General features: G+C 45.8%; 2 protein-coding genes across 4 annotated transcripts; both read left to right on the forward strand.

Annotated features, from left to right (window-relative positions):
- The first annotated feature begins 28,428 nt into the window (after nucleotides 1-28,428).
- On the forward strand, nucleotides 28,429-75,008 carry B4GALT1 (beta-1,4-galactosyltransferase 1). 2 transcript variants are annotated; one of them, XM_081237446.1, is made up of 6 exons: nucleotides 28,440-29,031; nucleotides 53,274-53,509; nucleotides 67,162-67,349; nucleotides 69,775-69,897; nucleotides 71,795-71,899; nucleotides 72,139-75,008. In XM_081237446.1, exons 1-6 carry the CDS (start codon nucleotides 28,608-28,610, stop codon nucleotides 72,269-72,271), a joined length of 1,209 nt encoding a protein of 402 aa, XP_081093572.1. In that variant the 5' UTR covers nucleotides 28,440-28,607; the 3' UTR covers nucleotides 72,272-75,008. The 2 variants fall into 2 exon arrangements, with proteins under 2 accessions (XP_081093573.1, XP_081093572.1); XM_081237447.1 differs by lacking the exons at nucleotides 67,162-67,349; nucleotides 69,775-69,897; nucleotides 71,795-71,899; nucleotides 72,139-75,008 and adding an exon at nucleotides 55,181-55,489 and having other exon boundaries at nucleotides 28,429-29,031.
- A 21,068-nt stretch (nucleotides 75,009-96,076) lies between these two features.
- Nucleotides 96,077-117,073, forward strand: SMU1 (SMU1 DNA replication regulator and spliceosomal factor). Of its 2 annotated transcripts, none has more exons than XM_081237689.1 (12): nucleotides 96,077-96,197; nucleotides 99,268-99,478; nucleotides 100,833-100,985; nucleotides 102,020-102,130; nucleotides 105,206-105,334; nucleotides 106,964-107,083; nucleotides 108,439-108,555; nucleotides 109,184-109,311; nucleotides 110,119-110,245; nucleotides 112,536-112,703; nucleotides 114,385-114,537; nucleotides 116,050-117,073. In XM_081237689.1, the coding sequence occupies exons 1-12, from the start codon at nucleotides 96,172-96,174 to the stop codon at nucleotides 116,146-116,148; spliced, it is 1,542 nt and encodes a 513-aa protein (XP_081093815.1). In that variant the 5' UTR covers nucleotides 96,077-96,171; the 3' UTR covers nucleotides 116,149-117,073. The 2 variants fall into 2 exon arrangements, with proteins under 2 accessions (XP_081093815.1, XP_081093816.1); XM_081237690.1 differs by having other exon boundaries at nucleotides 96,155-96,251.
- The last annotated feature ends 3,016 nt before the right edge of the window (nucleotides 117,074-120,089 follow it).

A 120,089-nucleotide genomic window follows, 5' to 3' on the forward strand; every position in this document is an offset into this window, starting at 1 on the left:
ATAGAATTCACCTGTGAAGCCATCTGGTCCTGGACTTTTGTTTGTTGGAAGATTTTTAATCACAGGTTCAATTTCATTACTTGTGATTGATCGGTTCATATTTTCTATTTCTTCCTGGTTCAGTCTTGGAAGGTTATACTTTTCTAAGAATTCGTCCATTTTTTCCCGGTTGTCCATTTTATTGGCATAGAGTTGCTTGTAGTAGTCTCTTAGGATGCTTTGTATTTCTGCGGTGTCCATTGTAACTTCTCCTTTTTCATTCCTAATTTTATTGATTTGATTCCTCTCTCTCTTTTTCTTGATGAGTCTGGCTAAAGGTTTATCAATTTTGTTTATCTTCTCACAGAACCAGCTTTTAGTTTTATTGATTTTTGCTATTGTTTTCTTTGTTTCTATTTCATTTATTTCTGCTCTGATCTTTATGATTCCTTTTCTTCTACTAACTTGGATTTTCATTGTTCTTCTTTCTATAGTTCCTTTAGGTATAGGGTTAGATTGTTTATTTGAGATTTTTCTTGTTTCTTGAGGTAGGATTGTATTGCTATAAACTTCCCTCTTAGAACTGCTTTTGCTGCATCCCATAGGTTTTGGATCATTGTGTTTTCATTGTCATTTGTCTCTAGGTATTTTTTGATTTCCTCTTTGATTTCTTCAGTGATCTCTTGGTTTCTTAGTAATATATTGTTTAGCCTCCATGTATTTGTGTTTTTTATGTTTTTTTCCCTGTAATTTATATCTAATCTCATAACGTTATGGTGGGAAAAGATGCTTGATATGATTTCAATTTTCTTAATTTTACTGAGTCTTGATCTGTGACCCAGGATGTGATCTATCCTGGAGAATGTTCCGTGAGCACTTAGAAGGAAGCGTAATCTGCTGTTTTCAGATGGAATGTCCTATAAATATCAATTAAATCTATCTGGTCTATTGTGTCATTTAAAGCTTGCGTTTCCTTATTAATTTTCTATCTGGATGATCTGTCCATTGGTGTAAGTGAGGTGTTAAAGTCCCCCACTATTACTGTGTTACTGCCGATTTCCTCTTTTTTTTTTTTTTTTTTTTTGTGGTACGCGGGCCTCTCACTGTTGTGGCCTCTCCCGTTGCGGAGCACAGGCTCCAGGCGCAAAGGCTCAGCGGCCATGGCTCACGGGCCCAGCCACTCTGCGGCATGTGGGATATTCCCAGACTGGGGCACGAACCCATGTCCCCTGCATCGACAGGCGGACTCTCAACCACTGCACCACCAGGGAAGCCCCGATTTCCTCTTTTATAGCTGTTAGCACTTGCCTTATGTATTGAGGTGCTCCTATGTTGGGTGCATATATATTTACAGTTGTTATAGCTTCTTCTTGGATTGATCCCTTGATCATTATGTAGTGTCCTTCCTTGTCTCTTGTAACATTATTTTAAATTCTATTTTATTTGATATGAGTATTGCTACTCCAGCTCTCTTTTTTTAAATTTATTTATTTATTTATTTGGCAGAGTTAGGTCTTTGTTGCGGGGCATGGGCTTTCTCTAGTTGCAGTGAGTGGGGGCTACTCTTTGTTACGGTGCGCAGGCTTCTTGTTGTGGAGCACGGGCTCTAGGTGTGCAGGCTTCAGTAGTTGTGGCTCACAGGCTCTAGAGCGCAGGCTCAGTAGTTGTGGCTCACAGGCTTAGCTGCTCCACAGCATGTGGGATCTTCCCAGACCAGGGCTTGAACCTGTGTCCCCTGCATTGGCAGGGAGATTTTTAACCACTGTGCCACTAGGGAAGCCCTCCAGCTTTCTTTTGATTTCCATTTGCATGGAATATATTTTTCCATTACCTCACTTTCAGTCGGTGTGTGTCCCTAGGTTTGAAGTGGGTCTCTTGTAGACAACATATGTATAGGTCTTGTTTTTGTATCCATTCAGCGAGCCTCTTTTTGTTGGAGCATTTAATCCATTCACATTTAAGGTAATTATCCATATGTATGTTCCTATTACCATTTTCTTAACTGTTTTGGGTTTGTTTTTGTAGGTCCTTTTCTCCTCTTGTGTTTCCCACTTAGAGAAGTTCCTTTAGCATTTGCTGTAGAGCTGGTTTGGTGGTGCTGAATTCTGTTAGCTTTTGCTTGTCTGTAAAGCTTTTGATTTCTGCATTGAATCTGAATGAGATCCTTGCCAGGTAGAGTAATGTTGGTTGTAGGTTCTTCCCTTTCATCACTTTAAATATATCGTGCCACTCCCTTCTGGCTTGTAGAGTTTCTGCTGAGAAATCAGCTGTTAACCTTATGGGAGTTCCCTTGTATGTTGTCATTTTTCCCTTGTTGCTTTTAATAATTTTTCTTTGTCTTTAATTTTCGTCTGTTTGATTACTGTGTGTCTCAGTGTGTTTCTCCTTGGGTTTATCCTGCCTGGGACTGTCTGTGCTTCCTGGACTTGGGTGGCTCTTTCCTTTCCCATGTTAGGGAGTTTTCGACTATAATCTCTTCAAATATTTTCTTGGGTCCTTTCTCTCTCTCTTCTCCTTCTGGGACCCCTATAATGTTGGTGCGTTTAATGTTGTCCCAGAGGTCTCTTAAGCTGTCTTCATTTCTTTTCATTCTTTTCTCTTTATTCTGTTCTGTGGCAGTGAATTCCACCATTCTGTCTTCCAGGTCACTTATGCGTTCTTCTGCTTCAGTTATTCTGCTATTGATTCCTTCTAGTGTATTTTTCATTTCAGTCATTGTATTGTTCATCTCCGTTTGTTTGTTCTTTAATTCTTCTAGGTGTTTGCTCTTTAATTCTTCTAGGTCTTTGTTAAACATTTCTTGCATCTTCTAGATATTTGCCTCCATTCTTTGTCCAAGGTCCTGGATCATCTTCATTATTTGGAATTCTATCATTATTTGGAATTCTTTCTCTGGAAGGTTGCCTGTCTCCACTTCATTTAATTTTTTTTCTGGGGTTTATCTCATCCTTCATCTGGTAGATAGTCCCCTGCCTTTTCATTTTGTCTATCTTTCTGTGAATGTGATTTTTACTCCACAGGCTGCAGGACTGTAGTTCTCCTTTCTTCTGCTCTCTGCCCTCTTGTGGATGAGGCTATCTAAGAGGCTTGTGCAAGTTTCCTGATGGAAGGGACTGGTGGTGGGTAGAGGTGGGTGTTGCTCTGTTTGGCAGCGATCAGTAAAATTTTAATCCGCTTGTCTGCTGATGGGTGGGGCTGAGTTTCTTCCCTGTTGGTTGCTTAGCCTGAGGTGACCCAGCACCTGAGCCCATAGGCTCTTTGGTGGGGCTAATGGCAGACTCTGGGAGGGCTCACGCCAAGGAGTACTTCCCAGAACTTCTGCTGCCAGTGTCCTCGTCCCGTGAGCCACAGCCGCCCCCTGCCTCTGCAGGAGACCCTCCAACACTAGCAGTTAGGTCTGGCTCAGTCTCCTATGGGGTCACTGATCCTTCCCCCGATGCACACACTACTTTGTGTGTGCCCTCCAAGAGTGGAGTCTCTGTTTCCCCCAGTCCTGTCGAAGTCCTGCAATCAAATCCCACTAGCCTTCAAAGTCTGATTCTCTGGGAATTCCTCCTCCTGTTACCAGACCCCCAGGTTGGGAAGCCTGATGTGGGGCTCAGAACCTTTACTGCAGTGGGTGGACTTCTGTGGTATAATTGTTCTCCAGTTTGTGAGTCACCCACCCAGTGGTTATGGGATTTGATTTTATTGTGATTGTGCCCTTCCTACAGTCTCATTGTGCCTTCTCCTTTGTCTTTGGATGTGGGGTATCTTTTTTGGTGAGTTCCAGTGTCTTCCTCTCGATGATTGCTCAGCAGTTAGTTGTGATTCCGGTGCTCTTGCAAGAGGGAGTGAGGGCATGTCCTTCTACTCCACCACCTTGAACCAATCTGTTCTTCCTGTGTTTGTCCCTTAATACTGGTGTATCCCAAGACTCAGGATTAGGATCAAACTACAAACTCTTCCTGCATGATCCCCTTCATTCTCCAGGCTTCAATCACTATCTGTATGTTTCTCAAATCTTTATTTACAATTTGTACTGTCTCTTGAGCCCCAGATTCTAGTATCCACAGCTGACAAGAACTGAGTTCTACAGACAAGTAGGACATGAAAGAAAGCTTCCATGGTCAAATAAGTTTGGAAAATGCTGGGTTAAATAGGATGAAATTGACTTTTTTGCTGAGGTGCTCCTAGAACTGTTAATGTGCTATTATGCATTGCAAGTGTTTAAGAGGGAGTGTGGGAATTCCCTGGTGGCGCAGTGGTTAAGAGTCTGCCTGTCAATGCAGGGGACACGGGTTCAAGCCCTGGTCCGGGAAGATCCCACATGCCGCAAAGCAACTAAGCCCATGTGCCACAACTACTGAGCCTGCGCTCTAGAGCCCGCGAGCCACAACTACTGAAGCCTGCGTGCCACAACTACTGAAGCCCGTGTGCCTAGAGCCCGTGCTCTGCAACAAGAGAAGCCACCGCGATGTGAAGCCCACACACTGCAACAAAGAGTATTCCCCGCTCACTGCAACTAGAGAAAGCCCATGTGCAGCAACAAAGACTCAACGCAGCAATAATAAAATATAAAATGAATAAATAAATCTTAAAAAAAGAGGGAGTGTGTAATACCTCATATTTCTTAAACTTATTTGGCATCTGTATTGAACATAATCAATACATTTCCTCAGATTCTCTCAGCTCTGCCTGAGACCTGGACTCCTGACTTTTTGCTTTTCCTTAACTGTTTAACTGTAGCCAGTGGTGTAGTTCTGTGGCCAACCAGCTGCTGCTGCCTGCATCTCGCATTGATTTCCATCCCTCCATGCCTCTCTTCCCTTTTATATCATTCTTGAGGCTTTGGTTTTGTGCCTCCATAAAAAGCCTGAGCATATAATCTTTGCCTCAGGCTCTGTTTTCTAGGGAACCTGGGCTAGTACAACCTGCAACAGACCCCCCACACACACCATTTTCCTGGAATATTAACATCTCCTGGAACTTGGGGTTCCTAGAACACACTTTGGAAATGCTGCATTGGTTATTTTATTTTTCCCTGGATATCTGCAGGCACCTGAGACTCAGCGTGTCCAAGTCCGAATCAACCTGTTTTCCTTTATATCTGTTCCTTGTTTGGCCTTTCCTGTCTTAGTGACTGCATCACATTTGCTCATCACCCAAGTGACCTGGGTGTTGTTCTTCACTCCTTCTTTTCCTCTTCCATCCAATCTGTCACCCCCTCTTGCTTCCTCCTTTCTTCTTCTCATCTAATTAACAATTATTCATTCTTAAAGAGACAGTGTAGATATCATCTTTTTACCCTGTCTCCTCAGTCTGTTGGGGTCTGGGTGATGTACCACTCTGAGTTCTCATAGGCCCTTAAATTGTCTCTCTTACAGCACTTATAACACTGTATGGTAATTGATCTTTTAAAAATGAATCTGTTTCCCCCACCACCTTTGGTGTCTTATTCAATTCTTAATCCCCAGCACCTAGGATAGAGAATTTACTGATTTATTGATTGATGGGAGTGGATGAGGCAGGTGGGAGAGAGAGAACTCCAATTTGTAAGTCCTCAGAGGGAGGAAAAATAATTTCCTCTCTAACTTTCTGAGTTCTTTGCTGAGACCTCTGTAATAAAAACACAGATTAACAAGAGAAAAGCAAAGAGAAGTCTATAAACATGTATACCTTATGCATATATGGGAGATCCCCAAGGGAAAATAAGTGACTCCCTGAGGTGGCTTAGAATTCAGGATTATATACCAGCTTAGTAGAGAAAAAAGAGGGGAAATGTAGGACTCTCAGCGGAGAGGAAATGATTTTTAGGAAAGATGAATGGGCCCTTAGAAGAATAGATGGGAGGTATGATAATTTGTGACAAAGTGTGTCTGGATGATTTATGGCCTCCTCTCCTCTGATAAAGAGTCAGTCTTCACTAGCTGATGCTACCCCTGGGGAATAGATTTATGACAACGGAGTTCATTTCGGAGGTTCTGTCTTCAGACAGATAAGGGGAGTTCAGAGAAAGCCCCTCCTTGCATTTGTTGTTTTTCAAGTGCTTACAGCCCAAAATAATCAATATATCAAAGCAGCATATTTTGGAGTCGCATGTCCTGAACTCCTACAGTCACATTTTGGGGTGGCATATTCTGCTACCCTTCAACCTCCATCTTAAGCAAAACGGAAGTATTCTGAGATGGTGAGAAGTATGCTCTACCCTGGGTTAAAGTAGCTGGAAACTACACTTTATAATTAGCTCCAAAGCACCATTCAAAGATTTTAGATAAAGCGTTCAAGCAGGACTACTGCTACACACTCCGACATAGCCAGACGTGGCCAGCTCTCAAGGAGGCACCCACCGCAAGGATCGGCCCTTGCAGGAACTTGAGAGTGATTGCATCCACAAATGGTGGGCCCTGGCACCTTATGTGCCTCACCCTAGTCCTTGGGCCTGCTAGCAGTTAAGCTGGGAGATTCACTGACTCATGATGAAGATCAGAAATTCATGCCTGTTGTAAAATAAAGTTCCATTTAGGGGAGTGTATTAATTTCCTCGGGTTGCCATAACAACGTTTCACAAACCAGCTGGCTTAAAACCGAAGAAATTTATTTTCTCAGGGCTCTGGAGGCTAGAAGTCTGAAATCAAGGTGAGGGTAGGATTAGTTCCATTTGAGGTTCTGAGGAGGAATCTGTTCCATGCCTCTCTCCTAGCTTCCTATGATAGCCAGCAATCCTGGCGTTCCTTGGCTTGTAGATGCATCACTACAATCTCTGCCTGCGTATTCATGTGGCCTTGGCCCTGTGTCTTTCTGTCTTCACATGACTGTCTTCTTCTAAGGGCACCAGTCATATTAGATTAGGGGCCAGTCCTACTCCAATGTGACCTCATCTTAACTAATTACATCTGCAATGACCCTATTTCCAAATAAGCTCATATTGTTGGGATTAAGACTTCTACTTTTTTTTTTTTTTTTTGAGATGACACAATTGAACCCATAACGGGGAAATAAAAGGAATTTTATTTTACATAAATTTTGAGAGCTGCTTTGTTCTAATTACCCTTATTTTTGTTTAGAGCAGCGGTCACAGGCTGGTGACCCAGGGCTAAATTTGGCTTCCAAGAGTGTTCATTAGGTCAGGGTCTCCACCATTCTCTAGTGTCTTAAGCTGGCCACTTCACAAATTTGCATTACCTGAGGGGCCCTTGAAGGCATCTGCACAAGTGACCCTTAGTTTAGATTTTGCTATCTCAGAACATCTTCGTTGTTTTATCATCTTAGCCTGAGATCTACCCTGAGAGGCAGAACAAATGTGTTCCCATTTCACTGACCAGGAAACAAATGTGTTCCCATTTCACTGACCAGGAAACAGTCTCAGAAAGTAAGGTGATCTGCCTGGATCACACTGATCACACAGTTGGAAGTAGTGGAGCTGAGTCTCCAACCCAAGTCTCCAGGCTCCCAACGCAGCTTGAACACTGATCAGGCCCACATCTCCACATCTCCAACCCTGCAAGGCAGCAGTGGACTCTCAGGACCCGCCTTCCACCCCATTTCCCCAGCTAGATTTTCAGAGTAGCAAATGCCACTAGCATTCTTGAGTCTTAGAGACTTTTTAAAAAGCAGGCATATTCCTGGAGGAAAACCTTTGTAGATATTCCTCTCAGAGAGAAGAAAATATAATAATGTGCTGTCTGAGTTAAGGGCAGTCTGGTTTTGAGCTTGGTCAAATTTTCCTTCTGCAGGTATGCAAGAAAAAGGAGTGAAAGGGACCACACCCTCTCTTCTCTTATTCCGGAATTCCTATTAAACAGGATGGCAGACATTCTGGATCTATCCTCCATGCTTCCTGACCTTTTTTTTTCTTTTTCTCCCCTATGGCAGCATGAGGTTTTTTTTTTTTTTTTTTTTTTTTATTAAAGATCCAGATGTGGAACAACCTTTGGGGGAGGGTGTCACTTAGGGGTCAAGCCCCGTTTCACCAGCCCCCCTGTTTGGAGAAGTTGCCTTCACAGAGGCCATTGGTTTTTCAATTTCCTTTTTGGTTGTTCTTTTGAGAACTTGATACTTGTTCTGGGCCCCCTACCTAGAAATATACACTTACAAATGTAAGGAGATGGAACAGAACTTCTTGGAATTTCCCTTATGCTCGGTATTTTGAAATTTCATCATAATTAATCCAGGTGTAGGTCTTTTTAAAAAAAGTTATTCTTGGTGCTCAGTGTGCCATTTTACTGTGAAAACTTACTCCTTTCTTCACCTCTAGGAAGTAGGACATAATTTACTTCTTTTTTTCCCCTCCTCCATTCCCTCTGTTCTCTCATTGTGGAATTCCTATAAAATAGGATGGTAGGACTTCTGGATCCATCCTCCATGCCTCCTTCTCCCCCCTCCCCCAACTTTTTTTCTATGCCAACATGAGGTATTTTTATTAAGAAATAAAAATAACTAAATGAAATCCCTTAAGTCCCTTTAAGACTTGGCCCTGCTGTGTGCACAGTAGTGCTGAATTAAACATGACCTCTGGGCTTCCCTGGTGGCGCAGTGGTTGAGAGTCCGCCTGCTGATGCAGGGGACATGGGTTCGTGCCCCGGTCCGGGAAGATCCCACATGCCGCGGAGCGGCTGGGCCCATGAGCCATGGCTGCTGAGGCTGCGCGTCCAGAGCCCGTGCTCCGCAATGGGAGAGGCCACAGCAGTGAGAGGCCCGTGTACCGCAAAAAAACAAAAAAAAAACATGACCTCCTTCTTCATTCTCAGCACCTACATCAACAAGCACATCAGCAACAACAATAGCTAACATTTATTGGCACCTTAGTGTGTGTAAGGCAACGAGCAAAGTACTTGACAGAGTACCGTATTTAATTCCCAGAACAACCCTATGAAGTAGGTATAATTATTGTCCCTATCTTACAAATGAGGGCACTGAAAGCCATAAAGCAGAAGTTGGCAAACTACAGCCAGCGGGCCAAACTGGCTGCTGCCTCTTTTCTTTTTAGTGTTATTATTATTTTTATTATTTTTTAAATTTAATTTAATTTTTTGGCCATGCCATGTGGCTTGCGGGATCTTAGTTTCCAGACCAGGCATCAAACCCAGGCCCCAGCAGTGAAAGCACCAAGTCCTAACCACTGGACGAGCAAGGAATTCCTATCTAAATTTTCTTTTATACTTCCCACCTCTGGTCTTTTGAACTGCATTTTGGGAGAATTTCTCCACTTGATCTTTCAACTTTGTTTTTCACTCTTCAGCCATATCTATTTTGTGATCAGTCCATTGAATTTTTATTTGGAAAACTGAGTTCTTAAATTTCCAAAATCTCCACTTGATTCTTTTTAATATGTGAAATATCCTTTCACATTTCTTGTGAACCTATTAATTACACTTAATCTGAAGGCTTGTTCTTTAGTAGTTATTAATTGTTATTAATGTTAGTTATTAATGTTAGTTATTAATGTTAGTTTTTCTGATGGTGGATTTTGATGGCCCTCTTTCATAGTCTTGACTTTACTCAAATGTGTAGTTTTCTAGACATTTGTCCATGTTTTAACTGTGCATTCTTGTTCTGTTTGTTTACTGAGTTTGTTTACTGTTTACTTGTCTGTTCTGTTTACTGAGTCTGCATGTAGCAACTTGGTGGGAGGAGTGGAACGTGCTGGTTGGGTATCGATGGGGTATGTAAGGAAGAAGAGGACCTGCCTTGTCTTTTGGGTACGACAATCCTCTTCCCTTCCTGGGCGTTAGTTTTTTGGGACAAGACCTTGCCTCTGGTCCAAGAGCCTATGCTCGGTGGTTTGGTCTGGGGTGAATCCCCCCTGCAGCTGGCTGATTAGTACAAATGTGAAGAGAAGGGGATAATTTCATTAGATACTCCAAATTCAGTTTCCAAATTAACCATCCCAAGGAATGGCCCAGGGCCCATTAAATCTGAAAGTCTGAAATTGAAGTTCTTTCTTAATATTTCTACTTTTGTGCCAGGCTTCTTGTGCATGCCTTTTTAAAAAAATTTATTTTTTGGCTGCATTGGGTTTTCATTGCTATGTACGGGCTTTCTCCAGTTGTGGAGAGCAGGGGCTACTCTTTGTTGCAGTGTGCTGGCTTCTCACTACGGTGGCTTCTCTTGTGGAGGAAAACGGGCCCTAGAGTGCGTGGGCTTCAGTAGTTGTGGCACGTGGGCTCCATAGTTGTGGCTTGTGGGCTCTAGACCGCAGGCTCAGTAGTTGTGGTGCACGGGCTTAGTTGCTCCGTGGCATGTGAGATCTTCCCAGACCAGGGCTCGAATCCTTGTCCCCTGCATTGGCAGGTGGATTCTCAACCACTGCGCCATGAGGGAAGTCCTGATTTTTTTTTTAACTGATGTCAATCTTCTCTTTATTATCTGCCTTTGGTGTTAAACTTCTGTACTCCCCTTCCCCTGCAAAATGATAAATATTCATCTATCTTCTTCTTTTACTATTTTTATGATTTTATGTTTTACATTCAAAGCTTTCAGCCATCTGGAATTTATTCTAACATCAGCCATGACTTAGAGCTCTAACTTAATTTTTTTCCTAATGGTGAGCAAGTTGTACCCACCATGCTTTCCATGTGTGGGCTTTTCAAAGGCAGCTCAACCCCCAGAGCTCCATAAAAGCCTAAGAGCTAAGAATAGAAAAGCTAGGACTATAACTCAGTCAGATCCTAATCTCTGGTCCATTACTGCTCACTCTGGGACTCTGGCAGAGCTCCATTCTCCTTAGGGAAAGAGCTCTGGCCAATGATGTAAGGCCGAGAGGGCTGTGGCAGTGAGAGAAGGATTTGCAAAGTACCCTCTAGAGGAGGTTAATAGTTGCTGCGTCCCTGCCACTGGGCATGGCCTCATGGGAAACAGTCGCTCAGCCTTGCCAACTATTGCAAGGGACCCCAAGCTCTACTCCTTAACTGTATTTTCTTTCTTTAACCCCCATGTCCTTTCCTGACTCAAAGCCCATCTCATGCTGCTCCTCTGTGAAGCATAGGTGCTCCTTCTCCCGGTCCCCACTGCATTTTCCACAGATCTCTAGTGCAACTTTTGCAATTGTTTGTTGATATGTCAATTAGTTAACAAATAAACTAACTTACCAGGTATGAAGGATGCTACCTGCCACGTACAGGAGACAAAACCCCAAACACCAGAAGATAGAAGATGCTGCTGCCCCTGTAGTATTTGCTGGGGCCCCAGGTGTTTGTGGTACCGTGGTTGGCACCATGGGGTGGCTGTGACTTTGATTAGGCTGCCTGAAGCTAAGGAGTCCATTCTTTTTGACAAGCGTCAGGTCCTGGAGAGAGCAAGAGGAATCAACTTTTTCTCTTTCCTCAGGGAACTGATAACCTGGTGTATAAAGTGTGTAGAGAGAATCCTGGAAGAAACTTCAGGAAAGGAAGAAACAAGGCCATCAAAACCTTCAAAGCGAATAAGGAATAAAGTTGAGTTGGAGAATGCTCCCTCATCTATAAAATATGTGCACCAGCAGTTCTTGTGTGCTGAGTGTGTGTGAGGCTCCAGACTCTTAACACACCTTATCTCATTTGATCTTCATGAAACCGGGTGGCATTATCCAGTTGCATTTTGTCGATGAGGAAGCTGACTCTCAGAGAGGTGAGATGATTTACCTGTGGTCACCGCGAGGAGGCCACAATCAGAAGCCCAGGTAAGGAGGGGGTTAACTTCAGAGAGGAGAAGGACCCACCCTTGGCTGTTTGTACTCCCTCTTCCTCTCCTTCTCCTTCTGCTTGGGAGTATCTGGTGGGGCTGAACAGAATTTTCAGTTTTGTTCTCTGGGCCTTTGCTCAGTGGTTTCCTCTGCCTGCACTGCCCTTCACAGCACTTCTCCTCTGGTGAAATCTTAGCTTTCTCTTAGAGGCCACCTCCAATGTCCTGGTCCTGGTAGGGCCTCTTCCCCCTCCTCCTCCCCTTCCTGTAGCCCTTCAGGCAGGGTCCAGCCGGGCTCTGGTTCATGAGGTACATATCTCCCCAAAGCCTGCCTTTCCCCAGGCTGTCTTCACTGAGGAGAGACAGACTCAATACTTTTTGGTCTCTCCAGGGCCTAATACAGGGCCTGGCACACATGCTTGTTGACTAAGGGCAGGAAGAAAACCAACATTTTTTTGAGAAGTGTCAATGTGTCATTCTCTGAGCTTGAGCTGTTCAGAATTTACCCCTCTAAATCCTCCCCTGGAGATTATGTGAAACTTAGACAATAACCACAGAAATGCTCATTCCTTTGACTTGTCTTTTGCACTGTTTCCTTGGGAATTATCCTTTTTTTTTTCTCCAAAAGATATTTTACACTTTGAGAATTAGCTAAGAGAAAGTTTCTTAAAATACGTATAATATAAAATTTACCATCTCAACCCTTTTCAAATGTACAGTTCAGTAGTGTTTAGTATATTCACATTACTGTGCAAAATATAAGATGAATTTTTCATTTTGCAAAACTGAAAGTCTATACCTATTAAACAACTCCCCATTCCCCACTCGTCCAAGCCCCTGGAAACGACCATTACATGTTGTTTCCAACGTGGTGTGTTAATTTGACCGCTCCAGATACCTCAAGTAAGTGGAATCATACAGTATTTGTCTTTTTGTGGCTGGCTTATTTCACTTAGCATAATGTCTTCAAGGTCCATTCATGTCTTAGCATAGGTCAGAATTGCCTTCATTTTCAAGACTGAATAATATTCCATTCAGGTGTAGTTTTTTGTTTGTTTCTTTTTGTTTAATTTTCAACTTTTCTATTGCTCTTCAGTTTCTGTTTTTGCTATTACTTTCTAGTTTTACTGCATTGTGATTAGAGAATGTTATCTGTATTCATCCTACTTTTTGAAATGTACTGAGATTTTGTTTGTTTTTTGTGGCCTTTCATGTGGTCATTTGTTAATGATCTCATAAAGAGTATATTCTAGGTTTTCAAGGTACAGAGCTTGATTATCTTTTAATTTGATCTACCTTACTAAGTTAACAAATCAAGTCCTCTGTATCCTTACTTATTGTATGATTTATTGATCAGTCATGGGCTAAAAGAGGTAAGTTAGAATTTTCTATTACTGTATTTCTGTCCATTTCTCCATGTACTTCCTAATTGTTTTAACATTATAAGTTCTGATACTATATTTTTGGTGCATAAATATTGATGACAGATCTTCATCGTGGCTCTCAGCCTTTATCATTACAACATTTTCTCCTGTATCTTGTTTTCTGATTTTCTGTGAATTCAACCATGTCTGATGTTAATACTATAACCCTTGGGGTTTTTTTGTTGTTGTTGTCATTGCTTGTATTTGCATATGTGGTATTTGTTTTGTTTTCTATTTTTTCCTTCTCTTTTACTTTCAGTCTTTCTGAGGAGCACTATTTTAGATGTGTCTCTCACACATGGCACTAGTTAGGTTTTATTTTATGAGTCCATGAGCTATTTCTAAAGAGTGAGGTGATCAGGTCAAAGAAAGCTTTTAAAGCTCTTGACCCTCATGGCCAAATAATTTTTTCACTGGTTGGACCGCTTTGTCCTGTTGCCAGCATTTAGAAGCAAACCATCTCCCCACTGCTGCCAGCATGACTATTACATGGCTGCTTAGATATTTAATAGGTGAAAATGGGACCTCATTGTTCTTTCATGCTTTTCTTGGCTTCATCTAACTCTACTTTAAGTAAATAAAGATGGAAGAAAAAAGAAGTTAAAATGAAACATTCCTTTTCAGATATCTCCAGTGAGATTAAGATGGGTGGTGGTGTGTCTTATTCCAGATTTCCATGACATTGGACCAATCACTTTCCACAAGCTCCTCAGCTCAGGCCTTGGATCTTCCCAGGAGAAATTGTGTAGGTTTCTTCCTCATAGCCCTACACCTTGCTTTCTCGCCTTCTGTAGTGAATAGGCAATATAAAAGAACAGGAAGATATAGGGTCTGGAGCTAGATTGAGTAGATTTAAATCTCAGCTCCATCTCTGCTATTTACTAGCTGTGTGTTCTATGGCAGTTACTCAACCTCTCTGTGCTTTGGTTTCCCGAGGTAATAATTCTCAAGGGTAACAATGATTACAATAGTAACATAGTAACACCTGTTGGGGTTGTTGTGAGGAACAGTTAATTTATGCAAAGCACTCAGACAGGATTATTACTGTTGGCTCTTCCTCTGGGAAATACCCATTTACCACTTCAGCTAGGGTGGTCTTGGTGGAAGCATTTCCTTCTTCCATGGCCCTGCTTCCGGATTAGCCAGTGCATTTAGTCTTAGGCCAGGGGCAGGCTCCTGACACAAGCAGAGCCGATCAGAGTCCTTTCCTGGGAACTCTGAAGTTGGGACATGAGAAAAGAAGCCTTTGGTGCCTTTCTGGTGGGGAAGCTCCCCTAGGTGAGACCCAGGCTCCTGGTAGCCATGTTTCCAGCCTGTGAAAGGAGCCCAGCTTCGAGAGTGAGGCTGACTGACCAGTGGAGAAAAGCTGACATTAGAAATGGCAAGAGTTTGGACATTACCGGAACCCTTAGTTTTGGCTGTCTCCAAAGGCACCGTATGAGCCAATGAATGTCCCATTTTCTCTAAGATTGCTTGCATTGAGTTTCTGTCACTGTAGTCAAAAGAGTTTTAATACATTTCCTAAGGCACCTTAGGACAGTACAGATCATGGGGCTCCTGTCCACCTCTCTCTGAAAAGCCCTCCCTGAGACATATACGCACACACACACACACTCACACAGAGTCATGGCAATTGCCAGCTCCTAGGAGTGAGCTGTAGTTCCTTCCCCGCCTGCACTGCCCGCGCAGGCCTCTACTTCTCCACACACACCAAAAGACAGCTGCGCCAGTGCCCAGGCCCGAGGAACTGCACTTGCTAAACAGGGTGTTATCCTGGAAATCTGTGCCCTTCTCTGTACGCTCCTTGTCCTTTTCTTCACTGCCCTATTCAGTAACTTTGCAAATACATAAGGAGCACCTGCCAAGAACCAAGTCAGGCCTGGGGCCCCAGAGAGGCAGTTCCTGCTGTCAAGGAACCCACAGGCTGTGGGGGCCATCAGGCCATCAAAAGACTGCTCTGAGAGAGACAGTGGGGTGAGTGTTGAACAGATGTGCTCGCCAAGTGCTGCAGGAGCTTAGAGGAGGCTCTGTCGCTGGTTGCCTGGGATGGTCGTCTGGCTGATCTACCCGCCTCGAGGTTCTTCCCACCCTGGCCCACCCTGCCCACTGCCGCCAGAATGTCTCCCCGAACAGAGGTGCGACCGCCTCTGCCCCCCGCAGGCCTGAGCCCACTTGCCTTAGCCTGGCAAAACCCTAATCCAGATATTGCCTCAACTTACTTTCTCAGCCATGTTGTCCACTGTTCCCCGTTCACAAACCTTACCCACGAGTCTAACCGCGCCACTCACCTTCATCAGATGCATTCAGTGTTTTCCCACCGTGGTGCCTGTCCTCACTCTGTTCCCTCTGTCTCCCATTCCTGTATGTCCCAGCTGTACACACCTTCCGAGGTGTGGGATGGCAAACGCGTTTCGTGTGCCTGCTCTGATTGTCTGGCTGTGTTGCTGTGTTCAGAAGGATTCTGTAGACATACTTGGGCTCAGTGAAAGAGTAAAGGATCCGTCAGCAAAATCTACCATGGCCACCAAATTGGGTGTGTGCTGGGGATGGGCGTGGGAGGCAGTGGGTGGTGATGAACAGCACACTTGCGGTGCATGTGCACTTTATTTATTTATTTTTTTTTTGCAGTACGCGGGCCTCTCACTGTTGTGGCCTCTCCCGTTGCGGAGCACAGGCTCCGGACGCGCAGGCTTAGCAGCCATGGCTCATGGGCCCAGCCGCTCCGTGGCATGTGGGATCTTCCCGGACCAGGGCACGAACCCGTGTCCCCTGCATCGGCAGGCGGACTCTCAACCACTGCGCCACCAGGGAAGCCCGCATGTGCACTTTGTTCCAGGTCCAGGTCTTATGCATCTCCCCATCCCCATAAAGACTTCCTTGCTCCTACAAGTGAAATTAACTTCTTTCTCTTCTGAACTTTTATAGCCTTCTCTCTGTGCCACTGTAAGAGCACTGGTTTCTCCTACCTTTTTATGGGTACATCTGCCTTTTTTCTATTTGAGGGGACAGATGGTACCCTATGGAGTATGGTACAAGGGAGAGATTCAAAGCACATTAACTGAATGGATGGAACCACGTGGAGCACAAAGATGGACGTACAAAGGGCTGCAAGGGGCCCATCCTGAGGAGCTGGCCTTCCCCATGGCCCTCGGCTGACTCTGGAGATGGTGTTGTTACAGATAAGTTCTCACTCCTGAACCAACTTCCTGCACTGCTGCTTCTGTCTGACCTGCCGTCTGCTGTCGTCTTGTGTGTCTGTGACCATGAGGTCTGAGTTCCCAGCTTCTCTAATTCATTCCTTTACTCACTAAACCACGGTGATGCTTCCTTGGTGGCCAGTTCTGTGCTCGCTGTTAGGGGCCCAGGGACGAGGTCCTGCCTTTAATCCTATCACTGACTTGGGGAGAGTGGGGCAGAGGTGGTGGAAAGACGGAGACCTGAGTCGTGGGATTCAAGGAGAAGAAATGTGTGTCCTAAGACAGGAGTAGGGAGGGTGCTGCGGGAGAAAAACAGAGGCTTCTGGGGCGGGGTGGGGGTGGAGGTTGTTGATACATCCACAGCCACCAAATTGCCTCTTTATGCTCCTCAGCACCTCATGACTGGGTTGCCTGATTGTCACTGCAAGCTCTGTGCTCCCAAGTTTCAGGGCCCGTATAGATGGAGTCAGGGAAAAAAATGTTTTTTTTTAACATTTACTTATTTATTTATTTATCTGGTTGCGCTGGGTGTTAGTTGCGGCAGGTGGGCTCCTTAGTTGTGGCTCGCAGTTTCCTTAGTTGTGGTTCACCGGCTTCTTAGTTGCAACACGTAGGCTCCTTAGTTGTGGCATGTGAACTCTCAGTTATGACATGCATGTGGGATCTAGTTCCCTGCCCAGGGATCGAACCCGGGCCCTCTGCATTGGGAGCGTGGAGTCTTATCCACTGTACCACCAGGGAAGTCCCAGCGTCAGGAGAAATTTAAACAGCCTCAGTGCATCCTACCACTCCCCATCCCCCACAAACACTCAGACCTCAAGAGCCCCGCGCTGATTACGATTCCAGGCCTGAGATCCTCATGCCACCCCCTGGACTCCCTTGAATCTCCTTTGCTGCTGTTCACACCTGGGACTCTGGGCCCAGGTAACCACCCGGGCTCCTGAGCTGCGTGGGGGCCGTGGTGCGCCTGTGCCCTGGTGACCACCATGGGCATCTGTGATGTCCCCAGATTATTATAGGGGCTCCAGAATGACTGGCAGATTCACTCAGGCTGCTCTGTCACTCTGGGTTTCTGGTGCCCACCTCCCTCACCCTCCTACCCACTTCCCCTGCTCCTCACCCCACAAATGTGTTTAGGGTGCAGAGCCAGCTGCAGAGCTGTATAGCACTGTTGGCAGGAGATGGGCTGGCTCGAGAGCTGCCTGGAGAGGAACGTGGCAGATCACATTTCTTCAGCTCGTGCCAAATATTATTCGGATGCAGCTTTTCAGACAGACACAAATTGCTCATCCAATAAACACAGAAGGGCTATTCCCAAGACATTTATCAGAGTGGGGAAAGATGAGAGGAAAGACAGACACAAGAGGCCTTTGAGAGCTGGCCTGGTGTGGCTGGCCTGAGGGGAGGTGGGGAGACCTCCAGGCACTCCTGGGGTTTTCTTCTTAAGGGCCTGAAACCCAGCACCAGGGCTTTGGGATTTGCTTTCATCGTGACATACAAAGCCGGCGTTGGTGCATACACTTCCCCATGGTGAACAGAGTGGAAGAAATGAACACAGGCCAGGGTGCCTCTGTGGGTAGTCAGCTCCCACCTCCAGTTGTCAGTGGTCGTGGGGATTAGCTGTCTGCAGAGGCTCCATACGCTACCCCACCACGCACACAGAGAAAGTCCTCAAGGCGTGCTGTGATTGTTCGCAGAGTTCTCAGGGGACAGTGCTCCTGGCCTGGAATCTCTTACTTCTGGCTGACAGGTGTGAGGGCACAGCTGCTGAGAAACAGGTTGAGGGACGCAGCTGACCATGATGGCAGGGGACCAGAGACATGGGGGCCCCCCATCCATACCAGAGCGCTGGCCAAGCCATTGAGGTCCTTTGTGCATCCCTTTCTGCTAGGACCTTCTAACGGGCCCCATGAGCGTTCCTCTTTAAGGATTCTGCCCAGAAATGAAAGAAATCAGGCCCTCCTCTGAGGCCCCATCTCAGAGCCCAGGGAGAGGAGGACCAGGTGAAGCCTATAGAGTCAGGCTGGTCCTCCCACTGTCTGTGCCAGGGTCCGTGCCAAATGTGCCCAGCAGAGAGGTGGGAGTGCCCATTGGAGGGAAGAGGCACTGACTAGATCAGGGTGAGGGCATGGGAATAGTTGCCAACATTTACACAGTCAGGGACTATTCTCACTTTTCTCACAGCAACACGATGAGCTAGCTGTACTATTATTGGTACTACTTTCCAGTGGGGCACTGAGAGGTTAGATAGCTGCCTAAGCTCACCCAGTTAGTGGATGGAAGGCCTCAGAATCTGTGCACTTAACTTGCCATACTACCTGCAGGCCTATGGAGAGATGCGGTGGTTTCAGAAACGCCAGTTGTATGGGAATCCTTAGGAGAGTAGGATTTGGAGGCTGGAGTCCCCAGACCTGGGGTGGTGCCTTTGAGGCACAATGCTAAGGCAGGCTTCCACTGAGGACCTGGGGGCTCTATAATTAGGCTGATTAACTTTCCTGGTTTTCCCACAACTGAGAGGGGTCCTGGGATGTGGATTTTCAGTTTTAAAACTGGGGCCACTGTGGGCTAATGGGTAAGTTGGTCATCCTACCTGTAACGAAAGGGCTGGGCTTGGATCATTGCCTTCGGGACCAACCTGCAGGCCAACTTCCTCCTCACACTCCCAGGCTAGAGACTGACAGAGTGACATGCTGATTGGGAAGGTGAGCAGAAGCAGCTCTTTCCAGACACTTAGGAGGGGAGGACTATAATATCAGGTGGCAACAAAGCAGGGACACTGTAGCCCTCAGAACCTAGTGGGAACAGGTGCCTCTGGTGTGGTCAGTCTTACACAACTAGGGAGACTGGGAAATTCCCAGGTGAGGACTGGCAGGCAGGCCAGGTGGCTTCCAAGGAAGTCTGGGCAGGGCCCAGCTCACTCTGCCTGCCGGGAGCAAGTTTCTATTCTGGTTCCTGAAACTCCATTCCTGCCAGGATGGCCTCTCCTCTACTCACCTGCTCGGTGACCCACGTTGACCTGCATTCCTAGGCTCAGCAGCCCTTACCTTTCACCCTCTCTGATTTGTCCCCACTTGTTATATGACCATGGCTTTTTGTCAGTCTCTTTGATTGTAAAGATCTGAAATTCACTCGTGCGATACCTGGAAGATTCCAATAGAAGGAGAATGGATCCTGAGGCACAGAATCCATGGGCAGAAATGCTATTAGGTCTCAGGAGGGACAAATGGGGCAAGAAGCCTCGGGAACTTGGGCAGTAATCACTCTTCACTTCTGGGCCCACTTCTCTTTGTGGTCTGTATAAAGCTGGAAGACATTGCAAGAGATTGTCCAGCTGCTCAAAATAAATTTGTTTCCTGGCCAAATGAAGTCAATCCAAGGCACTAAGAGAACTTCCAAATGAGATTGCTCAATCCCTGTCAGAGATTTTGGAGGATGAGTGCAGTAGAAGAAGTCTGGAACATTGGTCATGTGCAAATGATCTTCCAGTTTTGAAAAAGGAGGGGTGATAGTTTCTTTCTGTTACTTCAAACAGATTTAAGGGGAAAAAGGGAAAGGGGATTTGCCAGTTTACTTAACCGATCAGTCCAGGGAGAGTCTGATATGGCCATAGCAGGGCACACCCCCCTGCCTCCTTTTTGGCTTCTTAGGCAGGCTCTTTCTGCATGGTAGCTGTAGGGGGCTGAAAGTGAATCCCCCAAATTCATGTCTACCCAAATCCTCAGATTTTATTTGGAAAGAGGGTCTTTGCAGATGTAATTACTTAAGGCAAGATGAGGTCATACTGGATTAAGGTGGGCCCTATTTACAGTGATTGTGCCCTAATAAGAAGAGGACGCATCAACAGAAGAAAAAGATACACACAGAGAAGGCCATATGAAGACAGAGGCAGATTGGAGTGACGCAGCTAGAAGCCAAGGAATGCCAAGGCTGCTGGGAGCCACTGAAGATAAAAGAGGCATGGAAGGATTTTTTCCTTAGAGCTTTCAGAAGGAGTATGGCCCTGCTGACATCTTGTGTTTGGACTTCTAGCTTTCAGAACTGTGAGAGAGTAAATTTCTGTTGTTTTAAGCCAACAAGCATGTGGCAGTTTGTTACAGGAGTCCTAGAAAACTAATACAATACCCTCAGCAACTCCAGGCTGGCCACCCTAGAGGAAAGGAAGAGCCTTTTTTCTCAACACATACAGAAATTTTGGGATGGAGGGGATCTTTGCTTCCTGAACGTATCACTGTGGCCGAAGGGAAACTGCTCTCATTGGCCAGATATGAGTCCCACATCCATTAAGGGGACCGTGGTGAGGTTAGACTATCCCAACCACATGGGGAAGAGTGGACATCTTTTACCAGAATGAGGAGTGAATACAGGGAAGACAAAATTAACACCTGTCCATTACAGGGCGAAAAAGTTGATTCTGCAGACTATGCTCTCATCCAATAATAGATTTTTTTTAAATATAAAGGAAGTAGAGGGACTTCTCTGGTGGTGCAGTGGGTAAGAATCTGCCTGCCAGTGCAGGGGACACAGGTTCGATCCCTGGTCCAGGAAGATCCCACATGCCGGGGAGCAGCTAAGCCTGTGTGCCACAACTACTGAGCATGCGCTCTAGAGCCCCTGAGCCACAACTACTGAGCCCGTGTGCCACAACTACTGAAGCCTGTGCACCTGGAGCAACAAGAGCAACAAGCTCCTCAACAAGAGAAGCCACCACAATGAGAAGCCCGTGCACCGCAATGAAGAGTAGCCCCTTCTCGCTGCAACTAGAGAAAACCCGCGTGCAGCAAAGAAGACACAATGCAGAAATAAATAAATAAATAAATAAATAATTTTTTTAAAAAGTAAAGGAAGGAGAGATTTCTCAGAACAATTCAGGGCAAGGACAATCAAATTTCTTTTTTGACAGGTCCCTGAACTGACAGATCACAGAGCTGCATTTGATAGCCTGTCTGTTAGTAAACTGGGTCTTCAGTAAGGCTTTTAACAATCTCTGCCATGATATCCTTGTGTGGATAAAATGGGAAATATGGGTTAGATGACTAAGATGGGTTAGATGATTAAGAGGAAAAGTAACCTGCTAAATGACTGGAGTGAACCTATGTGAACCTATGTGATTACATTTGTCCACTCAGCATGCAAACCCCTATCTTATTTTGCAAGAATTTTCTAATAACAACAATTTAGTACTGGAGGCCTGTAGTGCCCTGGCTCCCACCATAGAAGCAGAAAGGGGAAGATTTTCCTTTTCACTTCCTTGCAGCCAGGGCTCAATCATGTGAATTGGGCTCAGCCACTCCCACCAAGGACTTTTAATTTTTAGGAGGTGAATTTAAGGGGCAGATGTAGTGTAGGAAGTGTTCATGGCAACAGCAGCAGCAGCTTGACCAGTCCTGAAGTGGTGATGTTGAGTGTTCCCTGGCAGTGGTGGCCATGGCAGAGCAGTGGTGTAATTAACTGTTTATGCAGTCAAAAACCTTGATTGGTACGAGGACTGTTTTTAAAAGGATTCAAGTTTCCACTGTTCCAGGATTTGTCTTCAGCTCTGTCTTTAACATGAACATCAAAAAGTGAAAGTTGTGTTAGAAGGCATTGGTGAAAGTACAGTATTTGGGACTATGGAGGTTAGTGATGGTCCTGTTCTCTTCTGTTGCTGAGACCCCAGCTGGAATGTTGAATTCAGTCCTGGGCACTGCTCTTTTATGGAGGAAAGTGACAGGCTAGATCCTGGTCAAAGAAGAATGATCAAGACAGGGAAGGAACTCAACCATGAAGCATGAAGAACAGTAGAAATGATAGGTATTAGTCAGCCTAGAGAAGAATTGTCTTTAGGTTGGGAGAAGGCATATGTCTGATCTTTTTAAATACATTAAAGACCATCAAGGGACTTCTCTGGTGGCATAGTGGTTAGGAATCTGCCTGCCAGTGCAGGGGACACAGGTTCGATCCCTGGTCCGGGAAGATCCCACATGCTGCGGAGCAACTAAGCCCGTGTGCCACAACTACTGAGCCCACATGCCACAACTACTGAAGCCCACGCGCCTAGAGCCCGCACACCACAATGAAGACTAGCCCCTGCTCCCCGCAACAAGAGAAAGCCCGCATGCAGCAACGAAGACCCAACGCAGAAAAAAATAAAAATAAAGACCATCAAGTGAAAGAGGATTCAGTTTATTCTCTGTGGCTCCATGGAACATAGCTTGCATCACTGCTACTAGCGAGTTTCAGCTTAATATGAGAAGGGTTTAATTGTTGGGTCCGTGATATCCACAACAGAGCAGGCTGCCTCATAATATAGTGAGTTCACTGTCGCTGGAGGTGTGCACACAAAACTGGATGAACTCTCAGAGAGTATATTGTGTTGGGGGATCCTACTGTGTGTGGGTAAAGGAAGAGTTGGTGTCCTTCCAACTTCTCTCCAATGCTTAAATCTGATCTAGTCCATAGGACAGGTTGGGAAGGGCAGGAAACTGGAGGTGGGGCGACCAGAGGAATTGCAGATTGTGAGTTATTAAAAAAAAAAAAAGGAATGGAAGATTGCATTATTCTGAATTCTTCACTACTCCCTGTACCCAATCCCTTTGCCATGTGACTTTGAAGTCCCTCCCACTAGAGACAGAATACACTTTCTTGTCCTGCTAATGTTGGGTTGGCCAAGTGATTTGCTTTGGCTCACGAGCGTGAGTAGAAGTGACCACTCCAAGTATAATCTCTAAGAGGCACTGGATTTTTTTGCTTACCCATCTTGTGCTTTTGCCATTACCATGTGAAAAACATGCCCTTGGTAGGTATCACAGAATAGAGACACATGGAGTAGACTCATCTAGCCAACTTACAGACCTACAGCCTTAAGCAGAGCTGCCCCAGCTAACACATGGACACATGAGAGAGAAATAAATGCTTTATTGTTGTATAGCACTTAGATTTGGTGGTTATTTGCTATGTAGCATCATTATGGCAATAAGACAGATCGGATATTCCAACAGACTTTCAGATACAGTATTGAAGGCAGTTCTCAGGCTTCTGCTGGCCTTTCTAGGATCTGAGGAAGTAGCACTTGAGGGAAGGAACTCATCCCAACAGATTGTGGGTATATCCTGACCTGGGTGTAGATGTTGCTGGGAATGGATGGCCAAGGTCACTTTGTGGGGCACAGACCCAGTGCTGGAGGCACTTTGCGGGTTTGGGGTAAAGAGTGAGAGGAGGAAGCCAACCTCACTTCAGGTCATGGGAAGAAGTCCAGCTGGACACTCAAAAGAAAGTGTGGATGGGAGTACCATCCTGAGAAACAGTTTGTGTTGTGATGGATTAAAGATGACCACAAATTCTTTACCACATCTCTCATCAAGAGGTGAAGTCTGGGCCTCCCTGGTGGCACAGTGGTTGAGAGTCCGCCTGCCGATGCAGGGAACACAGGTTTGTGCCCCGGTCCGGGAGGATCCCACGTGCCACGGAGCGGCTGGGCCTGTAAGCCATGGCCGCTGAGCCTGCGCGTCTGGAGCCTGTGCTCCGCAATGGGAGAGGCCACAGCGGTGAGAGGCCCGTGTACCGCAAAAAAAAAAAAAAAAAAAAAAGAGGTGAAGTCTATTTCCCCTCCTCTTGAACCTGGGCTGGCTCTATGACTTGTTCTGACCGATAGAATGTGGCATATGTGTCACTGAATAACTTCCAAGACTTGACCTTAACAGATCTTCCACTCCCTCCTATGCATTTGGAATACGCCTTCTTAGAGTCTAGCTGCCATGCTGTTAGGAAGCCCAAGCAGTCATGTGGAGAGGCCCACATGGAGGAAAACTGAGATCTTTGGCTAAGGGTTCCAGCTAAACACCCAGACAGCAACCAGCACTAACTTTTAGCCATGTGAATGAGGCCATTTATACCTTCCAGACATTCTATTACCCCAGCCAACACTATATGAAGCAGAAAACCACCTAGTTTTTCTAAGAAACCCCAATCAGGGTTTTTGACTGCAAAAACAGCTTACTCAAAGTAAACTAAAACCTAGAGAAAAGATTAATTATAGGACACTCCCAGTAAAGTTTGGATAAAGTCAAGAATGTGACTGTGACTCTTTACGATCTCATAGATTTCAAGCAGTGCCTTATAGACCTCTCAGCTAGACAAAAGTGCTTCTAAGAATCTTAAGGATTTGTCCCATAGTACCCCGACTCACAGCCTAAAGAAGGGAGGAACTTATCTTAAGATTTGGGGATATAGTTTTTGTCTAATGGAGTGAAACTCAATAAGGTTCATGGGAAATGCACAATATTTTTGTTTGTTTATTTTCTTCCCCTCCAAGAGAATTGTACCAGCATAAGTACCACTAGCTTGGGCTAAAATAGGCAAAGACAGTTCAAAATGAAATGAGGACACTGGGCACTTAGCAAAGCAGCCTGAACAAATTACTCTACTGCAAACAAGGGAAAGGAGGAATGACCCAGAGGATGGAGCCAAGAGCCCAGAGGGTGAAGAGCCTGGGCTCTTCACGTTCCCTGCTCCTGGAGCAGGGGGAATTGGTGACATTTGCGCTATTGGATCTCAGATTTCCTAAAGACCTAAGGACCGCTATATGCCTTTTATTACCCCTTTTTAAGTGGGAGTTTCTATTATGATTTTCTTGTCTCTGTCTTCCCATTGTATGTTGGATCTGTATGGGAAAAGATAACTTACAGGAAAGTTGCAAGTTTAGTACAAATACTTTTTTGGACTCTTTGAGAGTAAATTTCTGACATGATGCCACATTACCCAAAACCTTACGTGCATATTTCCAACATAACCACAATCATCAAAATAAAGAAATTAACATTATATGTTACTATCATCTTTTTTGTGTGTGTGATGGCCCAACAGGGCAAATACTTTTTTTTTTTTTTTTTTTTTTTTTGTGGTACGCAGGCCTCTCACTGTTGAGGCCTCTCCCATTGTGGAGCACAGGCTCCAGATGTGCAGGCTCAGCGGCCATGGCTCACGGGCCTAGCCGCTCTGCGGCACGTGGGATCTTCCCGGACTGGGGCACGAACCCATGTCCCCTGCATCAGCAGGCAGACTCTCAACCACTGCACCACCAGGGAAGCCCTCTCTTTCTTTTTTTAATATGTAACTCTTTTTTTATTCTTTCATTTTTAAATGGCAGTGAATTGCTTTTTTTTCTGTTCCTTTTATAATTTTTTTAATTGGGATATAGTTGTCTTACAATGTTGTGTTAGTTTCTACTGTACAGCGAAGTGGAGTTCCCTGTGCTATACAGCAGGTTCTTATTAGTTATCTGTTTTATACATATTAGTGTATCTATGTCCATCCCAATCTCCCAATTCATCCCACCCTCCCCTTCCCCCCATTGGTGTCCATACATTTGTTCTCTACATCTGTGTCTCTATTTCTGCCTTGCAAACCGGCTCATCTGTACCATTTTTCTAGATTCCACATTGTTTTTCTCTTTCTGACTTACTTCATTCTGTATGACAGTCTAGGCATAGACTGTTGGGGCCAGCTTCACTCTCACCAGTTCCCTGGTGAACGACTCTTGAATTTGTGTTCTAACTACAATAATTCTTCCCCTCTCCCCTTCCCACATTATCAAGATGATCATAAGCATTCACTAACAGGTATTTTAACAAATATCTATTCAGTGCCAACTATGTGTCCAGTTCATTTCTAGGAGCTGAGGATATAGTAGTGAACAAGAGAGACAGTTCTTGCACTCATGCAGCTGATCTTCTAATGAGACAGACAGACAACAAACAATAAATTAAATGTATAATTCTGGGTAGTGATACCTACTCTGAAAAAAATCAAGCAGGTTAAGCAGCTTTCGTTGGGGGACTATTCTACATAGTGTAGTCTGAGAAGACCTCTCTCATAAGGTGAAATTGGAGAGATCTGAATGAAGTATGGGGTTAAGTATTTCATTAGTGTTTCAGGCTAAGTGAACAGCAAGTACAAAGGTCCTGAGGTAGGAAGTAACAGGGCAAGTTCAAGGAATAGCAGCAGTTAGGTCAGTGTGGCTGAAGTACGTAGAGCATGGTAGAGGGTGATAGGAGAAGAGGGTGGGGAATGGAGATAGAAACCAGATTAGACAGGGCTTCTACAAATTTGGAGTTTGTTCTCAATAAAATGGCATGAATTGATTTATGCTTACAAAGATCTCCCTAGCTGCTGTTTGGAGAATAGACTGGGGAGGGGGCATGGTAGAGGTAGAAGCAGGGTGACCAAGTAGGAGGCTACCTTATAACCCAGGTCAACATGATGGTGGCTTGGTCCAGGACAGTTACAGCAGAGTTAGCAAGTGGTTAATTCTGATAATTTGAAGGTAGCACTGACAAGACTTGCTGAGGGATTGGAAATGGCATTTAAGAATAAGAAAAGCACATTGAGGACACCTTTTAGGTTCGGGGCTTGGGGGAAATGGATGAACAACAGTGCCATTCTCTGAGGTAAGTAAGAATGGGAGTGGAGTGTAGGGAGTAGGTGCTGAGTTTGAGATGCCAGTAAGAGAGGCAGTGGAATATGAGTTGGTTGGTCAGGACTGGAGATGGAAAATTTTGCAGTCATCAGCATACAGGTATTACTGAATATAAATCACACTCTTTTCTGTGTAGACAGAAAAGAGCATCATGGACTATGGCCTGGGGCCTTCAACAACCAGGGAAGAGAGAAGCCCAGAAAAGAGACAGAGGAGTGGCCAGTGAAATGAGGAAGATCAGAAAAGCCTGATGTCCAGGAAGCCAAGTGAAGAAAGTAGATTCTGTGTGATCACAACCACATGTCAACTCCTGAACCTCAGTTTTCTCATCCGTGAAATGGTGAGAGTAACAACTGCCCACTTCGTGGTGTTGTTAGGATTGAGGCAATGTATGTAAAGCAGTTACACTTGTAGAGTCTGACTGGTATATAGGAAACTCTCAGTCTATGGTAGCATTGTTATTTCCTCCACTTCAGAGTAGGCTGCCACAGCCCTCAGCTTCCCCGTCCACATAAGTGACAGCACCTCCATGAGTCCTTCTCAGAAATGAGGTGTCCCTGCTCACTCAGGCAACCAGGTGGGCCTGACGAGTGGCCTCTGGGTCAAATTTGAACCAAGCGACTTCAGTGCCTAAACCTCTCACCCACACAACTTCCAGCCCTTAGTTGCAAATCAACAAGTGGTAAATAAAGGTTTTAGAGCCAGAATTCTGCCTCTGCCTCTCACCACCTGTGGGATCCTAAGCAAGCTTCTTAACCTTCCTGAGCCTTGAATTCTATCTGTAAAATGGGAACAATTCCTACTTCATGACATTGTGTCCAGGCCCGCGCAGACTGTAAATAAAGCTGGCTGATCTCCTGCATGGCGGCGTGGGAGTCACTGGGGCTCTTTGACACCCTCCCACGCAGTGCATGTTGTGGGATGCGCTAGAAGAAGCACCCACGCATCCCCAAAACCTAGCTGGGCGGGTCTCTGGGATTCCCTAACCTGGGCTGTAGGACAGTGAGCTCAGAGAGGTGGAGACTCGTCCACTTTTCCGCAGGGCGCCCGATGAGCCGCGCCTAGTTGCTGGGCCCCCACCTCGGTAGAGGGGCCTAGCTCGGCCAAGGGAGGGGGTTCCGAACATCCCAGGGACTCCCTCTTCCGCTGTCCTACGTCCTAATGGGCGTCGAAGCCGTTTCCTGGGCAACCCTTCTCCGCCCCTCTTCCTGACCCTCCTCCCAGGTCTACCGAGGTCCACCGTCAGGAAAGCCGCCGCGGCCCCCGACCCCTCAAGACCACGACCAGTCTGCTCTGTTCTCCACCCTCCTCTCTGACGCCGCGTTGCAGGCCCAGGCGCATAACCCAGCCCTTCAGCACCGAGGGAAGTGGCGGCTCCTCTCGGGGGCAGCTCGGAGGAAGAGGAGGAGGAGGAGGAGGAAGCGAGGCTTAGTAGGGACCGAAGCCCCACGGGGTAGGCTGCGGAGGAAGGCGGCGTGAGGGCCCGACAGCTCAGCTCCAAAGCTGCGGGCTGCCAACTGCCGCCCCGAACGGCTCCGCCCCTGCGGCCCACCCTCCACAGGTCCCGCCCCGCAGCTCGGCCCCGCCCCAGACGGCCCCGCTCCCAGCTCCTGTCCCCAAAACGCGGCTCCTACCGGCTGCCCTGCTCCCGCCCCGCTGGCGGCCTCGGCCTCGGCCCCGGCCCCGCCCCCGGCCCCGCCCGCGCCTGCCCGTCGTCCGCACTTTGCTTGCTGGGCTGCTGAGTCGGCCAGAGTCTGAGTTCCGCCGCCCGCCCGCCCGCCGGCGCCGCTCCCTCGCCTCCTCCCCCGATCCCTCCCCCAGTCGCAGCAGTCTGGCAGTGTCTGGCAGGCGGCCCGCGGGCGGGCCGCCCTCCCCGCGGTAGCCCACCCCCCCTCTTAAAGCGGCGGCGGGAAGATGAGGTTTCGGGAGCCGCTCCTGGGCGGCAGCGCCGCGATGCCGGGCGCGTCCCTGCAACGGGCCTGCCGCCTGCTTGTGGCTGTCTGCGCGCTGCATCTTGGCGTCACCCTCGTCTACTACCTGGTCGGCCGCGACCTGAGCCGCCTGCCTCAGCTGGTCGGAGTCCCCACGCCACTGCAGGGCAGCTCTAACGGCGCTGCCGCCATCGGGCAGCCCTCTGGGGAGCTCCGGCCCCGAGGGGCCGCACCGCCGCCGCCTTTGCGCACCTCTTCCAAGCCGCGCTTGGGTGGCGCCTCCAACCCCGACGCGGACTCTCGCCCCGGCCCCGGCCCCGGCCCCGGGAGCAACTTGACTTCGGCCCCAGTGCCCCCCGCCACAGCACTGTCGCTGCCCGCATGCCCTGAGGAGTCCCCGCTGCTCGGTAAGGTACCACGCACGTTCGCCCATGCCCTCTTCCTCGACAGCCAGTCAGTCTCCCTATTCCGGATCAGAGCCCCTAATCCCAAACAGGTTCCGGGCTGGATGGGGTGAGAGGTTGGGAGGTGAGTCCCTTCGGATTCATGCTGGAGGCTGGGTCGGGGACAGTTTAAGTAAGCCGTAGCCACCGCCACCCACCCACCCCCGATCCCAGAACCGGAGAAGGCCTTGGAGACTTCCCTGCTCTGGCCCAAGCCTCAAGAAGTTTTGGGAGTTTGAGTCTGCTTAGAACTCGGAGCAGCCTTCACTCTGCTAACTCTGGTAGGGACTACGAGGCAGCTCAGAGTAACGCGCTCTCTCTAGTTTGGAACGCTGATGATGAGGCCTCCAGGAGGGAAGGGAGCAGACCTCCCAGGTCACATCTCCTGTCTTCACATAGAACCACTGTCTCCTGAGTGTGGGTTAACCCTTTTCCTAAGCTTTTGGGCAAGTGACTTGTCCCTAAATCTCTGGTTTTTCATCTATTAAATGGGAATAATAAGTGGTACCTGTTTGAGGGGGGTGTTTTGGAAGATTAGACCAAACAGTGTAAACAAGCATTTACAAGAATGAGGGTAAGCCCTCAGTAAATTGTCACTATTGTGTTCAGTTCCTCCTCTGCCTAGATCCCTGCCCTGGGGCCCTCCTACCCTGCTTCCTGCCCTTGTAGCTTCCCAAGAGCAGGGCCCTCCCAGGGGCCGAGGGTATTTGTACCAGTATAATGTGTGTACCTTGGGGGCTGGAGGGCTAAAATATAATCAGTTATCACCAAGTTGTCCCTTCCTGGTAGCAGCAACCTGGAGTCTCAGGTATCTTGCCCAGATGATCTGAACCAGGGCTCCAGCCTCTGTTTCAGCACAAGCAGAGAGCTTGGGTCGGTGGGTTTGCATTCCTTATGTCACGAGGAGGCTGAGCCCATGCCCACCGGGACCTCCCCTTGACCTGTAATCCACAGGCAGTCAGGCCCAAGGCAGCCACAGGTTGTTCCCAAGATTACCAGACAGGTGGCTGCTTAGTTTCAATGCCAGGGTGTAGAGAATGTCGTTCTGAGTGAGGGGCCCTGGCAGGAGGGCAGGCATCCTGCCAGTAGGAACTCTGTCACTTTTTCACAGAGCCCAGACAGAGCAGGCCTCCCACACACTCTTGCTCAATTTCTCCAATAATTACTTCAATATTTTCATATCAAGTTTGGGAGGATGCTCCTGGAATTGGTCAGACATGAATTGTGGTAATAAAGGGGACTTTTTTTGTTTTTTTTTTAAGCAGAAACTTGAATTCTTTTGGACTTGATGGTTAGTCTGGGAAGCAGACTGGTCCTATAAAATGAAATGGAATCTTTGCCATGCTGCTAAGTGTCTGACCTCAGGCATGTTACAGAGTTCCTCAGAGTCTCTTTCTCTTGTGTAAAATGGGGTTGTCCATGCTTAACTCACAGCGTTATTTTCAGGACTAAATGAGATTGTGTATGTTAAGTACATGGCAAATAGGACCTGGGACTTGAAGTTTCATTTTCTCAGACCCTGGAGATGGCTGTGAACAGCAGAGAAGGAGGAAGAGGGTTGGTGACTTCTCAGACCCCAGAGAGGCCAGATTTTGATCTTTTGTTTTTAATTGTTGCCTGGATATTATGTAGAAGGAAAGAGAAATTAATTAGCAAATTAAAGGAAAGTACCCCAAAGTTCATTAGATTGGTGTTTGAGGTGTAGGATCTTCTCAATGAATCATGAGAGGCAGTGGTGACCCACCTTGGTGTTGCCCAGTGACTGGGTGACGAGTTATTGCTGTTTCTGCGTTGACTCTGAACTGGCGGCGTCAACAGACTTCCTGAGAGATACAGTTTTGGAGGGCGAGGGGAGAGGCCCTGGGCTTTCTGTAGCTTGTCCGCCTTTGTGTGACATGCATGGGACCGTGACGTTTCGGCTGCTGCGGAGGTAGCCCCGGAAGGTGAGGGTGGAGTGTTTTTCTTCACTTTTATTGAGCCCTTGGGTTTGAGGGTTGGGTGCTCTCTAAGTGGAGGCTCCTGGTTAGAAGAGAGCCTTGAGAAAGCTGAAAGTCTCCCGGGGAGTGTGTGGGCTGGGGGAGTCAAGCCCATCTGTTCAGCTGGGCAGGTGTCAGCCAAAGCCATTGCATGGTGGTTTTGAGGTTGGTGGGAGAAAGCATCGTGGGGTTTAAAGCTGTGGCCTTTTCACTACTTGCAGTTCCTTTCCACAACTGGGCTCTACTTTCTGATGTCCAAGGGTCTATGCCAGATGCTGTGATCCCTCCGGGCTGGTAGGTGATGGGTAACGGGCATGCCCTTCCCTGCAGGAGCCAGGCACCAGACTGGGCTGCTGACGGGTCACTGTTGGATCTGTCCTGGGTTGTTAGAGCCTCAGGATAGACTTCAGATAGACTTGGGTTTGAATCCTGCCTGTGTCTACACTGTGCATTAGGGCAGGTTGCAGTGTTTGGAGCCGTAGTAGGCTCTGCCCCGGGACACCTGCTGGGTTGATGTGAGACTTTCAGGAGTGAGGGCTGCAGGGGAAAGGTGGGTCTTTCCTGAGGATTCCTGCAAGTTCCCCAGGGAGTTTTCCTGGGGAGTCCAGGTCTGTAGGCGCTGTCATCTTGGCCCTTGGGCTGTGCAGCATTTCACTGACCATGGCAGTGAGGCTCCCTTTTCTGGCAGCCTGGGTGTTTGCCTGAGATGTAGTCACCCTGGGAGGAGCAGCGGCCTTGCGTTGAGTTACTTTTCCCGGAATGAATGTTTATCTGTGCTTAGATTTGGCGGCAGCTCCACGTGACTTGACTAGCACTGGTGCTGCCCGCCCAGAGAGGGGCTGGCTGGGGGCGGGGCGGGGGCAGTACCTCAGGTAGGACTGGTTAGGGGAGGCTGGGCTGACCTGGACAGTTGGTACAGTCTATGCGTGGGAGGCGGGCGGTGATGAGTATAAGACTGCCTAAACCCGAGGCCCCTCTCACCCAGCTATGCTTTGAAGAGAGCCTCTTCCTTTGTTCAGAAAAGGACTCTGATCTAGAGGTGGGCACCAGAGAGTCATGGGCACCAGGGCCAGCAAACAGCCACAGGTAGCCAGGGCCCTGGGAGAGCACTTATCCGTGAGCCGTTTTCCCCAGGTTTCATGGGGGGTGTCAGCCGAGCCTCTGCCGTGGTTTGTACCCTTGGCAAGACAGAGCACTTGCTGGGTGTCTGCCGGGCTCTCGGCTGTCAGGTGTTTCTCCACCAGCACACTGTTCCCGCTTCTCCCCCTTCCCCCATATGCACACATGTGGACACAAGCACGCTGCCTGGGACATAGTGTACTTTGAGGACATCTGTCTTGGCCTCAGCTCCGGAAAGGGCTCTCTCTCTCTTCTTTGGGCTGAGTCCTAGAGCCTCATCACCTTCTGGCTTGTGGTGGAGCCTCATCCTGGGAGTTGGGGAGGCACCAGGAGCCTCCCCTGTGTCCAGATCTTTAAACTTTGGAAGGTTAGGTAACTAGTGTTTTAAACCAGTTTTGTCCTGTTGCTTTTCCTGGGGAAAATAATTTCTTGACCTACACACAGACATGCCTTCTTGTCTAACAGTCTGAGGTAGAGAAATACCCTCCATGACTATTCGGCTCACTTTTTTCCACTCAGCCTGATGGTCGCAGAAGTGTCTCCTGCCTGTTGTAATTCGTCCCAGACTCTGAGCAAGCACGGGGGCCTCCACCTGATGAACCAGGTGCAAGTTCCTTGGGTTACGGGTTGCAAGAGCCACGTGTGAGATTGGACTCAAACTGCAGCATCTTGGAACCACAGCATCCCAAGATGGGTCTCTGCAGTTCCCTGGCCCCCATCCCACATTGTGTTAGAGGGGAAGGGTCTTGCCTCAGGCCATACAGCCAGGCAGTAGCCAGCTGGGGCTGGAAAAACCAGGTCTTCTGCTTCCCAGTCTAATGCTTTTCCTTAAAGTTATTGCCCAGTAGACACTTAGTGCAGAGGCTCAGGGCGGCCTAATGTGGCACTGAGTTTGGGAAGATCCCTGCTAGGCGTGTCTGGGGGTCCATCTGAGAGGTCTGATCAGGTGACAGCTCTCCTGGATTCAACAATATGCCTGTCCTAGGCTGGGCGCTAGAGCTACAGGGAGGGAGATGACAAAATGCCTTCTCTTTTGGAACTCACAGTTTAGGCAGAGGAGGCATAATTAAACCATGCCGATGTCATTTAGGGAAGCCAGAGTGTGTGCGTGTATGTTTAGTCTCTGCCTCCCTAGCCATCCCCTTTCCTTCCTTTCTTCCTTCTTTCTTTCCCTTATTCAGAAACCCAGAGTTGGTATTAAAGTTCTCCAGTCCCGGTTTTATCTGATTGTGTGAACATGTTCCTCTAACTTCTGCAGCCGTGCATTAGCTCTGTGGGTAATCTTTAACTTGCTGCTGTATAATGACTATAATGATACATCAGCAGCCATATGGTTGGGTATTACGGTCTTTGGATAGCAGCAGAGTAGGGGTTTCCAGGCTGGGGCTAGACTAATTTATGGTTTGGGAAAGACGGGACAGTTAATGGCCAGGTAGTCCCAGCCCTTCCGTGGATTCCACCCTGGGGACCTTCCAGACTTTGGGGGCAGGGCCAGGAGGCTCATACCCTTCGGGCTCAGCTGGGCTCTGGATGCGTGTGAAAGGGGCCCAGTCATCCTGTGGCCGAGCCAAACCTGGTGATTTCTTCACTAACTGTTTACCCAGTGCCTCCTATGCCTTATTCCCTTCTCAGCGTTCCTTGCCTGTACTTGATAAGAAGCAGAGACTGAAATTCTGCTTGAATCCATGTCTACCTGGAAATTCCAGTTATTCTTATCTGGTTAAGCAGCAGTCCAGTTGTTTTAGGACAGATAGTCCTCCCTCGCAGCTAACTCCCTTGAGGGCCTCCGCTGTGGCCCTTTTACCTTTGCCTCTGGTACTACCCATGTGGCCCAGGTGATGAGGTCCCTGTAAGCCAGACCCTGACTCCTGGGGAGTTCACAAAGCATGAGATTGGATTCGGTGATCTCCACAGGGTCCCTCCTGTCCCTTAACTTGGCGAGGGATCCTGAGAGCCAGACTGTGGCTGTGATTGCAAAAGCCTCAGTTGTGAGGCCCTCTGTGTTTACCTGGGCCTACGCAGGTCGCCGGCTTGGGGGAGAGATCTTGGATCCTTTTCTAAAGGTCAGAGACCTCCAGGTTGGAAGGTTGTGGTGGCTTGGGGGGTAGGGGACAGGGTCTGGTGGGGAGCTGGTTCTGGGAGAACGTGGCCTAAGGGGATTCGTCCTTAGGAGGCAGAAGGGCTGAGTCACACTCTCAGTGTTTCAGGTTCTACTTTCCAGCCTGGCTCAGCCCGTCCCTTCCTTGCACAAATGAAGGCCAGGGGCTGTATTATTGGCTGTTGCTGAATTCTTTGGCAGTGATTTTAGTGTCTGGTCTGGGTGTGTAATGTAGCTGCTTCTCTTTCCCCCTGCCGCCTCTCCAAGCCCCTCACAAAGCCCTGAGAGAGAGGAGGAGGATTTGTCTCCCTGGGATGCCGGAGGCCAGGGTTGTGGGTCTTTGCTTTTGCCTGTTTTTTTGAGGAGCGGGTAATCTCTTCCTCCTTTTTGTAAAAAGTGATGCAGGCTCATTGAAAACCATTTGAGAAGTTAAAAGAGGTTGAAAAGCACATCTATATTCCTATCACCTAGAGGACGCATGTTGGCAAATTTCCTGCTAGTCTTTTTTCTTGAACATGTTTCAGAATTTAGTTGATATCTTTATAGATGGATAGATAGATTGGTATAGATAGATATAGATATAGATAGCCTGGTGTCCAGGATTTTTCCCTTAAGATTCTGTCACAGGCTTGGTCCTACACCTTTAAAAACAACAAAGGGTATAACTTTTATTATTCAACTGTTGCCAAACACATACAGTTTTTGTTTTTTTCTTAGTGGTCCAGTGAGGCTCATGCCTAAAGCTTTAGGTACTTTTTGGATTGTTTCCATAGTAGAGTTTTTTAAAAAGGAAGAAAAGGGCTGAATGCTTTTTGAGAAGGGCTTGGTTTTTAAACCAGTCTTACTAAAGGATAGACTCATTGAAAATTTCAGGTTTGCTTAGTGGTGGCAGATGCACATTATTGCTGAATAAAAGATGTGTCTAGAATTCTGATTAAAAACTAGGTACAGGAAGCGCTTGGGGCAGGGGCAGAGGGCCAGGCTGCAGGACGGACCGTGCAGCGGGGGTGATGCCCCAGGAGTCAGCTTCCTCAGGAATTGCTCCGTTTGTCTCCTTAGCAGCCAAGTCCCTGGGCTGGGCTTACGTGCACCGTGGCCCTGGGGCCATGGTGCTGGGTGAGCACCAGTGCTCACCCAGTGCTGGTGACGTGACTGAGATGTGACCGTGTCCACAGGAGGTGTGGGAACAAGCTAGCAAACCAGGTTCTGAAACATACAGCACAGTTCTCCTACCTCCAGAGGGTCTGGAGATCTGGAGAAGGGCCAGGAGGTGAGAACCTGTAGGTTTCTGGGAATTCCTTTCAGGAGAAGCCTCAGAGACCAGCAGAGCTGGCACTCAGGCTCTTCACAAGGCGCCTATTTTGAAGTTATGCCACTTTGAATGTCCTCACTGGAGCTAAATTCTCCTCTTCTGAGGGGCACTTTGGATCTGGGACTCTGCCGAGGTTCACTGGCCCAGAGCCCGTGGGTCAAGGGGGAGGCTGCACTGCGGGAAGGGGCAGGGTATGTCAGACCAGCATGACCAGTAGGGTGTGAGGTCAGGCTCCTTCCTGCCTCACCACGTGGGTCTCCAGGTCCTGGGGAGGGGCCCTGGCAGGGGTTTCAGTAACTACCTGGCCTCATGACAGGTTGCATTCTGAAAATGCCTTTAAACATTTCTTTAAAAGTTTCTTCCTGTTTTGCATAATGTCCTTTTGCCTTTGACGTTCCTGAAACTGAACTGCAGGGCTGTCGTTGTGTTTCAGGACACCACCAGCTTGAAAAAACAGGAAAGGACTCCCAGTTAGGGTGGACCTAGGGAAACTGGTATTTGCAATATAGGAGCTCAGACACTCGGTGTGGAGGTGTTAGGTAGCTCCTGTCATTCAGATGATCGCTTCAGGCAGCCTGGGCAGGGTGCCCCCCTGGCTGAGAACGGGTAGACTTGAATCTTCCCTCCAAAGTCAGAAGGGCACCCGCCCCCAAGGAAGAGGATGAATGGGGACTCATTTGCTCATTCAACAAACTTTTCTTGGTAACTACACTCTATGAAGCATAGGAGACAGACATGAGCAAGGGCTGGCCCCCACTCTCGGGGAGGCCCTCAGCGGTGGACAGATCCTGGCAAAGAGAGGACGAAGCATGGGTGTTCCCAGGGCACTAAGGAGGTACAGGGAGCTGGATGGGTGGTCTGGGCCAGGGCCAGAGGCAAAATGAAGGGCCTTTCTTCCAAGCACTGATTTTTAGCATCCCTGTCTCTCAGCATGTTTGAACAGTCTCCCTGGTTGGGAGGGGCAGGGGTCTACTGCCTGTCATTTCCTCTAGTTGCTGTTACATGGGGAGACTGCCATAACCGAAGTCCCAGCTGTTGCATGCAGTTGCCGGCAGGGCAGGAGAGGACAGGAAGTAGAGGCGGTGTGAAGGAAAGATGATAAAAGAGAGAGAAGATGGTGTAGCTGGGACCGTGCTGGACGAGGGAAGGCCGAGGATAGCTAGACTGAGGGACCAAAGGGAGGAAGGAGAAGGGAAGAGATCAGAGGAGGTGCTTGTGGTCTGCGGAGCATGGGGGCGAGCCTCGAGGGCCTCTGGAGCGAGGATTCTGAATTCTGGTTCTAGCTCATTATATCATTTCGGGCAAACCCCGACTGCCTTGGTCCCTTCTCCCCTCTCTGAAGTTTGAGTCATGCTCAACCTGTTGGTCTTTAGTGCCCTTCCTCTTGTTCCTCCTGGAGTCTAGGCTGGGGTGGAGGCAAATCCTAGTCATATCTGCAATGTGAAAGCCCTCTGAGAGTTCCTGTGAGGCTCATTACCCACTACCCATTTCAGGGGTCTTGTGGTGAGGCTTCTGCTGAAGATTTTGTCATCTCTGTTTAAGTAGGCATAAAGATTTTTAGGTGGGTGACCTTTGAAATGGCGTGGGTAGTGTTCCTTTCTGTCATGCTGACTAGCTGTGTGATTTGGGAAAGTTGTTATCCTCCCCGTGCCTCACTGCTCTCACCTGTAAAATGAGGATAATAAAAGTACCTCATAGATGTTGTGGAGTTAATAGGGACAAGAGGGCCTGAAACAGTGCCTAACACAGAATAAGCTCCAAATATATGTTGTCTTTTATTGGTAGTACTAATAGTTCTTATTTGTGAAGATTTTGGCATTTGCTTTGTAGGATTTCTTCTTCTTCTTCCGTTTTCGATTGAAAATGCAATGTCACCACATTAAATGTTTAAAAATGTATCATTTTACTCCCTACCATTGTACAAAACATGCATCTATCACGGTAACAAAGCTTGCCATTACTTTCCAAATGCATACATGTTTTACACTGTTGCAACCATAGTGTGAACTATTTTGCCTTCTGCTATATTTGTTCAACATTATCTTATAAACTGTTGTGTTGCTTATAATTATCAGAATTATCTTTAGTAGCTGCTGTCTAAAATCCTTATGGCTATTCCCTTAGCGTTCAACATCACGTTTCACCGTCACAGATCATCTTGAACATCTTTGCTGCATGTAGCTCCTTGCTTCAGTTGAATTATTTCCTGGGGATAAATTCCTAGAGGGGAATTTCCAGGCCAGAGGATATGGTCATCTTTAGGACACTGGTTCACACTGCCACTTTGCTTTCCTGGAGGGCTGGAATAATCCACAGGCCCTAAATTGTAAATTCCAGGGCCAGGGATATAGGCTTTTAAAGAGTGTGGTTTCCAAGAGAGAGTCAGATTTATCTGGAGTCTCACCCTTATACTCTCAGCTCTCTGTGTGTGAGTGTGTGTGAAGTCCCCTGTGTGGGACACTGCACCTGCTCTGGACATGAGGCTTTTCCTACAAGCCATTGCTTCTGGGCAGTTCCTGCTGAGGTTACTGGGTATCCACAAAGGAGCCTTAGTGGTGGCTCTTTCTACACTTCACACACCTTTGCCCCAAATGTTGATTTACACAGCATAAGGACCTTTCCTTCTTCCTTTATTTGTGGAGTCAAACCTGTAGATTGTGGACAGATCCTAGCTTTAAAAGCCTGGCTTTAAAATGTTGTTGATCTAAAACTTTGCAGGTTGGTTGCTGGAAACACTGCATGCAGAACCCATGTTTGACTCTAATGGGTTAGCCTGGGCACCTGACCATTTACCCCATGTGGACGAACTCTGATCTGACAGCCCTGGTTTATGGGATCCAGACATGGGGCCCAAATGAAGAAAGGCCTTTAAATTATATTGGGTATAAGTAAGTTGATCAGTAGCCCAGGGTCTGCAAACAGGAATTGCCGTTTCTGTCCCTGTAGCCACCTCCCATGCACATGCCTCTTTTGTAGACAAACAGGAGCCTGCTACTTGCATAAATGTAGGAATGGCTTTAGAGCTAGTGATTTCAGTGAGCAAAGGTTTACAGACTCAGTAGATGGAGTGCATTCAACCTGTGACAGCTGCTCCATTCATCTTGTAGCCCCTCCATGTGTCCTGTCTTCTGCTGCATTCCTCAGCAATCAGCTGTGACTTAACAGGGTACTCTCAGGGGTCCATTTGGAACTGGGCCAGAGCTGCTGTCAAGCATCTTGTTCCTGGGGGACCCAGGGCAAGAATTCCTTCCCGTGTAAAGTGGAGAGAGAATTCCTACCTCAGAGGTTTGATAAGAGGATTGGATGAGATGAGGTACTTGGTAATGGCAGTACTTTGTCTTTTGATCAATGCATCCCCTTGGGCAGCAAAGGCATACATTCAACACTGCAGTAGACTGCAGGGTAGAAGTTTTTTCAAATGGAGTTTTTTCCCGCTGCCCTGGGGCAGTGAAGAGGAGGAGGAAGAGGTCTGAGACTGTAACCACAGTTTAGGGACAGGGTTTAGCCTGGAGCCATAGTTTGGTAGAGATATTGGCCTGGCTGATCTGAACAGACCCCAGGCCACAAGGAGAAGCCTCCATCTTGTTGAATCCACAACACTGGGAACTTGGAGTGCAGGTTGCCGTGTCTTAGGCATGCCAGGATTCTGTGGTCGTCCAGAGCCTTCCCTTCTCCAGATGGCCATTGTTCGTCAGTGTCCTGGGGAGAGGCCATCATAGATTATATGTAGCTGAGTGGTCGGAGAGAGGAGCTGGAGGGAGCATTGGATATTTGGTGGAGTCTCAGGGGGTAAGAAAAGGGCTGTGTTAAAAAAAAAAAATGAGGGCTGGACATAGGTGGGCTTAGGCTGGTCTGCCCAGTGGCCTATACCACTGTGTTGTTAGAAAACCGAAGACACAGGCCTGTAGATCACCTGTCTTTACTCTACCCAGGGGCTGGTGATGGAAGCCAGGATGCCAAGCCCTGAAGTTCAGTTCTGACACCAACCTACTGAGTGATCTGAAAGAGGTCATGTCCTCTCACTGGGCCTCACTTTGTGCATCTATAAAACGAGATGAGGGGGTTGGCCTGGATATTCTCCAGAGTCTCTTCCTGCCTGGGAATTCTGATGTAGCCTTGTACTCCTGCCTAATACAGCTTAATGTCTTGGCCGCAGGTGGGCCAGCCGTGTAGAGCTGGGTGACTGTCAGTGGACCCTGAGCCAGGATTGAGTCAGTTACTGGACAAATCCACACCCAGCTGACCCTTCCAGCAATTCCAGTTTTTAGGCCCCAAGTCACAAGTAAATTGGTCAGCTTGAAAACCCAATCAGTGGGAGCTGCTGTGAATCTTGGGTTCTAGGCTCCAGCAATAATCACATCAACCACTCCCACAACAGGTAATGCTTACTCAGCACTTACTGACATGCCAAGTGTGGGAATAGTACTACATGTGCATTATTTTCAGTAACTCTCACAGCAGCTCTTTTTCTTGCCTAACTGACCTGGTTAGACCTTCCAGCACATTGTTGAATAGATGCAGTAAGAGAGGACATCCTTGTCTTGTTTCTGATCTTAGGGGGAAAACATTCAGTCTTTCACATTCAGTCTTTAAGTGTGATGTTAGCAGTGGGATTTTTGCAGATGCTCTTTATCAGGTGAGGAAGTTCCCTTCTGTTCCTAGTTTGTTGAGTGTTTTTTATCATGAATAGGCGTTGATGTGTTTTGTCAAATGCTTTTCTGTGTCTGTTGAGATGATCATGTGGTTTTTGTCATTTGTCTTTCTATTGATATGGTGTTTTTCAGGTATAAATCAAACTTGAATCCCTGGGATAAATCCCACTTGGTTGTGGTGTGTCATCCTTTTTATATGCTGCTTGCTTCAGTTTACTAATATTTTTGTTGAGAATTCTTATTCATAAGAGACATTGATCTATAGGGATTTTTTCCAGCTTTATTGAGGCATAATTGGCAAATAAATATGTAGTTTTCCTTCTCATCCTTCTCATGATGTCTTTGTCTGAATTTGGTATCAAGGTAACACAGCCTCACAGAATAAGTAGGGATGTGTTCCCTCCTCTTCAGTTTTTGGGAGAGTTTGTGAGGGTTGTATTAATTCTTCTTTAAATTTCTGGTAGAATTCACTTGTGAGACCATCTGGGCCTGGGCTTTTATTTGTGGGAAGCTTTTTGATTACTGATTCAATTTCTTTATTTGTTATAGGTCTATTCAGATTTTCTTTTTATTCTTAAGCCAGTTTTGGTAGTTTGTGTCTTCCTAGGAATTTGTCTACTTCATCTAAGTCATCTAATTTGTTGGCATACAGTTATTCATAGTATTCCCTATAATCCTTTTTATTACTCTAAGGTTGTTAGGAATATTTCTGCTTTCATTCCCAACTTTGATAATTTGGTCTTCTCTCTTTTTTTTTTTTTCTTGGTCAGTCTAGCCGAAAGTATGGCATTTTTGTTGATCTTTTCAAAGAACCAACTTTGGGTTCATGGATTTTCTCTATTATTTTTCTGTTCTCTATTTCATTAATTTCTGCTCTAATCTTTATTATCTTCTTCCTTCTGTTTTGCTTTAGCTTTGGGTGTAGTTTGCTTTTCTTTTTCTTAAAACCCTTTTTAAGGTGGAAGGTTAGGTTATTGATTTGGGATCTAAAGATCACGTACTTTTAACATTTTAATACATACTGTCAAATTGCCCTCCAATTTAGCCTCATCAGCAGTGTATGAGAGGTGCCTGTTTCCCACACAGGATGTTATCAGTCTTTTTACATTTGTCAATATGATGGTCAAATGTGGTATCTTGTTTTAGTTTGTTTCTCTGATTACTGATGGTGTTGAGCAAATTTCACGTGTTAGTTGGCCATTCGTATTTCTTCTGTAAATTACTTGTTAATAGTTTTACCCATTTTTCTATTAGTTTTTGAAATAAGTTTTTAGGAGTTTTTAATATTATGGATATTACTCCTTTATTATATATCATTTGCAAATATGATCTTCATGTGTCATGTGGCTTTTAATTTTACCTCTGGTTTCTTTGATGATACAGAAGTTTTATGTATTTAAGTCTGTCTTTTCCTTTATGACTTCAGGTTGTTTTGCACTTAGGAAGGTCTTCATCATCTCAAGATTGTAAAAATTTTCTTTTGTATTCTTTTCTTTTTTAAAAAAAAATTATTTATTTTTGGCTGCGTTGGGTCTTCGTTTCTGCGCACGGGCTTTCTCTAGTTGCGGTGAGCAGGGGCTACTCTTCGTTGTGGTGTGCAGGCTTCTCATCGCGGTAGCTTCTCTTGTTGTGGGGCACGGGCTCTAAGCGTGCGGGCTTCAGTAGTCGTGGCCCACGGGTTCTAGAGCGCAGGCTCAGTAGTTATGGCGCACAGGCTTAGTTGCTTCGCGGCATGTGGGATCTTCCCGGACCAGGGCTAGAACCCGTGTGCCCTGTGTTGGCAAGCAGATTCCTAACCACTGCGCCACCAGGAAAGCCCTGTATTCTTTTCTAAGCTGGTTCTTTAACATTTTAGTACTTGTCCCTGACAGTAAAAGATGAACAGAATCACTGTTCAACCCTCATATGTTGTAAGAAGCCTTGTATCATACCCACAGGACCCTTTGAGGTCCCGGACTCTTTTTTCAAATATATCACTTATGCTGGTGGCTTAGAATAGAAATGTGAAATTTTAGCTGCTTGTGATTATAGAGTTGTAATAATCTGTAGGCTTTGAAGTTCTAGGGAGTCAGGGGAGAAGGCGGAGTAATATTTATTGAACATCTCGTAGTACGACATAATGCTTATTGAACATCTGTTAGTGCTAAGCTGTGATAGGAATGTATATGTGTTATCTCATTTACCATGTAAAGAGAACACATTATTATCTCCACTTCTTAGAGGAAGAAATTGGAACTGGCTGCACTTAAAGAGGTCTTGATGCCAGAGAGGTATTGCTAGGAGTGCATGGCTGGCTGACTGCCCAGGTGGCCTATAGGGCAGCAGGCTTTCCACAGTCCAAGGTCTGGTTCTAGTGGGAGAGAGAAGGATGTACTTGGAACCAGCATTGCAGATCCAGAAATGCAGTCAGGGCTCCAAAACTGATCAGAGGGTCAGCTGACTCAGTAATAAAACTTATATACATGCTGGAATGCTAAATCTCTGCACTACTGCAAGATTGTAACTGTCAGGTGGCTTAGAATTCTCTGGCTGCTGGCAGCACTGTAAGGGAAGCCATAGTATAATCAGGCAGCTGCTAAGTCAGAAGTCACAGCAGGGAGGTGAGTTGTACTCTAACGTTGGATGGTGCCAGGCTGTCAGGCTGACGAACGCATCCCCACAGTGTTGCAGAACTCCTTCAGGGACCTTGGTCTGGTCCAGCGGTCAGGGTTCCTTTCTCCCTTGTACAGCCCTGGAAGGACACATCCAGCTCCAGCCTCCATCACTCCCCTATTTATTTCCTTGTGTCCTTTCTTCCTTCTTTTCTTCCTTTCCATCCAGACATCCAACTTTTTATTTCATGCCTATTATCATCAAGGACTCTCTTGCCTTATTTGCTTGTTTTATTTTATCCTCATTCCCACTTCCATTTCCCAACCCCACCATGGGCAGCGATTCTAAAGTGTTTAATGTGTATCTGTTTTTGCTCTTGCTAAATGGGAGCCACTGCTTCATATATATGCAATTTTTAATTTAAATTCAATTTTTTAGATTAACATACAGTAAAATTGGCCCTTTTTTGGTTTATAGTTCTATGAATTTATATACATGTGTGTATATATACATATATATAAAACTACCGCCATGATCCAGATGCAGAATAGTTCTGTCACCCCCCAAAATCCCCCTGTAGTCACATTTTCCTCTCACCCTTCACCCCTGTTAACCACTGATCATTACTGTTGTTTTGTCTTTTTGAGAAGGCCATATAAATGGATCATACAGTATATGTATATATGTATTTTTAACTTATGTAAATGGTATTTTTTATAGCTCATTTTGATTCTATTTTTTTTAACCCAGATCTGCTTTTTCTTTTTTTTTCAATTTTTAAAAATTTGACATAACTGCAAACTTACAGAAAAGTTGCTAGAATTATACAAAGAGTTTCTGGATATCCTCTGGATCCCCCTAAATTCCCCAAATGTTAACATTTTACTATATTTGCTTTTCCTTCTCTCTCTCCATGGTTGTGCCTGTGTGATATTCCAAATCATGCCCCTTTACCCCTAAAAACAAGGATTTTTTATATAACCATAGTATAATGATCAAATCAGGAAATCAACATTGAAAATTTTCTATTATCTCATCTACAGACCTTATGAAGATTTTGTCAGTTGTCCCAAGAATGTCCTTGTAGTAAAAGAAAATTGAAGAGCACGTATAATTTAACTGTATCATTAAACTGTATAACTTAACTCTGCTGATTCTCCTCAGCAGTCTGTCTTATGACCTTTAGCCTCTATTAAATTCTATTAAGAATGACTTTGCCTCTTAGAGTGTAAGGCCCGCACGCAAGTATTTATTCATATATTTACTTAGCAAATACATGTTGTAGACCTACTGTGTGTTAGGCACTGTGCTATATTGCAGACAAGGTTTAGAGGTTATGAAACGTGCCTGTGGCTTTTCAGAGGTGGAGCCGGGATTTGAATCCTGGTCTGTGACCTTTCCTACCATGCTGCTTCCCTTGAAAATTGCATTTGGTTCCTATAGAACTGTGTGTCCAATTTCTACATCTTTTCTAACAAATGGCCTAAGAAGGTACAGAGCAAAGTGTTCTCCCGCAGCATCCTGAGGAGGGGAAAGTAATCAGGAAAGGAATGGAGGTAAGTGTGGCTCTGGCCATCCTGGGCCTGGCAGGCCCAGGGCCTACCTGCTGCTGACTGACCCCAGGCAGAGAGTGCAGGACTCAGAGGGGACTGGGAGGCTGCCTCAGCCTGCAGAGGAAGGTCTTAAAATAACGCCCAGGCCTGTATCATCTAATCCTTCCTGAGAAGCTCAAATCATCCTTTCCAGAAGTGCTCTAGTTCTAAGGGGCGAGATATACAGCGCTATCATCCTGGGGCTAATTTCCAGGCAAGTTGGCCTCCCGAGCCTTTCCTGGTAGTGATAACTGTGGGTAGGCGCAGTTTTCACAAATTCCAGTGGAGGGAGGGCAGCCAGTCAGGAGAAGTGCTGGGTGAGGAGGAAATCTGCGTTTGGGCCGGAACCAAACAAAGCAGAAATCCCTCCTGGGACAGTTTTTCCCCAGAGGACAAACAGTTTTTCCCCTGTTTACTGGGCTTTAAAAGCCTTGATCCCTGGGCACTGCTTCTTGACCTCAGGCCTTGCATCTCTGTGGTTCCACTGCTGGTGGAAACCTTGGATCACCCCAGGACAGACATGTACTGTTATGCCCCGAGTTCTGGGGTCTCCCTGGGTTTCCCAGCGCTCTATCCTTGTTTCTACTGCCCCCTTGAATTCTGAGCCATGACCATGTATGTATAGAAATGCACTTGAGAAGGGTTTAGATCAGTGATGTCATATCAGGTTCACTTTTAGGCTCCTTGGATCAGTTGGTGGCTTACTGGAATCCCCACGGATTCTGAACCCTAGGATTCTGAGACAGAATCCCCATGGGCGCAGTGGAGGGAGAGTAGGGGGGCACGTGAGCTGTCATCTGTTGTCTGCTGTGTAGATGCATCCGTGAACATCAGAACCCTAAAGGATTAATAAGGAAAAGATAAGGACGGCTTTTTTGCAAATCCAGGAGCGTCCTTGAGGAAGCCTGTTAGTCTCTCTGGCCTTCAGTTTCCCTTATGTGTAACGCTGGGGCTGAAATATAATTCTCGAGGTCCCTCCAGCCCTGGTCTGCCAGGATTATCCACGGGTCTGTTTCAGGGTGGATCCTGACCCTTCGAGGTGATGGAATCTGACCTTGACTTTGCTCCCTTAGGTTTAGGCCTTGGTACCCTTGCTAACAGGATCCTGGACTGAGTGACCACCCAAGGCTTTTCTGGTGATCTTAATGACCCATTTTAGACTTTGAGATTTGGGGTTATTCTCTCAAGGAACAAGTGACATTTGGTGAAATGCCTGTTTGCTGTGGCAGTGTGAGGTTTAGGTGAGGAAATAGCAACATTTTCATTAGGAGGTTAGGCTGTCCACTGCCACACAGTCTCAAATTATAGGTCTAGAATCTGGAGGAAACGTATTTAAAATTGAGGGCAGGGGATGTGCCTGTAGATCATGAATCAGGTGCTATACCTGGAAACCAAAGGCATCTTTGGAGCCCGGAAAGGACAGTGTTCTTGCCCTTGGTCGCCTTGGGTGTAGTAGTGTACTTAGGACAGCAATCTAGGTTCTCAAGCATCACGTAGGCAAGATGGTTCCCTATTCTGCTAGTTCACGTTCTTACCTCGTAGTTGAATAAGTGCTGTGGGGTCACCACACATTTGTGCAGCCTGTTCTGCCAGAAACTGTCCGAAGTACAAAAAGGAATGGTGTACAACTCCTGCCCTCAAGGAGACGAGGGTCTGCTAGAAGAAGCAGGGAGGTAGACTGGCAGGGGGGGCTTGGATGCGTGCTTGTGAAGGTTGTGATGTTGATACGTAAAGGGTGTTTGTAGGCATCTGGAGAAGGGACCAGTTGGCTTGAGGGAGTTGGGGAAAGCTTTGAAGTTCAAAGTTTGAACTTTGAAGGACTGTTACCTTACCTACTTCACAAAGGTTTTTGAGGTAACTTATAAGAATACACACCATAAAAAGGGTCAACATAAATTAGAACAAGAGAAAGAGAACACGTGGCTTAAAAAGTTAAGATTCGGGAAGAGTTAAAATGTAGATTATTCAAGCGCTGCAGCCCAGAATAGCTATGACATCTGTCCCTTTGCAAAAGCCAAAAGTGAAACATCGTCAGAGAGCAGCCATACACAGTAAGTTGTTTTTCTTGGTGCCTCACTCTTAAAGAGCTTCATGGGGGTGGGAGGGAGGTGGTGGTGAACAGGTGAGCCTGTAAACCAGCGTTTCTCAAAATATACTCTAGGGACCTGCATTAAAGCTACATAGAGTACTTGTAAAAAGGCAGAGTCCGGGACCCCAGCCCCAGACTTAGCACATCAAAAGCTCTGGGGAGGAGGATCCAAGAACCTGCAGTTTTACACGCTTCCCCAGATAATTCTTTGTGTACTCCACAATTTGAGAACCCCTGCAATAGATGGAAACCTCAACAGTATCTTGAAAGCAAATTCAATAAAGCGAGTGAGGGTGCTTGGCCCTTGTTTGAAGGCTGGGTGAGAATTTAATGGGAGCGAGAGCAGTGCACGAGAAAAGGCAGTTCCCCTGAGGTTCATTCCTCGCCGGGTCACTTGCAGGTCATATTTTGGAAGACCTACACAGTGGGGCAGTCCAGGCACACAGTCCAGGCAGGGCCGCGCCTCAGCACAGAGATGGACAGAGGAACAGCTGGCCCCACTATGCCTGATTGGTCCAGCTTCCCCTTGGCCACCTGGGCTCTGCTCTGCAGCCTTCCTCTGGCAGGCTCTTTTATTTTTTGAGCAAATACTTTGTTTTTCTCTGTGCCCCCAAATGCAGGGTTCTGAGACCACAAATGTGCTCTGCTTCCTGTTGAAAAAGTTTTTCCCCCCAGGGTCTAACAGTGGCTTGGATGGTGAGTTGGCAGAAAGAACAGTGGGTGTTGAAATTGTACTCTGCACGCACTGTACCCAAGGCATATCAAGTCAGCCTTTGGAATAGATTATTCCTGTTTTCTGGTCACGGAGTTGTATGTTTTGAAGTCTTTATTTTGGAAGGCACTTCTTTATTGAGAAAGGGATGAAGGAGGGGTCACAATTGTTGTCCTTGGGTTATATTTTTAAATATTTATTGTTCAGTTTTAAAGATATACCGAAAGGTATAAAGAAAAATACCCTGAACATCTGGTTTAAGAAATAAATCATTTCCAGTACTTTTGAAGCCTTTGTGATTTAGATTTTAAAACCCAATAAGACATGGTTAACGTGAGCCTTGAGCAGTCCCATCTGGTGGCTCTCTGTCCTGTGCTCCTCCATCAGGTTTTCTCGAGGTTTATTGAAATCCTCTTGGTTGCTTGTGTTGGTGGCAGGGAGAATAGCTGTGCACCATTCACTCAGCTCAGATTTGTTGGCGTACTCCGTGTCCATGGCAGCCAAGTGGACACTCACATCTCTTCTCCCAGAGAGGAGCTGAGGGGCCCAGTGGAGTCAGCTGCTTCTCTGCAAAGCTTTTCTTGACTCTGTTCCCTGGCCCCGGAGTTGACTCCCCTTCCTTTGTGCCATTTCAGCTGTTCTCACCACTGTCACCCTCACCATCATTGTTTGTTTTGCTGGTCTCCCCACTGCCAAGAGCAAACACCTCTTCTTAACCCAACCCCACTGCTGCATGCCTGGCACCAACTGGCATGTGGTGTGTGCTAACCAGGTGCATGGTTGAATGGATGTGGTGCTATGAGTGTTTAAAGAAGGCGGAGGAAAAGTAAGAACCAACCTTGAGTGGTCTGAGAAGGCTTCCTAGGGGAGGTGATGTTTGAGCTGAGGCCAGGCAGCTGTTGGATTGGTGATAAGGAAGTCCTTGGAGAATTCTGGAGAGCTTCTCTTCCCTGAAGGACTGGGGAGAAGATTTGGGATGAGCCCCGTGCAGTAGATGGTGCTTCTCATTTTTAGTGTAAGGGGTTACAAGGGGCATCATGAGTTGGTGGGACCACTGCAGACAACTGTCATTCCCAAGCCTGGGGATTTAGTAGTGCCTGGCTTGGCTTCCAGCATACATCTGGCCGTTGGAAGACTGGTACAGAGAAAAACGGCTCACCCACAAGAGCCTGAGGAACAACACTGTAGTGGGGCTGAGGGGTGGGCAGTGGGAGGGATGGCTTGAAGGGGGGCTATGCCATACTGTTAGGTCTGAGGCTTGACCAAGGAAGAGATTTCAACACCTCAGCTTGTTGAACCACAAAGCTCTGGGCATTGTCTAGTTCCCAGATCAGTGAAATTCATTGCTCAAGAAAAAAAGTTTTTGAAAACTTGGAGACCTGACCCATGGCTGCAAGTAAGGGTTTTTTTAAAAAATTAAATTCAAAAAGATAAATCCAGCATCAAAATCCACTGTGATCATTTCATAAAAGAAAGGGGATTTTAACATTTAAAGAGTAAGAAGCACTTCATCTTGGAAGAATGGGCATTCTGATATATTGATTACATTGAGCTTAATGAAGGACCACTTACATTATCTTTGACCATCTTGTCTCAGGCTCATGAAACATTGTCACCACTCCACAATAGGCCAGGGACTGTCTTGACCCATTGGCTGGTCAGTTGGGAAGCAGTGGCTAGATGTTCCAGCCTCTGGCTGAGACTAGAGGAATGAACGAGTGGTTCAGCCAGCATGGAAGTGAGGCAGGGAGTCTGTGCTGGGCTGGCTCTGGATTCACAGGACTTTTGATGGAGGGGCATATGTGTGTTGGGTTTGCCATGCTGGGCGAGGGAGCAGTGGAATCTGTCTGAGTTGAGTTCACACATTGAAGTTATTGAGCGACTTACATGCAAGACTGTGACCTAGACTCCCAGCTGAGAGGCCCACGTGGCAGGGCTTTAGTGGGGGGAGCCGAGGACAGGCTCACATCTGCTCATCTGCTTACGTAACCCTGCTTCCCAGCTCTTAGAGCCAAGAAAACACACAAGCTGGCCCAGCAGGGCCGAGGGCTTGTGGTAGCACGCGCCACGCGCTGCACAGCAAGGGGGCCTTGGCTCGGCCCGAGGACCATCAGGAAGCCTCAGCCCTCTGCTTCCTCCCCCACGCCTCTCCCGAGGCCCCCGCGGTGGCTCTGAGACCTGCTGGCAGGTCTGTGTAGTTCTAGGCAGAGCTGGTCACTGCCCTCTTGGAGTCTGAGCTCTTTGGACTTTCTAATTAGGGCAAAGCCAGGTGTGCCACGAAGGATGTCCCCTGCCTCGTGGCAGGAGGTGTGCCAGGCATGCAGGGAGGCCTCCCGGCTAGCGCCGGCCCCAGGAAAGCATTCAGCCCCGGGTCTGGGGCCACCACAGCTGCCAAGCACTGACCCATCTCAGGGGTGTGAACTGGGGGGGTTCTCAGAGCGGTGGCAGCTTCAAGGAGAGAAGGCAGTTTTTGAAAAGAATTGCCAGATTGGGCAAGAAGGACAAGATGGGGGTCAGGGTGCCCTAGATGTGTGGGAGACAGGGCAGGGTTGTGAGAGGGCACAGGGAGGAGTAGGGGAGTGAGAAAGAGGCTGTTCAGTGATCAAGGTCTGCGCGGAGCCACTGGGGCAGCAAGTCCCTCGGACAGCCTTGAACCAGGGTAGTTTTCACGTGGGTCCTGCCACGCTCAGCAGGGGGCTCCTTGAAGTCAGGAACTGTCCTGTCCATCCCATCACCTCCCACCTCCCTGACCTGGCACACCACCTGGCACACAGTAGGTGTCCAGAAAGTATTGATTGAAATGAATTGAAAGTGGCCTTGACACACCACAGAAAACGTTTACGTTAAACAAACTCTTCAGAAAAGACTCTGGCTTGATGGTTGAGTAGGCTCCCGTGGATGGACGGTCACATGCTGTTAACCCCTATGCGGGGGCTGAAGGAAGAGGAGGGGGATGGAAGATGGACCACCCAGGTTATCAGCTCCCATAATTCGGTAGACAGTGTTATCAGTTGCTGAAGGAACTCTGGAGCAGAAGAGGATTGGCCATAGGTGGTGGCGGTGGTGGTGAGGTTAAATAAGTGTTCATGTGAGTTCCAATCCCTGCAGTTTGCAAATGGAATCCAGTATCCTGAGAGTGGCTGGTAGTCGCCCAAAGATCATCCAACAAGTCACTTTATAGAGCTGAACTAGGACCCAGGCAGCCTTTCTCCTGACCAGGAAACTCTACTTCAGGACCATCTTTCCGGAACTGCTGAAGGGGCGAAATTAAGACGCTTCTAGCCTGCAGGTGTCTGCTCCAGGGAGGGTGGGCAGACCAAGTGTGAATTCCTGTTCTCTGGGCTGGTTTCAGAAGTTGTGAGAAGTTTGGTAGAGTGACAGTCCAGATGCCTCTTGGGTTCCCCAAAATGGAGTTATGTTTAGCAGCATCTTCAGAACCAAAGGTGGGGCAGGCTGGGGATGGGGTGCAGATGTCGTGGGGCTTTCTGAAGTGAGAAGAGCCCAATGACAGATCTTCTTTTCATGTTTTTCACAAGTGCCCTGTGCAGCAGGGTCTCCCAGAAGGCTTTGCCCAGGCTTGGGGACTAGAGCAACCCAGGCCTGCTGGACCCTGTGGGAAAGGGCTCCCTCCATGAAAGACCCAAGGCTTGTGAAGATGGGCGGTCCGGCTCCCCTCTGCCCATCTTGCCCAATAAGAATCCCTTGGGCTCCTTGTTATTTACGTGGGTCCTTCCCAAGATCTACCGAGTCAGGTTCTCTAGGGGAGAGGCCTGAGATTCCATATTTTTACTGATTACTTCACATGATTCTGATGATAGAATGTGTTCACACTCCTCACATTTTTCTGTAGAGACAATGGCCAGGCAGACCCCTTACTTGGTTCTGGGACATAGTACCTACTCACCTGAGGGCACCCTGGGAGGTTGGAGCTGGGTCAGCAGGCAGTCATGTCAGGGACTGATCTGTGAGGCCTCTGTTCCTCCAGAGACCGAGGTGCACGGCCAGGCAGAGACTAGGGCTTTTGATCCCTGAAGACCCCCTTCCTGCCGCACGGGGTCTGCCGTCTGAGCTCTGTGGGAACGAGGAGAGCAAAAGGACAAGGCCAGACTGGGCCTTCGATTTTAAGATCCTAGTCTCTCAATGACGTTAGAGGAAAGAGGGAAGAGCGTCTCTGGCAAAGGGAAAAGTGTGGGCATAGGCACAGTTTATAGGAACGAGAAGGAGAGTAGAGCTGAGACTGAAGGGCCTTGTTGCCAAGCTAAGAGGCTTAGCCCTACCTTGTCCAAGGCTATAGCCTTAGAGCCATCAGAGGGTTTTAGCAGGAAAGTGATAGGATCAGAGCTGTGTCTCAGAAGAAAATGAACTTATGTGAGTGGGTGCTGTGATGATAGAACTGGGTCAGCATCAGAGGGAGGGAAGGTGTGAGGAGTCCTGGGGATCCAGGAGAGGGGAGAGGAGGAGGAGATGCAGGTCCATACCTGCTGACAGGCAAGGGGAGCGAGAGTCACAGCTTCCTTTTCTTGGGCTGCCTCATTTCAGGAGGGTGAGTGATCCCTGAAGACAAGAGGGGCTTGGAGAGCTACATACTATTGACAAACAAACAGGGCGACAGAGGGCTGCACACTGGACCCTGGGTGGTTCTCACCAGCATGTTTCAGGTGAACTTGCTCTGAGTTTGTGGTCTGGGTCTGGCTTCTGTTCCGTAGTGTTTAGTTTCCTTCCTTTGTTCCTGTGGATAGTTTACTCCATAGGTAAAGCTGGTTATGCTAGAGTAACGGTTCCTAAAGTATGTTCCCTGATAGAATGATTCTATGGCCAAATAAGTTTAGGAAGTGGTGGGATAGATAAAGTGAACTTCTTGACTGCACAGCTTCTCAGAGCTTTTGGTATGCATTATGACTTTCCAGAAGCAAGAGTTAGTATGCAGCGTTCCCAAACTTATTTGACCAGGGGACGTGTTCTTCCATTGAGCATCTCACTGGGACTAGTGTCTCCTGGAACCCACTTTGAGAAAGTCTGGCCTACAGGGAATACTGGGGACCTGGGTTCAAGTGTTGACTCTGTTCCCAATTCCCTGTGTGTCCCTGGGCTAGTCATCTTTCTCCTGCCCTCCCCATGTGTGCTGTGGCAGGGGTGGTCGTCAGACTTGGAGGAGTGAGGTCCTCTCTCAGCTCCACCTGTTTCTACTTAGGAGACGGGGACTTTCATGCCTGTATCTGGATCTTCACCCTTGCCTTTTCCTCTACTCCTAACCTGCCACTACCTCACAAGCCGCCATCCACGTCTCATCAATTTGTCTTCTGAGCCCAGAGCTCTCTTACTAACTTAGTTCTCTCATTTCGAGCCATGTTCTTCTAGGCCAGAAACTTTGGAGTTGCCCCTGACTTTTCCTCCCTTCTTCATCCCCTGCTTATTCTAAGCACTCTTCTTTGATGTTTGTTCTGGCTGTTTCTTCTCTCTGCTTCCCCTTAGTTCCTCCAGTCCCTCCCCGTCAAGTTTGTTTCATCTGTGCATCACTTCCATTCCTGAGATATGGGTCACTCATGCCACTCTCTGCTGCCTTGTAATTTCAGGCTCATTTCCTCCACAGGGGCCCCCCCAACACACATGCGCACTTTCCCCCGACTAGGTTAGGTTCAGAGAGATGATGTAAGTCATTTGTCCAAGGCCACACAGCTGGGAAGTGGCAGAGTTTCAACCTCAGGATTTCTGACAAAGTGCTTCCTCAGCCGTGCTCTCTGATCCTTACTACAGCTTGTCAGGAAGTCTGAGCAGGAATTACTCCATTTCCATTTTTCAGTTGAGCAACATAGAGTCTGAGAGGAGTGGGTCCTAGGAAGGTGAAGTGCTTCAGAGGGTGACCAGCTGTCTGAGTTTGCCTGATACTGAAGGGTTTCCTGGGATGGTCAGTCACGCTAGTTCCGGACACGGTACCCAGTGCTGGGCCTGAGTGCCTTTTCCACAGCCACACTGCCTCCCAGGAGGAGATGCTTCCAGCGGTAGCAGCCTGGCCACCTGCAGAGTCCTGTGGCCTGATATCTTCTCCTTCCCTCCACCTCTCTAGTCGGCCCCATGCTGATTGAGTTTAACATACCTGTGGACCTGAAGCTTGTGGAGGAACAGAACCCGAAGGTGAAGGTGGGTGGCCGCTATACCCCCAAGGACTGCATCTCTCCTCACAAGGTGGCCATCATCATTCCGTTCCGCAACCGGCAGGAACACCTCAAGTACTGGCTGTATTATTTGCACCCAATCCTACAGCGTCAGCAGTTGGACTATGGCATCTATGTTATCAACCAGGTGAGGTCTGGGAAGATGGAGGGAGGGAGGGAAGGAGCGTACACGTGTGTGCATGTGCGTGTGTGTGTGTGTGTGTGCGCGCATGCACGTGCTTGTGTACTCAAATATGTGAGTAATGAGGGGTGAAGGAATGGAAGTGATTTTTTAGACATCTGGCATTTTGCAACTCCACTACCACCACCACCACCCTCCTTATCTTGGTGCAAATGAGCTAAATGCCATACAGTGTTGTTTTGGTTTTTTTTTTTTTCCCAAGAGTATAACTTTGGTATTTCAAGTTTATCCTGAATACCTAAATTCCTATCTTTAGACTATAATCTCCCAGCTGGAATAACACATCTAACTTATCTATATACCAAATTCCCTTGAAATTCATCTGAAGAGACAGGATGCATTTCCATTTCTAAAAGGTCCAGTGTCCATTTCATTTCAAGATAAACTCTGGGTCTGCTTGTAGTAAGTTAGCTTGAGTAGTAAGATTACTAGCAGTTGACAGCTTCTATCAAAGTTGAGGGACTTGGTGGGCCTTCCTTGGACCAGAAGACTTGCTTAAGAAAAACCCTGCCATCAAGGAACACTTGTCTGATGCCAGTGAGCACGTGTTGACCATGGCAAGATTCAGGAGCCCGTTATTAAAGCAATGGCAGTGAGCGCCTGGAAGAGGAAGCCACCAGCACCAGGGGCCAGCAGAGATTACGAGGAACAGGCCACGCCAGCTGCATCTCCTTTCCCTCTTTGACAGTTGTTTTACCAGTAGATGAATGATACACTGTAGACACCGTGTCAGATCTTATTCATCAAGGCATCTGGTGGCCTCCCACAAATCTGCCTGAGCAGAGGAGAGACAGCTGTGGTCTGGATGGCATATAAACTAGATTAAAATATATACTTGGGTAAAGAGTGTAAAAGATAGTTAGTGATGATGCCAAGTTTTTGAATTTAGGTGACTGTGGTCAAGGAAGACTTGGTGTGGGCGCCCGGGGGGAGAAGGCGAATGTATAGAAAGCTGGTATTTTAGGTGAATGTGAGATTTCCCTTCAATTATAAAGTCAAAACAAATATTGGACCAGTGAAATTTAGCCACTATCTTAAATTCCTACGACGTGTTTATATAGATATTCCCCACGTTTCCAATAACAGATTTCCAAACGTCCTATACCAGCTCTCTCCTCCTGCCCCCCCCAGTCCAAGCTGGCAGAACAACTAAGCAAGCCAGCTTGGACCAGTGGCCCTGCTGTGCCGGCTAACACTGGACACTGCCTAAGATGGGGCTTCTCCCAAAGTGTGCTTTCCGAAATGGAGATCTGAGGCCAAATGCATCTGAGGAATGCTGGACTGAACAACATGAAGCAGGTTTCATTCCTGCAGAGCCTTCAGTGTACTGGTGTACATTACAGCCTCCAGAAGGACTCCGCACATAGTGTTTCCTGAGCTCATCTGACTGGAGAGCCGTTTTCCAAGAACCATCTCAAATGAAGAGTGTTCCGTGAATTGAACGTTGGGGAAAGCAGGCCTACATTAACACCTCCTCCCCTCCCACCTCCTTACTTTCCCTAGGATACTGAGAAACACCCCCAATTCCTATCTTTTCCCACATGTATCTCAGCATCGGAAGTATTTTATTTTTCATTTTTCAAACATTTACGTCTTTTTTTTTTCTTCTTTATGCAGGTTTTTAATTGTAAAATACGATATGCCTACTGAGAAGTGCACAGAACAATACTGTCAATGTGACAAATAAAAAGAGAATACTTACATAACCACTACTCAAATCTGAAAGTATTGATACTTGTCAGCATCTCAGAAACCTCCCATCTCCTTTTCTCATCACAAGCTCCTTCCCTCTTCCCGGTTAAACACCATCCTCATTTCTTGACAATCATTTCCTTTAACCTGCATGCATCCCTAACAAAACAGTTTAGTTCTGTCAACATCTAACTTTATTATTATTATTTTTTTCACACACACACTATTTTATTTTTACAAGAGAAATAAACTGACACCAAGCGTTGTAACATTTACGTCTTTTTTTCCTCTAGTCTTGTCAGTATCATCGTCTCTCCCCCACCCCATCCCCCCTACCCCTGCCCCAGTTCGTGTCTTTTTGCTTCTTCATCTTTTCCTTCTCTTCCAAGGGTTAACTTTTCACCTTTGGTGAATAATTTCCTCTTTATCTCCCTCTCCGCCAGTTAATCTAATTTCTTCTGCTCCAGCTCTGCCCTGATTATTTCTTTGGGAAAATATGATCTGACTTTCAGGTAACCAAGTCATAAAGAAACTTGAAGTCTGCTCTACCTTTCCAGTGAAGAATATCTTGTGTGGTATCTATAAAGAACCCATAATAAAGTGATGATAGGAAACCTAAACCTTGAAAAGAAAGAGGTGGGAGGGGAAACGTTTGGAGCGGGCCCCGTCTACAAATTAGGACCTTCCTGTGTTCTCTGTTTTACTGTTATAGTAAGAGAAAGGGAGTTCATAGCATCTGGCTTGGGCTTTTTGTACCATTTGTTGAGCAAATAGGCTTCTCAGTGTCTTCCTGTCTCAGACACCCTGCTGTCATTTTGATGCTTCATTTACCACCACCCCCAACACATACCCCATTTAAGATGAGAAAGTGCTTAAAATAGGACGGGCCCCTGAGACATCTAGTCCAGGGCTTCTCAGACAGGTTTTTAAGAACAGAACCTCTTCCTGCCACTTGAAAATCCTCCACAGCCCCCATCCACAGTGGGTCACAATGGTGCTATTCTACTTGAAGTGGGGGCCATGTCCCCATCTATGTCCCCTGACTTCCCCTTCAGTCTTTGCTGGGATTCATGTGTACCCCTAAGGCCAGATAGTGTGAAAACTGTTCTATTTTGCAGGTGAGGAAACTGAGGCTCAGAGAGGGGAAGTGACGGGTAGGAAGCCACATAAGCCACAGTAGGGCTGCAGATCAGAGCCCACTCCGCGTCTCCTAGTGCCCTCTCAGTGCATCAGCACTAACTCCCTCCTCAAGGCCATTTAGTCCCTCCTTCTCAAAGCTGGGTGTCCAGGGCTGGGAGTGAGCACCAGGCTCAGGCTGCCTGGGTTCCGGCTCTGCTACTTGCCAGCTCAGTGACCTTGAGCTTGAGTCCTTCACACCTCGGTTTCCTCAGTAGTGGGAGGGCAAGGTTTTAGTCCTTAGCATGCAGGGCTGTGACGCACCTGGCACACAGTGAACCCTTGGTAAACATTAGCTGATTTGAGTTCCTTCTCCTCCCCGCCCCATCCCATCCCCTTCTTCCTGCCTATTTTCTCTGCCCAGGACTGTGGTGATAAACTCTTTACTGCTCTCTCCCCGCCTCCTGCTTCACCCCCACTCAATACCAGCGTTGAGACCCTCCCTCCCACTTGTGTGGCCTCCGTGGGGTCAGATAGTGGACTTAGGGACCACAGCAAGCCCACCAGCTTCTTCAGAGAAGGGTTGTGTCTCAAGCTCCACACACAGGGGTGAGCTTTCCTGGGCTTTTGTGGCTCCTACCCTGTCCATACTAAGCTATTAACCACTTTCGTTTGGTTTAGTTCCCTCCAATCACCGTAATAACTTCCATCTCACAATAAGCGTGGTAGAGGTGGGTGGTATGCTTTACCGGTTGAGTAAACCTGGAGAAGCAGCAGCATTGCTGTTGGTTCTCAGTGTCCAGCTCTCTTCCTGCCCTAGCCAGCTGGCATCTGAACATCCCTTTAGGGTTCTGACAGGTCCAGCCTCTCGGAGCCAAGGGTGCTTCTCTGAGGCACAGGTGTCCTGCCCAAGGTCCAGCACTGGGACCTTGGTGCGGAGGAGGACATCAAGAGGTCGTAGCAGATGGGAGGTGGGGTGCACACTACACTTCTTCATACTTTAATTGGGAAAGGAAACCATAAAACCACCAAAGGTAAGGGGAAGGCAGGTTGTCACCCTGGCAGCACTAGCCCTAAATAAGAAATACAGGATGTTTGTGGGATTAGCCGCCATGGGAATTAACAAACAGGTGAGGAATGCAGGCCCAGCTGGCCAGGTGGGCTCGTAATAACCGTGGCAGCCCTTTGCCCCAGAAGCAGTGCCCAGGATCTGTCTCTCTGGTTCTGTTTGTATATCCCCTGGTGCCTCTGATCTCACTCAGCTGCCTACAATTTTTCTAGTTCTGGCTGTGTCATGCCCTCTCTAAACTCTTCAGTATGTCCCTGCCGTCCACAGGCGAGGGTCTAAAGGGCCTGAAGGCCTGAGCTTGGCATCTGAGGGAGGCCCTCTGCAGCCCACCCCTGACCGACCTCCGGCCACCTCCTCTCAGGCCTCCTTCACACCTTTAGGCCACAGCCACGCTGGACTCGCCACCATCCCCGAGACACGCCCAGCTGCCCTCCTGCACCTTTGCTTATGCTGCACCGTCCACCTTCCCCCTGCATGCCTCCCCTTCCCTCCCCTGGTTGCTCTCTTTCTGGCCACTATGAGAGGCCCTCCCCAGCCTTATTAGCTCTGTGAAAGCCTGGAGTGGAGCCGACTTCTCCATCCGAGCTGTCCCAGGCCACATTGTGCTTTCTAGTGAGGCGGGGAGAGTGGAGGGATGATTCCCTGTGTGCGTGCTCTCCCCGCCCAGCGGCCCCTAGACCCTCAGGTCTGACTTGCTCGTCTCCCTGACCACGCAGCTCCGTGCACGGTCCACCGCAGGGTCAGTGTTTGGAGCACGGAGTTGCTTCCTATGGCTCCTGCCCTTTCACCTACACCTGCTCTCAGGACCCTTTGCTCTGGGTTCTCTGGAGAGGTCTGTGTCTCTTAGAAGTCAAGCCTCCTTTCCCCTCCAGGCCAGGTCATGACCCTTGGGAACTTGCACAGCCTTCTCCCTCCACTCCCTCCCCCAAGCCTCTCCCCAAAGCTTCCTGTCCCTGGTGGACCAGGGGTGACCTCCCTTTTCAGGAAAAATGCAGAGAACCTACTCTAGGCCCTGTGGTGTTTGATGGTCATAAAAGTTTATGGTCTCTGGGACTGAACCTCTTTCACGGTCTCACTTTGAATTTTGACCCTAACAGCCCCTCAGTGAGGCAATGGCTACCCCCACCATCCCTGCTGAGGGAAGGCTTCCGGAGGTGAGCAGCTTGCTGGGGGTCCCATGACGGCTGGGTGGCAGAGCTAAGATTTGGACAGAAATCACCTGAGGCCTAAGTAATGCCTCACCTTGCCACGTGTATTCCCCTTACTGGGGAACAGCTCCACATCCACTTGGCAACGCCCCCATGAGTGCCACTGGGTCACGAGAGGGGGGCAGCAGCTTTGGAGTAGCAGCCTCAGAACCTTCTGGAAGGCTTGCGCAATTGTCATGCTTACAGGTAAAACCTGACCTGAAAGGGGGCCCCAGCTCGCACCTGAGGAGTCTCCGTCTACCTTTGGAATTTTTTCCCTCTTCCTTTTCATCTGTGCACAGTCGTGAGGTGATTCTAGGCTGCTTGTCTGGGACCAAGTGTGGGCAGGTTTGGAGACCACCCTTTGCACGCTCAGTGAGTGAGAGCATCTGTCACCACCCCTCAGCAGCTTACCCTCTGTCACTGGGCCAGGCAGCTGGTTCCTAAATGAGGCCAAGACAAATAAGAGTGAAGCAGGCCCGTGAGGACAGCTGCCTGGTCCTGAGGCCCCCCTGGTTTGGTTTCATCTTGATTGTGTCTATTTACCATCACCCCGCCCTGCCTTCCATTTCCTGCCCGAGCTGGCAGCACCCAGATTGATGTGTGCAGGAGTGGGGCTCGGAAGGGGTGAGGCCAGTCCTGTTCTGTAGCACCCCCTGCTGCGGATATCTGTACCCTACCACTGCTTGCGAGCTGCCCCAGTGATTGGTCATTTCCTTTACTGTGTGTTTTCCCCTCTCTCTGTCGTGTGGCTCGCTCCAGTCTCCTGGGGAATGTGTAGAAGCACTTACAGGTACTCGCAGAGCTGGGGAATTGCCTCCCTGGGCATTGTTCTGGGAAATGTCATTTTCTCTGTTCACCGTTGACTTTGTGACAGGGTATGACAGCTTCTTAGGAATTTGCCTTTGCCCTGGAACAAGGGTGGTCACAGCCTGGACATTTGCCTCTCCGCCTTACATCTCTCCCTTGCAGCCATCTTTGTCTCTTTGTTCTTTTTCTTTTTTTTTCCTTCTAGTGGGGGCCTTTTGCTTTTATTTGTTAATCCTGTTTGTAGCAAAGCAAGCTGAAGGAGGACCTCCTCTCTGTGATCTGCTTCTTGCTCTCCACCTACTTCCTCTTCTGTGCCCTTCACCTCCTAGAGAGAGAAAGAAAGAGAGGAATGCCGACCTAACCACTGCTGTGACCGCTGCTGCTGCTGCCACCACCGCTGCCACCCTGGTAATGTCCACGTGCCCCCCAATCCAACCCAGAGCCCAGGCCCTGCTGGTCAGGGGGAAGCTGTGTAAATAATCCCGAGAGCGTGCCGTCTCGAGCCCTGGGGTCTCCCGGGCAAGGCCACGGCCTCTGTGGGCTCACTCAGAAATGCTGAGGCTGGTGGGAGCCAGCCTGTTGTGCAGAGGTCGAAGAGACTTTGCCTTAAAATCAAGCCACAGTTGTGCTCATACTGTATGTGTATATACTTTTGTATCTTGCTTTTTTTCTTAAATTCTGTATCATCAGCATCTTCCCATGTTATTTCATAGTCTTCATAATCATCACTTTCCATGCCTTCATAGTAGTTGAACATGTAGTGCTACCGTAATTAACACAGACGTTCCTATATTAGAAGACATTTAGATAATTTCCACTTTCTCACTAGTGTGAATAATACTGTAATGAACATCTTTCAGTCTGCAGCTTATTCTGTGTTTGCTTCTTCCACATTTAGATTCATTTCCCCAGGCTAGATTTCAGATACGAACGAGACTATGGGTTCAGAAATGGTTTAAACATTTTTCTGTAACATTGTAACATAAGTGGCCAAATTGCTTTCTGAAAAAGAAGCCTTTATTTTCTAAGTGTTTTTCTGCAGAAAATATCGTCTCAGTGCCTTGGGGCCTGGGAGAGAGGCAGGCATCCTGCTGTGGCTGCTGTTGAGCTGGGGTTTTAAAACTGTTCTCTGTGTTTACCTTGCCCAGAATCCCTGCTAAGCTGTTCTATTAGCTCAGTCCTCTCTGAAGGAACCTTATGGCTCTGACCTGTGTTCTAGTCCAGGAGTGGCCAAGGATGTGCTCACTCTTGTGACTAATTACTTTGGCAAATAGAGAACCACCCCCTCAGCACCCTGAACCTGAAAGGGCCCGTTTCCTTCGCTTGCTGGGAGAAGAGATTAAGTCTCAGATCAGGTTTTACTGAGGGCCCTGTCCAAGCTCAGGGCTACCATATTATTATGGTTCAAAGCCAGAGACCCAACTGTTGTGAAATCATGGGTGAGTGGATATTTGCCCTCCACAAACTCAGCAATTGTATAATCCCAGTAATTCTCTGGAGATCACCTCTCAGCCAGCCTGTCTACCATCCCAAGGCCTGCAGGTCAGTCCTGCCGCAGGGCTGCCCAGCCAGAGCTTCGTCTGCTTTCCTACCACCCATTCGGCCTAGGTCTTTCCTTTTGGCGTCTGAGTGGGCACAGAAAAGTAGGAAAGAGGGTATTTCTGCAAACATTTGCACTGCCTGCAGACCTGCCTCTGGATCTGTGGGCTTGAGAGCCTGTGGGTTACTGTCGGTATTGCGGGGGTGGCTTTGTGATGGGCAGGGCATGTGTACAGAAGCAAAATTGTCTCTCCCATCACATAGAAATTCTGATTCTTTGAGACTCTGGGCTTCCGGTTGATGTTTCCAACCTCACTGCTGCTGTGTCTCTTGGTGGAGGAGGGGCCAGGTATAGTCAGCCCCCAAGCCATCATGGTCGGGGGATATGTGTGCTGGTGTACACACTGGGGCCTGACATCCAGGGAAGCCAGGGTGGTTTGGTGGATCTTCTAGAGACTGTTAGATCTTGGACAGTTGGGGCTGTGGTTTTCTGTAGTTGGTCATGTGTCCCCTGTTGCAATCAGGGAAAGGCTGCTCTTGCCTTAACCACAGGATTTGCCTGGGGATTAGACCAGATTCTGGTACCTTTCCTGAAAGCCCCACAAAGGCTGCTTGCAGGTGCAGTTCACAGGCCGAGGGAGCAGGTGAGGCATGAAATGGGGAAGTGGAATCCTTGCCTTAGCCCTTCCGGGGAGGCATTCTCTGCTTGCCCAATGCCATTGCCTCGTCTCCGATGTCTCTCACATGAATCATGCAACAGCTTCCAAACTGATCTTGCTGCCCTCATTTGGGGAGTAGGGCACAAATCCCTCCTTGACGCACAAAGCATAATTCTTGTTTAAAACCTCAAGGGCTCCTGAATAAAAGATGAAACCTTGAGTATTTTAGCAGAGTTCCCAGCCTCCCTCTCCCCCACCATGTTTTGGTCCACGTCCACCTTCATGTCTTATTCTGGCTTTCCCAGTCTGTATTTCTTGTAGTTCCTTGAATGCTCTCTTTTCCTCACAGCCTTTACAAATGCTGCTCGCTCTTCTAGGAAGATTCTTCTCATGCCTCCCAACTAAACTTGGCTAACTTCTTTGAGGCCTTCTCTGATTTTCTAGAATTGGGTTTGTGTTTCCACCTCCACTTCTCCATATGTGGGCTCCAGAGCTCCTTCTCTTCCCTCCCGGGTAACTGTCCACCCTAAAGAGCTCATCACCCCATAACAATTGCCTGTTTAACTTGGAACTCCTCAAAAGCAAGGCTTGTGTCTTTTCTTTTTCTGTATCCCTACTGCTAAGCATGGACTAGACACCCAATAAAGGGCAAGAATGATATATGAGAAAGAGGGAGGAACAGGACCCTCTGATCCTCTCCTGTCTCTGGAGCTGGCTTTTCTTTTCTTTCTTATTTGATAATCACTTAATTGAGATATAATCACATACCATACAATTTACCTATTTAAAGTATATAATTCAGTGGCTTTTTAGTATACTCAGAGTTGTGCATCTGTCACCACAATCAGTTTTAGAACATTTTCATTAAGCCAAAAAAAAAAAAAAAAAAACACCCTGTACTTCTTAGCTACCAATTCCTCCATTCCTTCCAGCCCTAGTAGCCACTAATCTACATTCTGTCTCTATGGATTTGCCTATTGTGGACATTTCATATAAATGTAATCTTATATGTGATCCTTTGTGACTGGTTTCTTTCACTTAGTATGGTGTTTAAAATTTTTTTGTGGATGTGTTTTCATTTCTCTTGGGTATATACCTGGGAGTAGAATTGCTGGATCATATGGTGACTCTGTTTATCCATCTGAGGAACTCCAGACTGTTTTCCAAGATGGCGGCACCATTTTGTATCCCCACCAGGAGGATTCTGTTTTCAGTGGACATACTACTTGCCTTCCCGTATATTTAGTATAAATGAGCGCTCTAGAAAAAGGTTTTAATGCCCTGGAGAGCCATCTGATGCTTTTTTTAAAAAAAATTTTATTTATTTATTTATTTATTTATTTATGGCTTCGTTGGGTCTTCGTTGCTGCATGCGGGCTTTCTCTAGTTGCGGCGAGCGGGGGCTATTCTTCGTTGCGGTGCATGGGCTTCTCATTGTGGTGGCTTCCCTTGTTGTGGAGCGCGGGCTCTAAACGCGTGGGCTTCAGTAGTTGTGGCTCATGGGCTCCAGAGCACAGGCTCAGTAGTTGTGGCGCACGGGCTTCGTTGCTCCATGGCATGTGGATCTTCCTGGACCAGGGCTCGAACCCCTGTCCCCTACATTGGCAGGCAGTAAATTCTTAACCACTGTGCCACCAGGGAAGCCCCATCTGATGCTTTTTAAAACATTTGTCCCTGCCGCCCAGATCTGCCAGAAGGGCACTGGGTTTGCTGCGTGAAGTGTCTTAAGGGTGTAGACTCTGCCAGGCTTCCCACCTCACGTCTCTTCCCTCTACACCAGGCCAGCACGCCTGTCCAGGCCCGGGCTTCTGTCCTCTCTGGATTGATCGCTGTTGGCTTTGCTTGACTGATACACCCACTGTCAGGATTGTATGCCCCGTCATAAACAGTTTACAGGCTTTTCTGCGAGCTTTGGTCACTGAGATAGTTGCCCTGTCCAGCTGTGGGAATGTCATATTGTTTTTTGGCCTTTCTTCTTTCTCCCTGTTCTCTCCCTCTGTTAAGCGGGGCCAGTTGCCCTAGAAGGAATGGATAAGTACAACTAACTCTTGTCTATCAGTGTAAGATGAAGCCTGCACTTAAAAAGCTCGGCCTTTCAGAGGGACACCTGCTCCCAGTGCACCAACTTCTCTATGCTGAGTATGACTGCCCAAGCTTATCACACATCTCTCAAGGTCTCTCTGACTTTTTTCTGCTGCTATAGAGGTCCTGATCATATGAGCCACAGGCTAACTCACTTGAGCCTTAATCCTTTTTAAAAACCCCTTCCTCCATCAGAGAAGCAGGATTTGGGAGGAATCTTGAAGCTGATTAGGAGGGACACATACAAACATGAGAGAAGGAGGAGTCTCCAGGTTGGATCTGAAAAGGTCTGACTGTTCAAGATGGATGGGAAAACCTACTCCTGTGATAATGAGAGTAGCTGCCATTCGTTCATTGCCAGGCAGCGTGCTAAAGCCTTTTCATGCATTGTCCCTTTGAACACAACTCATCTGTTTTCATCCCTGTGCCCAAATGAGGAAATGGAGGCCTAGTGCTGTGATTTGCCCAAAGTCACATAGCTAATAAGTGAAGAAGCTGGCATTCCTGGGGTAAAAGTGCATGTGTCTGTCACAATTGTGTATTTGGCTTTGCCAGACAGTAGGTGCTTGACCAGTGTTTCCCTGAGTGAATAAAGTAGTGGATGCACTGGATGAATGTGCCTGATGAAGAGGGGCAGGGATGAGAGCTGGGTGTCTTCCCATTCCCTGGAGAGGAACGAGGACCTCCTGTTAATCGTGGTGATTGGCAGACTGCCCAGGGCCTTTCTTATCCAGACAGTTACCCAAGGTGTTGTACCATTTCATCCAAAGAAGCCTAGAACTGACTTTTCTATAATCCCAGGGGAGGAAGAGAAACACACACACACACACACACACACACACACACACACGCTTTTCTCATCTACCATTCCGCTGCTCTGGTGTTCCTAGGGGCCCTGGTAGGTACACCTGTAAAAGTGTACCCTGCCCTTTCCAGCTCCCAGGATCACACAGGTGAGGCTAGGCTGAGAGGGAGGATGGGAGGAATGATGTATAGTTTTGGGTATTTTGGAAAACTGCCTCACTAGTTGTTAAGTGTGGGCCAGACACTGCAGCACCTTATTGAGTTGAAGGAGCTGTTACGCCACACACATGGAAAGGGGTAGAACAGGTCTGCTCCTTGGGTTTCTCCTCCAGGCTTTCACTGGTCTTGGGGCTTGGCACCAGAGGTGCCCACTCATAGTTCCATATTTCTAGTTCCTGAGAGAGGAGAATGCTTGGTGTAGTCTCAATCAGGCATCTGCTTAGATCAAACAGTCGTGGCCAGTAGACCAGGTCCTGCGGTTCAGACGTGGCCACCAACACCCTGCTCCTGTTATTGGGGAGTGGACCAAGAGAAGGGAGCATTGGGCAGCCACCCTTGGAGGCCTACTACACAGCTGGGAAAAGGCTTTGTTGGAACATTGCCTTTTCACTTGTTGGGAAAATGTTCAATGGGGCTGAACTTTATTTCACAATGTTAGAGAAAGCTATCTCTTTTAGGGTCTTTATGGGGCTGGAGGAGGAAGATGGTACAGGCCTCTCTCCCATCACTGGGAGGTAGAAGGGTGTGGGAGGAATGAAGTTAATCTGATTTGGGATGAAGGTTGTTCCAAGATTGTTGAGATGATTAAATGATGCACCATGCTTGAAAAGTACTTACCCGTGCCTGGTGTATCATATCCCCCAGAGAATATTAGCAATGTGTTATTGTAATAATTCCAACAACTTCATATTCTTCATATGCACTTCCTAAACTTTGGCTGTTTTTTTTGACCTCATGACTTACACAGAATTAGCTGAAGGCAGAATTCTAAATGATTCTTAACTGGTGAGGCAGCCAAAGAACACCCTGAGTGCCACAGGGCACAGCCTTCTCCCTTTACCACGCATGGTGAGAAAGCTTTGTCACGGACTGAAGAAAGGAGCTCTTGTGTAAGATGTTTCACTTACTCTTCTGGGCTGCTTTTTCTGACTTTCTGGTACTTGTCTTTCTCAGGTGGTTTGTTTCCCTGAGTCACCCTCCTGAGACGGGGCTGTGGCACCGTCTGTGCTCTCTGTACTCACACAGGCAGCCTGGTGGAGTCCTGGAGAGAGGATATTCAGCATTCTACCTTTGAGACTGTACAGCTACTGCAGGCCCTTCTGGGGCACATTTTTTCCCCAAAGCAGAGGGCCCTGATCTTGTTGATCCCAAGAGATATTGGGAAAGAGCACTCAGTGAGGATTCCAGGGTGTTGGGCTCCAGCACCAGCTGTGTCACTTATGTGGCCTTAGTTTCTTCATGGCAACGTTGGGAGAATTCTGGCCAGGATGAGAGCATGGGTATGGAAGGGCCTGTGAACTAAGTGTAAGGGTGGCTGTGTCGACACTGTTACTATCTTTACTAACCTGGGGTCATGGGAATTGGTGATTGGTAAGAGCACAGACCCATGATGGTGACCCTGAGGGGCCCCTTAGGTCGGAGTCTCCCAAAAAGATTGCCATCTGCCATTGTATGTTGAAGTCCATCTTTGGTCTACTCATCCATCCATCCATCCATCCATCCATCCATCCATCCATCCATCCATCCAGTGGTTATTTACTGAGATCTTATTATATGCCAGGCAGTATTCTAGGCAGTGGGTGAATAAAAAGTTTAAAATTCCAGCCTTCATTGACCTTATGTTCTAGTCGGGGGAGACTGGAAATAAACAAGAGAAGTAAATAAAATGTGAAGCACCTTTGCACCAACACACTTGATTCTGGGGGACCTGATGGTTGGCATCCTGAAGCAGGTGTCCTCCTCGCTCATACACACTGTGTCTACCATGCCGAGGATCACACTGCTCCCCACCCTACACTTTGAGCACCGTGAGGGCAGAGCTTGATTTGGGTTTGCCGTATTTCTCTGGCACCTAGTTTAGTGACAAACACCTGGAAGGCACACGATGTGATCAAACCATAGTCAACCACACAAAGCAGGTAGGAGTGAAAAAGTCCCATGGTCACCAGTTACCTGAGTGACCCGCAATTAGCTTATATATACTATATGAATAAATGACATGTACCTTTAAATGCCTTTCACGTAACAATGCCATCTTGATGATCATTTCCTTTTAGAGCCTCCTTATTTTTTGTAAACAGCTCTATTCCACTGTATGGCTGTACCATGGTTTATTTAAGCAGTTTCCTGGTCATGCTTACGTCATTGCTTTGCCATCTTTTGTGTTGGTGCACGTGTGATGAACAGAGTGAACATGTTCACCTGTCATTTGCACACTTGCAAGTCCTACAGGGTAACTCCCAGAAGTGGGATTGCTGATTCAGGGAATGTCATTCGGTATTGAGTTGTAAAGCGAGGGCAGAACATGAGGCCCAAGAACGGTCTAATGACCACGTGGAGTGGACAAGTCACCAGTCCCCATGAGTGTTCCGCTCAAAGGCCTTACAGCATCTGATATCACTTTTTTTGTTTCTGCACCAGGCTGGAGAATCCATGTTCAACCGTGCGAAGCTCCTCAACGTTGGCTTTAAAGAGGCCTTGAAGGACTATGACTACAACTGCTTTGTGTTTAGTGACGTGGACCTCATTCCGATGAACGACCATAACACCTACAGGTGTTTTTCACAGCCACGGCACATTTCTGTAGCAATGGATAAGTTTGGATTTAGGTAAGAGCTGTTCACCGGAATCTGCAGAAAACATATTTGTCTCTTATGTGACAACTAGGGAAGGCAATTCCTCCAGCCCAGGAGGAGTGCCTCTTGGGCTCTGGAGGAGAATGCCTCCTCTGAGAACTGGGTGCTTTTTAAGCCCATAGTCAGTTATTATTTAAGGAGGAAAATGGAGTCCAGAAACACCTATACCTCTGCATATCCAGGCAAGAAGAGTTTTTATATTTGGGATGGTGTTCGTCTTTAGGCTCCAAACAGCAGCTGTATTACCTCACTTTCTTCTCTCCCCTTCCCCACACAGTTTGGGAAACAAATTGGAATCATCTTCCCCCAGTAAATTCTTGGGCTTGGATACTTCAGTAGATGTTCCTTGGCACTTTAAGAAGGAACATGGTTCTGTGTCCCTGCAAAGCACAGGCTTCTGCTCAAACACTGGGGCTCAAACTTCTCCACCAAAATGCCTCTTGTGAGGAAGCCGGCTGAAGCCTGTCCCCAGGAGCAGCAGTGTTATCTAAAGCACATTGTCACAGGTGGAAAATAGCCTGATAGTCCTTTTTTTTTTTAATCTTAAAAAAGAAATTTGCGTTTTGTTCCGTAATTTAGCCACGTTTGTATCAACATAAAATTGTTTTAAGTTGCCTATCAGTTGGGAACCCTGAGTTCTCCCTCCCTCTTCTGAGTCAACACGGGAGCTCTGGGAAGCTGCGCTGCGGGTACCCGTGTGCTAGGCATCCCTGGCCTCGGCTGACTACCGCAGTGTGGCGGGCCTCTGCCGCCCAGCAATGCCTTGGTTTAGATACAACAACTTCTTTCAGACTCATTTATTCTCATCATTTCTTTCTGTCCTCCCTTGCTGGGAGCATGAGGGCTGTGAGATGAATGTAGGGATGCTCTGAAGTCCTTCCCCCAAATTAAAGACATTCAGACCATAAACTTACTGTCTTAAAGGGGGGAAATTTGACTATAAACGGCACTCTGCACCCTCCTATCTTCCCCCCTCCCTTCCTGTTTGTGTATCTTCTTCCCTTTGAGATACACCAGCTCCTCTGAGTTCCTCCCTTGAAGCGTGGTGGTGCTTACCTAATTCTTTACCACAGCACCGTGTTTGTTTTACCTAGAACTAGTTAGGCTTGGGAGATGGCGCAGGTAGGTAAGAGAAAGCAGCAGAGACAACAAAACCAAATCTTGTCAAAATAGCATATACTTCCCCCTTGAAGTGGCTAAGAGTCCATTTCTATAAGAACACTGACTATGAAGAAGCCTTAATGGCCTGGCTACCTCTGGTTCAAACCCTCACATTACAAGTGCAGACTGTAATGTGCAGTATGCCAAAGGGGGATGACTTGGCACTTAAATGATGACACCTAGTTACAAGTAGATTATTTTTGATTCATTAAAGCAGGCCCCCAGGGATCTTTGCTTGTGTATGCTTGCAGTCAGAATTCCGGAATGTATTTGAAAATAATAATTGCATCTTTTTTTCATATGTTCTCTATGGTTTGGCTGACTTCCCCCTCAAAGTCTGAGTTAGAGTTTTCCTTCATTTGTGTGATGGGTTTTGGTCTCTTTGGATTACAGTAAGAGCCCAAGTGTGGTTTGGAGCTGCACACAGGGTTGTCACAAAACCATAAGCTTTAAAAGACCCACAGGAAGGCCTTTGCTTGGCCTCTAGGCATGTCCAGATTCTTAACATTTCTCGTCAGTTCTTCCTCTGAGTCCCTCAGGAGTCCACAATTCATAACCACTAAAATATTGAAATACAAAAAGGTTTGGAAGGATGAGAGCCCAGATGCCCTACTCCTTGAAAATGTGTCAAAATAGATTCACCATTATACATTTTGCTAAGTCAGGATATGGTAGAATTTTCCAAGAAAATTTTATTTTAGCAAATTTTCAGAAATGCTGTCTTGACTGTTGGGTGTTGAAGTGTTGAAGCCAGTATATCTCTGGAAGAATGAAAGCTAGACTGTAGATGGGCTGGGGGTGGAAAGGGGGGGTTGGCAGGGTGGGCACAGGAGACTCTAAAGCAGTTGCAGTTTCTAGGACCTTCTGGACAAGGATTTCCTGTGCAGGAGCAAGCAAGACACATGGGAAGCAGGTTCCTGAGTGGTGCAACAGAACTGGGCTTATGTTCTCGTCACAGACTGATTTTCTAGATAACCACAGGGGCAACACCATGTTCTTAGAAAGAGCAAGATTGTACTTTTTGGTATCTGTGTCTTCTCTAAGGTAATCTTGAGTCTGATCTGAAAACAAAACCAACAAGGAGAACCCGCATAAATCCCTAACTTAACAGTTCCAGAGAATAAAAATAACTTTAGAAGTGTTTATATTTTGAGCAAGCTTGATTTCAAAAAGTCAAAACTTACTAACCACTGGTCGTGTGTGTGTGTGTGTTCTGGTTTTTGGTTTTTTCCCCCAGCCTACCTTACGTGCAGTATTTTGGAGGTGTCTCTGCTCTAAGTAAACAACAGTTTCTCACCATCAATGGATTTCCTAATAACTACTGGGGCTGGGGAGGTGAAGATGATGACATTTTTAACAGGTAATGGTCACGAATTAGATCTCTTTCTTCCGTGCCTCCCTTCACTTCTGGTCTTTCTACCAGTGCTTGGTTATTCTGCAAGGATTGACCCTCAGGAGGAATGCAGTTCCCACCCAGCCCAAATTCTTAGGTGTGCCCTGCTGTAGGTGCTATAGGTGATAAAGAGTGTCTTTAGGTGGGACTTCCCTGGTGGCGCAGTGGTTAAGAATCCACCTGCCAATGCAGGGGACACGGGTTCCAGCCTTGGTTCGGGAAGATCCCACATGCCGCGGAGCAACTAAGCCCATGTGCCACAACTATTGAGCCTGCGCTCTAGAGCCTGCGAGCCACAACGACTGAGCCTGCGTGCCACAACTACTGAAGCCCACTGAAGCCCATGCTCTGCAACAAGAGAAGCCACCGCAATGAGAGGCCTGCGCACCCCAACGAAGAGTAGCCCCCGCTCTCCGCAACTAGAAAAAGCCCGCGCCCAGCAATGAAAACCCAACGCAGCCAAAATAAATTGAAAAAGTGTCTTTAGGAAAAGTAGCTTCTGTGATTTTTGCATTACCCTTTTGGAAAATGTAAAATAAGAACCATGTGAAGGGGTGACTTTACTTCGACTCATGCTCTGTGGCCATCCACACCCTGGACCTCTTTGTAAGCTGGTAAACCTTTATCATGTGAGTTGTCATCACAGATGGTAAAAAACCATTTGTCCGTGGCATTTGAAACCACATTCTGCTCACTTCTTCCTGGCAATGGAATTTCCAACCCTGCTGGCTGCAGGCAGAAAGCACCTTCTCCCTCTGGGAGCCAGTCTGAACTTGTCACTGAGTTTGGTATCAGAATACACCCTAGTGCCTTTCTGAATTGGAGTACGTTAATTTGATAATTAACGGAAGGTGTCTGTCAGAGCAGCACCCCAAGTCATTTAAGGTTAGCTTCGTGTGGGAACTTGACATCAACCCAAATCTTTAATACAGGCCTTGAAGAAAACTTACGTTTTAGAGTGTCCAGATTTGTTATCAGTGTGCAGAGCGCTGGGCCAGCTAAGTCCCTGTGTTAGGTATTATAAGTAATCTAGAGGTGATTTAAAGTATATGGGAGCTATACCCCAATAAAAATTAAATAAATGAATAAGGCTTAAAGAAAAGTGTATGGGAGGATGAGGATGTGCATAGGTTATGTGCAAATGCTACACCATTTTATATAAGGGACTTGAGCATCCACTGTGAAGCGGGGGTGTTGTCCTGGAGCCAGTCCCCCGCGGATACTGAGGGATGACTGTGTTATATCCCTTTCCGACACTGGCACTGTTCTTGGGGATGCTAAAAGCTCTAAGAAGGCCTCCATGATGTTGTCTTTGCCCTTCTTTCCGGCTTCATCTCCGGCCACTTCCTACCCCAGACCCTGTTCACCAGTCCCCAGAAGCTTGTGGTAATCCCTGAGGGCACTGTGCTTCCTGTCACCTCCCTGCCTTTGCCTGTGCTGTCCTAACTGCCCGAAATGCTCTGGCAAAGCACCCACTCATCTGCAAGATTCGGCTTTGCCTAGTCTTGCTCAGGTAGAGTTGGTTGCTTCTCCCTCTGTTGAGCGCATCCCCACCCTTCCCTCGTCCCCTCCGTACTGGCACCGATGGCCCTGTGTTCTAAGCACCCACATTATAAAGTCCATGAGGGCAGACACCCCCAGTGCTTGGCACAGGGTGGTCACCAACACGATCTAGAACCAGTGGTAAAATGTTATGGGAAAGGCGTGTGAGTTTTAAGCAATGCCTGTACACTGGGCTGGGGTGTGGGCCGGGTGAGAACAGCTGACAGGATGGTGGACAGGACAAGAGTCCTGCGGCTGGAACTGTGGGACCCGAGCCTTACGGAAGCTCTGTAATGACGACTTGTCTCTTTATGCCTTACAGATTAGCCTTTAAAGGCATGTCTGTATCTCGCCCAAATGCTGTGATCGGCAAGTGTCGGATGATCCGCCACTCAAGAGACAAGAAAAATGAACCTAATCCTCAGAGGTGCGTCCTGTGTTTTATTCTCTCCCCTGTGTGTGTCTCCTTCTTTCCCCTTTCAGGTGGGGCAGGCTGTAGGAATGAAGCTCTGGAATGGGCTTCATGCTTTGAGGGTTCAATCCATGGGACAGGATTGGAGTAGGAGTGGGGAGGAGGGGCCAAAAAGTACAAATGTTGAAAGTTTTTTTTTTTTTTTTTAAGATTTTTGTTTTGGCTTCAACCCTTTGCCCGTTTGTTCCTTGTAGGTTTGACCGAATTGCACACACAAAGGAGACAATGCTCTCTGACGGTTTGAACACACTCACCTACCTGGTGCTGGACGTGCAGAGATACCCGTTGTATACCAAAATCACAGTGGACATCGGGATGCCGAGCTAGCATTTTGGTGCACTGATAAGAGACCTGAAAATGGCCAGGGACCTCTGCTGTGTGTCTCTGCCAATCTGCTGGGCTGGTCCCTCTCAATCTTACCAATCAGAGTGATAGACCCTCTCGGCTCATCATTCAGACGCCTTTCCAGATGACCAGGACGAGTGGGATATTTTGCCCCCAACTTGGCTCGGCATGTGACTTCTTAGCCCCACGAGGTATATGTAAGCATAGCAACTGTCAGCCTTTGGGGGGTTCTCAACATGTTCACAGTGTCACCCCAAAGAATCAGAGCAATACACAGCCCCAAATTCGGTGACTGTGGGACTCATTTCCTGCAAAAAACTGCTAATTTGTTGTGATATAGGTAAGAATTTCGCTTTAAATTGTGGTATTATTACTTTATGAAAAATTGGAGAGTGCTGCTGAAATTGGATTGGTGTGATGTTTTTTCGGTGTCACATTATAACAGAAAAACACGATTTCAACCATTCTCATTTTACCCCCTTCTCCCCACCTTCTTTCCGTGGTATGCAACTATTACAATCACTGTGTGTGTGTGTGTGTCTTTCCTTAGCAAAAGAATTTTAAAACTTGAGCCTTGGACCTCTCGCCCTGCTAACGTGTGAGTTCCAAGGCAACTTTAGCCACCAGAGCAAAAGCCTTGGGTGTTCTCACATTCAGTGGCCTTTCTCCAGATTGTCTGATTTCTGAATGTAAGTCCTTTTTTTAAATAGCAGTTTGTAGTATTTTAAAGAAAGAACAAATCAGGTTCTAATTACGAGCTAGCTTGATTTTGTGTTGATCCAGAATTGCATAGTGTTTAGTCATGGCAATTTATTTTTCTGAGCATGCTATATAAACTTGAATCTCCCATGTATTTTTATTGTGGTGTTTTAAATGTGGGGAGGGGACTGAGCATTTTTTAAGGGAAAAAATAATGTATGCTGTAGTGGCCACACATGGGCCTCTGATGTAGCTGGCAGGCCAGGTTTTCTGAAGAGCAGAGTCATCTTTGGGCCACTTGATGAGAGCTAGGCCTCCACATCAGCACTACTGAGCTGGACTCCTGGGGGAGACAGAAGCCTCGGCCTGCCTGGCTGACCTCTCCACCTCCCTCCCCTCCCCCCGGTGGGCAGGGCTGAGGGAACCCTCACCTCCTCAGACTGACCCCAAGACCTCCCGCTAGGGCCCTAGGCTCTGGAGCTGTAAATGACAGCCGTGAGGGTTGTTCACTGGCCCTTAGCCAAGGCAGGAGGAGGAAGCCTCCCTCTGGCCCCTGGGTGCTGCCTTCTGGGCTCTGATGGCCACGCTGCCTGGCCCACCTTGCAGGACCGGTTCTCCTTCCTCTTCCTCCTTCCTCCCTTCTGCTGCCTTTCTCTTCCCTCCCTCCCCCTTTTTGTTCCTTTGCCTCTCGCCTGTTCCCTAAAACCGGCCTGTGGCACTCAGGGTCAAACAGACTATTCATTCTCCAGCGTGAATGTGCCTTTTAATTAGAGATCTAGAAAGAAGTTCAGCTGAACCCACCCACAGTCCCCCACGACCACTCTGGTGCCTAAAGCCTCCCATTCCCCCTCAGGTTTTTAGCAGGTGCTCCCACTTCAGGGAGGCTGACCCACAGCCGTGTCTTCCCCAAGCCCACCTCTGCTGCCAGAGGTTTTAGCCTGCCTGGGGTGAGATGCACAAGGCAGTTCCCGCCACTGGGCACCCTTGCTGGGTCCAGCCTGGGCTGAGGGCTTAGAATTCAGCTTTCTAACCCCAGGGTGAACCTTACAGCTGGTGGCAGCCTGGAAACCAGCCCTCAGTGTGGAGGCTGAGCTGATGCCTGGCCCCAGTCTGAACCTGTGCCTTTATCACTTTGAGCATCTCACATGCTAACGTGGTTCTTTTTCCAGAAGCCTTTAGATTGGTTACAAATTATTTTCCACTGCAGAAGCAGCTGGGCTATGCAAAGAGTATTCCTTCTGTCAGTTCCCCACTCCTTAACAGTGATTGTTGATAAAGCCAGGAATGTACTGACAGGGAGTTCTGGGAAATGCAAAGAATGAAGGCCTCTTTTTCTATCCCCAGATCCTGACTTTTCCAAAGTGCCTTAGAAGAGAGGAGACAAATATCCTGGGTGGTAACCTCTTTGTTACTTACTTTACTCTTAAAACAAATTTCTGACTTTTTTTTCTTTTTTGTTTTCCTATTGCATTTTCTTTCATGTTCCATTGTAATGGTCAAGTATGTGGTTCATTCTCAGGACCAAGGGAAATCCTGCTGCGCCTCTTCCCCATTTGCTGATCTTCCGGTGCGCTAATGGGGTCCCAAGGTTAGGCCAGGGCTGAGGGTTCAGGGACCATTTCCTTCACCTGGAAGTTGTCACCGTGAAGTTGTCATGTGCTGTGACTTTCTCTATTTCTGTCCATTCTGTTGCTGGTGACCCTGTAAAGTGGCCTTTGGGAAAGATCAGAGGGCAGAGGTGGCATAAGAGGGTAAAGGAAATGCTGGTGCTGACTCTCAGCCTGGGCAGGGTCTCTGCTGACCTGAGGGCTGGATGTGGGGCACCCCACACGGCTGGGAGGGGAGCGTCCCTGTCCTAGAGACCTGTTGTGCTCTGTGTATTTCGATTTCCCGTGTATGCAAATGTATGTATTTACCATTGTAAGTGGGGGAATGTCTGACCTTGGTGTTCAAAATAGAACTGTATTTTTGCCTTTAAAAGCCAGTAATATAACGTGAATAAATGACCCTATCTTTGTAACGGCAGGTGGTTTCTCTTCTGATGTAAGGGGTTTGGGTTCTCCCAGAGCTGGAGGGCAGTGACTGGGGCTGCCTGCTGGGAGGATGTGAGGAAAGCAGAGGTTTGCCTCCTGTGTCTGCCTCACGTGGGAGGCTGGGGGGTTGGGTGGGGGGAGGAGGTGCTGCCTCACCTGGCTACGCTCCACAGCCCTGCCTGGGATCACACAGGGTGCACGCACCTCACTGGGATCAGCCATTTCCCCATCTGAGCCTCATATTCATATCTGTAAAATGGGAGTAATAACATGTAGAGACTTTTTGAGGCTTAAAAGAGATGATGTGTCTGAAACACAATGACTGACACCTCACAGGTACTCACTATGCAGCAGCTGGTGCCACTTCAGAGTAGAAGTTTCCCCAGCAGTTCTCTGGCCACATTCTGCTGTTTTCCACCAACGCCAGCATGGTTCTGAGATAGTTCTCAGAGCCATTTACACAAGGTGTTCACAGGGTAGCTTAGATAAGTAAGCTTTCTTGTCAGCCCCAGGAAATTTAACCAGACGCTCTCAAGGGTCTTAACTGTGACCCAAGGACTTGAGACAGTAAGTACCCTGGGCACCACCTGCTCCTCCTCTGCAGCGCCCCTGGGATCAGGCATCAGCAGTCTCTGACATGCTGCTTCGATTGAGTCGGCATCTGGCAGAAATGGGCTGGAGGAAACCAGCGTGCAGGAGAGGTCACTCCCGCCATCCAGGCTGAGGGGGCTGCAGGCCCTGCTGGGATGGAGCCGGTTGGGAAACAGAGCAGGAAGGGCAACCCCTTGTAGCCCCACCAGGGCCATCTGGCTGTCTCCACCCATCCCTGTGACTGCTGGAAGGAGCCCTAGCGGCCTCAGGCTTGAGCAGAGGTGGCTGGTACTCAGATCTGACTTTCCAGCCAGGAGACTCCTTTGGACAAAGTGCTGCCTTACAGGGCTTTCCAAGCTGTAAGGTCTGGGTTAAGGGGGGCACGCTTCCCTCCCCAAAGATGCACATATCCACGCAAATGCATATATGCTGACATGTGCCTAGGAGAGGCCAGAATGCTTGGGTTCAAATCCTATTGCTCCTTCTTCCTAATTCCACGACCTTGAGTGAGTGATTTAGCCTCTCTGTGCCTCCGTTTGTTCATCTGTGTAATGGGGATAACAGTACTTCTTTCATAGTATTGTCAAGTGAATTAATCTTATAAAGCACTCAGACTGGCTCATAATAAGCATTATACATGTTACAAATATTTGTTAAATTTTTAAAAGTGCAGGTGAACACACGGGCTGAGAGGTACATAGAGACTGCTGTGCACACATTACCCACATATACACACGCACACACCAGGTGTGCTGGGGATCTCCCTTTTTTCCTCTTCTAGGGCACGTGTCTGTGGCAGATGGGTGAGTGGATCTCAGGGCAAGTGACCGCTCCTCTTCTGGAGACACCCAGGACCTCCCCAGTGCTGCTTCCTCACCCCTTCCTGCCTCCCCTGAGTGAAGGTGTTTGGACTGGCAGCCTTGGTAATGGAGGGGGGCTTGAACCCCGCCTTGGTGGGCTCCAAGGTACCAGGGAGGAAGGGGGCCAGGGCCAGGCTCTTGGGGTTGCCATTTCCTTGAGAAGTGCCCTTAGTCTCCCACTTCACCTGAGAACCAAACCAAGTCTGAGCCAGGCAGAGCCCAGTAGCCGTGGGTGTGGATTTGGTGGACACCAGCCCCTGCCCCCCACCCCCAGTATAGTATCTCTTTTCCATGGGAGAATGTGACCTGGATGCCTAATCACTGATGTCCTTTGGAAGCAGGGCTGTGGTGCCCAGGCGGGTGGGTGCCCATGGAGGTATTGATATATGAGTAAAACCTCTCCAGGCAGGAGCATTTGCTGCTGGTGACAGAGGAAAGCTGTGTGGGGAATATGGGGGAGAGGTTGAGGAAATGAGAAAATGACTGAGTTCTAGGTGTTGCCAAGTGTCCACCACACTCCCAGGCTCCCCTCCTCCTGTTTCTTCCAGGAGGTGGGAGTTCGGACATTCCTAGGCCAATTTCTTCTTAGAACTGGAACTTCTTCCCCCATCAGAAAGGAAATGAGGTTTGCCTGGCTGAGCCGGTTATGCCAGACAAACCTCATTTCCTTCTCTGGCACAGTCCCCGGGCAGGGAACGTGGCTGCTGCCTTCATCTGGGCTCCAGGACCTGTACCCAGGCTGGGAGGCAGAGGAACCGGCGGTGTATGGATGTCATGCGAAGTGATAGGGTCAGTGGACCAGAAACCAGAGGACCGTGGTATTCCCAAGATAGCTGCCCTTGCGCAAGTTGTGTGCCAGGTCACCAGGGAGGGGTCCCGGGAAGAGGGCCAGGAAGAAGCCATACAAACAATGGTCATTATGTCTGGCCCTCCGCTTTCCCATTTGCTGTGTCACTCTGGGCAAGTCCACTCCCCTCTCTGAGCCTCAGTTTGCTCTTCTGTTTTATGAACCCACCTCTGGCCTCTCCTGCCAGAAGGAAGTGCCGTGGTCTTGGGTTTCCCCTTGTCCCTGAGGCTCACCCTTCATACTGCCTTGAAGAAAGTCATTTTATCTGAGTCTTCATTTGTAAAAATAGTGGGATCACCCCTGCCTTCCCCGCTCCTTTCCCAGGAAGGCCTTGAGCATCGCAGGATCATCTGCTAAAGCTCTACCTGGTGGGGCAGGCTGAGATGCTGTGGCTTCGCCATCTCCCTCTTCTGCCAGTCCCCTCCAAGCTCCGGCAGACTCCTTTCACCTGCTCCCCCTTAGGTTTTCCAAACTCAGGCTTCCTGATTATCCCATTGGCCCTGAGGGAGAAGCGCAGGAGGGAGTGTTTGTTGCATGCAGCAGTGTTTTTACCCTGCCATTCCTCATAACACTGAAAACCTAGAAGCCACCATCAATGGGGGACTGTGCTAAGTAAAATGAGGATCATCCAAACAATGAAGTACCAGGTGACCACTGAGAATGATGAAGTGGATCTATACTTATTGATTAGAAAGAGTTCTGAGGGAAGAAAGCAAACTACAGAATGGTATTTCCACATATGGCAGGAAAATGTCTGAATAATTTAGTGCAGAGATTATTCTGCAGTTGTTTATGGGAGCAGATGCACGAGCGATAAAATGAAGAGATGATCTCCCTTCTCTGCACAGACAGTGTGGCCAGGCTCCCATTCTGGGGTAACAACGTTTAGTGTTTTGGGGGCTGCCTGAGGGCCGAGGCCTTTAACAAGTTCTAGCCCTGTTGAGAGAATGAGCTGGGTTGCTCCCCAGGGGAGTTGCATTCCATGAAAGTGCCCAGACTTGGAAGAGAGACGGGGGCTTCCTCCTGTGGGGGGAATGATGGAGGCCTGTGCCCTGTTCACATTGAGGGGGGACGTGGCATGCTCTGGGGATGTCCATGGAGGCTGGACGGGATCAACTTGGGCTGGAGAGCTTCTAGCGATTCTCTTGGATTTAGAAAAAGTTAGGACAGTTTTGCCGCTCCTTCCTGAGTTCCATTAAATATTTGTGCCTGTTATACTTGGGTAATAAAAGTGTTAACCAACAGAAAAAATGGCAGGGATGGGGGCACTGTGCCCTGGCTCTGGAGGAGCAAGACTGGCCTGAGGAACCTGATCAGGGCCCTGGGAGGACTATGAACCCAGCAGGAAACCGGGGCGATCCCACTGCCTGTGGATCTCTGGCCCCGGAATCCAGGTGTCCTGCTGCTGAGGGAGGCCCTGACATCTGGATTTTGACACAGACCCAAGCCTGCAGCTATCGTAGATTCATTTCCGGGCCAGATGTGAGTGCCAGACAATTGGCGTGTCCTCCTGGACCTTGTCCCTGCCTGGGAGGCTTGTGCCACAGGAGGGAGGGTAGCAGGTCGTGACCAGTAAGAGTGCACGCCACTATCTTTGATGCTCTGTCTGGTGGGGTGCCAAGAGCTGGGTGACGAGCCCTGCACCCCACCCCCTCGCTCAGCTCCACGGGGGCCCAGCCAGCTGGAGCTTCCTGCACTGAGGGCCTTGGTCAGGGTGGGCCACCAGTGGTTATCCGGCTGGGAGCTTGGGCCATTGGTGGGGCCTTCAGAGTACTCCCGTTCGGTGAAATGTCCCGTTGCTGTGTGTTCAGCGACTTTGCTTTCCCCTGATGACAGCAGCGCAGGAGACAGGCCAGCTCCCAGGCCCCAGCTCTCTGGTTCCCCACTTCACCAAAGGCACGTCTGTAATGAGGGAGGGAACAGGAGGACTTGGCGAACTGCTGCACTACTGTGATCCCTTACATGGCTTCTCCCCTTATGAGCACACCTGGCCCTTTTTGCGCTGCGTTGCTCATTACGGTAATCCCCATCATGAGAATCATAGGTTCAGGGAGGTCATGTGACTTGCACAAGGTCACATAGAGTTAGTGTCTGATCCAGGAGTCCCAGCCCGGGGCTCTGGCCACAGAACCATGATCCAGCCACTCATCCAGCCTCAGCTGCTCTCTCTCCACAAAACAGTGTGAGAGCTGGAGGCCTGAGGCCGAGTGGTGCCCAGCCTCAGCCAGAAGACACGGCCCTTGCTTCGAGCCTGGCCTCAGCAGCATCGCCAAGAGAAGTGCAGTGTAGAGAGGGGGCTAGAACCAAGACCTGGTTTCTGTTTTGTGTTGTTTGGGTTTTGTTTTGTTTTCCTTTTACAGTTTTAGAGGACTTGGGAATCTGGCATACTTTGTAGCAGCAGCTCCCTATACCAGGGACATTAATGCGGCCTCCATCTGGGAGACACGTGGGAGTGGTTAACACTGAAATCATCCACCAGGATGCAGGGGGCCTGGGTCATGGGTACAGGGAGGAAGGGAGACCCCTGACAGCTGAGGACCCACGCAGACCTGAAGAAGAAGCTGGGCTCCTTTTTGCCTGTGGACGCGTCGCTCTGTGAGGCGAGAAGCAGCCCCTGGTTCACAGACAGTACAGCTCCTTCATTGCAGTGCTCAGCCCTGTCCCTTCCCTGGGCTGACACTTGGTGTCCAGGGGGGCTTGGCACAGTATTGTCCCAAGGCTGCTGGGGACCTGGGGAGGGCAGAGAGACAGGCAGCTCTGCTGAGGCCTGGACTCCTGCGCAGCTCTCCCTAGGCACCTCTTCTCCCGCCGTGCACCCTCTCCCCAAAGGAGGGCAGCCGCCACACCATTCCCAATCCTCCCAAACCTTCTTAGCCAATGGCATTTTCCTAAATGAAACCAGGGGCTGTGTCTGATGATTCATGGTTTTTAGACAGGCTGAATCAAGAGTTCTAAAAAGCTCTGCTGGGTTTAACTTCATCAGACTCCAGACCTCAGTGATTTATGTTTCATGCGGTTTGCTCTGGATGGAAGCTGACCCAGCCACAATGTGAAATGGAATGAGGAGAACTGACCATCTGATGCTGAGAACGGAAGAAATCTCCACCGTGACCAATTTGTTGGGCAATGTCTCTCAGATGCCAGCCTGGGCCCTGCCTGCCAGCTCAGAACACGCTGTCTCTGACTCCGGTGCTGGGGCTCAACTTCGTCTCTTGCAGGCCCTGGGCTTGGTACCTGGTGGGCTTGGCTAATGACCTTGGCCCTGCTGGCTCCGTGGGGCCTGTGGGTACTCTCGCCACCTTGGGCCTGCCCTGCCTTGCAGGTTCACTGCCCACACCCTCCAGAAGACTTTTCCAGAGCTTTTCTTCATAGGAAACAAGGCCTGCTAGGTCTTTCCCTGGCCCTCCACTAACCCTGAGGTGAGCACACATCCTAGCACACTGCTGGGGGTGCCTGGCTTTGGGAGGATGAAGGCAGGAGAGAAACCTGAGGAAGCCCTGGACTGGAAGACCAGTGTTGACTGGCTAGGTGACCAAGACCAGATGATCTCTGATCCCCATCCAGAAACTGGGTGGGGAGGCTGTGAGAGCCTGCTGGGGCTGCCAGCTTGTGGTTCTAGGAAAACTCTTTAGGGTGCTTTATTCCCCCTGGCCCCTCTGCCTGTTTGAGGTTGCTGCTGGGGCACTTAAGCTAGGACTCAAGGCCAGGAACAAAAGTCCTCTTTGTTAATCCAGGAAACCAGGGAGGGGGAGGGTGGAAGGAAGGGAAGCTCCGGGCAGTCCCGAGGCAGCCCCAGGGGCATGGTCCAGAGTCCAAAGGGAACAAGCCTTTGCTGCAAGCCTTCCTGGAGAGCTCTATTGCTTTTCCTTCTTTTTTAACATCTTTACTGGAGTATAATTTCTTTACAATGTTGTGTTACTTTCTGCTTTATAACAAAGTGAATCAGCTATACATATACATATATCCCCATATCCCCTCCTTCTTGCGTCTCCCTCTCACCCTCCCTATCCCACCCCTCTAGGTGGTTGCAAAGCACCGAGCTGATCTCCCTGTTCTATGCTTCCCTGGTGGCGCAGTGGTTAAGAATCCCCCTCCCAACACAGGGGACGTGAGTTCGAGGCCCCGTCCGGGAAGATCCCACATGCCGTGGAGCAAATAAGCCCATGCGCCACAACTAGTGAGCCCGTGTGCCTAGAGCCCGTGCTCCGCAACAAGAGGGGCCACCGCAACGAAGAGTAGCCCCTGCTTGCCGTAAAAGCCCTCGTGCAGCAACAAAGACCCAACGCAGCCAAAAAAAAAAAGATAGCTAACTTTTTCTTTTTTTAGCTATTTTTCCCACTAGCTATCTGTTTTACATTTGGTAGTGTATATATGTCAATGCCACTCTCTCACTTCGTCCCAGCTTACCCTTCCCCCTCCCCGTGTCCTCAAGTCCATTCTCTACGTCTGCATCTTTATACCTGTCCTGCCCCTAGGTTCTTCAGAACCTTTTTTTTTTTTTTAGGTTCCATATATATGTGTTAGCATACGGTATTTGTTTTTCTCTTTCTGGCTTACTTCACTCTGTATGACAGTCTCTTGCTTTTCCTTCTTCCGTCTGCTTTATCACCTGGACTGAAGCTGCAAGAACACAAAGTTCAGCTCACAAAGTGAAACACAAAACTTGTCCCCAGGGTCTCTGGTGGCCTAACTCCTGCTTTTCCCAAAAATGTTCCACCAGAAAACAGCCACCACCATTACCCCACTTGTTGAGATTCTGATTGAAATGATGATGAGTCTATGGACCACCGTAAGGAGACTTGACATCTTTTGAACACTGAGCCTTCAATCTATAAACATGCTATAATCCTCTTTTGGTTTAGGTCTTCTTTTTTTCTTTTTTCTTTTTTTGGCCGCACCATGCAGCTTGAGTGATCTTATTTCCCCAACCAGGGATTGAACCCAGGCCCCCTGCATAGGGAGCGCGGAGTCTTAACCTCTGGACCACCAGGGAAGTCCCTCTACATTCTCTTGGATTTTGTATGTATACTATCCTATCATCTGCAGATGATGTTTCTTCCTTTTCAATCCTTATAGCTTTTATTTCTTGTCTTACGGTGCTGTCCAGGCCTTTTTATTTATTCTAAATCTAGATATGTAAAGGAAAACCTTTACTATTTCACCATTAAGAATGATATTTGATGTAATTTTATGTAACTATTCTTTGTCATATTAAGAAAATCCCCTCTGTCCTTTATTTGCTAAGAGGTGATTTTTTGTTTGTTTTTGTTTAATCTTGAGTGGATGTTAATTTTATTAAATGCTTTTTTGGCATCTATTAAAATGATCATATGATTTTTTCCCCTTATTCTTTTAATGAGGTGAATTGCTTGGATTGGTTTTCAAATATTAAACCGACCTTGTATTCCTAGAATAGAACAAATTTAGTCATTACCTTTTTTATGTACTGCAAGATTTGGCTGGCTAATCTGTTGTTTAGGAGTTTTGCACTATGTTCATGAATGAAATTGGCAGGTAATATCCTCATCAGGTTTTCATATCTCTGAAGGAGTTATTTTTCCTTTTTATTGCAATCTTAAAAGTCTGTTCAAAGAAAAACATCTTGGTTTTGACCCTTTCTGTTGTATTTTATTTCCATTTCATTAATTTATGATCAAATTTTTAAAAAATATTTATTTATTTGGCTGTGCCAGGTCTTAGTTGTGGCACGCAGGACCTTCGTTGCAACATGTGGGATCTTTAGTTGCAGCATGCGGGATACCCGCTGCACCACCAGGGAAGTCCCGATCAAATTTTTAAGATTTCCTTCATTCTACTTTATTTGGGCTTAGTTTGCTTTTTTCCTAATGCTTTGAGACTAAAGATGAACTCTTGATACATATTTAAATATATTCATTTAAATCTATAAATTTCCCTCTAAGCACATATTTAACTGCATTCTAGAATTTTATGTGTTATGCTTATTACTATCTAGTTTCCAGTTTGACATTTTTTCTGATTTCAGTTGATTTTTTTCTTTCACCCAAAGATAACATAGAAATATATTTTTAAGTGTCCTATCATATGTGGGTTTTCAAATTGTTGTTTTTGGTCATTGTTATTGGATTTCTAGCTCAACTGCATTGTAAGCAGAAAGGATCCTCAGTATGGTTATCAACTCTTTGAAATTTGTTGAGACTTGCTTTGTGGCCCACCATATGGTCAACTTTTGCAAGTGTCCTAATATGCATGAAAAGACAATGTAGTCAGAATTTTGGGGACAGCGTTCTGTGTATGACCACTAGTTCAAATTTGCTAACTGTATTATTCAAATCTTTTATAACCTTAATGAATTCTTAAATAAAATCTTCTAAACCCTTTACTTGTTAAAAATGTTCCGTTGTGATTGTACATTTTTCTGGTTATTGGTGTAGCTCTTTTGATTCTTACCTTTTTTGTTTTGAGGATATGTTATTAGGGGCTTACAAATTTAGAATTGTTAATCCTCCTTGGCTTAAAGCTTTTACTACACCAGCTTTCTTTTGGTTAGAATCTTCCCATTCTATATTTTTTCATCCTTTTACTTTTAATTTTTCTGTATCCTTATGTTTTACCTGTGTCTCTTGTAAACAACATATAGTTCTTTATTTTTTAAGTCCATTCTAACAATCTTTGTATTTAAAAAAAAATAAATTTATTTATTTATTTTTGGCTGCTTTGGGTCTTCGTTGCCGCCCGTGGGCTTTCTCCAGTTGCAGCGAGCAGGGGCTACTCTTCATTGCGGTGCATGGGCTTCTCATTGTGGTGGCTTCTCTTGTTGTGGAGCACGGGCTCTAGGTGCGCGGGCTTCAGTAGTTGTGGCACGTGGGCTCAGTAGTTGTGGCTCGCAGGCTCTAGAGCACAGTCTCAGTAGTTGTGGCTCACAGGTTTAGTTGTTCCCCAGTGTGTGGGATCTTCCCTGACCAGGGCTCGAACCTGTGTCTCCTGCACTGGCAGGTGGATTCCCAACTACTGTGCCATGAGGGAAGTCCCCAATCTTTTTACCTTTTTTTTTTTTTTTGCGGTACGCGGGCCTCTCACTCTTGTGGCCTCTCCCGTTGCGGAGCACAGGCTCCGGACGCGCAGGCTCAGCAGCCATGGCTCACGGGCCTAGCCACTCCACGGCATGTGGGATCTTCCTGGGGCATGAACCCATGTCCCCTGCATCAGCAGGCGGACTCTCAACCACTGCGCCACCAGGGAAGCCCAGTATGTTTTTATTTACAATTTTTTTGAATCAGAATCCTACCTTTCTTATTGAAGGGTATTTTCACTTGATATAGAATTGAACTTGGCAATTATTTTCTATCAGTGCTTTTAAAATAAAATTCCATTGTCTACTGCTTTCCATTGTTTCTCATGAGAAGTCATGTATTATTGTAGTTTAATTGTTGCTTTTTTTTTTTTTAAAGATAATGTGTCTTTTTTTCCCTCTGGATGCTCTTAAGATTTTCTCTTTGTCACCGGTTTTGAGCAGCTTTGCTATGATGTGGCTAGGTGTGGATTTCTTTTTATTTATCCTATTTGGATGTCCAGGACTTCTTTTTCTTTATTATTTTAAAAAATTTATTTGTTTATTTATTTTGGGACTGCGTTGGGTCTTCGTTGCTGTGTGCAGGCTTTCTCTAGCTGTGGCGAGCAGGGCCTACTCTTCGTTGCAGTGCGTGGGCTTCTCATTGCAGTGGCTTCTCTTGTTGCAGAGCATGGGCTCTAGACGTGCAGGCTTCAGTAGTTGTGGCCTGCGGACTCAGTAGCTGTGGCGTGTGGGCTCAGTAGTTGTGGCTCGTGGGCTCTAGAGTGCAGGCTCAGTAGTTGTGGCACACGGGCTTTGTTGCTCTGTGGCATGTGGGATCTTCCTGGACCAGGGTTTGAATCCATGTCCCCTGCATTGGCAGGCAGATTCTTAACCACTGCACCACCAGGGAAGTCCCTTCCAGGACTTCTTGAATCTCTGGCTTGATGTCTTTTTTCCACTTTGAAAAGTTTTCAGCCATTAACCCTTCAAGATTTGCTTTTATCCTGTTCTCTGTCTCTTCTGTCTTTCTGGATTTTGAATTACTCATGTGTTAGATCTTTTTATCACACCTTTTATGAATTGTTCCTCTCTTCTGTATTTTCCGTACTTTTGTCTCTCTTCACTTATTTCTGTTTTTTTTTTTTTTTTGAGGTACGCGGGCCTCTCACTGTTGTGGCCTCTGCTGTTGTGGGGCACAGACTCCGGACGCGCAGGCTCAGCGGCCATGGCTCACAGGCTGAGCTGCTCCACGGCATGTGGGATTTTCCCGGACCGGGGCACGAACCTGTGTCCCCTGCATCGGCAGGCAGACTCTCAACCACTGCGCCACCAGGGAAGCCCTATTTCTGGGTATTTTTTAATGACATTTTCCAATTCATGAATTCTTTCTTTAGCTTGTCAAATGGTCTGGTAAACCTATCCATGATTTGTTACTATTGATTATTATATTTTTAGTGGTTGAATTTCCATTTAGTTTTTTTGTTGTTCCCAGTCCTCTGTTGAAATTCTCAATCTTGTCTTTCAACATGGTAAACATAGTTACTTTAAGGTCTGTGTCTTATAATTCCAATATTTGGAGCCCCTGTGGAGTTGTTTCTATTGTCTGTTGTTTTTGCTGGCTTTCATTTATGCTCTATGCTCTATTGAGAGTACATGGGCCACTGTATTTGCAAAACACAAAACAAAAATTTGTTTATAGCAGCAATTTGAGGCCCAAGATATCTTTCTTCAGAAAGGATTTAAGTTTGCTTCTGCCAGGCTCTTGGGAGTCATTGGCATTCCAGAATTACTTTATTCCAGTTTCAAGGACTGAGATGATTTAAAACTGATCCCTTTGAGGGCCCATGTACTTAGAATTCATCCTTTCTTCTAAGGTTCAGCCTTTTCGTATCTTAACCCAAGGGATGTTCATCAGGGCTTCTCACTTTGGCCATCCCTAAACTCCAATCCCTGTTCTTCTGTTCAAAAAAACCATCTGCCTCTTGGTCATCTATTGTGGTACTAACAAATATTACCCCACCCTGGGAAAAAGTGGTCCCAAACCTCAATTTATTATCTCTTCTATGCTTTGTAGCAGATTTGTTTTATATTTTCCAGTTGTCCTCACTAGGAGACCTGGGCCTAGTTGCAAGAAGTGAAACTCTATTTAAACTTCTGAACCTCAGTTTTCTCAAGATGATGACCTAGATGTGCCCACTGGATTTGGCAACATGAAGTCATTGATGGTCTTGACATGAGAAGGCTTTGTGGAATGAAAGTCAGATTGAAATAGGTTAGGAGTGAATGGGGTGAGGGATAGAAATAGCATTTGGGGGGGCAACTCATTCTAGAAATCTGGCTATGAAGGGAAACAGAGAAGTGATGTGGGAGATGAAGAGGGGTAATGTAGGTCAAAGAAGAATTTTAAGAGTGAGAGATACCAGAGCATGTTTGTATGCTGATGGGAATGCTTATGCTGATGTAGCTATTTGCCACCCTCATGACACAGGTATATTTCATACCCATGTGACAGGTAAATCAGCAAGTTGGCTTTCCATGTCTGCCTCATGTGTTTTAATTAGCATGAGTCAAAGTCCATGGGTCTTGGCACTCCTGGGGTCCAGCTCTGGCCAGCCTTTCTTATCACATCCACAGTCACTTCCATTTCTTCCTCTATTCACTCCTACATCATCCTTGGCCCTAGATGAAGTCCCCATCCTCTTTAACTGATCTGATGCTCCTAATTAGGGTTCCTACCATTAGAGTCACCAGTTTCCAGACCCTTCTACAGGAAGCCACCAGAGCCCTTCATATTTATTATGTGCCATAATAAATTCTTTGTATTGGGAGCTCTGGGAAGTGCAAATTTAAACATGTCACCTCTCAGTTAGTAATACTCCTTGGCTCCCGCATTTTCCTCTGGCTGAAGCCTACCTGCCTCTCCAGCCTCTCCCCTCTCACTCTTGCTCTGTTTCCCTGGTGGCTGCTGTGTGGGCTAAGGCTGACCTGACTGGGAAAGAGATGCTTGGGTTGGGGAAGGCGGGGGCTCTGGGTGTCAGAGCTTGTCTGGCCAGCCTGGCCCAGCTGTCCCAGGGCTACCCTGTGCCCAGGGAGGTTCTGTTTCCCTTTGCTGGGAGCCCCTGGGGCAGCTTTTGAACCAGAACTGCATTTCCAGGTAGGAGCAGATATCCTGGACTGGTGAGCCAGGGCTGGGCCATGCCAGGCCCTTTGTTTCTAACTTGGGAGAGGCTTCAGGTTTCTGTCTTTTTTTCTAAGAACTGGGGAAGTGCCACGTGGGCACCACAGTGGCCAGAATCAATGAGAAAAACAAAACTCCAGGGAAAAACCTACTCCCTTAAGTCACAGGATTGTGAGGTATATGTGCGTCAAAGTTTCTGTGTTTGTCACATGAATATATGTCTCTATATATGTGTCCCTGTCTGTGTTGTATGCTGGGAGGGAGATGGGGGGGGTGGGGTCTGCATCGTGTCCTGTGTCTGTGCATTTGTGACGGCTGCCAGTGCTGTGTGCCTGTGTATATCTGCATGTATGTCTGTATCCTGTGTCTGGGTGTCTCCAATATATGTTTGCATGAGTTTCTAAGCCTATATGTTTATATATATTTAGTCCCCAAATTCCAGACTTCTTCCATGCCAGCATTTCTCCTTCACTCTATTTCAGCCACTCCCTCTTGTGGTCATGTCCTGACTCTTGTCATCAGTGAGAAGGGCTCTACCTCAGAAGTCTCAAAAATCCAGTATTTCAGGCTCTGACCTGCCCCTCTCTCTCCAGTTCTCTCACACTCTGACTCTTGTCATACTTGTCTCCCATCTCAGTGGGGCCTCCACCTTTTCAGGGCTCCCCATCTCCTTCAACCTTGACCTCCAGGTGTATCCTTCGACAGCTCTCTCCTCAGCACCCTCACTGTCCTAACCTCCCACTTTTACCCCACCTGGCTAATCCCCAACAATGTAGTGGAGCCTCACTGGAGAAAAATTGTACAGGAGGGTGGATGAGTCTACGTACAACTCATTACCTGTAACCGCTGCTGGGGATTCCTCTACTTGATACAAACTGCCTTCCCTCTCCCATTTACAGCTATTGCTCATGCTGTGTGGTGTGGCCACCCCCCAAAAACAACAACAACAACAAACAAACAAACAAACAAGGGGACTTCCATGGTGGTCCAGTGGTTAAGACTCCGTGCTTCCCATGCAGGGGGTGAAGGTTCGATCCCTGAACCGAGATCCCACATGCTGCATGGCGCGGCCAAAAAAACAAACAAAACAAAACAAAACAACATACAGCTATTGCTTTTTCCAGCTGCACCCTTTTCCCCCACCGCAAGGGCTTCAGCTGGGCTCAACACAAATGCCTTGCCTCCTAGCACCTCACAGAACACCACCCCCCCCACCCCGCTGCCCCGCCCAAGGCCAGTGGGTGTGAACATGCTCCATTTCCTGCCCCCTCCCACCTCCAAACTTGTCTGCAGCTGCACCCATTCCCATCTCCTTTTCCTGGGTCTTGGTGTCCTTCCTCACATTCAAGGCTAGATCCATCCCAAGGAACCCATCTCAGTTCTCGTTTGTCAGTACTCTTTTAATCAAAAGTGACAGAATTCCAACCCAAACCTGCTTAAGGAGACAAAAAGAGACCCTTTACCAGCTCACACAGTAGGATGTGCAAAGTTGTATCCTGTGTAGGAACAGCTAGATGCAGGAGCTCATCTGATATCACCTGAATGATGTCATGGTTCTGTGCCTTAGTTTCCTCATATGTAAAATGGGATATTAATAGTCCCTACCACAGTTTTTGTGGGGAATAAAAGCCATCAGAAACTCAGATAGCACCCTTGGTGCTCTTATCTCTCTTTTTCTCTATGCAGCTGGTTTCCTTTTCTCTGCAACCTGATTTTCTTTGTTCTCCAGTCAGGTAAGGAAAGTGACCACCCCACAACTCCTCAGCATATCAGCCCAGTTAGAACTAGAATATTTTAATTCCAATTCTTATTACTTGGAAGAGAGAATCCTAACAGCTTAGTTTGGGTCAGTGTCCACCACTGAGCCATTCAGGTATAGTGGGGAGAGAAATACCTGGTAAAATGTAGCTGTAGCAGGCCCACCCTTGAGTGAGGATAGTTAGAAGGGGAAAGGAGAAAGAACTGTGAGTTGGCCAGACATCTCAAAAGGTGTCAATTGCAACTGGACAGAGGGGAATCCCAGTCTGCTGTAAGAGTTGGAGTAATACGGGGAATGAACTTGGACCCTTTCCCTCAATGTAGATAAAGGCCAAGCATTCCAGGTGTCTAGATTTAATCCTTATTCTATACCCTAGAGTCCCTGGAGGTTGATGGAAGTTAGTCTGATAAGGAGACCAGAGATGCTACTTAAGAAAAGGACAAGAGTGGGAACTCCCTTCCGGGGAAGTACAGGAAGCAGCAGGGGCTTGTCCTGGCCTGGATCTGTGGATTCCATCTGCATAGATCCCAGATCAAAGATGAGTTAAGGGAAGCCTCCGGAAACTACAAGTGCTAACAAGTCATGGTGTGGGGAGATAGGTGAGCCAACACTGGCCTCCCATCTGAGCCCCAGGCTTGTGGGAAGAACACCTTTTGTGTAAATAAAGGTGGTGCTGGCAACGCACCCCGTTGTGGCTTTGGGTCACAGGGGCAGAATTGGCAAGTGGGGACACAGATAGGAATTCCAGGGGTTCAGACAAAGTGGAGGATTACAGGAGATCAGCCATCCACCCGCTGATGGCACATAAGCAGTATACAAACCCATCTGGGAAAGCAGCAGCACACCAAAGAGGGGAGGAGTCCCTCCCTTCAAAATGGTTTAACCAGTTTTAGACTTCAGTTTGACTTTTAGTATTAATTCTCTTATGGTGTTAAGAAACATAAATGAGTAGGACTTTTAAAATTCTTTTTCTTGCGGTACGCAGGCTTCTCACTGTTGTGGCCTCCCCCGTTGCGGAGCACAGGCTCCAGATGCGCAGGCTCAGCTGCCATGGCTCACGGGCCCAGCCACTCCGCGACATGTGGGATCTTCCCGGACCGGGGCACGAACCCGTGTCCCCTGCACTGGCAGGCGGACTCTCAACCACTGCGCCACCAGGGAAGCCCTACAATTCTTAATATATGATGATGATGATGATGATGATAATAAACAACTCTTATCAGTGCTTACTATATGCAAGGCAGTGCTCTAAGTATTTTATATGTATTAACTCATTTAATCCTCATAACTTTTGAAGTAGTACTATTATTATCCTTATTTTACAGATGAGGAGACAAGACAAAAAGAAGTTAAGCAACTTGCCTAAAGTTGCATAGCGGGTAAGTGGCAGAGCTAGGATTTCAACCCAGGCAACCTGTGCTCTTAACCACTTTCAGAACTGCGGCTCTCACTCCAATGGTGTATACTTCTTAGGATCTTTTAGAAGTAAGAAGCAGCCTCCCACAAGCTTTTTCAAGGAAAGGAGGGGTTATTCAAAGGAAGAAGTGGGCTGAAAGAAAGAGGTGGAAGCTCGGAAATCTAAAAATAGGCACCACGGTGCAGGCCTTTAGGAGTCTGAATGTTCTTTAGGGCTCAAAGGTTGCTCCAGCATCCTCAGCAGCAAGATGGAGTTCAAGGCTCCCCATTCCAGAGTCCCTTTGTTAGCACTACTTAGCATAATTTAAATGTCTGCTCCATGCTTGCCTTGGGCACTCACTCTCTTTCGTTCTCTCAGCTCAATATCTTTTTTCTCTCTCAGCTAAATCTGCCTCACACTCTATCTTACACATCTCATGGCTTCTTTCACCTTAAAAACTTTCAGCTGCTCCTATTCCTAAGTGCCTGATCTCGCCACATTTTCCACGTCATTAAACTGACCAGTTCAACTTATCTTTTTGAGCCAGTTCAGCTCACAGGATGTTTGTCTGCTCTTGGATGTGGTATGGGAAGGGGATTGGAGTTACATGGTGTAAAACATGATCGCCTGTTGTTGCCCTTTTAGGTGGCACTGTGGGCGATGCTCTTTCCTTAGGTGTCTCCATGATAGGCACGTGTAGCTCCGGTCCTGGCTAAGCCTCATGTTGTCAGGCTAGAGCTATTCTCTGTGCCCCAAATCAGTCCCATTTCATTGCTCTCCTTGGAAGGAGTCTTTCCTTTCTCCTTCCCTCTTCCCTTCAGCCCTATAAGCCTGGTCTTGGCTAGTCCCCTGAGGACAGCATCCACAGTCATTGATTTGGACATTGGTCAAAGAAAGATGGGAAGGGACAGGAGTCAGCACAGGTGAATTTTTACAAGCTTGTGACTTACTCCTTTTGAGATCCGTGTGGGGCCCTTCAGTTCCTCTTTTCCACTTTCTTGTCTGTGTGATGGGACTCTTCAGTGCTTCCTACCAGCCTCACTGACCAGACCATACAGACAGGGTTGGCTATCCACCCAACAGTCATTACACTGGCTCCATCTACTTTTTCTTGCTGGATGATCTGCGATTGTGTTTGGATGCTCAGGAAAGTGGTCCCTTCACAGCCCCAGAGGGCACATGTGCATGTTTAGGCCACATGTGACAATTCCACTCCCTTTGCCAGTGATGGTTTCAACTTGACAATGGACACATGATGCCGCCTTGGCCAATGTATCAGCTGAAGAGGGAGAGGTTCTGGGAAAGGCTTTTAAAAATATATTTGTTTGTTTGTTTTTGCTGCGCCTGGGACTTAGTTACGGCACGCGGGATCTTCGTTGCAGCATGCGGATTCTTAGTTGCAGCATGCATGGAGGATCTAGTTCTCCGACCAGGGATCAAACCCGGGCCCCCTGCGTTGGGGGCGCAGAGTCTTACCCATTGGACCACCAGGGAGGTCCCTGGGAAAGGCTTTTGTCCTTGATCAAAATTATCCATGTGGGCAGTTCCCTGGTGGTTCAGTGGTTAGGATTCGGCACTTTCACTGCAGTGGCCCAGGTTCAATCCCTGGTCGGGGAACTAAGATCCACAAGGCAGGCAGCACAGTCAAAAAAAAAAAAATTATCCATGTGGAGAAACTCTCCTTTTGACTCTAGGGCCAGAGCCACACTGCAGTCTCTGAAGAGAACAGGCTAGCTCTTTGGGATTTGCAGGAAAGCATATTTTGTTCTAAGTTGGAACAGGTGGCCTTTATTCAAGGAGATATACAAAAAAGATGAAGGCCCTTCATCAGGGCTGATACAGGGATTCCTGCCCTGGGGTCGGAGGTGGGAATTTAAAAAGAGAAGGTTGAGTTAAAAGATCTCTAAGTCACTTTCTGCCATGAACAGGTAGAATTGTGTGATACTTTTTCTCTAGACTTTGCCTTGTTATCATGTTGGATGAAACTGGTCTTGTTTAATAGGAAGGGCCAAACTGTTGCTCCATTTTAGCACTCAAATATTGACCCTGCCTTCTACTTCCTTCGCCCATTGGACCAAGGATGTCTTTCCCATACACCTCTCCTCCTCGATACCAGTTAGACACCTGTTGGCCTGGTTTACAATGGCAGCTTTTCTGTGGTTGGCCTGCCCTCTGCTGGATTAAGGAGATGGATTGTGGAGACATGGACTTCTGGGAAGGGCCAGCTTTCCGGAAAGGGGATGTGATCAGGAGACCGGATTTCCCTTGGGGTCACTCTACACCGTTTGTTCACCAGAAATTAGGTCTAGGAGGTGGTGATCCAGCTCTGAGTGTGGGGTGGGAAGCTTCCTGATGAACACAACTGCTTGGTTTAGAGGTTAGAAGTTGTCTGTGTTGTGTGCCCGTGTGAGTTTCTTCATCCATGTACAGACAGAGAGAGGAATATTTTTTTTGTCCAGTGTTAAAAACAAAATTTCTTAGACAAATTGTTGTTTAGCAATTGTCAGAGTTTATCAGCTTGCTAATAAGGGATCAGCCAGATAATGCAGCTTATGCTTTGGGTATAGAAAAGATATGGAAACTGATGGCTTATATAGTTGGGATACGGAAGACTTAACATAAGCAGCTAGTTTGGGGGTGGGGGAACTCCCTAACTAGGTAAAGAGTGCAGTTTGATTACATATAGTAACAAATGTCACAGTCAAGTCTGTTGCTAGAGAGGAAACATGGAGGAGGAGGTTTGGGATGCCAGGGGCATTGGCTGTCAATCAGAGATTAAAAATCCAATACATTTAAGAAGCAAAGAATGAGGAAACATCTGTGGCTGCTAACTGTAATCATAAAGTTTCATTTCTCAGGAATGGTGTCTATGATCTGATCGCCATGGATGCATAAACCACGGACACAGCAGCAAATAGCAAGCTCTGACTTGGTGCCAAGAGAAACAGGTCTCTTGGCACCAGGAATTTTTCTCAAGCAGTAAGCAGTGCAGCTAGAATATAGTTTACACCCTCCCAAACACCAAACAGCTGTCCACACCCCTTTTTTTCTTTAGAGGCAATTTTTTTCTCTGAAATCAGAATGATCAGAGATTGAATTTTTCCACATAAGTTAATTTTTCTGATAACTGACATTTGTGCCTTTAAATACTATAGCTGTTCTTGAAAATTAAAAAAAAGATTTTATTTTTACATGCTTATGAAAAAGAATTTTAATGATGCAGAAAAATGAAGACAACATAATAATAATACAAATCCTGTCACCCAGATGATGTTAGGTGAATATCAACCAAAGAACCTTTATGTATACGTACAATAGCAGACCAGGTAGATAGATAGACATATAGAACAGGCTCATGAAACTCTTTCTGAAAATCTTGAGACTAGCCATGTTTTGGAGTTTGGAGTTTTTTATATTTTAGTAAGATAATATGGTATATACACTGCATATCTTACAATATCTCCCAGCAGGATCTAGGTGGTACATAATTAAATATATTAACACTTCTGTATATGAATATTCACACTATAAGATGTTTAAAAGACTGCAAATAGCCTCACTTAAATTCAGGACAGATTTTGCTACTAAACAACTTATAAAATATATTTAATTTTCACAGCTTTTTAAATTTCAGAATTACAGGTAAGGAATCGTGGATGTGTGCTTTCATAAAATAGGATAATATAATACATGTTATTTTTTAGAGAAAAAGTAATCAATTTAATTGTATCCATAATTGACTGAATAAATAGAAGCTGAAGTGAAACCAAAGGAATTGCCATACTTCACATAAACATTTCTTTATCACAAGAGGTATTATTTTCTAAAATATCTTTCTAAGGTTAAAAGATGAGAGTAAGAAAAATAATAAGAGATTGGAGTCATTATGTTGGAATAATTTCTGATGGGGATCTTCCCACCATGTTCTCAGTACTATTAGGCTTAAGGCCCTCCAAATATTCTGTAACTTTCTCTTTGGTATCCTGAAATTCATAAATAACATAATCTACTCATATAGATAATGAAAAAATTAATATAATGCCTAATATGTAGAAAATAAAAGAAATTAATTTGTTATAAAATATAGTAATATGTATTTCAATATCTAAATCCTTGGGCATTACTACTAAAGACAAAATGAAGCAATGAGATGCTTGCTGTATGTATAATGAACAAGTCTGGATTTAATAGAAGTTATAAGAAGAGAAGCCATTCCATTCAAAATGATAGCAGAGGTGTGATGGATACTAGAATAAAACCTGGTATTAAGTAATTATAGAGGGGACTTATTTGTATAAGCTAAATAGGGGAATAATCTTCATGGAAGTAAGAATAACCTGATAAGTACTAGGTAGAGAAAATGAAGGCATACGCTATTGTTGAAAATGAGCAGAGTCTTGTTTCAAGGAAGATGTTATAATAATTTTATATGCTGCTCCATGAGATGGGATAGTGAAAGAATATGTCAGAAATCATACACCCATCTAGATATCTCACCACATGTTGGAGCAAACATTTAGACTTTTAAGACCTTTGAGATCTTGGAGACCATGGTCCTTCGAGAGTTGATGGGAAATTGAGAAAGATTTGAAAAAAGCAGCAGTATTTAAGAGTCTACAGAGAAGTTGTGTGGCAGACCTTTGGAAAAAATATCAGATAAGTTCCTATTGAAAGCCAATAGGAACTCTCCAAATAAATCATTTCAATATGTAATTTTCACAGCAGAGATTTCTTATCATTGTGCTGCAAATATTTTAAAAAATTTATATAGGATGTCAATAAAATATTTTTTAAAAATAATCTTTATGAAATTCATTGATATCTTTACATTTGTCTCTACTAATTTAATAATGTATGGTTTAAAGTCTATTAAAGGACGTCTCAAATCGCCCTTTACACATCTGCATTTGGTTTCATTGTTTTTCCAGTAATTGTACCACTACTGTGAAACCATTTTCAACTAAATACTTAGCTGGAAACATTACAAGTAATTTAGCTCGTTCCAAGAAGTGAGTATGCAAATCCTGAGTCCCTAACTTTTCAATAATTAGATTAATTAAACTGTGTTTTGGCTTCAAAATCTTTCATTTATTTATTTACACTCAAGGAATTTTCCTGCAAATGTTGCCTAGTGGCCCACTGGTTTCCAGTGTATTAATCAACCCTACCTTTAAATCTAGTCAACTAATTAAAAATTTAAAAAGCAAAATTTAAAAACCAGTCCTTTAAAGGCAACCCTTCCTCTAGGGAGGAGAACGGAAAACTCTCTGGAGCAGGCGCCCAGGTTCCGACTTTTGACAGCCCCTCGAAGCTCCGCCTCTCGAAACCCCGCTCCTCACGCACTCCACGCCCCTCTTCCGTACAGACCGCCTCCAGAGCGGGCGTCGAACGTCGAGCGGAAGTGACGTACGGGGGCCGCCGGAGGTGTTGCGTTCCGCTACTGGGCCTGAGAGTGGAGTGGTCCCTGCGCCAGGGAAGATAGCGCTATGTCGATCGAAATCGAGTCCTCGGAGTGAGTCCTGTGGTGGTGGATATTCGCGAGGTTGCGGGGGCCGGGAGGCGAAGGGTGAGGTCGTAGAAGCTGCTCGGGGGAGGCGTTCGAGAGGCTGGGGAGTGGAGGGGCATTTCCTTTCCCACAAAGAAGCTTCTTGGATCTGGCTACCTCGGAGGCGGGCCCACGAGAAAGTAGCGGACGGGAAGCCCAAAGCCCGATGGGAGGCGGCGCAGGGTTGGGGGTAAGACATGCCTGGAAGACCTGAGTTCTAGCCCTCGCCGACTCCTGGTGCGCTCTGTGACTGAGCAAATTAGCCATCCAACCTGGACTCCGGTCTAATCTGCACAAGGGGGCCGAACTCGCAGCCTTCTTTCTCTTCCCGCCCCCACTGAGCAGTGTGGTTTGTTTCCTCCCCTGTGCTTACAGGGCCCTCTGCTTTTTTCTGCCCAGCACTTAATCCAGTATTGTCACCGTTTGCCCACCCTACTAGCCTGTGTAGGCGTCTAGGGGCTCCTTTTCATTACAGTCCCAGTTCCTAACACATCGTCGAGGCTCAATGATTGTCTTTGGAATGAATGAGTGATTGTCTTTGGAATGAATGAGCGACCAGCTATTTTATGAAGTGCCATGTGGCGCTGAATTTTGGTTAGTCTGTGAACTCTGTGTAGCCCAAAGGAGGGACAGAATGTGGAAATTGGGCCAGGAGAATGATAGACTTGGGAGAGAGGGGGGGTTAATGAGTGACTGAAGGTCTTCAGTGAACTCTTCCAGGATTCCATCGTCTACCCTGCTTTTGCCAACACTTAATAATTAAATCAGCAGACGTATCATTTGTGTCCTGACTGTAAGGGAGAGAGGACTTGTCCTCAAGATCTGCCATAGGAAGAAGGGAGGTTTATTCATTCAACAAATTTTTTTTTTTTTTTTTTTTTTTTTTTTTTTTTTTGCGGTACGCGGGCCTCTCACTGTTGTGGCCTCTCCCGTTGCGGAGCACAGGCTCTGGATGCGCAGGCTCGGCGGCCATGGCTCACGGGCCCAGCCGCTCCGCGGCATGTGGGATCTTCCCGGACCGGGGCACGAACCCGTGTCCCCTGCATCGGCAGGCGGACTCTCAACCACCAGGGAAGCCCCATTCAACAAATATTGAAGTCTACTGTGTACTTGTTTTAGACCCTGGGAATATAGTAGTGAACAAAGCAAACAAAAATCCGTGCCCTTATAGGAAATACGTTGTTATTGAGGAAGGCAAACAGCAGGCAAAAGCAGTAAGTAAAATAGGCTTAGCAAATGGTGGTAAGTGTTTTGGAGAAAAAGTAAAGCAAAGAAGGGTGATGGAGAGTGCTGGCGATGAAGACACCTAAGTCAGGGCAGGAGTTGGAAAGGATTCCATGCTTTGAGCCTGAATCAAAGTGGGAACTGACCACTCCCAGCTGCATGTTTTCATTATCAATAATTGCTGCTTTTTACTAAGTATTTTCCATGCTAGTCACACTATAAGCAGTGTAGTCAACTCTTTGACCAACCCCTACAGAGTAGGTATTTTTCTTAACAGGTGAGGAAACAGGCAAAGAGATGTTAACTGACTCGTCCAAAGTCACAATTAGTAAGTGACAGAACTCTGATTCAAATCCCAGCCTATCTCCAAAGCTTTTAGCTCTTTATGTATCACACTGTGTTTGAAGGATGTGAATTTGATTTTAGCTATGTCAAATAGGAGTTCTTTGCAAGTGTGGTGCTTCATTTGGGGAGTGTAAATGGAAGTGTGCTATGGAAGACAGTGTGATACTGGAACAGCAGGTATCTCTTAAAGGGGCCATGAGAGAAAAGACTACTGTGAGTAGCAGTAATCAGTTCCCTTCTGCAGGAAGGGAACCCTTTTTAAGAAGAGGGTGTTTGCTTTCCTGTCCAGGGTGTATGTTCTTCACGTGCCACACTGCCAGTTTAAATCTTCATTTTTCCACTTGTCTCTGTTACCTGGTCAAATTCTCATCTGTAAAATGGACATAAGAGTAATGCCATCCTCATAGGGTTGTTTTGAGGAGTAAATGAATCCAAAATGCTTAGAACAGTACCTGATATATAGTGAACACATAGTAAACATTGGTTATTATTTTTTGATTATTACTTCTCTCCTGGGAAAGAGAATTGACTAAATTCCAGTCTGAAATCCCTCCCAACCAGGACAGTGTGACCCCCGATACTAGTGCTGTCCAGTAGAAATACCTTGTGTGCCACATATTTACTTTTAAGGCAAGAGAAGAACAGTGTAGTACAGCCTGTAAAGTGAACTTTTACTGTCTATATGAACAACGTTCTTCACTAGACTCCTTAACACTAAGCCGAAGATCAAGAAGTTTTAATCATATATATTTAACTCGAAATGACTTGTCACATGCTGAAAACTGTTGCTTGTTCTCTGAGTATTTGGAGATTGTCTGGGTCCTCTTTTCCTTGGGAAACTGAATCCACGTTTTTATTTCACTTGTCCTGAACATTTGGTAATAAAGGCAGTGGGTAGGTGTTATTTTTGCAAGTGAGAACACATAGCTTTGTTTTGCTTTTACATACAGTATAGCTCTACTTATTTGTGTTCAACAAATCCCTTTTAAGAAGGTCTCAATTCATATTTTTTGTTGTCATTTGAAAAATGGACCAAATCATCCAATCATTTAGAGTATTTTGTGTCAGTGACTAGACTTGGTTTAAAGTATTTTACTATAGTGTGCAACAGTGTAATCATATGAACTAATAAGAAACTTGGCATAATAAAAAGATCTCTGACCTTGGAAGTAAGAGAGTCTTCTTGGTACTAACTTGCTTTCTAGCTGACTGTGAGACATTGGGCAAATTATTTCCCTTCACTGAACCCCAGTTCTCCTATTTCTGAGTTGGAAGTAGGACTGGATGATATCTTGTAACTTAGGTTCTGTGATTTTTTTGGAAAATTTTACTCACATGATAAAGAAACGGAAAGTAAGTAGTGAAAGGAGGATGGTTGTGTAGAAAAATAAACTGGAGTGGGCTTTATTTTGTGACCTCTTTGGTGAGTGAGGATCCATGAGCTGAATGACTTGCTTTCTTCTTTCAGTGTGATCCGTCTTATCATGCAGTACCTAAAGGAGAACAGTTTACATCGGGCATTAGCCACCTTGCAGGAAGAGACTACTGTGTCTCTGAATACTGTGGACAGCATTGAGAGTTTTGTGGCTGACATTAATAGCGGCCATTGGGACACTGTTTTACAGGCTATACAGTCTCTGAAATTGCCAGACAAAACCCTCATTGACCTCTATGAACAGGTAAGAGTGGGGGTGATGCTGATCCCTGTATGTTGGTTTATTGTGGGCCCCCTGACTGGAAAGCATCCGTGAACATTCCTTCAAGCATTATGGGGCTGTAACAGCCCTAAAATTTACACTGTCAAAGCTTGAGTGCTACTCTGTATTTTTATCTCTCTTCTTGGAAAAGCCAAGATTTTCCCAAATTGAAATTCTTTCTTAAGTGACCATTAAATGATCTATTCTAACACCAACTGTTCTGACACCAAATATTGTGCTGCAATTTAGTTCTGACACTAACCACCCAGAGTTAGTACAGACCCCACTAGTTAAGGGCTTGGTCCTCTACAAGACTGTCTTTACTTCACACACCAGCCACACTTTGGGGTTTTGGGCCACCTATACTTCTGACCAACTGGCTACAAATTTGAGGGTCCCCACGACCCCCTCAGAATTGGTAATTCACTAGAATGACACAGACCTCAGGAAAGTGACATACTGATGATTGCAGTTTTATTATCAAGGGGACAGATCAGTACCAGCTGAATGAAGAGACATATAGGGTGAAGTTTGGGAGGGTACTGAACCAGAGTTTCCAGTGCCTTCCCCCCATGGAGTTAGGGTTTGTCTCTTACCTGGCACATTAAAGTATTCACCAACCAGGAAGCTCCATTGGGATTTTTCATTCAAATTCTAGTTCCTTGACCCTCTGCAGGGTTGGGCTGGCTCAGAGCATCAACCCTCTAATCATATGGTTGGTCCTTTTGATAGCCAGCCCCTGTCCTGAGCCATCTCCTTAGCACTAACTCAGGTGTGATGCAGAGGGCTTATGAATAACAAAGATATTCCTATCACTGGGGAAATGACAAGGTTTTTAGAAGATGTGTGCCAGGAAACAGGACATAGATCATAAAATTACTTATTATACAACAGAACAGAGTGGATTTTCTGGAAATAAGAATGTCGTGTGGTTTGAAGTAAAAATAGGGAAATGGGTTTGTTTCTTTACAGTCCACGTGAGTTTAGTTAATTCCCTAAAGAAAATTTTGGTAATTGGAGAAAGGTTTCTCTGGAGCCTATAGAGATATTTCCATCTTTGGTTTTCTTTAGCATCTACATTCTGAGTAAGGGACCTAAGAGGAGAGGAGATTGGTAGAGGAGAGGAGAGATTGGTAGATAAAAATGAAGGACTGAAGTTATTACTTTATAATTACTGTAGTTGTCTGCCTGAAATTGCTTGTGAAAAGGAGAAGGGGCATTTCCTGATTTGTGATTTGGAAATCATTTTGGTAGGCCATTTCTACGTCAGAAATAGTACTGAAAAAGAAAAATTAAGCGAATGCATTGAAACAGCCATTTTCTTTCAATTATACAGGTTGTTTTGGAATTAATAGAGCTCCGTGAATTGGGTGCTGCCAGATCTCTTCTGAGACAGACTGATCCCATGATTATGTTAAAACAGACACAGCCAGAACGGTATATTCATCTGGAGAACCTCTTGGCCAGGTCTTACTTCGATCCTCGAGAGGTATGACTGTGGTAATGAAAAGAAACGGTTGTTAACTTTGAGCAATAATGTGATCTTTTTAAAACCATTTTATTGGATACTTTTTGTATTTTTGATTTCATTTTTGAAAATGATACTTCTTTGTTTATTTACATTGGTTGAAATTTGCATATGTTAAAGAGAATAATCTAGTTTAGTATTTGAGGACCTTCCCTCCCCCACTCACCTCATCATATAGGATTGTGTGTTGATTAGTAAAAAAAAGTAGACAGTTTATTCTGGTATCATTTCCACATTAGCGCAAGTACTTAACTGGCCCAGAAGTGCTGCTGTACTGCTGGTATGTTCACTGTGCATTTGTGTCCCTTTGGAAGTGCAGAGTCTTAACCACTGGACCACCAGGGAAGTCCTGGTTCTTTTAGTTCTTAAAAGCTTGTGTTTTTGCTTCTCAGCTGATTATGCTTACTGGAGCATGATGATTGTTATTCTTTTATTCTTCCAAAACCATATATATATAGTTTCATTCTTTTTCACCCAGCCTTTTACTAGAAGCTTGTCTAAATAGGAGGAAGAAGAATTTAATAGGCACTGGATAATGGGAAGTTGTTAGAGTAAACTCACAGAAACCGTGAGGATAAAGGAAGGAGTTTGGATTGCCAGGACAGGATTTAAGTTAGAGGTGGTGAAGAACTTCTGGGCTGGGAGTCATTTGACTGAACAAAATTATTAAAGAATATAAAAGAATCCTTGGCTCTGCAGATTTTTCAAAAATTGGGAAAACAACTCTGGCTTTGACATAGTTTACTTAGGCTCTTTTCAGAAATAATGGTGTGGATTGGCTGACCTCAGTTCTCTCTCAGCTCATACTTTTGAAATGCAAGTGGGTAGAATTGAGAAGTTTTTAAAAACTAAATGGTTTGATTAATCCTCTGTTTAACTTTTTATGTTTTCCTTTTTGAATGTTTCTGCTTGATTACTGTTACTTTTTAAAAAATATGCACGTTTATGTCTTTTGCCATTTCTTGGAAATGATGCTACGGCCGCTCCTTTTTCAGGCATACCCTGATGGAAGTAGCAAAGAGAAGAGAAGAGCAGCGATTGCCCAGGCCTTAGCTGGGGAAGTCAGCGTGGTGCCTCCATCTCGTCTCATGGCATTGCTGGGTCAGGTAATTAAAGTCTTTGGAACTGAAATGACTCTGAACTCCTGGTAGTGTTTCCTGTAGCATATAAAGTCTATGTATGAGCTAAAGAAATCAGACATCCTAAGAACTGGGAAATACCTGTAGAGCTGCTGGTACCAACAGCTGTGCCATGCCACATTCATCTTTCCTGGGAGTGGCAGTATAGATTAGTGGTTAAGGGCATACACTCTAGAGACAGAATTAGGGTAACAATAGAATTTATCATCCAATCTTGAGGGCATTGTTGATCATCGTGCCAGAACACTGTCTGAAACAAATTGGAACAAATGTTCACCATAGTTAGAATCTGAGCTCTCTCACTTACCAGCTATGCGGTCTTGGGCATATTACCTAACTTTTTTGATCCCAGTTACTCATCTTGGTGTTGTAGTAAGGATTAAATGAGATAAAATGTACTTAAAACAATTGTATTTTGCCTGGCACCTTGTAAACACACAGTAACTGGTAGCTGCTGGTGGTGTTTCTTTTTTCTTTTTCTTTTCTTTTTTTTTTTTTTTTTTAGTAGTAGTAGTATTACTAGCATTGTCATTATTATTTTTAATGCGACCTAGAGTACAGACTCCTTTCTGACCTCATCTTCCCCATGCTCTTGGTTGCTCTCAACCATGATAACCACTCGTCTTCATGAAACTCCTCTCTTGGTTTTTCTAACCGTTTTCTTCTCGGCTTCCCTTTTCATCTCTCCAGTTGTTCCTTTCTTGGTTGTTAAAGGAAGGAGATAGGGGTGATGTAGAGAGGGGTTTTCGTTTTTGTTTTTTCCTTTTAAAGTTGGGAGTGATTTGAAGCTGCTGTAGACTAAGGGTAAAGAGCCTGTAGAGAGTACCTGTTGATTGGAGACAGGTCAAGTTTTCCAGTCATTAAAGTAAAATATGAAAAATAAGCAACATACGAATTTTGGAAAGAAAATTAATAGTATTTATAAACATTAAATATTTCAACTATAATCATAGAATTAATTTAAAAGTTTGGTAAAGTTGTGAGATATAAAATATACAAAAGTTGATTACATTTCTACATATCAGCACTGGCCAGTTCGAATATTCAGTGAAAAAAAGAGCTTTTGTTTATAGCAACAGCATACAGTATAAGAATTCTAGCATTAACTTTTGTGGGTAATACATGATTTATTTCCATTTTTTAAAAAAGCAAAAGCCTTTCAGAGCTTTCAAGAGAAGTAAAAGAAGATTTGAGTAGATGGTGAAACATTGATTTTCCTGGATAAGACTGACACTGATGCCAGTTCTTCTTAGATTTAAGGCAGTTTATAATAAAGATCACAATAGGATTAGAACTGTTTCTCAGAAGAATTCTAGTGTTCACTTGAAAAAATAAACTTGGAAGTATATTCATCAAAGAAATTTTGGAAAGGAAGAATGTTGAGAGCACACTAGCCCTAGAAATAGTGAAGCTTTTAACAGGTTTATAGTCTGAATCATTTTGGTACTTGGCATCCAGTGCGACAACAGTGCGAGAAATTGATCCTGTTATTTATAAGAATTCAGTAGATGATAATGGGAATGTCACAGAACCTAGGAACAGGGAAGAATTATTAAGTGTATGGTGTTGGGGCACCTACTTTAGACTGGGGGAGAAAGATCAGATCAGATCAGAGCCTTCTCTCATATCTTAGAAGCATAATTTCAGATAGAGTGAAAGTTATGTATTTTAAGAATATAGAAAAACTTAGGTGGTGATATAATGTCTCAAACCTCCTGATAGGGAAGGACTTCCTGTGAGTAGGGAGTAAACACCAAGGTAAAGGTCAACAAATTTCATTACTTGAGAGTTTAACTTAAGATAAAAAGAAAGCTTTAAAGCTATAATAAAAAAAATGGGTAGATTGGGAAAAAAATTCTTTTTGGCAAACATAAACAACAAATACAATGTCTTGATCACATTAAAAGCTCACAAATTGATAAGAAAAATAGTAAGACCACAATAGATGAGTGAGCGAAGAACATGAATAAACAGCTAACAGAAGAAATATATGTAGTTAATAAACATGCAGAAAAGCTCAAACTCTAATCAGAGAATTGACTAAAGTAGGGCATAACTTTCCACTCATTAGAGTTTTTAAATGACATCCAAAATTATTGTTTTCTTGATAATAGTAAAGGGAAAAAGGAATCAACATTGATCATGTCCCTGTGTTATATAGACTTTACACATATGATTTTATTTTATCCTTTCATCAGCTCTAGGAATTAGGCTTTTCCCCTGAATTTAGTTGGTGAAATTGGGAGCCAGAATAGCATAGTTGACAAACTGGGACCATTTGTCTTCAAAGTCCATGGTTTTTCCACTCCCCATAATGCAGTCGTGAATGCTATTGACGTTGTGTCTTTTGGGGAAAACACTTTGGCAGTGTATATAAAGAGCCTTAACCATTTGTGTTCTTTTCTTGATTCAGTAAGTCCTCTTCTAGGAATCTATTCCAAGTGGGGAATATCCTCATAATAGAAAAAGCCTTATGTCCAAAGGTGTTCACTGCAGCATTATTTAGATGAGTGCAAAAATTAGAAGCAGTATAAATGTCCATTAATATATTAAATAAACTGTGAAACATCCACTACGTAGGATATATTGAACAGCCATCGAAATGTTAGTCATATCATAGCATGATCTAATGATAGGTGAAAACAATATAAAATTTTACATATGGTATAATTACAGCTATATAAATTAAACATATATGTCTGGGGAAAAATACTACACGGTAACATGAAATGCTAACAGTAGCTGTGTTTGGATGTTGGAACTATGGGAGATTTCTGTTTTTCAATTTTTATTTATAATAAGAGACACCTATAAGAAAGTAGGTGTAAAAACCCGGCCCTGTTGGCTCTCAGAGTCCCCTTCTACCCTGAGGTCAGCCTGTGTTCCTAGGACACAGAATAGCCAAGCTTATGTTGTGTTTGGATGGCCAAAGATGGTTGGGTCTGGATGGCTCAGTTTCCTGTGAACCTCACCCTTTCAGGCTTTGTCTGAGCAATCAGGACCAGATCTTAAAAGCACCCAAGTGGATTTCTTTTCTCATAGGCACTGAAGTGGCAGCAGCACCAGGGATTGCTTCCTCCTGGTATGACCATAGATTTGTTCCGAGGCAAAGCAGCTGTCAAAGATGTGGAAGAAGAAAAGTTTCCTACACAGCTGAGCAGGCATATTAAGGTAGGATCCTTGGACACTCAGCCAGTCGGTAATCATTTGTTGGGGACTCAATGTGTGCTTGCTTAGCCAGGCCCTGTGCCAGGAGCTTGGGTTGGGGAGAAGAACTCATTCTCCAGCTCTGACAACATTCATGGTTGCTGCTGGTGATCACTGAGGTCTCCCTGCAGCCAGGCAGTGGCACACCTCAACTGTATTACCGAGTGGACATACATTGGACATCTGGCCCATCATCTGCCCTTGTACTTCCTCCAAGGAATCCTGCATTTGGAAGACTACTTAGCTCCTTGGTTAAGCCTGGGACTAAGAACCATGAAATTTCTATGTATTTGTCCTGTTCAACATTTGTGTTTTTGCTTGCTACGTGTTAGGCAAAGTACCAGGCATGGATTGTAAAGTGGGCTTGAGTGGTGTTTGAGGAAAATAATTTTATCACCTTGAGGGCTGGTTCTTGGTGTTTTTTGACTTTTCTTTTTTGCGGTTACACGGGCCTCTCACTGTTGTGGCCTCTCCTGTTGCGGAGCACAGGCTCCTGACGAGCAGGCTTAGTGGCCATGGCTCACGGGCCCAGCTGCTCCGCGGCATGTGGGATCTTCCCGGACTGGGGCATGAACCCATGTCCCCTGCATTGGCAGGCGGACTCTCAACCACTGCACCACCAGGGAAGCCCTTAGCATCTCCTTTTTATTAGTTTCTTTCTGGGTTTGTGCTCTGATTGAATTTATAGATTTAAAAATAATTCATATTCCTCAAATCTTTGACTTTGGCTTAGTGTTTTGAATTTGTCTTTTCTGGATTATATGTTTTGATTTGCATGTAAAGGTATTTTGGGGCAGCACTTTTATTTACCCTGGTTAAAACCTTGCGACAAATAGAAATCCATTATAATTATGCTGCTGGACTAAGATTTTCTGTTATAAACACTTCCTTTTTTTGGCATTTAAAATGAAACTCATAATAGAGCTTTCCTCTGTTCCCATCTGTCTAACGTTCTGTAGTTTTTATCTGTTAATGGAAGCATCTTTGCTGGTAAATGCTCAGGATACATTTCCCGGGCAAACAATCTGTCAGCTCTAATCATTTCTCCTAGAGTTAGTCAGCCACACATTATCACTTGATTAAATGAAGGTCATGAAAAGAAGCAGTGATGGAAAATTTGTTTAAAAAATAGTGGAGGAAAATAGCCATTTATTTTGAAAAATGAATTTTTTCCCCCAGATGAAAAAAAAATAGGAACATATGCTATATTTAGTTGAGTGTGAAAGTCATGCCAACAGTGGCTGATTCTGGTAAAAATTTATTGCTTGAGTTAACAGGATTATTTGTTCTAAGTCCCTTACTAAAATAGTTCTTTTGCTTTTCTTTGGAAATACCAACTTCATTTAAAAAAAAAACCAACAACAAAAACATGAACAAAAACTAGTTTCAGTGGAGGGCCTAGACGCTAAACTGCTTGGAGAAAATACATCTAGCATCTCTTGGTGTCTGGGTACAGAAACACCCCTCCCAAAATCCATGATACAGGCTAGCTATGGCTTTATGCTAGGACAGAGCTCTCAAAAGTTTAAAATGGGAATTGTTTTAAGGCCACTACATAAAAGTGCATCTATTTCATTGTTTCATTTGAAACAGTTTGGTCAGAAATCACATGTGGAGTGTGCTCGATTTTCTCCAGATGGTCAGTATCTGGTTACTGGGTCTGTTGATGGATTCATTGAAGTATGGAATTTTACGACTGGAAAAATCAGGAAGGTAAAGTATTTTAAATACATTAATTTTTCTAGTGGGAGAATTATCTGTTACTGTTTTTAAATTATCTGTTATTTTTGCAATTTAAATTTACTTTTTGAATGGGTAATATGTACATCTGATAAAACATTTTATAAAATTGAACGGTTATTCAGTAAAGGGGCTTGTGCCCCCCTCTTGTCCCTCAGCCAGTCAGTTCCCTTCCTTGGTCCACTCAGGGTTACCAGTTTCTTATGTAACTTTTCTGGAATATTCTATGTGTGTATGTAAGCAGTTGCTTATTGTTTCCAATCTAACCTTATTGTAGGACTAATTGTGTTTCATTCTGAATGAAGTGGAATATCTTTTTATATGTGAAAAGCAACCAGTATTTCCTATTCTGTGAAGTCTTTTTATATCCTTTGCCCATTTCTCTTTTGGATTGCTTCTGGTTCAATATTTGTGTATATTGCAAAATGATCACCACAGTAAGTCTAGTTAACATCCATCATCACACATAGTTAGAAGCTTTTTTTTCTTGTGAAGAGAACTTTTAAGATCTACTCTTTCAGCAACTTTCAAATATACATACAGTATTACTAACTGTAGTCACCATGCTGTACATTACATCCCCGTGGCACTTATTTTACAACTGGAAGTTTGTACCTTTGGACTTCCTTCATTATGTTTCTTATTATGTTTAATTTTGATCCATCTGGCATTTGTTTAGGGTGATAAAATTGGTGTAGATCCAACTTAACTTTTTCCCAAATAGCTACTTGTTGACTAACCCCTGATTTAAAATGTAATCTTGATCATAGAGTACTAAATTCCACTCCATGCTTAGTGGATTTATGAGTGACTTTCACTTTCTACATTGTATATTTCTTTATAATTTACCTTTTTTTTCATGAAGCAGTCTCTTTCTATATTTTAGAAAAAATATATTTCAACATGAACAGTAATGGATGATAAAAGAAAAATAACAAATAAATAGATTAATCAATACATGGTTTTAGGAAAGGTAGCTGACAGTATGGACAAAACATTAATTTCTCATGTCATACCCTAAAAACAAATAAATTCAGATTTATTAAAGATGTACAATATGTACTGTAGGGAAATTTTGCTTAGAAAGGATCATAAGCAAAAGATGTAGGCTAATATGTTTGCATTTTTTATAATAGTTACTTGAATTGTGTAAAAAAGTTATTCCCAGTATTATCAGTTGTTCATCAGGATAGTGTGCATGACACTATTTGCTTTGGAGATTTAGAGTCGGCATAGTCCATTATCCTGCTTTTAGTGAGTTTGCAGAGACCTGGGGTAACTGGTGTTTTTGTGTTATTTTGATAACTGCTTATCATTGTTTCCTTTAGGATCTTAAGTACCAGGCCCAGGATAACTTTATGATGATGGATGATGCTGTCCTCTGCATGTGCTTCAGCAGAGATACAGAAATGTTAGCAACTGGTGCCCAAGATGGAAAAATCAAGGTATGAATTAGTGGCATGAACTCTTGTATGTAGACATTTTGAGAGTTCTGTAATGAGTTAGTGTCCTACATAGGTTTTTTGCTTAATAACAGCTACTCTTTATGGAGCATCAGCTTTATGCCAGTGACTTTAGTTTTTCTTGTTTAATCCTAATAATAACTCTGCCTAGGGAGGTCCAGTAATTTAAGGTCACACAGTTGGTAAGTGACAGATCTGGGACTTCAGTCCAGATCTGCTTGTGCCCTTTCTGCTGTGCCACTGTGGCTCACCTTATATGGTGTGTTGTGCTTAGGGGATGGGGTGGTCTGCAGGTGATTAGCAGTTGATTAGCTGTGGCTTGTATTTAATTGCTGTTAAAATCCCCTGGGCTAGATAAAATACAGAAATGGTCTCTGCTAAGTGAACTTAGAGTCTGAATTTTTGTTTTAATAATTTAAAAGGAAAGAGGCTTAAGTTTCAAAGGACTCAAGTTATTGTACTGTGTGAACCAGACATATCATATTCAGCTATTAGCATGCATTTTTAATGCTGTTTTTAGCATATTAGTGAGCACTGCATCTTGCTTGGCTCTGCAGAGTAGAGTGGGACAGTATTTACAGGTTTTTACTATTCTTTTTTTTTAATAAAGGTATGGAAGATTCAGAGTGGACAGTGTTTAAGGAGATTTGAGAGAGCACACAGTAAAGGTGTCACCTGTCTAAGCTTTTCTAAGGATAGCAGTCAGATCCTTAGTGCCTCATTTGACCAGACAATTAGGTAAGTAAGAATCCCCAGGGGCTTCCCTGGTGGTGCAGTGGTTGAGAGTCCACCTGCCGATGCAGGGCACACGGGTTCATGCCCCAGTCCGGGAAGATCCCACATGCCACGGAGCGGCTGGGCTCGTGAGCCATCGCTGAGCCTGTGCGTCTGGAGCCTGTGCTCCGCAACAGGAGGGGCCACAACAGTGAGAGGCCCGCGTACCACAAAAAAAAAAAAAAAGAATCTCCAAACTGCCCCTCACTTGGGTTTAATATGGTGAAGCCTTAGAGGGAGGTACTAGTGATTCCTTATGTTTTCACCAGGATGCTTTTATATGGAGAGTGAGGGTATGTGAGACCTTATTTCCCCAAAGTACAGCTGACACAGTGCTATTGTGTTGTCCATTTGGGTCTTTACCTAGAAGAGAGATTAGAAAGGGATTATAGCAGTACTTCATATTTCTCAAAGTGTGGTCTATGGACCCACCGGCATCAGAGTCACCTTAGAGGACATGTGACAAATACAGATTCCTGGGACCCGGCAGAGACCTAGAAGTCTGTTGCTGAACAGAAGCTTGTGGTATTACTGGCATATTTTCTTCCAGTCTCTGTGCAAAGCTTTTGTTGTGGTTTTGTTTGATTGTTTGACATAATAAAAATAATACTGCATACATAATTGCATAGCCCTCATTCTTCACTTAATATTTAAAATTTTAATATTTTAACATGAGCTTCTATAATTCATCTAAAATGCTTTCAACAGTTGGTCCCAACCATAATATATAGAATATTAATTGTTCTTTCCATTTGCTTTTATTTGTGATAGAATTCATGGTTTAAAATCTGGAAAAACCCTGAAGGAATTTCGTGGCCATTCTTCCTTCGTTAATGAAGCAACATTTACACAGGATGGGCATTATATTATTAGTGCATCCTCTGATGGCACTGTAAAGGTTAAGTATTTGCTACTGGTTTGTTTTGGGGTGTCTGTTCCATTTTTGCCCTTTGAGGAGTTTTCAGTGGTGATAATGGTGATAATTGTGGTGGTTAAACCTCTTTAGTAAGTATTTTAGCCATAATTGAGGTGAGTCTGTGACAATAGTAATATTCTGTAGTAATTCCTATTGGCCTAGGGACCTCAAATCTCAAACCTACAGACGCTATCATATGTAGGAAAAGAGGAAAGGTGTGGAGTTCTAAACTTAAGTCCACCCCCATTTACAGTGGTGAAATTCTGTCTTGCCATAGGTATGGTCCACTGCAACAAGTTCACGAAGAGCTCAGTGGCTAAATAAATAGGTCAGCCTCATCCCACCCCGAGCCTCCACATTGGGGCCTTTCTAATAGCATTTAAAGGGGAACAAGAGGGGCCTAGAGTAGAACCAAGTCCTCTCAGATACTTATTTATTGCCTTCAGCTCTCATCTGAAAGTAGTGGCTCTTCGGTACCTTAAGAGATTTAGTTATTTCAACAGAGGGCCACATTTCCTAGAAAAGATGGGAAATCCAAATAGAAAATCACTAGAGATCTTTGAGACACTCCATTTCCATTCTAGATCTGCTTTTAAATTGCCTTATGTAAGTGAGTGTTATGTGGCAGAAGACCTAAACATTCTAACACAAATCCCTAACAGTCAGACCACCTTCTGCAGTGGCTTGTTCTGGCTTGGGAATTGAACCAGAAACCTGAAGGTAGGAGATGTACTCTTCCTCAGGATAGATGGGGAAGTACACAGAGCTCTTAGTGCTTTAGTCATGCGGTTTGCCCTCTTTGTGCTATGTATCAATATATGGGCCTCACAACTTGTAAAAATACCATTGGGAGGTGGCTTGTGTAGGTCTCTTTGTTTTGTGGTCTTTTCCTTTAGTTCTGCAATAAGTGGGGTAAAGCATCTCACTGACCTTTTGGACAGAAAACTCTGGAAGTCTTAGAACTCTTGATCCCTGAAATGTTCATTTCTTTTCTAGGCTGCTGGGCTTTGGAGAGGAGATTGGGGTAGATGATACAGTATTTATTAAGAAAATAAATACTGGGACAACTAGTGGGGCAACTATTTCCTCCTCTTTATAGGTATTCATTCAACATCTGTTTTGTGCGGGGTTCCATTGAAGGCACAGAAGAAATACAACATAGTCCATGCCTTTGAAGTTTTTATACCTCATGAAGTGAGTGCTGTCCAGACAATGCCAGGCAATAGTTGGTCCATCCCTTCTCTAAGCACATTTCAGATTTCAGTAACTGTGATGTCTGACTTAACCACTTCAGTTCATAGTAGCTCAGAAGGGCCAGGTGAAAAGCATTAGGGTGGAGCACTATTAGCAGAAGAAATGTTGGACTGGGAGAGGTCACACAAGTGGCCAAGAGTAGCTTCCACTTCATGGATCCTCATGTGTGTCTGTTTACATTGTGACTTCTGCAGTGGTTCTCAGTACAAGCTGAGAATCATTTGTGGAGCTTTTAAAAAATGCACAGGGACTTCCCTGGTGGTGCAGTGGTTAAGAATCCGCCTGACAATGCAGGAGACATGGGTTCGATCCTTGGTCCGGGAAGATCCCACATGCTCGCTCTAGAGTCTACGAGCCACAACTACTGAGCTCTCACACCACAACTACTGAAGCCCGCGCGCACTAGGGTCCGCCTGGCACAGCTCCTGAAGCCTGCGTGCCTAGAGCCTGTGCTCTGCAACCAGAGAAGCCACCGCAATAAGCCCTCACACCGCGATGAAGAGCAGCCCCTGCTCACCACAACTAGAGAAAGCCCGTGCACAGCAACGAAGCCAAATAATAACACCAATGCAGCCAAATAATTAATTAATTTAAAAAAAAGATTAAAAAAATTGCACAAACCTACATCCCACTCCAGACCTAGCAAATCTGAATCGCAGGGTCCTGAGCATATAAATCTAAATAACCCTCATTTCATTTTGGTGTCCAGAGAAGGGTGGCTTTCTGGTTGTTTATGACAGTAGCAGTGTGGACACATAGCTGTAGGAAAAGATCATAAGTTTTAAAAGGGTTTTATTATTTCACTTTCTGATTTTTATTTTGTTTATACCAGTTAATCAGCAAATGGGGAGTTCTTACGTATATGGCAATGCTAGGTATTTGGACTGTACGAAGCTTTTTTTTCTGAGTCAATTTTTTTCTTTTTTAGTAATACAATTTTCAACTGCAAAACATTAGAAATTGTTAACCTTCCTCCCCCGCCCCCCAAATGTTTATGCCTTATATTTGTGTGTTGTAGATCTGGAACATGAAGACCACAGAATGTTCAAATACCTTTAAATCCTTGGGCAGCACTGCAGGGACAGACATCACTGTCAACTGTGTGATCCTGCTTCCTAAAAACCCAGAGCACTTTGTGGTTTGCAACAGATCAAACACAGTGGTCATCATGAACATGCAGGGACAGGTGAGTGCTCAGAAAGTGCCTTTGCTCAAGCCCTGTGGGCCGTTCCCAAATCAGTGTATCTTGGTCCTGGCACTTTCAGTAACCAAATGTGGGTTCACCACTTGGAAAACCATATACACTGTATTTGTTTTTCAGACACTTACTTAAAATTTTAAATTCTATGTCTACAAAACATCTTTTTGGCATCTCAGTAATTAATCTACTTTCCCCAGGATGTTTGTATACTGTTCTCTTTCTTTTGCATCCTTTGGATAAATGAGACCCCGATCTGTCTTTAAGCCTCCTGCAGAACCTCACTGAAGATTTTGATATAACAATCCCTGTGTGAGTGAGGGAGATACAGTGTGTGGATTACCAGCTTGGGACATCTGCTAGCTACCATGTGATCTAAGGTGGAACTCCAATAGGAGAAGGGCAACAGTGTCTTTATGATGTGTATTTGTAATCAGATCACCTGCTGGTTCCCAAGGAACCTCACTTTTATAGCACCAGGGACATTAGGAGTATCAAGGTTGAGGTCTCAAGCCCTGGGAATGTGTTGTGATGCTACTGAAATGTTGGGCTGGGCACTTGGGGATCCTGCTGAGCATGGAGAAGACCCAGGGGCTGGTGTATGGAACTCTCTCTCCATTGCTTGAGTCCCTATAAATGATAAGTTGGTAGTGACGAACCTATGGTTGAGATGGCTGGTCTGCAGTACCTGTTGGGACACTGCATAATAGCCATAGTTGCCCACTTCCTAGTTTTCTGCTTGGCTTTTTAAAAACGTAAAAAAAAATTTTTTTTAGATTCACAAAGAAGTTACAAAAACAGGTCAGAGAGTTCTTGTACACCCTTGACCTGCATCCCCCAATGGTAACATCTTACATAAACATTGTACAGTTATCAAAACCAGGAAATTGACATCAGTACAACACTGTTAACTCACATACAAACCTTATTTAGATTTTTTGTCTTTACATGCATTCATTTTGAGGTGGGACATGAATAGTTCTGTGAAATTTCATCTCATGTTGATTTATGTAACCACCACAATTAAGATACAGAACTGTTTCATCACTCCCAAAGAAACTCCCTTGTGCTACACTTTTATAGTTAAACCCTTCCCCCACAGCTCTAGCCCCTGGCAGCCACTGATCTGTTTTCCATTATTACAGTTTTTCATTTTGAGAATAGTAATTAAATGGAATCATACAATATGTAGCCTTTTAACCTTTTGAGATTGGTTTCTCTCCATTGATTTATGGTGATCTTAATGGTATGTAAAATAGAGCAAGCAAGGTCTTGGAGACAGTTCCATCATGAATGGAGAGGGCATCTCATTCTGTTAGAAATAGGAAACTGGGGAGCATGGGTCCACAGAGCATTGAGAACCAGTAGTATGTTGATTTAGGAAATTATGTATGCTAATAAATTTGCTTCTGGGTAAAATGGCTCAGTAGACTAAAGAGTAGGATTGGTGACTTGGGACAAGTGAATTGTAAATGGCTGTCTGCCACTGACATAGGATAGCTTATCCTTTGAATATTTCAGGACATGGTGAATGGAACTGGTAACCTAATTATAAATGACAGTAAACCAAAGTACAAAATAACATAAAGATGTCAGTTTAAACTGCTGCAGTAGAACTGTTGCTAATCCAGGTGATTTATTTTTACCTTGGGCTGTGTTAATGATCTAGATTGTCAGAAGCTTCAGCTCTGGTAAGAGAGAAGGTGGTGACTTTGTTTGCTGTGCCCTCTCTCCCCGTGGTGAATGGATCTACTGTGTAGGGGAGGACTTTGTGCTCTACTGTTTCAGCACAGTCACTGGCAAACTGGAGAGAACTTTGACAGTAAGTATTACTGACTTACGGCCATCTACAGAAATTGTTAATGCTTATGTCTTTTTGAACTCTGAAGTAAACCTTTTCCAGACTGCTATCTGTGTGAACCTTGGTATAAATAAGTGTAAAAATGTTATCACTAAATAAAAAAAAAAGGGCCATAAGTAATTGTATGGAATTAACTCCTGTATCAGGAAAAGTCATCCTTTATAGTGAGCCTTCAGCTTCAAGTGGATAGGATGGGTGTACATAAAGCAGAGAAGAAGGAAGGGAACATGCCTGTCTAGCCGGCTAGATTGGTTAGACCTTATCCAGGGCAATTGGAGAGTGGCAGATATAGCTAGTCCTCTCTGTGTCCTTTCAAAGGCAAGTTACTTGTATATTATCTTATCAAACTGATTTTTTTTTTTTTTTTTTGCTGTACGTGGGCCTCTCACTGTTGTGGCCTCTCCCGTTGCGGAGCACAGGCTCCGGACGCGCAGGCTCAGCGGCCATGGCTCACGGGCCCAGCTGCTCTGTGGCATGTGGGATCTTCCCGGACCGGGGCACGAATCCATGTCCCTTGCATTGGCAGGCGGACTCTCAACCACTGCGCCACCAGGGAAGCCCCTGATTATGTTTTTAAGCAGCTTTGTGTTGTAAGAGGGCTCAATCAGTAAGAAGGAATAATTAATGCTAGCTGCTGTAACAATCTTTAAATCTCAGTGGCCTAATACAATGAAAGTTTCTTATTATGTCACAGTGTGATATAAATTGCATCGTCCTCTTTTAGCTGTGCCATTTGGACTATGTGGCCCCTAAGATCTTAGAAGGAGAAAAGATAGTTGAAGGGGTATACTGGATGTTTTAAAGACCCACATCTGGAAGTGGTTTGTTTATATTACTTTGTTTGTCATTCTTTTTTGATTAGAATTAGTCACATGCTGCCCACAGCCCAAATGCAGAGGGGTGGTTGGGCAGGGAAAATGTAGTCGTCTGCAGTCCAGGAAAAAGAAATGGTCTGGTGAATGTATAAAAAATTATACACATAGCTCTGTTAGAGAATAATCTCATCTCAAACTGTTCTTGAATGAACTGTTGGTACACCTGCCTTGTGAAGCCTCCAGTATAGATCCAAGATGTGAACAAAACAAGATGAGGTGGAAGGTGTCCTCTAGTTGAGGAAAATACTAAGTTCACTGAGTTGAAGGAATTGTTTGGTCTCAGCCACCGTCTTGGCTTAATATTTATAAAATGGTGATGATGACTAGGACCGGCTGTAGTGCAGGAGTGGTTTGGCCCAAAGTGTTATTTATACATTATGAAGAAAAGTACAGAAAATGTCATCAGCCATGTGATAGCCTCGTTTGTATTTTTGGTTTGTGTGTTTGGTTAGCACTCTTTGAGGCTGCCTTGGGCTTGATTCCTTTGGTGAGAAGTAGGAGCTTCACTGTTCTTCCCTCCCACTCAGCTCTGGAAGCTTCTTCAGAGTGATTTGTTAAGAGACCTATATACCCTAATCCTGTGCTTTACCTATTCCAGGTTCATGAGAAGGATGTGATTGGTATCGCACATCACCCTCATCAGAACCTGATTGCTACTTACAGTGAAGATGGACTCCTAAAACTCTGGAAACCCTAATTCAACTTTTTAAACTAGCTTGAGAGCATGTACTTAAAATGAAGACATATTCATGTGTTGCTTTTTTTTTTTTTTAGGCCAGCTTTTATAAGTAAATTGTCTGAATTAGGCACAAGAATAATTTTGTGAAAATTCATGTTTTAAGTAGCAGTTACTCTTTTTTATATATTTTCAAGGTATTCGCGTTATCTGTTTCTAACTGGGGCAGTCACTTAATGTTTTCAATAGTCTTTTACCTGGAGAGTGAAATACCGGTATTTCTAGGGAAAAACTGTACTCCTTTGATTATTTGAAATGCTGATTAAAACGGGCCTCCTGCAGTAAAACTTGTAAATAAGGAACTATCCCAAATTCAGTAGCTGTTTACTGTTCCATCTTTTTTTTTTAAAGATGTTAATAAACTTTACACCTTTCTGGAGGCTTTGTTTTTAAATGTAAGTAAGTGCTCATCTAGTTAACATTTACTTAGAATCAGATGAAGAGGGTGGGACACTACATTATTATTCCTGAATCTTAAGTACAGCCGGAAGTCAATTCCTAGGTAGGACAGACTGAATGTAAAGTCAGGTGTCACATAGGATCTCATTTCACTGCCCTCCCCCAGGCATTCATTTTTCTTAGCTGTGCCTTTTCCAGGGAATATCGTCTTCATTTTATGGATAGAGCTAGTTGCAGGGTACATTATATGAGAATTCAGTTTTGGCATATTTGGAAATGCATGTGGGTGTCTCTTTCCTGTTTCAACCAAAGATGTATATGGAATGCCTGTGTTGACGTGTGAAGGTACTATGCTAGGTACCATTTCAAGAAAGTGAGCTTGTTTGCTTGTGTGGGCCTTTTATGCCCCCTTTTAATTTTCCCAATTAGTAGGTACAAACAAATGGGGAAAGTTTTGTATAGTCTTATAAACCTTTGTCACTTGAAATATAGCCTGATCCTGTATTTGCGATCAGCTAGCTGTGCCTAGCACATAAAAATGCTTAATATCGGCTGAATAATTCTTAGCAGCACTATGAAATCCATCTTTCCCAGTCATATTCCCAAAACTGTCTTTCTGCCACGAAACCTGCAGCTTTTTCACAGAATGTCATTTGCTGCCGATTCGAGAGTTGAATAAGCTGTGTCTATATGAATGTAGTCTGCCATTCCTCCCAGTGAAGAGGCTTTCACTTAAGTAAAAAAAGTTTAAGGTGCAAAGAGCTTATACTAAAATTCCTTAGAAAAATCTTCAAGAAACTGGAGTTGTGATTTAGCGCATGACCTCGTGAACTGGCAGTTGTGAGATGCACACTTTGTGCCAAGGCTCATGGAGAGCAAGAATCTTTTCAGCACATGTACACTTAATTCTTTCTAGGAATTTTTAGCAAACAAACCCCTCTTCTGCTCCTGCACCTAGTGCTCAGGATGGTTAAAAACACTAGTTTCTGTCACAGCATAGGGGAGAAAAACAAGTTAACAGGGTTAATTAAAATAGTGGGATAACTGAAAATCTGGAGTTGTTTTTCTGATGATCCGGACCTAATGGGGTTAGGAAAGGCTTTCTGGAGTTGACCATAAAAGGACCAACAGGAGCTGAAGGTAAAGGGCTTTGGTGATCCTAGGAGCACTGCAGTGTGCCATAGCTGCAAGCATGTGCTAGACATATGGTAGGGTCTGGGGAGACCAGGCAAAGAGGAGAAGACTGGACTGAGAGCCAATTAAGTATATTTTCTTTTTTAATGAAGTAGTGCATTGGTGTAACAAACAAAAAATGGGGGAAAAAATGAATTTTCTGCTTTTCCCAGGTCACCCATGTTTGTGTATCTGCCCACAACTTCATTTTGCACAAACCTAAGAAGTGTTGTTTTGTTTAAAAGTGGAAATGAGCTTCCCTTACTCCACGCCTAGTTTTTTTTCCTTTTAGCCCCCATGGCCATCTCCAGTACAAAAGGCGGAGGGAGCCCCGGGGTAAGAGGCAGAGGTGGGAGAAGGGCTGTCTGGCTCCTGGACACCATGGCAACTGCCCAACACTTCCACTCTGGGAGAAGTGGTGGAGGGTGTGCTGCCCAAACTCTGGGGTGGGGTGCGCCGGGTTTGGTGTGGCTGTGCAGCAGGGGAACGCGGCAGGCATCCTGAGCCCTTGCCCCCCCGCCCCCCTTGGTTCTTAAGACAGCTGCTCTGTTGCTGAAGCCCACCCATGCAAGTGGGCTGCAAGTATTTAACTGATACTCCTCTAGCACTTAAAACTCAGAATACATGGCATTAAAGTTACCGTGAGTTGTCCCATCCCCCACTGAGCTGCTGAATGACTGGAAAACACTGAATGACCTGGTATTCCACACCAAAAAAAAATTTTTTCTTCTTTTAAATACAAGTCTCAGGTACAACTCAGTGTGTTCCCCACTAGTTATTTTTTGGCTTGTATTACTACCATTAATAGCATTTATTGAGCCCTTCCTTACTATGTAAGCAGCCTTATTTAATTCTCAGAACTGCTTTATGAGCTCCAGCCTATTCTGAGTCCTATCACATGAAACAGATTCCAAGATTCCATACATTGCTCCTGGAGTGCAGCTGACTGAGGTGGGATTCTAAAACTCAATTTCTTTACTCTTTGAAAGTCAGTTTTTCCACATTCTGTTAAGACTTATCGAAACCCCACAAAGGCAGACATGAGTAGAAAGAGCACCGAATTACAAGAATCTGGATTCCAGTCTTGCTGTCATTTCTTTTACGTGGGCCAAGTCACCTGGTAACTTGTTTGAATGGCAAGTCTCTCAGGTCCTACCCTAGGCCTACAGAATCCAAGTCCAGTGGGGCTCAGCAAGCATGCTCAGATTTGAGAACCCGTAAGTAGAAGAGGTCATTTTCATCAACTGTAAGGTAGGTGTTTCAATTCTTGTTCTGTTGGTCTCAGAAGGTTGCGTCGATAACCAAATTAAGTGATAAAGGTACAAGACTTCAGAAACCCTTGAAAGAGCATCTTTACTGCTATAACTTGCTAGCATTTTTCATTCACTGTGCTTTTAGAGCCTATGCTTCATTTTCCCACAGTACTTCAAAAGAGAGGAAATTACCATAGTGTATGTCTAAGATGGGAAGCAGCCTTGGTCTGAAACAAACTTGCAGTAGTTAAGGGCTGCCATTGTTTGACCCTCCACAGCAATTCTAACAATGAATGGCATTACTGTTCTGGTGATTAATATAACTATGTCCCCATGGTGCTGGTGTAGAGCCTTGGCTATATGTAACCATCCTTTTGCTTAGGCTACACCCAGTTCAACTACACCAAAATACCCAGAGGGTGAGACTCAAATCATGTTTTAAAGCTTCCGAGGTAACTCCAATTGTAGCCAAGGTTGAGAGGCAGTAGTATATGGAGAAAAAATGTGATGCTAATTTCACAAGGGAAAATCTGCCACCGTGTTCCACTAGGACCCTCATGGGACATAATCAGCTTCTATTTTTATTCCCTCCAAGTATGAACAGACAGGGGAGGCACCACAAAGCATTAGTGCTGGGGCGATGGAACTACACACTTCCATGGATGCACTTGTATTTCTGTGATGACCTTGGCCAGAGTTCTAACAAGAATTTTTTTTTTTTAATACAGAATACAAACTTGTCAGTTTCTGCCTCTCCAGGTTGTAACTATTTTCTTCTTCTATCTTAAGGATTTTTTTTTTTTTTTTTTTTTACTGTGGTGAAACAAAAGTAAAGCTTACTCTCAACCATTTAAGTATACAATTCAGTAGCATTAATTGTATCAACTCTTGTGCAACCATCACTTTCAAAACTTTCATCACCCCAAACAAAAACAATTAAGCACACACTAACTTACCGTTCCTCTTCCTCCCAGCCCTTGGTAATTTGTGCCTCTACGAATTTGCCTAAATATTTCATATAAATGAAGTTCTTTTCTGTCATACATACAAATAACACATTTTGTTTATCCATCTGTT

This window comes from Mesoplodon bidens (assembly GCF_964165515.1).
Source record: "Mesoplodon bidens genome assembly, chromosome: 6".
Classification (NCBI taxonomy): domain Eukaryota; kingdom Metazoa; phylum Chordata; class Mammalia; order Artiodactyla; family Ziphiidae; genus Mesoplodon; species Mesoplodon bidens.

Bases quoted from the DNA above. Each gene is read 5' to 3' on its own strand.
- SMU1 (XM_081237689.1), top strand. From the start codon at position 96,172: ATGTCGATCGAAATCGAGTCCTCGGA. The intron at 96,198-99,267 runs GTGAGTCCTGTG...TTCTTCTTTCAG, and splicing joins ATCGAAATCGAGTCCTCGGA to TGTGATCCGTCTTATCATGC. The intron at 110,246-112,535 runs GTTAAGTATTTG...TGTGTGTTGTAG, and splicing joins CCTCTGATGGCACTGTAAAG to ATCTGGAACATGAAGACCAC.
- B4GALT1 (XM_081237446.1), top strand. From the start codon at position 28,608: ATGAGGTTTCGGGAGCCGCTCCTGGGCGGCAGCGCCGCGATGCCGGGC. The intron at 29,032-53,273 runs GTAAGGTACCAC...CCACCTCTCTAG, and splicing joins TGAGGAGTCCCCGCTGCTCG to TCGGCCCCATGCTGATTGAG. The intron at 67,350-69,774 runs GTAAGAGCTGTT...TTTTTCCCCCAG, and splicing joins ATGGATAAGTTTGGATTTAG to CCTACCTTACGTGCAGTATT.